General features: G+C 48.0%; 5 protein-coding genes across 30 annotated transcripts; 3 read left to right on the top strand and 2 right to left on the bottom strand.

Annotated features, from left to right (window-relative positions):
- Nucleotides 1–13,554: 13,554 nt before the first annotated feature.
- Nucleotides 13,555–22,290, bottom strand: ING1 (inhibitor of growth family member 1). Of its 5 annotated transcripts, none has more exons than XM_033177277.1 (2): nt 21,926–22,290; nt 13,555–15,397 (listed from the first exon to the last, which is right to left on the bottom strand). In XM_033177277.1, exon 2 carries the CDS (start codon nt 15,324–15,326, stop codon nt 14,694–14,696), a length of 633 nt encoding a protein of 210 aa, XP_033033168.1. In that variant the 5' UTR covers nt 15,327–15,397; nt 21,926–22,290; the 3' UTR covers nt 13,555–14,693. The 5 variants fall into 5 exon arrangements, with proteins under 5 accessions (XP_033033168.1, XP_033033164.1, XP_033033169.1 ...); XM_033177273.1 differs by lacking the exon at nt 21,926–22,290 and adding an exon at nt 20,617–21,622; XM_033177278.1 differs by lacking the exon at nt 21,926–22,290 and adding an exon at nt 19,714–19,852.
- On the top strand, nt 20,837–23,688 carry LOC117063649 (translation initiation factor IF-2-like). The gene is made up of 2 exons (XM_033177447.1): nt 20,837–20,932; nt 20,973–23,688. The coding sequence occupies exons 1-2, from the start codon at nt 20,837–20,839 to the stop codon at nt 21,702–21,704; spliced, it is 828 nt and encodes a 275-aa protein (XP_033033338.1). The 3' UTR covers nt 21,705–23,688.
- On the top strand, nt 21,378–24,286 carry LOC117063508. The gene has a single exon (XM_033177279.1). The coding sequence runs from the start codon at nt 21,863–21,865 to the stop codon at nt 22,457–22,459; it is 597 nt and encodes a 198-aa protein (XP_033033170.1). The 5' UTR covers nt 21,378–21,862; the 3' UTR covers nt 22,460–24,286.
- On the top strand, nt 22,715–89,231 carry CARS2 (cysteinyl-tRNA synthetase 2, mitochondrial). Of its 10 annotated transcripts, XM_033177254.1 has the most exons (16): nt 28,628–29,107; nt 29,407–29,457; nt 33,492–33,609; nt 44,408–44,479; nt 44,601–44,706; nt 49,574–49,657; nt 56,886–57,015; nt 65,356–65,431; nt 66,389–66,522; nt 69,549–69,616; nt 79,383–79,449; nt 83,180–83,318; nt 84,241–84,364; nt 85,827–85,925; nt 88,110–88,316; nt 89,038–89,231. In XM_033177254.1, the coding sequence occupies exons 6-16, from the start codon at nt 49,613–49,615 to the stop codon at nt 89,107–89,109; spliced, it is 1,161 nt and encodes a 386-aa protein (XP_033033145.1). In that variant the 5' UTR covers nt 28,628–29,107; nt 29,407–29,457; nt 33,492–33,609; nt 44,408–44,479; nt 44,601–44,706; nt 49,574–49,612; the 3' UTR covers nt 89,110–89,231. The 10 variants fall into 10 exon arrangements, 9 of the variants coding, with proteins under 9 accessions (XP_033033144.1, XP_033033143.1, XP_033033142.1 ...); XM_033177253.1 differs by lacking the exons at nt 28,628–29,107; nt 65,356–65,431 and adding an exon at nt 22,715–22,914; XM_033177250.1 differs by lacking the exon at nt 65,356–65,431 and having other exon boundaries at nt 28,089–29,107.
- Nucleotides 89,232–90,692: 1,461 nt separating this feature from the next.
- Nucleotides 90,693–115,964, bottom strand: NAXD (NAD(P)HX dehydratase). Of its 13 annotated transcripts, none has more exons than XM_033177267.1 (13): nt 115,038–115,877; nt 114,658–114,731; nt 113,464–113,554; nt 113,055–113,184; nt 109,061–109,211; nt 107,148–107,193; nt 105,830–105,918; nt 103,604–103,712; nt 96,336–96,386; nt 96,155–96,259; nt 95,321–95,441; nt 93,687–93,807; nt 90,693–92,296 (listed from the first exon to the last, which is right to left on the bottom strand). In XM_033177267.1, exons 4-13 carry the CDS (start codon nt 113,077–113,079, stop codon nt 92,146–92,148), a joined length of 969 nt encoding a protein of 322 aa, XP_033033158.1. In that variant the 5' UTR covers nt 113,080–113,184; nt 113,464–113,554; nt 114,658–114,731; nt 115,038–115,877; the 3' UTR covers nt 90,693–92,145. The 13 variants fall into 13 exon arrangements, with proteins under 13 accessions (XP_033033158.1, XP_033033159.1, XP_033033160.1 ...); XM_033177268.1 differs by having other exon boundaries at nt 114,658–114,736; XM_033177269.1 differs by lacking the exon at nt 114,658–114,731.
- Nucleotides 115,965–132,491: the final 16,527 nt, after the last annotated feature.

Consider the following 132,491-nt stretch of genomic DNA (forward strand, 5'->3'; position numbering starts at 1 on the left):
GCCTTATTAAATATTAAAAAATACTATAAAGCTAGTAAAATGAAAACAGCGAAGATTTTTCACTGGAATAAATAAATCCGTGGAAACTAATTGAGACGCCCATGTGTCTATGAAAATTTAATATATCATAGAGTTGACATTTCATGAGTGAGAAGGTAATGGAGTATTCAGTATTGGGCTGAGACAATGACCATCTATTTGAGGAAATACTTAGAGGGGTTAATATACATCATTAAGTTACGGCCATTTTTACATATATTACCTGATATGGTTTGGCTCTGTGTCCCCACCCAAATCTCATCTCTAATTGTAATCCCCACATGTCAAGGGAGGGACCTGGGTGAGTCATGGGGGTGGATTTTCCCCATGCTGTTCTTGTTACAGTGAGTGAGTTCTGATGAGCTCTGATGGTTTAAAAGTGTGGCACTTGGCCGGGCGCGGTGGCTCAAGCCTGTAATCCCAGCACTTTGGGAGGCCGAGGCGGGTGGATCACAAGGTCAGGAGATCGAGACCATCCTGGCTAACACAGTGAAACCCCGTCTCTACTAAAAAGTACAAAAAACTAGCCGGGCGAGGTGGCGGGCGCCTGTAGTCCCAGCTACTCCGGAGGCTGAGGCAGGAGAATGGCGTGAACCCGGGAGGCGGAGCTTGCAGTGAGCTGAGATCCGGCCACTGCACTCCAGCTGGGCGACAGAGCGAGACTCCGTCTCAAAAAAAAAAAAAAAATAAAAAAAAAAAAAATAAAAGTGTGGCACTTACCCTTTGCTCTCTCTCTCTCTCTCTCCTGCCACCAAATAAGATGTGCCTTGCTTCCCCTTCATCTTCTGCCATGACGCCATGATTATAAGTTTCCTGAGGCCTCCCCAGCCATGCAGAAGTGTGAGTCAACTGACTCTCTTTTCTTCATGAATTACCCAGTCTCAGGCAGTTCTTTCTAGCAATGTGAAAATGGACTAATACATTATCTCATTTGAACTTAATATGAATTAACACTCTGAGGGGTAGGCATCATTACTCATTTTATAAATGAGGAACTGAGGGTCAAAGAAATGAAGAAATTCCACCCAGATCACACAGCTGGTACATGCCAGAGACTGAAACCAGGTCCTCTGGCTTCAGGGCCAGCACTCTTTCCTTACACCACACGGCATCCCTCACATTCTCCCATTTTGTCAAAGAATTTCAGTGACTCCCCACCCTAAAAACCAAAATAAATTCCAGATAGATAAAAGAGATATTTGAAAAACTGTAAAGACTGTAAGAGAATATTTTATAATTTTGGGGGTGGGGACAACTTTCTTAAGCAAAATATAAATTCTATAAAGGAGACAGCTCACAGATGATGATCCCAAAATTTAAAGCTTTGTTATGACAAAGATGCCATAAACAAATATAAAATAACAATAACAGACTTGGAGAAAATATCTGTCTGTAATAAATAGAAAAATGAATCATTTTAGAATAAATACAAATGGCCAATACACATCTGAAAAGTTGTACAAAGGCAACAGAAACAAGAGAAGTGCAAATTATATATTCTTAATACATATGTTTATATACCTAAAATATACAATATGAGCCGGCTGTGGTGGCTCACACCTGTAATCCAGCACTTTGGGTGGCTGAGGCAGGTGGATCACCTGAAGTCAGGAGTTCGAGACCAGCCTGGCCAAAATGGCGAAACCCTGTCTCTACTAAATATATATATATATATATACTCACAAAATTTAGCCGGGCATGGTGGTGGGCATCCATAGTCCCAGCTCCTCAGGAGGCTGAGGCAAGGGAATTGCTTGAACCTGGGAGGCAGAGATTGCAATGAGCCAAAGTTGTGCCACTGCACTCCAGCCTGGGCAACAGAGGGAGACTCTGTCTCAAAAAATGATTAAAAAAAAAAAATACAACATGGATATATATGTATGTACTATATATGTAATATTTTGATTGTAAATATAATGTGTTATATAACTGTGTATAAATGTTTTTTTCTCAAGACAGGAAAAATTCTATTTGGCTAATATCCAATGACAGCAAAGGTAAGGAGAAGTAAGTACTTACAGATGCTGGTGGGATGTATCTTAAAGTAGATAACATAGAAATCTTAGAACTGGGCTTAATCAGATGTCAACATGGTGGATTAGCATCTAAGAATAGAGTTGCCTTAGCCTCTACAGATGGTGTGAAAACCTTTTTTGCTAAAATTTTATTTCTGTGTATCAATCTTTTTTTTTTTTTTTTGAGATGGAGTCTTGCTCTGTCATCCAGGCTGGAGTGCAGTGGCGCGATCTCGGCTCACTGCAAGCTCCGCCTCCTGAGTTCACGCCATTCTCCTGTCTCAGCCTCCCGAGTAGCTGGGACTACAGGCGCCCGCCACCTCGCCTGGCTAATTTTTCGTATTTTTAGTAGAGACGGGGTTTCACCGTGTTAGCCAGGAGGGTCTCGATCTCCTGACCTCGTGATCCGCCAGCCTCGGCCTCCCAAAGTGCTGGGATTACAGGCTTGAGCCACTGCACCCGGCCTCTGTGTATCAATCATAGAGAAATATTCTTGTGCAGGATGAAACCAATACACAGATATTTATCTCAGAATGGTTTGCCATAAAGAAAAATTTGAAACACTCTAATCATTAATCAATAAAGGAATGTTTCAATTACAGCATATCCATAGAACATAATTGTTTGTAACAGTTAATAACATGTCAATTAATTTTTATGTATTGATATCGAATGACCAACAGGGCAAAGTGTTACACAGGAAAAAAAAATTGCTTATTGCAAATCAATACATAGAGTATGATCTCATTTCTGTAAAACAAAAAGTAAAGCAAAACTGTATCTTTACGTAGGTATTGTTCTGGTTATCTACTGCAACATAACAATTCACCCCACAATGTAATGGCTTAACACAATGACATTTAATTTGCTCATGAATCTGCCATTTGGGCGTGGCTGGGAAGGGACAGCTTGTTTCTGCTCCACTGGGTGTCAGCTGGGAGCTGGGGCTGGCAGCGCCTTCAAGCTGGCGTGCCCATGTATCTGATGGTTGGCACTAGCTACCACTTGGGACCTCAGCTGAAGAAGTGGCTGGAACACCTGTGTGCAGCCCTTCCAGAAGGCAGAGTCCCAAGTGTGAGCATCCACAAGAGGAAGGGATCAGTGAGAAACTGTGTCTGATTGTTGCCCTGCCTTAGAAGTCTCATGGTGGCATGTCCCATGCATTCTCCAGGTGAAAGCAGGCATACAGGCTCATCTGCAGTTAAGGGCGGGCAACCAGGCTCTACTCTTTCATGGGAGGAGTATGAGGTTTGTGCACATTTCAAAACCACCCTAAAAGTGTGTGTATCATTTTGTAGAAAAAGAGCTATAGGTGTGGTGGCTCAAGCCTGTAATCCCAGCATTTTGGGAGGCCAAGGTGGGCTGATCACCTGAGGTCAGGAGTTCGAGACCAGCCTGACCAATATGGTGAAATTCCATTTCTACTAAAAATACAAAAATTAGCTGGGCATGGTGGTGCACGCCCATAATCCCAGCTACTAAGGAGGCTGAGGCAGTAGAAGTGCTTGAACCCGGGAGGCAGAGCTTGTAGCGAGCTGAGATCCAGCCTGGGCAACAGAGTGAGACGCTGCATCAAAAAAAAAAAAAAAGAAAAAGAAAAAAAAGAAGAAAAAAAAAGAAAAGAAAAGAAAAAGAAAAAGAGCTCTAGAGAGAGATGCCCACCAACCGCTGATGATTGTTGACTTGGTGAAGTTGGGAGGATTGGGAAGTAGAGGTGGTGGGTGAATTGGTTAGTATGCAAACCCAGCTTGAACTAGCTTAAGAACAAAAGGATTTATTGACCTCCATAACTGGAAGTTCCAGGGTTCAAGTGACTTCAGGGGTTTCAACAATGCCATCAGGACACTGTATTTCTTTCCATTTTCCAGACTGACTCTCTGTGTGCTGGGTAAGATACCACCGGAAGTCCAGGCGTACATCCTCACGGTTTAGCAGCAACAGCGAAAAGACAAAAGGTATTTTTGCTGGTGGCTCCAGAAGAAAAGTCCCAGGAAAGACAGGTAGTGATGGATGTGGGCTAACTGCCCATTCATACCCTGGTCACTGTGGTCAGCAGGGCGGGGCACCTTGATGGACACACCTTGGTCACGTGCCCACCTCTTCAGCAACTGCTTGCCATTTCTGCTCTGATTTCTTTTGTTTTGACACACGGAGAATTGTCTTGTGTCTCCTCTTGGGTATGTATTTAAAACCTTTCCCTTCCCGCATATTTCATACAGAATTGGTATGTGTCTGGGGACTAGTGCAGTCCACCATATTGAAAAGACGCCCTTCATGGCTTCTACAAAATTGAGCAGACCAGCCTGGGTAACATGGTAAAACCCTGTCTCTACAAAAAATGCAAAAAGATTAATTAGCTTGGCAGGATGGTGCATGCCTGTGGTCCCAGCTACCAGGGAAGCTGAGGTGAGAGGATCGCCTGAGCCTGGGAAGTGGAAGCTGCAGTGAGCCGAGATCTTTTCACTGTTCTGCAGCTTGGGCGACAGAGTGAGACCCTGTCTCCAAAAAATAAAAAAAAAAGATTGATCATCCCAACTGACTTCCTGCTGTCTGTCTCACAGCCATTGCTCTCCAGATCTTCGTTTCTAGGGTTGACGCTCTGCTTTCTCTGCACTAGAGGAAATGTTGGTCTGGCACCCTAAAAAAGATTTCAAGTCGCCCCATCACTGAAGAGAGGAACACAATGCCTTTGGTAATGGAACAATATTTTATCCCATGAACACATTCCAGTGACATAATTTCACAGTAAAGCCAGAAATGTCATTCATTAACTTCTTCCCTATGCTGGATATTAAGAATACAAATAAAACTGTCATAAGAGTCATTCTACAAAACAACATTATAGAAATGTAAGAGGAAACAAAATTAGTAAATCTGTCCATGTATCTTGGTTCCTCAAGAAACAGTAATCCTGGTATTATTAAATTTGTTCTTCTATGGTCTGGTCTTATATTTTTCAAAAATTAGGTCATACTGCAACCTCAGTGGCAGGAGTCGTAACCTCATGTAAGATCTGCCTCACACCAGTGTCCTTTGAGAACTTGTTACAGTCCTCCTGTGCTGCTTTCCTTCGACCTTTCTAGATCATTCCTGAAATGTGGAGCCACATGCAGTAAGCCTCACAAGCTGTTTCCTAATTATCTTTACATATTCTATTCCCATTCCTCCCCCTGCAGTGCAATCTAGTTTTCGCTTCTGTAGACTGGGTTCTCAGCTGCTCATCTTTTTATTCTCCACATCCAGCCTGGCACTTTCTAAAGAATTAAACATCTTGGCCAGGCGCAGTGGCTCACGCCTGTAATCCCAGCACTCTGGGAGGCTGAAGTGGGTGGATTACCTGAGGTCAGGAGTTCGAGGCCAACCTGATCAACATGGCGAAACCCCGTCTCTACTAAAAATACAAAAATTAGCTGGGCGGGGTGGCAGGCACTTGTAATCCCAGCTACTTGGGAGGCTGAGACATGAGAATAGCTTGAACCCAGGAGGTGGAGGTTGCAGCGAGCCGAGATCATGCCATTGCACTCCAGCCTGGGTGACAGAGCAAGACTCCATCTCAAAAAAAAAAAAAAAAAGAATTAAACTTTTTGGTCAAGTGTAGAAGGTTTCAAAATTTGCAAAGTGAAATGGTACTTACCAGCCTTCCAAGATGCCAAGGAAGGTCATCCTTATATATCTTGACTTTCAACTACCTCATATTATTGAAGATCTTTGTGCCATAAAAGTATTTCATTGTTAGTTGACTTCTAATTTCTCATGTTTATGGAACAGATTGATGGTGCAAAGAGTCATAAATACTTTGAAAATTGTGTATATTGGCCATGGATAACTATAATTTCCCCTCTTCCATCTAACTTTTACTTACCTTAAAATACAAAAATTAGGCCGGGCGCGGTGGCTCACGCCTGTAATCCCAGCACTTTGGGAGGCCAAGGTGGGCGGATCACAAGGTCAGGAGATCTAGACCATCCTGGCTAACATGGTGAAACCCTGTGTCTACTAAAAATACACAAATTAGCCGGGCGTGGCGGCATGCACCTGTAGTCCCAGCTGCTGGGGAGGCTGATGCAGGAGAATGGCGTGAACCCGGGAGGCAGAGCTTGCAGTGAGCCAAGATCGCGCCACTGTACTCCAGCCTGGGTGACAGAGAGAGACTCCATCTCAAAAAAAAAAAAAAAAATTAATTTCCATTCCCTAAGCACATCCCAATTAAAGGGAAAAGAATGAAGCAGAGCCAGTATTAGTCATGGTGGCATAACTGTCCATTCAAACACAGCATCTATCGGGGAAGTGTTTGTTTTTGTTTTTGTTTTTGAGATAGAGACTGTCGCCCAGGTTGGAGTGCGGTGGTGCGATCCTGGCTCACTGCAACCTCCGCCTCCTGGGTTCAAGTGATTCTCCTGCCTCAGCCTCCCGAGTAGCTGGGATTACAGGTGTGTGCCACCACGCCCGGCTAATTTTTTGTATTTTTAGTAGAGACAGGGTTTCACCATGTTGGCCAGGATGGTCTCGATCTCCTGACCTCGTGATACGCCGCGCCTGGCCGGGCAAGTGTTTTTAAAATGGAAACATTCGCCCTAACATAGCACCTGACTGTCCACGACAGGCTCCCGCAACTCAGTGTCCACCACACCATCTACCCCTTGGCCACTGCGTGCCTCATGGATCGATCTCCACCTGGTCCACGCTGTTTCTGAACACATCTGTGCTTCAGAGAAAAACCCTTGCTGCGGTGTCCTCACTGCTCTTCTGATTCCTGAATTTTCTTTTTTTTTTTTTTTTTTTTTTTTTGAGACGGAGTCTTGCTCTGCCACCCAGGCTGGAGTGCAGTGGCCGGATCTCAGCTCACTGCAAGCTCCGCCTCCCGGGTTTACGCCATTCTCCTGCCTCAGCCTCCCAAGTAGCTGGGACTACAGGCGCCCGCCTCGTCGCCCGGCTAGTTTTTTTTTGTATTTTTAAGTAGAGACAGGGTTTCACCGTATTAGCCAGGATGGTCTCGATCTCCTGACCTCGTGATCCGCCCGTCTCGGCCTCCCAAAGTGCTGGGATTACAGGCTTGAGCCACCGCGCCCGGCCTGATTCCTGAATTTTCTGACACTTCCGTTATCTTTCTTGTCTTTGCTTGAGACATAGTCAATTATTGTTACTTGTAACCAAAAGATGCTCAAATAATATAGAAAATATGTATTTATCAAACAATTTCTTATGTTAAATAAACACTTTGGGAGACAGCAAACTGTTCCTAGGCATCTTTGTAAATGGATACATTGTTAAACTCTGTGAATGATTATTTACATTTGTTTGTATAAAATTTTATAATAAAAATAGTACATTGGGCAATTAAAATCTAACCACATTAACGTCTTAAATATTAATCATTTAGAAATACTGCATTTCCAATGGCATACACATTTATCCAAAAATGTTCCCTTCACACAAATCAAACTGAAATTCCCTTTTAGGTGTGTTTTTAGAACTGGGTTCCAAGTTAGAAAAGAAAATGTTTCATGTTTAAATGTCAATTCTTGGATTCAGTCTTTACTCTACACATCTTTATTAAAGGCCTATGGCTTAACACGAGAGACCCACAGTTCCTAACGTCTGCCTAAGTGAGAACAGGTGCACCCATGAAACGGCATGGCTGATGGAGCGGGGGAGCGGCGCTGGTCTGAGGTAACAGCGCTTCATCCTGCTGGCGGCCCCGCCACCAACTCATGGAGCGCCTTTGAGGAAGTGGCTTCATCACCCGTGAGCCTCAGTTTCCTCACCCACACAGTGAAGAGATTGAATGAGATTTTCTGCCTACTCTGAATTCAATCAAGAGGTGAGTCAAAATGAAGTTTAATAGGCTCTGATTGCTGCCAAAAAATAAAAATTTGATGTATTTACTTCTGTGTTCTATAAAGAGAAATTGTTTATAGAAAAGCAGCCATGGAGAACTTCCTCCTCGTGTAGCAGGAACCTGGCAGTGACCACTAGAAGCTAAGGGTGGACTTGATTCTCTTCAGCTGTAAGGAATCGCAAGTCCATTTTTTAATAATACATGTGGTAAAATAGAATAATTTGACCAACAATATTACTCAAATTATTATCTGTATGGTGCTCTAGCATTTCCAAAGTATTTTCAGACATTAACAAGTCTGGGCCTCCACTCATGGGATGGGCCTTATCACTGTCCTTATTTTGCGTCTGAGGACACTGGGCTGAGAAGAGTGACTTCCTTGAGGTCAGCCTATGATAAACTAGTCCTGATTCAAATCTGACTTTGACTCTCATGCTGATTCTAGCACCATGCATGGCTCCTGGTGAATTGCTTAAAACCTTGCAGGTAGGCTGGGCACGGTGGCTCACACCTGTAATCCCAGCACTTTGGGAGGCCAAGGCAGGCGGATCACCTGAGGTCAGGAGTTCGAGACCAGCCTCGCCAACATGGAGAAATCCTGTCTCTACTAAAAATACAAAATTAGCCAGGTGTGGCGGCACGTGCCTGTAATCCCAGCTACTCGGGTGGCTAAGGTAGGAGAATTGCTTGAACCTGGGAGGCGGAGGTTGCGGTGAGCAGAGATCATGCCATTGCACTCCAGCCTGGGCGAAACTCAATCTCAAAAAAACAAAACAAAACAAACAAACAAATAAAACCTTGCAGGTAAATTACAATCCTAAAATTCACTGTAAAGCAAAACAAGAAACTTGAAGTTAGCATCCTGGTTTACCTGGAGGAAAATCAGAAGCATGAGAACTTGGTAGTGAAAACATCCGTGGCTCCTGCAGACCCCTTCATTCAGGAAAAGAAGCCCAGCAAGTACGACTTTTTCGCTGTCTCCTCCCGTGAGACCATGAGCGTTTCTTTCACCATCTACACCTTTCTCAGTCGTAAGACCCCCGCAGAGCTGGGAGGACAGCACGCTCCTGGCAAGTTAGGCGTTCAGGAAACACCAGCGGCCCACCAGGTGCTGACCATGAGGAGGCCTCCGGGTGCCGAGTGGTGGTCGAGGATGCCGGTTTTGGAGCCAAAAGGGCGTTGGCCTTGTGCAAGTCAGGTCCCTGACCTGAGTCTTGGCCCCTTCATCAGGAAAAGCGTCCATTTTTTGGCAGGGTTGTCATAAAATACAAAGTATACAGTGCTAGCAGTGTCTAGCATATAGAAGGCAATAAATGGTGGCTATATTGATATACGTACACCGTGACACTGAGTACTTTAAAGTTGCTTGCTGAAACAAGCATTTTCTTGTTTCGTAGTAAATTCTACTTTAATATAAAATATTATAACATTGAAGAGTTTGGATGTGTAACTTGTGATGCCTTAGAAAAATATCCTAAGGGGCTAGGTGCTCATGCCTGTAATCTCAGCACTTTGGGAGACTGAGGCGGGTGGATCACCTGAGGTCGGGAGTTCGAGACCAGCCTGATCAACATGGAGAAATCCCGTCTCTTCTAAAAATACAAAATTAGTTGGCCGTGGCGTGGTGGCGCATGCCTGTAATCCCAGCTACTCGGGAGGCTGAGGCAGGAAAATCTCTTGAACCCAGGAGGCAGAGGCTGCAGTGAGCCGAGATTGCACCATTACATTCCAGCCTGGGCAACAAGAGCAAAACTCCATCTCAAAAAAAAAAAAGAAAGAAAAGAAAAAAAAAATCCTAAGCACAACATAAACTTTTCTAACCACTTCAAAAAAAAAAAGAAATTTTCTACCTTAGCCAGGCACCGTGGCTCACTCACGCCTATAGTCCCAGCACTTTGGGAGGCTGAGGCAGGTGGATCACCAGAGGTCAGGAGTTTGAGACCAGCCTGGCCAACATGGTAAAACCCTGTCTCTACTAAAAATACAAAAATTAGCCGGGCATGGTGGCGCACGCCTGTAATCCCAGCTACTCGGGAGGCTGCGGCAGGAGAATAGCTTCAACCCAGGAGGCGAAGGTTGCAGTGAGCCGAGATCGTGCCATTGCACTCCAGCCTGAGCAACAAGAGCAAGATTCCGTCTTAAAAAAAAAAAAAAAAAAGAAAGAAAAACAAACAGAAAAAATTTACTTTAATGGAGCATTGACTGGCTGCAGTCAAGATTTAACCTAGGCTGGGCATGGCGGCTCACACCTGTAATCCCAGCACTTTAGGAGGCCAAGGCAGGCAAATCACGAGGTCAGGAGTTTGTGACCGCCTGGCCAACATGGTGCAACCCTATCTCTACCAAAAATACAAAAAAAATTAGCTGGGCATAGTGGTGCGTGCCTGTAATCCCAGCAACTCGGGAGGCTGAGGCAAGAGAATCGCTGAACCTGGGAGGCAGAGGTTGCCGTGAGTCGAGATCAGGCTACTGCCCTCCAGCCTGGGTGACAGAGCAAGACACCGTCTCAGGGAAAAAAAAAAAAAAAGATTTAACCTGTTATTCAGTTTGTAGTGACTTCTTTTCAGATTGGGGTTTTTAATTGGAAAAATACCAACCCCATCTTTATGAAAAAAATCAGGTAATACATAGTATTGAGGTAAGGAAAGAGAACTGACTTAATGATTTTCTTCATTCCAGTTATAGAATTCCTGTCATTCTTTTAGTGGCACAGGGGGCACAGCTCACTAATGTTTGGTTTGTGAGGAAAAAAAAATGTAATAGTTGGATTCTCATTGATGAGCTGCTTAAAAAGCAAAGACAAAATAGTTAAAATAAATACTCTGAAACAAAGCCCCTCATAAAAAACCTCCGGAGGCAATTTTGACTTAGCAACATAACACACATTTGCTCTCCCACCTCCTTCCCATTAGCTGTGTCTTCCTAAGCCCTCCACATAAATTCAGAATGAGAGCCCATGCAGAGAACACGAGTGCCTCAAGAAATGCAGTCACGGACTAGCAATTTTTCCAGATTAAAAAAAAAAAAAACAGAAATCTAGCCCCCAAAGTGCTGAGAACTGCCTGGACTCTGCGATGAAAGAGGCACATTCTACATGCTAAAACAGAGAAGGAGGCAGACAGTATCAATAAAACCTTGCTCCATATATGCCAAGGATTCCAGAGCCATAAATTACTTTAGATGGAAGGAAAAAAGCTAGATGTCCTCGAGAACACATCATGCCTTTAGAAGTGCACAGATGAAGCTCTTAATCATTTTGCCTAATAAAAAGATTTAATACTTTAATGAAATATTAAAATGTTAAGGTAAGTTCCAGGTAACTTATTTTACCTGGGACACTACATGAATGTGAACTACAAAAGGATATCACAACTAAATGTGTACTCATTCCAAAATAATATATAACAACAGGAAATGGCTTTTACTTTGATAAATGCTTTATTCAGCATTGGCAACCACCAATAGTCTCAAATATTGAGACAACTCGTATAGCTCTAACCACACCAAAAGAAAACTACCAGCCAACATCCCAGTCACCAGCAAGTAAGTGCCTGTAGGTCTGTGACTCCTGAAGCATCTCTCTCAGCACGTGGGGAGCCTGTCCCAGGAACAGTACGGCTGCTCAACACTTCCTTGAACATACAACGTTTCCTTAGTCCAGTTTACAATACTAAGTATTATATCATAATGAAAACACTTTTTGGACCCTTTATCCGAACTGTAAATAACCTGGTTATTATACGACAAATATGCATTGAACGTCTAAGTAAAAGCAACTGTTCTACATTAGATTGCTTTTCACTAATCTGTTTTTCAAAAAGAATTCAGTACCATTTTTGGTCCTCATGTCGGAATTCCAGGATCTTTCTACTGTATCTAATCATGATCTAAATCCCAAATCTTGAGTGTTTTAAGTACTTATCTGTGATTTTTTTTATGTCCACTGGAAATAACAAGAGTGATTTAAGACTGCCAATCCAACAAAACATGACTCTGTATTGTATCGGATTTTTAAAAAGAGTAAGTGGCTACCACCTATCCTTATGAGAAACTTGAAGAAAGCTACAGAAAAAATATCCAACATTTGAATATGCCAGTGCCTTACTCACTTAACCTCATGTATTTCTCAGAACCACCCTCTGTGAAACATAGTTTAAAAGTGTAGAACTATAGACCAACTGTTAAGCAATTTATTTAAGATCAAGCCCTTAAGGACAGGGCTGGGTTCCTAGATTGCAAGGCTTGGCCTCTGAGCCGTCTCTGTTCACCAGTTGCCCACACCAAAACTGAATATGAAGAAATCCAGTATTAGCAACTGCATTTCATTGAATCTCCATTTCTATAATTTAATTTCCATTATTACCTCCAATTAATATAGAAGTGAAAAATTAGCATAAAATTTTATATAAGCAAAGACTCCAGCTATTTTTATTGTCATTGGATTTTTATTATTTTAATTCTATAACTTATTTTCATAAACTCTTTTTGTTCACTATTTGGGTAAATCTCATCAAATTTAAACACCCAAGACTCTTAAATGTTCTGGAGTTTTGCAGGAAAGTAAACACCTATTTGTAGGTATTGATGTGTAAAAAGTTCAAATTTCAGTGTATGACCAACTACAGTTTGCATTTCTCCACCGAGTACCCCTCTGTGATGGAATTTCACTGGAAAACAGTCAGCCACTTATGTCCAGCACAAATAAAGTTCACAATAATTGTTTATCCCAAGTAAACAATCAGCAAACTTAATGTTTTACTTACAATAAATATATGCCATATACTTGGCTTCTATAATGTCATACTCACTGCTTCTTCATGGCAGCTTCACAGAGACTGTGAAACAGATCATGGAAAGAAACTGATTTTACCACGTACGAAGTTAAAGTGAACCATGTATCACTTAGGGCGTGGTGGCTCATGCCTGTCATCCCAGCACTTTGGGAGGCCGAGGCGTGTGGATCACGGTCAAGAGATCGAGACCATACTCGCCAACATGGTGAAACCCCATCTCTACTAAAAATACAAAAACTAGCTGGGCATGGTGGCACGCACCTGTAGTCCCAGCTACTCAGGAGACTGGGGCAGGAGAATCGCTTGAGCCCGAGAGGCGGAGGTTGCAGAGAGCCAAGATGGCGCCACTGCACTCCAGGCTGGAGATGGGGTGAGACTCCATCTCAAAAAAAAAAAAGAAAGAAATTAAAACTCTGGCCAGGCGTGGTGGCTCACCTGAGGTCGGGAGTTCAAGACCAGCCATGACCACCATGGAGAACCCCTGTCTCTACTAAAAATACAAAATTAGCCAGGCGTGGTGGCAGGTGCCTGTAGTCCCAGCTACTCAGGAGGCTGAGGCAGGAGAATCGCTTGAACCTGGGAGGCGGAGGTTGCGGTGAGCCAAGATCATGCTATTGCACTCCAGCCTGGAACAAGAGCGAAACTCCGTCTCAAAAAAATAAAAAATAAATGAAAACTCCACTGACCCTTTCCATATGTGGGCAGATCAATGTTAGATGCCAGTTTAAATCAGAGGTCAGCAAACTCTTTCTGCAGAGGGCCACAAAATAGTTTTGGCTTGTCAACTCAAAAGGTCTCAGTTGCAACTAATGAACTCTGCCATTTTGCAAAAGTATCCACAGACAATACATAGGCACGTAAGCACGGCTCTGCTCCACTGAAACTTTATTTATGGACACTAGAATTTAAACTCCACATAGTGTTCAAACAGGCGGTGGACTGGACTTGACAAGTGGGCAGTAATTTCCTGACCAGGGTCTGAATACAGATTCTGTTTTGACACGTATTCATTTGCTGGCAATTAGGCAACTTCATTATTATTAATAAGTGAGAACAATAATACAAAATTTGCTTAAGGCTTCGTCTAAACTGCTGGTGTATAAATTTTTAAGACAAATTTTAAAAGTTACTTATGTCAAAATTAAATATACTACTAGAGGAACAAACTGGCCAGGTTTCATTTATTTCTTCACGTAACATTTTTACAGCTCACATACAGCAGGAAGCACACCTTTGCACATAATTGTGACATTAGCTTCACAACAGCATCTGCTGACTGCACTTCCAATCATAATATAGCAAGTGCAAGTTCACTTGGAAATGTACATTTATACACCTGATATAAATTAAAAATGGCTACACTATGATTCGTGATAGCAAAAGCATGACTTGAGGTTCCTTGACTAGACCGCTTGTTTAAGAGAAGTGTACCCAAGCATTTTAAAATGGCCATTTGGGGAACAGGCCAAAATATAAAATATCTATCATGTAAAATTTAACCATTTGCCTTTTTAAAAAATAATCTTCAAACTTTAAACCTTTGTTACTGAATTGTTATATGGATATACATCATGGTGCAAGAAACACATTTACTATAGGCTGTATTTTTGGCGACCGGCCAATTAAAAAAATTTGTTCATAAAGTAATATTACTTTTATTAAAATAAAAAAGCTAAATGAAGTATTTTCCTTCCACATTTAATGTGTTAGGTTGAGTTTAGTCCCCCTCCTCCCACAAGAAATCAGTCTGAGACTTAAGTGTTTAATCAAACCTGTATTTGTATACAGTTTCTAAAATGCTGATCCACAGACCACTTTCTTGCTACACGTGTACCAATGAAAACAAAAGGCAAACAGAATCACTGCCATCCCTATGAAAGGAACGGTTCCTTTTCTAACATTCTTTAAAAATATACATTTTACACTCCCTGCACCTCAACAAAGGCGGCAATGTAATAAATACACGGTTTATTTTGTCCTCCTCACTACCAGGCGCCTGTCCACAAACTACCTGTTGTAAGCCCTCTCTTTTTTGGATTTCTCCAGGGCTTTGTCCATGGTCTTCTCGTTCTCCCCCCGGCACTTGGGACAGTACCACTTGCCCTTGGGTTTATGATTGAGCCCCACGCACGAGAAGTGGAACCACTCGATGGGACACTCGTCGTTGTCACAGCCGATCATCTCCCCGTAGGAGACCTGGTTGCACAGACAGTACGTGGGTTCGTTGGGGTCGATGGGGAGGTCGGCAGGGGACGCCTCCCGCTCCGCCTTGGCCTTGGAGCGCTTCTTCTTCTTGGAGGTCTTGGCCTTCTTCTCCTTGGGTGTGCCCGAGGCGCCGTCCTCGTGGTCGTGGTTGCTGGACGCATTCTCCCGGTTCTCGTTGTTGCGCTGCCGCCGCGAGCGCTTACTGTTGGGCTTTTCAGCCTGCGCTGCCCCCTCGCCTTTGGGCCTGTCCGCACCAGCCTTGCCGCTGTTGCCCGCTGTGTCGCCCAGCTCCTGCTGCGCCTCGAACAGCTCCACGTGGCTGTCCACCTGCCGCGTGCGGTTCTCTACCAGCTCCACCATCTGGCTCACGATCTGGATCTTCTCATCGCCCAGCTCCTGGCTGCGGATCAGCGCGCGCTGCACACAGTGCAGCATCCGCCGCTTCTGCGCCCCGTCCGTCTCGCGGCTAAAGCGCTCGTAGCACTCGTCCAGCTCCTTCAAGATCTCTGGGGGCAAGAAGGACAGGCATCACTCGCGAGCAGGACACCGGGACAACCCACACGGCCCCGGACCCGGGTCTACGGAGAGGGCTGGGAGGGAGCCCAGGGGCCAGCGCATGGCTTGCCCAGCCCACCAGCCACAGGCCCTCCAGGGCCTCTCTGTTCCTGGGCCCTGGAACTAAATGCAAATGCCAGAACAGCTCCCACAGGAAGAGGAGCCGCTCCAGCCATCCCAGAGAACCCCAGAACAGTTCCCACGCACGGGTGACAATGCCCGAAGCCATTAAGAGGAAACATTTAAATGAGGTGCAGTGCTCGGGACCCAACCTGTATTAATACTTTCTATTAATGATTATGTTCTATACTGCCATCATTTTTACACAAATGTTTCTATTTGAATACAATTATTAATATACATATAACATTATATATAAACATGGTATTTATTACATTATACACAATATACAAACGATAAAATATAAATTATTTGAATATTTCAAATAAAAAAGGTCTTTATTTTAACATACCAACATCTAGAATATCCTATTAAATTAGAGAATGTGTATAAATTTATATAATAGCTCTCTATGATTTAAAGAACCGGGTTAACAGCAAAGGTCCAGGCTACTTTGTGACCTTAGGTCCTCAGTTTCAGTTCTCACATTTATTCTAGCATGTTATTCTTCTGTATTAGTGAAAGCAAGAACAGTTCTGCCACAATAATCCAGAAAAACCTAGCTTTGCTTTATTATTATTATAACTGTTATTATTATTTTAGAGACAAGGTCTGTCTCTGTCGCCCAGGTTGGAGTGCAGTAGTGCAATCTCAGCTCACTGCAGCCTCGACCTCCCAGGCTCAAGTGACCCTCCCACCTCAGCCTCCTGAGTAGCTGGGACTACAGGAACACAACTGTGATGGGCCATTATTATTATTTTTTAACTTCAGTGAATGTACTAGCCTTGCTTTAAAACGAAGCTGGTAGATTTTACTTTTGCATCTACTGCTTAAACAAAAACATCTTCACATCTATTAAAGTCAATGGACTTTAAAATGCCATCAAAAAGAAAAGAAAACTTCTTCAGTATTTAAATATAAACCTTCTTGGGCATGTTAGAGGACAGTGCATATGATTTTAAAGTGTAATTAGGCAATTTCTCAAGAAACAGCTGTTAAAAAAATCTAGTTGAAATAAGGGAAGTAAACCGTCTTGCCAAAAGGCTACTCAAACACACAGAAATTCCAGAGTTCTTTTTCCTCAAACAATAACCATTAAATTAAACAGTACCAGATTATTCTCCTAAAACCTTTTTGCAGTCTCTTTAAACAAGGCAACAACTTTTTTGTTGAGACGCAGTTTTGCTCTTGTTCCCCAGGCTGGAGTGCAATGGCGTGATCTCGGCTCACTGCAGCCTTGGCCTCCCAGGTTCAAGCGATTCTCCTGCCTCAGCCTCCCGAGTAGCTGGGATTACAGGCATGCAACACCATGCCCAGCTAATTTTGTATTTTCAGTAGAGACAGGGTTTCTCCATGTTGGTCAGGCTGGTCTCCCAACTCTCGACCTCGTGATCTGCCCACCTCAGCCTCGGAAAGTGCTGGGATTACAGGAGTGAGCCACCGTGCCAGGCCAACACTACTACTTGTAAACTAGGAAGTGTATGGGGGGGGCTGGGAATGGGAGGGATTGTCTAAAATGTTACCCCCTCCCTTTCCAGATCTTATCTCCAAATAGTTATAAGATACATACCTAACACTAGAGTAAACATAAGAAGTTAGGCCAACGCTGAAGCTTCTCTAAATCGTATTATTTTCCAGAGTATATTCTCAAACCAGACAGCTCTGAAGACATTTCCTAGAGGAACAATGCAGGCTGCCTGCCACCAGGAGGAATGCCCTAGTCTCATATAGTCACTAATTATAAAAATAAATAGCTGTGTTCAACGTATCCCAGTAATACCAATTTATCCAACTTATTTATCATAGATGTTAAAATACGAATTCATACCATTTATCTTTATATGGATTTAGGGTTACAAAATGGTATCACTTCTTTTCATCAGTAATCAAAGTTCTAAAGACAATATTGGCCGGGCGCGGTGGCTCAAGCCTGTAATCCCAGCACTTTGGGAGGCCGAGACGGGCGGATCACGAGGTCAGGAGATCGAGACCATCCCGGCTAACACGGTGAAACCCCGTCTCTACTAAAAATACAAAAACTAGCCGGGCGAGGTGGCCGGCGCCTGTAGTCCCAGCTACTCGGGAGGCTGAGGCAGGAGAATGGCGTAAACCCGGGAGGCGGAGCTTGCAGTGAGCTGAGATCTGGCCACTGCACTCCAGTCCGGGCGACAGAGCGAGACTCTGCCTCAAAAAAAAAAAAAAAAAAAAAAAAAAAAAAAAAAAGACAATATTGTCATTTCATGGAAAAGAAAACTATCATATAAATTTAAAATTTAATAACATAGAGGTTATTTTACATCACAAGCAAGCTTCCATCCAGGTGAAACCTAATTTGTGGGGAAGAGAAACAGATATCCCATTGAAAAATTACCAAGAAGTATTTCTGTTACCTAATATTTCTTTGATACCCCAAACAAAGTATTTTATCAACAAAACCACTAAGTACAAATATTTATAGACAGGAACACCACCACTACGAAATAGGAAGCCATCCTTCCAGACACTCTGCTCCTTGAATGCCAGCAACTCAGCTTCAGACACATTGCTACCTTTCTTCCAAACATACTCCACACCAACATTACCATGGAAAGTAGCAACACATGGAATTTACAGATTAAATGAGATTGTAGCAACATTTAAATTGGTTTGTCCAATTATTTTAAATGTATTTTAATTTTACGTAAGGGTTGCACTGAAGTTCTTTATGAAGCGGACTTCCCAGGGGGTGGGTAGGTGTTTTTATAATAATGTTTGAAAAATAATTCAAGCAATCTCAAACACCATTTTAAATCGATAAACTAATTATAATCCATGTTTACGAATTAACATACAACCGATGCCTACTAAGCAAAAGACGTCTGACTTCCTGCAGAGTAGGTCTGTGAAAACAAGCTTTGTCTTTCAGAACTACGCGGCAGAGCTCGGCATTTACAGCGAAGTCCAAGGAGCTGTGACCCTCGCGACAGATTCTCGCGCTTCTCAGCGCTCCCAGTTGCACGGCTCCAGTACTCCCGCAGGCGCGGGACTGTGATCTTTCCTGAAGCCAAAAAGTTCATCATCCTAGGTGAACCTGAAGCGAGCAGCAAGCCAGGCTCTCCCCAGCAACGACAGGAGAACAAAGTGGCTCCGTGAACTTTGCTGTCTTGACAGCTGGGACCCTGCACCCCGCCCCGCGCTTTTTTCTATCGTCGAACGATCAGTGGTCTCAGACCCTGCCTCCCTTCCGTCCGGAGCCCCAGAGTCACTCCACGGAGCCTGCCCGTCCCGAGGACAGCACCTTCCAGGAAAGTTCCCGCGCCGAGGGTCCCGCTCGTGGACGCAGCCCCAGTCACTCACGTTTCCCGGGCCACGCGCGGCCCCTCCCTCTGGTCAGCAGAGATGCGGCCTGGGACTGTCTGCGAGCCGGTCTCGCGGGTCGCGGCCCGAACTGCAGCCCCGGCCCCGAGCCCCCAGCCCCAGGGTCCCCGCTACTGCCATAGCTCCGCGCCCAAAAGTGGCCGTGCTGAGTGGGGAGAGGAGCCGGGACGACACCAGCCGGCCCTCCAGCCAATGGGGAGGAAGCCAGCGGGCGACTCGCCGCGCCCCCCGAGAGCCGCCGCATATGGGAATCGCCGATTTGGAGGGCGGAGGCCAGGAGGAGAACCAACCACACCGCAAGGCGGAAAGAGCACAGCCCGCCCCAGCAGCGACAAGGACCAATCCGAGGCTGGAGGCCGAGCGACCCGAAGATGTTCAAATCAACCACCCTCCACCCCGCTCCTCCCCGAAAAAGAAAAAAGAAGACAGCGGAAACACAGACCCATGCCAGTTATTGCGCTACACCCGCCTTCATCCGCCTCAGCGACCAATCGTTCCGCAGGGGAATGATAAGGACATTCCACGAAGGACATCACAGCCAACCACTGGTAGGCTGAGGCGGGACGTTCCACAATATGCTCATTAGCATTCCTATAAAAGAAGCTGCGAAGCTACGTCTTGGATAGAGCGCGCAAGGGCGCCTTCCCGGTAGGGGAATCTGGTACTTTCGGGGATTTTTTTTTTTTTGCCCCCCGCCCCTTCCGTTTCCCTACTGCGTAGCCTTGTAAACATTAGTAAACTCCGAGTGGTGATCCACATTCAAAACAAAGCCCCCAAAGCCTTGACTGACCTCGCAGGAAACTTTCCCCAACAGCCAACAATTCCCGGCGGACACGAACTCGCCACCTCTCTCTGACACCCTGGGCGACCAGGTCTGCAGAGAACGACCCACAGGTCCTCTCATCTGCCACAATCCTCTCCAAGCCAGCGATCTGCCCGCGTCCCCCCCCCCCCCCCCCCCCGAGCGCAGCGCAGCGCAGATGGGCGCCTTCCCCGCCTCCGCTCCTCCCCTTCCCTTCCCCACGGCACACAAGAGAAAAACCCTCGTCCTCCGCAAACTACAACCGGCGGCGTCGACCCTCGCAGTCGGCCCCTACTCGGTGTCCAGTGCCAAGTGAGGGCCGGAGGGGACTGGGCGGGGGCGGCCGAGCTACCCCGAGCGGAGTACTACCCGGTACTTTATGTAACACCCGGATTGGGGACTGGGTGGGGGGCGGCGAAGGGCCGGGGGAGCGGCGTTGCTCCGGACCGAGGCACCGGGTCCGCAGGAACCCCGGCCCACAGCTGCCCTCCTCATGCAGCCACATCTCGGCGTCCTACAGCCCCAGGCGCCGGCACATCCCTCCATCTCGCGCCGTAATCTGCACCCCCTCCTAGAGGACGCGGCTTGAACCCGCCGCCCCCTCCCCCGCAGCACCCGCCTCATCACTTCACTACAAAGAGCGCTTTGGTCGCGCAGCCTTGCAGCGAGACCTCTCGCGCCTCCTTCCTCCTCCGTGTCCCGGGCTTTGCACACAAGGACCTTGGCGAATCAAAGGCGCTCCAGACCTTTTGTTCCTGCCCCTGCCGAGGGCCGCCGCTGCGGAGCCGGCCGCTTCCTCCGCTCCACGGCAGGACCGGGCCGGCTCCGCCGCGCGCCCGGACCCGCCGGGATGGAGGCGGCCGCCCCCGCCCATCCATCACCCGGCCGTACCTTGGTATTTCGCGTCGATCTCCCGCATCAGCGAAACATTTCTCTGCAAGTCGAAAGGCAGGGACTCGATGGAGTCCAGGTAGTCCTCCACATAGTTCACCAGGTGGAGCTGCTCCCCGTTGGCAGGACTCAACATGGTTCACCCCGGAGGTCCCCGGCGACTCGGCGCGGCTTTCCGCTTCCTCCACCCCCCGCCCCCCTGAAAAAATAGCACTGCAAAATGCAAAGCCCTCGCTCTCCCGGCGCCCCCCGCCGGCTCCTGCTTCGGACCGGCGGCTACATCTGCCGAGCCCGTCCGCCGCCTCCGGGTCCGCGGGTACCCCAGCGCCTGGGGGCGCGGGCCGCGGTGGCGGTAGCTCCCGGGCGCACGCCCCGGCCGGCGGCGCAGGCCCCCTCTCAGGCAGCGGGGCTGGCGCTGGGGGCCGCGCGTACGAGCGCGCACACACCGGCGGGAGAGGGCCCAGCGCCGCTGCCGCCGCCGCCCACCCGCCCACTGGGCTGGGGAGAAGAGAGGAGCGGAGCGGGTAGCGGGAAGGGGCGCGCTCCGCCGGCCGCCGAGCCGCACTTGTCCAACGTGGAAAACCCAAATACCAGTTTCAAACACTTGGGAAACATTCAGCCCCGCTGCGCAGCGCGCATGCGCCTCGGCCCCCTCCCCCGGCGACGGCCCCGCCCCCCGCCGCATTCACGCCCCTCACAGTCCCGGGCCCGGGGGCTGCGGGCCCGAGGCCGGCCCGCCCGGGGGCGTGGCCTTGCCTGTCACTTTTGCCAGGGGCGAGGGTCGCGGAAGGGACAGCGTCAGGGCTGCTGGGGCGGGGACAGCGGGCGAGGCGCAAACTTTACTAGGAGTTTTTGGCACTTGGAGGCAGAGCCCCTTGGGCGGCGCAGCACGCCCGCCGGGAAACGCAGGGGAGCGACCTGCTTCGCTGAAAACCCGACCAGGACCCAACGGGCCGCGGGACAGCAGCCTCCGAGACCATGGCACGCAACGACTACCAGAACCCGCTCCTCAGCCCCTGACTGTCTTCGTCCCCGCCCCCACAGCGCGGTATAAGTACGGCCCGAAACAAAACTGGCAACCACAGTAGCCAATCCACTTGCCAATCTCACTTTGACAGCCCAATCACGATGAAGAGGAGGCGGGGAGACCGTGAGTAATGCCCCCCGGACTCTTACTACTAGAAACCCAAGTCCTCCGGGAGGCAGAAGGAAGAGGAGGGCCGGGCACGGGCGGAAGTGGCGGCGCATGCGCACTGGCACGCTCTCGGTGTCCTCCGAGCTGAGGCCGCGGAGTGCGCGGGAGACCTACCAATTCCGCGGCGGGACCACCACTCCCAGCAGCCTAGGCGGCTCCCGCGCCTGCGCCATTCGTCACCGCCCTCCCTTTGTGTCGCCTCCCGGTACTCAGTTTGGAACGGCTTGGAGACAAAGGGGCACAAGAGGGAAGATGCTTCCTAGTGCCGGGCCCCATAAGAGGTGGATAGGCCCGAGGGGCGCCTTCCCTAGCCCTTATCTCTTCCTGCCCTGTGCCACGAACACCGCTCTCGGAGGCTGCTCCCCACATTTGGAAAGGCCGCCAACAGAATGCAGACATCCGGTCGGCCGGCGTCCTGAGGCCATTCGGCTCCCCAAGCGCCCTCCCCCGCACCCCGTCCCCATCGCCTCTCTGCCCTCCCGAAGCTCCCGGATTTTGGGCTTTCTGAGAAGCCCGGACGCCACGCGAGCCCGTTGCCTAGGCGACCGGCCCAGCGCGCCGCCTCGCCCCCTTCCGGCCAAAGGGCCGGCCCCTCCTGGGCGTGGCCTCGCGTCTTTGTGCACTGCCCGCCAGCGCTGCGGTTCTTAAGCTGCGTCGGCCTGGGCTTCGGCCTCCGGACGTTTGCGGTCGCCGCGGGTCCACTCCTGGGTGGACCCGAGAGCTGTGCTCGCCACGCTTGGCTGCCTGCTTTTCGCTAGTTTTCTTCCGCTTTGAACCCTGGTCTGTTTGCGTTGGGTTTTTTTCACCAAGTCGGAGAACGGTGCCTTGGCAGTTTTCACCTTTCTCACCGGACTTTCTCTTTTCCGGAGAGCCGGGTTGGTGGTGCTGCCTGTGTATTCCACGAACCTAAGTAAGCCCTTTCCCCAGCCCTTGCAGTGTTTGTGTCAACTCCACGCCAGCGCGCTTCTCCACTTTTTCTTAGCCTCTTAATTTGGACAGGGTCGGATTTCAGCTTTTATCCACGGGGTTTATCCTGTTGCAAAGCAGAGTGCACAGCTTTAGACACAAAATAACTGCAGTTGAAATGGATACACATTCTCGTGGTAAGATTTGGAAACGTGGTATTTGATGGAACCCTGTTGTGACATCTAAAACTATTTGCATTTTTTTTAAAAAAAAGTATTCTGTGTAATCCAGTAAAAATTTGGATTCGTCCAGTATTTATAGAGTAGATTATTAACTGCAGTGGTGCTCATTCCAGCGCCCTGCAGGGTATTTTGTGCTATGGATGTGAGTACGGCAAAGAGACTGAATTGAGCTGTTTTGTACTTGGAATCGGATTGTTCACGTTGGAACGTTGCTGCAGTGATAAATGGATGGATACTCTTTACACTGAAGTGGGTTTAATCTTCACTTTTAAGCCCCTTCATCTCACCTTACACATCAGGAGAGCTTTTGCTTTGATATTTGGGGAAATGGCTGTTATTTTACTTACAGATCACGCTATTCTAGTCTTGGCCAAGTTAAAAGCAAATGAGTACTTTCGTTTCTACAAGATTTATTGGCCACTACTTGTTCTGCACTAAAGGCTGTAACACTTGGCCGGACGCGGTGGCTCACGCCTGTAATCCTACCAGTTTGGGAGGCCGGGGTGCGGATTGCCTGAGCTCAGGAGTTCGGGACCAGCTTGGGCAACATGGTGAAACCCTGTCTCTACTAAAAATAGAAAAAAATTAGCAGGGCATGGTGGCGTGTGCCTGTAGTCCCAGCTATTCTGGAGGCTGAGACAGGACAATCACTTGAACCCAGGAGGTGGAGGTGGCAGTGAGCCGAGATTGCGCCACTGCACTTCAGCCTGAGCGACAGACCAAGATTCTATCTCCAGAAAAAAAGAAAAAAAAGACTATGACAAGATAACATTATGTGGAAACAAACATTATGTCGAATAGAGAGTATAGAGGGAGTACAAAGTTGAATAAGGAAAATTACGCCTTTCCCTCTAAAAGCATATAAGTAATTTAAAAGTACAATAGTAAGAAATAGACCGGTTCTTCTATTCCTAGCAATCATTGGCTCTAGAATGAATAGTGTTTATCTGAACTCAAGAATAAAGTTGGAAGTAATTTACCCCTTACAAAGATAAGATGGAGTTTAACCTAGGTTATCTTTAAAAAAAAAAAATCACAATACAGTACAATCTGAATAATGAATTTGTTCCTCTCTTGTTATGTATTCTCTTCACATACATATAAACCAAAAAGGCATCTTGTGCATTCAACAAGCAATATTGACAAGTGTCTACCATGTGCCAACTACTGGTCTGTGTGCTGGGGATACAGTAGTAAAAAGTTTTTTGGAGCTTTACATTCCATAAAACTTTTAGCCCACCCCTTGGGATAAAAAGTCAAAAAATATTTTATCTTCTTTGGAACAAACTTAGAAGACCAAGCAATAAAACATAATTGACTGTGATAACGAATTTTAAATGTCATTGAAGAAAGGTGCTTAATTTTGAAGATACGTTGTAGAATCTTGTCTGTTTCAGTTTTGTTTCCTGTGGAGTATTGCAAAAATGGATGCTAAAACTTTTCTGTAGAACAGAAATTTCAAATGGATTTAAAAAATAAACATTTAAAAATTAATTTTTTTTCTAAAATTATATTTCCAGACTAATTGAAAATGCTCAAACCTCTGAGAGTCAGATATAAGAGATGAACATACAATTCTTTTTCTTTTTTTGAGACGGAGTCTTGCTCTTGTCACCCAGGCTGGAGTGCAGTGGCGTGATCTTGGCTCACTGCAACTTCCGCCTCCCGGGTTCAAGCGATTCTCCTGCCTCAGCCTCCTGAGTAGCTGGGATTACAGGTGCCCGACACCATGCCCAGCTAATTTTTGTATTTTTAGTAGAGATGCAGTTTCGTCATGTTGGCCAGGCTGGTCTCGAACTCCTGACCTCAGGTGATCCACCCACCTTGGCCTCCCAAAGTGCTGGGATTAACAGGCGTGAGCCCCCATGCCTGGCCAAGCATAGAATTCTTTAAGTTTCAAAGTGCTTAAAAAATAAATGCAAACTCATTCATCTTAAACTTGAAAACCCCTAAACCATATGCTACCATAATCAACTCTACTTCAGATTTACAAGATTTTGCCTTGAAAGAAAATGTAATACCGAGAACTGGATTTTGGTATTGTTGTCGTTAAGGACTAAGAAATGACATTAATGATATTTTGGAATCATTAACACACTTCCTTGTTGTAAGCTAGATTGGAGAGGGAGGTGACTTCAATTAAGTGGATCCTCTTTTTAGGTATACATGGTGTATTAGTCAGGGTTCTCTAGAGGGACAGAAATAATAGGATGGAGATATTTACATATATATAAGTTTATTAAGTAATAACTTACATGATCACAATGTCCCGCAATAGACTGTCCGCAAGCTGAGGAGCAAGGAGAGCCAATCTGAGTCCCAAAACTGAAGAACTTGGAGTCCGATGTTCAAAGGCAGGAAGCACGCAGCACGGGAGAAAGATGTAGGCTGGGAGGTATGGTAATGAAGACCATTAGCAATCTATTTTACTTTACCTTAATATTCAACTTGGAAATATTCAATATGCAAAAAGATCACATTTCTAGCCATCATTAGGTATTGAGTTATGTTTATCCTTGTTTTGATGATCCCCCAAAGCCTTTAGAAAACAGAATTGGCTGCTGGGCACGGTGGCTCATGCCTATAATCCCAGCACTTTGGGAGGGCGAGGTGGGTGGATCACCTGGGGTCGGGAGTTCGAGACCAGCCTGACCAACATGGAGAAACCCCATCTGTACTAAAAATACAAAATTAGCTGGGGGTGGTGGCACATGCCTGTAATCCCAGCTACTTGGGAGACTGAGACAGGAGAATTGCTTGAACCCAGGAGGTGTAAGACAGAGGCAGGAGAATCGCTTGAACCAAGGAGATCATGCCATTGCACTCCAAGAAAAAAAAAAAAAAACAATTGGCCAGGTGTGGTGGCTTAGGCCGCTAATCCCACCACTTTGAGAGGCTGAGGTGGGTGGATCACTTGAGGTAAGGAGTTCCAGAGTCCCAGACCAGCCTGGCCAACATGGTGAAACCCCGTCTCTACTAAAAATACAAAAATTAGCCGAGTGTGGTGGCACGCCGCTGTAATCTCAGCCACTCGGGAGTCTGAGACGGGAGAATTGTTTGAACCTGGGAGGTGGAGGTTGCAGTGAGCCAAGATCGCGCCACTGCACTCCAGCCCGGGTGACAGAGCGAGACTCCGTCTCAAAAATAAATAGATAAATACATAAAAATAAAAATGCAAAAATTAGCTGGGCAGGGTGGCGCACAGTTGTAATCTCAGCTACTGTGGAGGCTGAAGCAGGAGGACTGCTTGAACCAGGAGGCAGACGTTGCAGTGAACCCAGATCAGGCCACTGCACTCCAGCCTTGGTGACAGAGCAAGACTCTCTCAAAAAACAAAAAAAACAGAAAAAAAAAAAAAAAGGAGAAAAAACAATAGAATCACTGCCAGTGAGGGGCTAAAAACATTACATGAATTTTATGAAGACAGAAGATACTATTGTTCATTTAAAAATTATGTTGTTCTATGAACAATTCAAATATGCCAGATGTCCAGATTCATGTGCAGATTTGATCTTCAGTGTTACTAAGCTGCTTTCAGAATCTGTGCTCCAGTTATTTCCTTGAATCCATGTGTTCTCACAGATTGCAGCTGAGCTTTTTGTTAATTTGCTTTATTTACTGGCACATCTAATGTCTGAATCAGCTTTATCAGGTATTTTACTATTCACATTTCTTCCCACCTGCTCAAGTAATCCCTTGTGTAAGGGATTAATTCATCAACATTCAACAAGCCCTTTTCTTTCTTTTTAAATTTTTTTTTCCAGCCACAGCAAAACAAAACAACAACAACAAAAACATAAAACCCAAGTCCTTTTCTGAACTTAGTGCAGGGCACAGTGAGAAGTTCAAAATAATGTACAATTTAAGATACTCAGGGAGATAAATATACACACAGCACTAGAAAGTTACAAAATAACATAAGGCAGTAAAGAAGTGATAATATTCATGAGAATTTAGAGTAGTTAGGTAAGATGAGTGGTTAGCATTGATGTAGACAATATGGTCTCCTAATTCTAACATTTTAACCTTATTAAATTAGACCATAGATTACATTAGACTACAGTTAGCTTGAAACAGAATTGCAGAGTTGGACTCCAGGATATTGAGAAACTACTCTAGGTACACATTTGTTTGTCTCTACTTAAACCTTTGCTTTTTAATAAAACACCAAAGCAAACTAAAAAAAAAAAACAAACAAATAACAACAACAATAAAAAGCAGGAACCTCTCCTGTTTTAAGAACTGGAAAAGCGAAGGGACTTTTTCTTTTTTTGAGACATTGTATTGCAAGACACCAATAGAGGCACTTTTTTTTTTTTTTTTTGGTATATTTTAGTAGAGACGGGTTTCACCGTGTTCGCCAGGATGGTCTCGATCTCCTGACCTCGTGATCCACCCGTCTGGGCCTCCCAAAGTGCTGGGATTACAGGCTTGAGCCACCGTGCCCGGGCTTTTTTTTTTTTTTTTTTTTTTCAGATGGAGTCTCCCTCTGTTTCCCAGGTTGGAGTGCAGTGGCATGATCTCAGCTCACTGCAACCTCCACCTCCTGGCTTCAAGTGATTTTCCTGTCTCAGCTTCCCCAGTAGCTGGGACTACAGGTGCACGCCACCATGCCCGGCTAATTTGTGTATTTTTAGTAGAGACAGGGCTTTCACCGTATTGGTCAGGCTGGTCTCGAACTCCTGACCTCAGGTGATCCGCCCAGCTCAGCCTCCCAAAGTGCTGGGATTACAGGCGTGAGCCACTGCGCCTGGCCCAATAGAGGCACATTTGTCAAGATAATGTGAGTAACTTTCAGAATGGTTTTGTTCTCAAGATACCTGATCATGGAACTTTTAACCTTAAGATGAATCACAAGCAGACATTTCTGCTACACATACCTGATGGATGTAGTTTCCTAGCTTTGGTCATTTCATCCAGAGACCCCGGGAGAGTGTTGAAGTGCAGACATGCTATGTGTGGTGGGGGGGATACACGCTGTGTATTGGAGTGCAGATGTAGTGTGTGTTGGAGTACACACTGTGTATTGGGGTGCACACTGTATTGGGGTGTAGGTGTGTGGGGGCCCACACTATATTGAGGTGCACATTGCATTGGGATGCAGATGTGTTTGCTGGGATGCACACGTGCTGTGTTGGGGTGCACACTGTACTGGGGTGCAGACATGGTGTTAGAGTGCACAGTTTATTGGGGTACACACTGTGTATTGGTGTGTATACTGTACTGGGGTGCAGACATAGTGTGCTGGGGTGCACACTGTATTGGAATGTTGACGTGGTGTGTGCTGGGGTGCATCCTGTGTATTGGGGTGCACACTTATTGGGATGCAGACTGTGCTGGGTTGCACACTGTATCGGGGTGCACTGTGTTGGGATGCTGACGGTGTGCTGCAGTGCACACTGTATTGGGGTGCAGATGTGTGTGCTGGGGTGCACACTGTATTGGGGTGCTCACGTGTGTTATGGGGTGGACACTGTGTATTAGCGTGTTGACCTGCGGTGTGCTGGGATGCACACGTGCTTCGCTAACAGGCCAGGGCCCGGCAGCAGAAGCTTGCACTGTAAACGCTCCCCCGGCGCCGCGCCCACAGGTCCAGGCTTGTACGGGGCGCACACGGACGCCTCGCAGGACCTGGGCTAATGAGAGGAGATCGGCACGGTCCCGCCTCTTCCTACGGCCTACCGGCGCGGCACCGCCCTCCTCCCGCCACCCCTGGCCTTCCCCGCCCCCACCCCTTCGGGCCCTGGTTCTCCACCCTGGCGGCGGGCGACTAGAGCCAGGCCAGATGCAGGCTACCTGAGGACCGCTTCCGGGAGTGGGCGTGGCCCCAAGGCGTAGGCGGGGCGGGGCCGTGCTGCTTTTGTGCGCCGGGCCGCGTCCCTGGTGTGGCTCCTGTCTCCGCCCAGTCGTAGGCTCTAGCCGCTGACATGCTGAGGACGCGCGGCCGAGGCCTGGGCGCCCCGCTGCTCCAGGCCGCGCTGGGCCTCGGGCCGGCTGGGTGGCACTGGCCTGCGGGCCGGGCGGCGAGCGGGGGACGCGGGCGGGCCTGGCTGCAGCCCACGGGCCGGGAGACGGGCGTGCAGGTGTACAACAGCCTCACTGGAAGGAAGGAACCCCTAATCGTGGCGCACGCCGAAGCCGCCTCCTGGTGGGCCGCGCGGGACTAGGGCACGGGCGGGGGCCGAGCGTGGCGGAGACTTCCCACGGCTGAACGGGATCTGGGCTCCGGGAGGGCGTTTAGGAAGCTGCATGGAGGGCGTCGTTCTAGAAGCTGGGAAGGCGCAGTGCATTTGCAGGTTTGGGTATGAATTGAGCAAGTATGATAAACGCCGGCTATTCATCCCCCAGAAGTAGTTACTTTAAAAATGATCTGATAATTATAACTGAGAATCCAAAGTCCTTTCTTGCAAGTATGTTCCACACGATAGATTTTAACTTTTTTTTCAGGTATAGCTGCGGACCAACTGTATATGATCATGCGCACCTTGGCCATGCTTGGTGAGTTTCCTCGATTTGAATTTTCAAAGGACCATTTATTTTTGAAAGCCTTTTACTGATTTCTTTTATCTCTTAAGTGGCAACTTAGGGATGTAGAATAATTCCTACATTCTGGGCATTGTGGGAGATGTTACAACCTCGTTTGGTTCTTACAGTGATTCTGAGCACTCATTTTACAGGTGAGGAAACTCAGGGAGGCAATGTGGAGCCCTGTAAAATGACCCGTTTTGGAACTAGATGTTTTTTGCTGGGTTTGGTGACATCAAGAGGCCTTTGCGGGGTCCCAGGGTCCTGCTGGTCAGTCATTCCTGGGCCCCACTTCTTAGCTTTTCAGCACTGGGCAAGTCACTTTATTGCTTTGAGTCCTGGTTTCTTCATCTTTGTGATGGCAATGATAATTTGGATCTTATAACAGTTTTAGTAAATAATGCCCATAAAATGCTGCTTAACACAGTAGCTCACATGTGAGATGTCACAGGGCTCAAGAGTGATTAACTTTCCTAAGATTACACGTTGAGGAGGTATTGGAATGGGGGTGAGGCTTGGTTTACCTGACTGCGAAGTAGTTGCTCTCTTGACCTCTTAACCATAAGATGTACTGCTTCCTAAATTTGCCAAAATTACCACTTTTCCTAATATTTTGTATATTTACAAAATATAGTGTACAAAAATTACATATTGTAGATTTTTTAAAACTTAGTATTGTTCAGTCCTAGACTAAAAGTAAAAAGTTACATTTACTCTGTATACTTTTTTTTTTCTTTTTTTGAGACGGAGTCTCTCTCTGTTGCCCAGGCTGGAGTGCAGTGGTGCAATCTCGGCTCACTGCAGCCTCCACCTCCCAGGTCCAGTTGCCGCCTCCTGGCAGCAATTCTCTTGCCTCAGCCTCTGGAGTAGCTGGGATTACAGGCATGTACCACTATGCCCAGCTAATTTTTGTATTTTTAGTAGAGGCGGGATTTCAACATGTCAGCCAGGCTGGTCTTGAACTCCCGACCTCAAATGATTCACCTGCCTTGGCCTCCCAAAGTGTTGGGATTACAGGCATGAACCACCGTGCCCAGCTTACTCTGTATACTTTAAATATATATATGTCATGGAGCAAGATCGGAGCCTTTTTTTGTGTTTTCTTATAACAAAAAATCATCTAGGAGTCATTTTTCCCCTTTACTTTGGGCTAACATACTGTTAATTATCAAAAGCATATTTTGACATCTTTCTTGAATTATAAAATATGTTGGGGAAATGTTAAAAACAAAACCCCCAACCTGGAAAACCTTTCCACAAAGGTAGAAGAGAAAGAAAAGAGAAAGAAAACAGTTCTGTTACTTGAATAAGCCTTAAACCAGAAGGGGATGAGCTAAAATAACTGCAGAGACAGAAAGAAATCTCATCCTTCTATAGAGCTTTGTGGACACAACCTGTCTCAGTCTATGAGTCTGCTATAACCAAATATCCTAAAATCCAAAATATCCTATATTATAAATAATATAAATTTCTTTCTTTCTGGGGCTGGGAAGTCCAAGATGAAGGCACCAGCAAATTTGGTGTCTGGTGAGGGTCTGCCTGCTGTGTCCTTACATGGTAGAAGGTAGAGGGAATTCTCTGAGGTCTCTTCTGTAAGGGAATTAACCCATGTCATGAGCTCTCTGCTGCTATGACTTCATCACTCCCAGAAGCTCCACCTCCTAAAACCATCACCTTGGGGGTTAGAGTTTCAGCCATGAATTTGGAGTGAAGACAAACGTTCAGACCATAGCATAACCCATTGCTTCAGGTGAGTTACAGTGTGGAGTCAGATGACAAGGTAGGCCCATCTCCTCCCAGGACACTGGGAAATGGGGCATTATTTTCCTTGATTACATTTCAGAGGTGGGTCCCAGGTTTTGAAATTTTCTGGAGTTGTAAAACTGCCAAGAGGTTTATTTAGCCATTTAAAAGATTGACATGCATTTGAAGAGGACTGAGGAAGAAATCCTAAGAGTTGTTGGGGAGAGAATCTCTTCTCATTTCCAGCTAGAATAATCAAGTCTTGCAGTTTTAATTTGTATAATATTTACCTTGATGAATACAGAAATGAATACACGTCTTAAGTGCACAGCTGAATATATGTTATAAGCTGTGTCCACACGGGGCCTTCCCAGGGGCTGGTGGGAGCTTGGACTCTCCCCTTGACCACCTTCCTGTCAGCCTGGCCAACCCCTCCAGGCCTTCGCTGGGCTGGCCTGCCCCACCTCCCTCTCCCCGTCTCAGCTCTCCTAGCATTGTACTCCTCCAGTGGTTATTTATGCAACCATCTGACGTCGCTAGCATGATCTAATTATTTCAGCCCCAGCAGGGCAGGAATCCACACGGTGCCTGCGGCAGAAAGGTAATATTTGAGCAACGGTAGGACTCAGTTCACTGGAAAGAGACACCCTGAAAAATAGCCTCCACCATTTCTAGAAGAGGTCAGAGGGATGGAAATCCTGTTTGGGGAAAACAGATAGACCAGTTTGGTGCTAGTGGGGAGGAGCAGGGGAAGGGATAGGGCGTCAGTTGCAGCCAGACTGGGGAGGGTGCTGCGTGGTCTGGCCCAGAGGGTTTGGATTTCATGCCATGGTAGATGGAGTCACACTGGAGCGTTCTGAGGGAAGACTCTGAGCAAATGAATCATTTCAGCAGTCACCCAGGTGAGCACACTCACCCAGTGGATGGAAAAAACGGGGCAGAAAGAGTCGGGCTGATGGTCTCGTGGTTCATGGTGGAGTCACAGAAGCAAGCAGAGGTCCCCTGATGCCATGTTCTTCTGACTCGGCTGCCTGGCACTTGCAAGGGGTGTGTGTGCGTGTTTGTGTATAGAGTGGCCCCTGTGGTCACAGCCTGCCTGCAGGGTCTCAGGGTCTCCAGTTGCTCATGGCCCTGCATTCTGCCAGCTCTGCCCAACTGTGGAGCCTCTAATGTCTCCAAGGGCAGCTCCGGGACTCAGCCTGGGCTCCTCTGGGCCAAGCCAGAGATTGGAGTCTTGTTTTCATTTGCTTTCGGTTCCTGTAATTTTTTTCTTGTAAATCTCACATCTTTAAGAGTCTTTCCCCACTTGAGGTGAATGAAGAGCATGGTGATGAGAATGGTAATAATAGCTTGTGCTTTTAGGATTCATACTGCACAGGCAGTAAGACTGGACAGCAGCCCTGTGGGGTGGTGGGATTTTGCCCAATTTTTAAGCAAGCAGACTGAGCTGTAAGAGGTTAATTATCTTGTTGAGGAGTTTTGAAGATAGTTTTGTCCCTGGAATCAAGATTTGGTCTCAGCCGTGTTTGGGGAGGGGGCGTGTGGGAGGTGAAAGTGATACAATAACATGGCTAGGATTCCCCCACACTACCCTAAGAGAAAACAATTCTATGAACTAAAATTTAGAGGGGCCACATGGATAGCAGAGGTGAGGGTGACATTAGATCACCTTGAGTTTTAAGGTTACTTTTATGGGAAAACAGATTCTTGAGATGCTAAGTAGATTTTAAACCCCTTTAGTTTTACAAGTCTGAATTACCCCAGTGTAGTATATAAATAAGCTGGCATTTTAAAATACCCTATACTAGTGTATGCATTCTTAGGAGTAATCTTATATGGTTTCAGTGGAATTGTACTTGTTTTGATTTGGTATTTGCTTCTGTCTGTTTTGTCATAGTGAAAAATTAGAATTACTCTAGAACATGAACAAGAATGGTGAAAACACTATCTTAACTGGGAGATTATGAGTGAATTTTTATACAGTTAAATAGACTTAAACTCACTTAACAACTCCAAAATTAAAAATGCTAATATTGTGTCCTGAAATTGATGCAATACCTTTGTCAGTTTCTCCTGAGAACTCTTGTGGCCCAGGCCCTGGTGTCATCAGTGAGAGAGAGTTTCCTTGTACCTGCTCCGCGGAGCTGTCCATTGTGTTACACAGTGGAAGTTATGAAGCAGCATGTTAAAATGTAGTGGATTTTTTACAAAGATAACTGATGACTTTGTGTATGAAAGACATCCTGACACTTTTTTTCTTTCAGCTCGTATGTTAGATTTGATATCATTCGAAGGATCCTAACCAAGGTTTTTGGATGCAACATAGTCATGGTGATGGGTATTACAGATGTAGATGACAAAATCATCAAAAGAGCCAATGAGGTAAGTGGAGAAGAGCTACATTTATTGATAATGCCATTGGTTAGTGTTCTGAGCCCTTCCTGAAAGTGGTTCTTGGCCGGGCATGGTGGCTTACGCCTGTAATCCCAGCACTTTGGGAGGCCAAGACAGGTGGATCACTTGAGGTCAGGAGTTTGAGACCAGCCTGACCAACGTGGTGAAACCCTGTCTCTGCTAAAAATAGAAAAGTTAGCCAGGTGTGGTGGCGGGCTTCTGTAATCCCAGCTCCTCAGGAGGCTGAGGCAGGAGAATCACTTGACCCTGGGAGGCGAAGGTTGCAGTGAGCTGAGATTATGGTGACAGAGACTCTGTCTCAAAAAAAAAAAAAAAAAAAGGAAGGTGATTCTTGCTTGCATTTTACAAGTAGTTCTCACATCTTACTGTCCATGTGTGGCCAGTGGGTGTAATCTGAGACATGAAAGAGTGGTGGGTCAGCACGGCATCTTTGGTATCCTAGTAAAGGAAGTTAGCGTCTATCGTATTGTGTATTGTGACCGCTGAAGCCTTTTCTGTGGTCTTGTGTCATTGCCTCCTTCTGTGGTCATCTGGCTCAAATCTTACTCCCCCCCGGCCCCTCAGCCTCCAAGGGAAATGACTTGACTTTCTCTTTACTGAGGGAACCAGGACCACTGTTTGGACATATTCATATTTGTGCTAATAATGCCTTTCATGTCTGTGTCTTTATAGTTTAAAAAGTACTTTTTGTATCTATTACTATTTCAGTCTCAAAACAACCCTATGTGCTGCGCAGGGCAGACCTTATTGTGCTTTTTAAAACACATTTTATTCCATATTAAAAAAATATTTGAAGTGATTTGAGATCTACAGAAAAATGACAAAAATAGTACAGAGATCTCCTGCAGCCACCCTGGGTTTCCTCGTGGCCACTGTTGCGCTGCATTGGGCCATCACCTCTCTGTTCTAGACTTTTCCCACCAGGCCACCCTGCCTCTCTGCACACGCCGCACTGGCTCTCGAGGCCCTCCCAGCCCTCCCAGTCAGGAACCGGACATTGATGCAGTGTGCTGGTGTGGGTAACGTGGACATCAACCCACGGGTGTTGTCCCTGTCCCCCAGCGCCTCTTTTCTGTCCCAGAACCCGTTCCAGAGTCCTGTTGTCTCCTCGGTCTCCTTCATCTTCAGTGGTTCCCTGTCTCATGTCCTTGGCAGTGTCAAGGATTATAGGACTTTGATTTTGTAGGTGGCCCTCCACTCAGGTTCATTGGATGTGTCCCCATCTTGCAGAAGAGTCAAGAGGTTAAGGTGATCGCATCTTGAGGTTGCACAGACCTTCAGGGGCAGGACTGCTCCCAGGGCTCTGACTTCAGCTATCTCCGAGTAAGTCCCCCTGCCAGGTGGGAATGGCCTGCACACTTGTGGCGGGTAGCAGAAGTCTCTTTCCCGTGCAGGCTGAGGGCCCCACTAGAGTCTGGCCCACACCTGGAGTGTGGCACCTGGCAGGCTTTGGGAAGACACAGTGGATGAAGTTGTACAGGTAGGTGGGACATTGGAGGCACCTCCTCAGGCTCTCCCTGATGGCCGGGGGCCAGTGCCCCGCACGTCACTTCTACCAGAAGAGCTGTCGCTGTTTGCCCCACATGCTGTCTTGTGTCGACTGTCTCCATTGTGGGTTGCTTCTTCTAATCACCATTTTCTCTGGACATTTTTGCCCATTTTCACAACTCACTGTGGTTTAGCATACAAGACAGTCTATTCATTTGTGTGTTAGTTAGGATGACTGGCTGTTTCCTTTTCCTGAATCTGATGAAGGAATTTAAGTAAAGCTGACCTAATTTTGATGTGAACAGTTATCCTAGACGAATTGTAGTCTTGTGATACCTTTGCCAGTTAGCACTGCTTTTACCAGCATTTGTTACAGTGGAAATGTTCTAACATACATGAAGTAGAGAGAAGAGCATATGAACCATGCACCTGTCACCGGCGTCCATGGTCAGCACCTGTTCCACCCGTTCTCTCTTTTTTTTTGTGGAGATCACCTGTGGAATGTCCAGTGGTGGGCTGCTGTTTGGCAGTTTAACACTCCAAGAGCATATTTTTCCATTTCGTTTTCCAATGTGGTGCTTTTCTGAAGTCTGGCTAATTAGACGGTGTTTGTCTTAGTCTGTTTTGTGCTGCTGTAACAGAACACCACAGACTGGGTAATTTATAATGAACAGAAATATATTTGCTCACTATGCTGGAGGCTGGAACACTAAGATCAAGGTGCCAGCATCTGGCAAGGGCCCTCTTACTGCATCTTCCCATGGTGGAGGGCAGGAGGTCAAGGGGAGAGAAAGAACTCCTGCCAAAAGCCCCCTGCCCCCACCTCTCCTTTGTTTTTTTGTTTTTTCTTTGGAGATACCGTCACACTGTCGCCTAGGCTGAAGTGTAGTGGTGTGGTCATAGCACAGTGCAGCCTTGATCTCCTGGGCTCAAGCAGTTCTCCCATCTCAGCCCTCCTAGTAGCTGGGACTCAGCTGCACACCACCACACCTGACTAGTTTTTTTTTTTTTTTTCTATTTTTAGTAGAGATGAGGTTTCACTGTGTTGCCCAGGCTGGTCTCAAACTCCTGAGCTCAAGCAATCCTCCTGCCTCGGCCTCCCACAGTGCTAGAATTACAGATGTGAGCCACTGCACCTGGCCGGAAAGCCCTTTTAGGGAGGCATTCTCAAAAAAAAAAAAAAATAAAAATACAAAAAACTAGCCGGGTGAGGTGGTGGGCGCCTGTAGTCCCAGCTACTCGGGAGGCTGAGGCAGGAGAATGGCGTAGACCCGGGAGGCGGAGCTTGCAGTGAGCTGAGATCCGGCCACTGCACTCCAGCCTGGGCGACAAAAAAAAAAAAAAAAAAAAAAAAAAGAAGGCATTAAGCCCATCCAAGAGGGTGGGGGCCTCAAGTTCTCGCCTCTTAATACTGTTACAAGGGCAAATAAATCTCAACATGAATGTTTGACAAACATTCAAACCATAGCAGTGTTTCTGGTGCTTTTTAAAAATAACTTGCTGGATTTTTTTTTGAGACAGAATTTTACTCTTGTCGCACAAGCTGGAGTGCAGTGGTGTGATCTCGTCTCACTGCAACCTCCACCTCCCGGGGTCAAGCGACTTTCCTGCCTCAGCCTCCTGAGTAGCTGGGATTACAAACACCCACCACCGTGCCTGGCTAATTTTTATATTTTTAGTAGAATGGGGTTTCGTTGGCCAAGCTGGTCTCGAATTCCTGACCTCAGGTGATCCGCCCTCCTTGGCCTCCCAAAGTACTGGAATTACAGGTGTGAGCCACCACACCTGGCCTGGATTTCTTTTTTTGAAAAAAAATTTACATATACATACTTTTTAAGTCAGTGAGATATGAATTAGCATTTGTCTGTCATTGTGGCTTCCCTTCCTCTTTAACCTCCGTCACACCCACGCGTCTTCCTTTTGTGAAATGGGATGGAACTAGTGACTAAAGATTTGGATTGGAAGTCAGAAGCCACCTTTGGGTGGGGCGTTTATCTGAAAAGAGTCTGAACTTTGTCATTTGTTGAGTGAACAGAGCCTTCTCTTGTCTCTTAGGCATGAGTCAGAGGAATGGTGTGAGGTCCTTGGGGAACGTTTTCACTGAAGTCTCTGTCTTCCTATTTTCTACTGATGTGTCTTTCTCATCACTGGGTAGTCTCCCACCGTGTGGGACTGTTGAGCAGTTCCAGCCTTTTCCCAGTTGCTATTTGTATTGCTTCTGGCTGTTAAAAAGAGTGCTGCTATGAACATACATGCTTTTGTTTCGTTTTCTTATATTTCCTGTGACTGGGCGCAGTGGCTCATGCCTGTAATATATATACTTTGGGAGGCTGGATCACTTAAGCCCAGGAGTTTGAGACCAGTCTGGCCAACACGGCAAAACCCTGTCTCTACTAAAATACAAAAAATTAGTTGGGTGTGGAGGTGTGCACCTGTAATCTCAGCTACTCGAGAGGCTGAGACACGAGAATCGCTTGAACCCGGGAGGTGGAGGTTGCAGTGAGCTGAGATCATGCCACTGCACTCCAGCCTGGGCCACAGGGTGAGACTGTCTCTAAATAAAAAGTTAATTTTCCAAAGCGGAATTGCTAGGTCAAAGGGGAAACAGTTTATTTGATATCTTGCAACTGAGAGTCAGATCATTTGAGAGACTGGCAGTGCTGGAAATCGGCTCCCACTTTAAACATATTTCTTCACATCCTTACCCCCAGCCTGTAAGAGTCTGGTAGGCTGGATTTAGAAGGCAAGTGCGTGATGTCTAAGGCTGTGCGTGAATGCATAGTCACCAGGTAACCCTCAGCAGAGGTGGTGTTTGGAAATGCCCCACTGGTAAAGAAGGAAGGTCAGCGGTTCAGGGCTTTCACCTGCCGTCGGGGCAGCCAGAGCCTGAAACAAAGGCACTTGGTAGCTTTGTGCCTCTCATGAATCTTCAAGATCAGAAAGAATTGTGTCAGTCCCCATGTCCTGGTGGCAGGGAGCTGGTAGGGGCTGAGACACTGGCTGAGTTCTGGAGGGAGCCCCGTGGGACAGAGAGGGGGCCCTGCAGGTGATGGGAGGAGAGGTGAGGACTCAATGTACTCGAAGGGTGTCATGGGGGCGATGGGGAAGGTGGGGCAGGAACATTACCATCAGAGAAGTGGGACAAGAGCCCTGAATCCAGGGAGGAAAGAACTGCAGGAAGGAGGAGGTGGCCAGCATGGTAAAGGGAGGAAGAAGCAAGAGTTAATTTTACAGATGCCATGAAGAGGGATTGGTTGTTAACTTTTTAAAAAATCTTATGATTAGAATATGAAAAACTTGGTAGAATTGGTGTAAACATTCTGACTGTAGAGAGTATTTAATTTTTGAACCAGAGAATTTCCATACTTGGTACCCAGCAAGATCCTAAGATGGTATTGAATAGTTTCTTTCCTTAAAATAATATCTGACTTCAATGTAATAAAACATGTATCTGAAACCCATAGTTATGAAAACATCTGTTTTTTAGTATTTAGTGAAAAGGTAATTATTTAAGAAATGCAAATCAAAACCACAATGAGATAACACCTCATGCCAGTTAGAATGGCAATCATTAAAAAGTCAGGAAACAACAGATGCTGACAAGGATGTGGAGAAATAGGAACGCTTTTACACTATTGGTGGGAATGTAAATTAGTTCAACCACTGTGGAAGACAGTGTGGCGATTCCTCAGGGATCTAGAACCAGAAATACCATTTAACCCAACAATCCCGTTCCTGGGTATACCCAAAGGATTATGAATCATTCTACTATAAGGACACATACACATGTATGTTTATTGCAGCACTGTCCACAATAGCAAAGACTTGGAACCAACCCAGATGCCCATCAATGATAGACTGGATGAAGAAAATGTGACACATGGAACACTATGCAGCCATAAAAAAGGATGGGTTCATGTCCTTTGCAAATAAATAAATAAAGCAAGAATAGGAAAAGTCTGTAAAAGAAGAATATTGAGAGGTACTAGCCCTATCAAATATGAAAACTGTTATTTCATTTTATTTATTTATTTTTTTTGAGACGGGGTTTTGCTCTTGTTGCCCAGGCTGGAGTGCAGTGTCACAATCTCAGCTCACCACAACCTCCGCCTCCTGGGTTCAAGCGATTCTCTGCCTCAGCCTCCCAAGTAGCTGGGATTACAGGCATGTGCCACTACACCCGGCTAATTTTTTGTATTTTTAGTAGAGATGGGGTTTCTGCATGTTGGTCAGGCTGGTCTCAAACTCCCAACCTCAGGTGATCCACCCATCTCGGCCTCCCAAAGTGCTGGGATTAGAGGCGTGAGCCACTGCACCCAGCCACCAAATATGAAAACATTTTAAAAGCTATAGAAGGTTTTTGTTTTCATATATAGGTATATACACATATATGTATATTATATATGATATATTAGGATATATCATATATAACATAATATGTATCATGTATCATAATATACATCATATATATTATATATTGTATTATACATTATAATATATTACATATATTGCATATATTATATATAATATATATTTTCTGCACAGCTATATGTGGTAGAATATATATAATATATAAGGCATATTATATATTTCATTTTTTTTTTTTTTTTTTTTTTTTTTGAGACAGAGTCTCGCTCTGTCGCCCAGGCTGGAGTGCAGTGGCCGGATCTCAGCTCACTGCAAGCTCTGCCTCCCAGATTTAAGCCATTCTCCTGCCTCAGCCTCCCGAGTAGCTGGGACTACAGGCGCCCGCCACCTCGCCCGGCTAGTTTTTTGTATTTTTTAGTAGAGACGGGGTTTCACCGGGTTAGCCAGGATGATCTCGATCTCCTGACCTCGTGATCCGCCCGTCTCGGCCTCCCAAAGTGCTGGGATTACAGGCTTGAGCCACCGCGCCCAGCCTATTTTATATTATTATATATTATATACTATATATTATATATTATGCCTATTATATAATTATCATATAATTTATATTATACTATGTAACATATATTATGTACTATATATTACACACTATATAAGGTATAATATATTGTTATGTATTATATATCATATGTTATACATTATACATTATAATATATTGTACATACAATATATATTTTATATGTTATATAGTATGTTGTTATATAGTATATGTTATATATGTAACATATATTATATATATATATTTTCTGCACAGCTTTATGTGGTAGGATTGACCTACAATAGATTGCATGTATTATTCAGAAAAGTGCAGTTTGCCAAATGTTGACCTAGGGGTGCCCCTGTGGACACATCCATCATCCCTGTGTCTGTGCCCCTCATGATTCCTCCCTGCACCCTGTAACCCCTGGTGCCCAGGCATCCACTGATCTGTTCTCTGTGGCTTTAAAGCCTGCAGAAATTAAACTCCTGTACAGAGCATGCATAAACAGGCGATGGAAAACACCAAGAAGTCCAGAACCAGCCTCGATGATTAATGGGAGTTTGTTTTATGATAAAAGATGGCGTTTCAAATCAGTGGGGGCGGGAGGTGGATTATTCCATAGAGTGTTGGCAACTAGGGGTCATCTGGAGAAAAACATAAGCCAGAGGTGGATAGAGGCCTCACAGCCACATTCATGGCAGGTCGGAGATTTAAATATAAAAGAGACCCCAAGGCAAATTTGATAGCCTTATATTGGGGAAGGCTTTGTAAATTTGTTTCCAGATCCAGAAGCCATTTATGAGAAAAGATTCAGAAATATGAAAGATTCCTAAGTATAAGAATGACAGTTTCTACATTTCATGAAATAACCATAAAGTTGAAAAAAACTGTGGAAAAATGGAAATTATATCAGCGATAAAAAGTTAATTTATTTAATATAAAAATGCTTCTGGCCTGGCATGGTGGCTCATACCTGTAATTCCAGCACTTTGGGAGCCTGAGGCAGGTGGATCACCTGAGGTCAGGAGTTTGAGACCAGCCTGGCCAACATGGTGAAACCCCGTCTCTAGTAAAAATACATAAATTAGTCAGGCATGGTGGTGTGTACCTGTAGTCCCAGCTACTTGGGAGGCTGAGACAGGAGAATCGCTTGAGCCTGGGATGCAGAGGTTGCAGGGAGCTGAGATCATGCCATTGCACTCCAGCATGGACAACAAGAACAAAACTCTGTCTCAAAAAAAAAAGAATTCCTAGCATCCAATAAGAAAAAGACCTATACCACTCAATAGAAACACAGGCATGGATAAGAAACACAGGTCATTTAATGCAGACGGTTCCTAAACATGTGAGATGTTCAGATTTACTCAAAATAAAAGAGGTAAAAGCTTAAAGAGCGAAGCACTTCTCAGCTGTCACACTGACACCATCTGAAAGTTGGCTGACCCTGCGGGTAAGGGCAGAGGAAGACAGACACCTCCAGGTGTTGCTGGTCGGGTGTAGCTGGCACAGCTCGGAAGGCAGCTTGCATGAGTGACCTGGTCCATGAGCCCATGCCCTCTGTCTCCCACCTAGGAGTGTAGCTCAGAAGTGCACTTGGGCTGCTGCGAAGTGACCTGTACACGCTCGTGTTTGTCATGGTGAGGATGGGATGTGCATTGGGTCAGGACTGGGTAAGCACGTAGCGACACATCTGGAAGGGGGAGTAGAGGCCATCTTGGAAGGAGCAAGACAGCTCAGTGTGTCCAGCACAATGGACCTCCTGGGCTTCTGTGTGCTGCGAGGGAGAGAAGCCAGCAGTGCAGAGCACAGTGTGGAATGGGCTGCCTTTGGGGATTCCAAGAAAAAGACGCAAATGTATATATTACCACGTTCATGCTTGTGAGAAAACTGGTCACAGTATTTTCCTTCTGGGAGGAAAGCCAAGTCTGGGCACCCCTGTATGCCATTTGACTTCTCCTGGCAATAAATTACCTCTGCAGAAAAATACAGATGAAGCAACCCGCTGATTTTTATTATTTTATTTTTTATTTTTTTGAGACAGTCTCGCTCTGTCGCCTAGGGTAGAGAGCAGTGGGGCAGTCTTGGCTCACTGCAACCTCTACCTCCTGGGTTCAAGCGATTCTCCTGCCTCAGCCTCCCAATTAGCTGGGATTACAGGCGCCCGCCACCACGCCCAGCTGATTGCATTTGCAGTAGAGATGGGGTTTCACCATGTTGGCCAGGATGGTCTTGACCTCCTGACCTCGTGATCCGCCCACCTCAGCCTCCCACAATGTGGGGATTACAGGCGTGAGCCACCGCGCCCAGCTGATTGCATTTGCAGTAGAGACGGGGTTTCACCATGTTTCCCAGGATGGTCTTGATCTCCTGACCTCGTGATCCGCCCACCTCGGCCTCCCACAGTGCGGGGATTACAGGTGTGAGCCACCGCGCCCGGCCAGTCCACTGAACTTTAGGCCCAAAATTGCATGGAATTTGAGACTTCTGAAGTGGCAAGAAGACACAGGATTTTGGGGCCTTTTCCTTGGATCTTTTGTCGCCTGGATAGACGTATATTAACTGATTTATTGTTGTAAAAGTCTGCTTTGCCACAAAGCTGTACCGCAGGACGGGCTGAAGTGTTTCGGAGTACCCGCTATGGGCTGGGTGCTGTGTCTGTTTTCTCTCTTTAATGCGGTGTTTATGTAGTGTTTTCTTTTACAAAGCTGTCCCGTCCATATATACACACGGTGGTTCTTCTAGCAGTCTAAGGGGGTTATTAGGTAGAATATCTCCATGCTGGAAAGAAATTGAAGGCTAAGAGATTTGATTACTGATTTGCCCAAGACCCCAAAGCTTAACACCTGGGTAGCAATGCAGAGTTTACCAGCTTGCTTTCTTCAGTGAGTATTCATTGGCAGGGGTTTCTGGGTTGACTGTGCCATTCAGAGCCCTGGGCCTCAGGGTGACATGGTTGGGACCTGGCCCCACGTGTGGCTTTGTGCTTGAGAAAGTTTCTCAGTATTCTGGAGTGGTAATTCCTTCACCTGTGAAATGGGGAGACTTGGTTTCCTGAGGCTGCATGGAGCAGCTCAGGGAGACTAGCAGGTGGCAGGTGCTGGGCTTGGGAGGCCCAAGGGCCACTTGAGCAGGACCAGCAGTTACGATGCCCAGTTCCATTCCAGAGCTTCACAGCGTCTTGTGCATCAGTTCATGTAGAGTTTTTCATTGAAATTATGAAATAACATGAGCACACCTAGTCTTGTGTCCCAGCTTCCTTGGATAATGTGGCAGGGGCTGCAGATGCGTGCCCCCAAGGCACCCACATTCAGAGTTGATTGTACTGATTTGGTGGTCTATCTCCAGAAACCCAGCCATGGGACCCAAGGAATGAATACTCCATTAAATCCCAGTTGTAGTGTGTTAAATTACTTTCAAAATATTTCTGTAGAGGTTCCTTTTTAATCTTTCTCTTTTTTTTTGGAACAGAGTCTTGCTCTGTCACCCAGGCTGGAGTGTCATCTTGGCTGACTGCAACCTCTGCCTCCCAGGTTCAAGCGATTCTCCTGCCTCAGCCACCTGAGTAGCTGGGATTACAGGCGTGCACCACCACGCCTGGCTAATTTTCGTATTTTAAGTAGAGACGGGGTTTCACCATGTTGGCCAGGCTGGTCTCGAACTCCTGGCCTCATGTCATCCACCTGCCTTAGTCTCCCAAAGTTCTGGGATTGCAGGCGTGACCCACGGCGCCCAGCCGCCTCTTTAGTATATTTTTGACTATTTCTTTTTCTCCTGAGGATTAAGGGATAAAATAGGAACCCAGTTTCTTATCATACAGACTAGACTAAGATGATTTTGCCCTTGTCTTAGAAAAGTGGAGGATCCTTGGTATGTTTTGTTTTCTGTTTTACTGTATTTTTATTTTTGTTTCGGAGATGGGGTCTTGCTCTGTCGCCAAGGGTGGGATTGCAGTGGCGCGATCATGGCTGTTTGCAGCTTCCACCTCATGGGCCCAAACAATCCTCCTGTCTTGGCCTCCCAAAGTGTTGGGATTACAGGCGTGAGCCACTGCACCCAGCTGGTTTGTTTTTTACTATGTAATGGAAATTGTGACATCATTTCTTCTTTAACCAGAAGACAAGGTCACTAAGCCTTTTTCTCTAGCTAAGCTACTAGTATAAGTTCAGTACCTAAAATGCATGCCCTTGCTTTGGTGAGTGGGCAGGGGCAAACTGAGGCCGAGGCACAGTGGGGCCATGGCCACCCCATTCACCGGAGGTGGCCGAGGTACGTTTGCTGTCGTGTTGTGCAGGTGGGCATTCTTGTGTCTGGGTGGTTCTGTTGCGAATGCCCCAGCCTCATTAACGTGCACATCTAATCCTTCTGCAGATGAATATTTCCCCCGCTTCCCTCGCCAGTCTTTATGAGGAAGACTTCAAGCAGGACATGGCAGCCCTGAAGGTAAAGTGTGGGGCTGATTGTTCCTGCCATGAGGGTGACAGGTGTGAGCAGTGACAGCTGGTGCTGGCTGACTTGTGCTTCTACACAACGGAAACACGGTCATGTCTCCACTTTCTTGCAGGTTCTCCCACCCACGGTGTACTTGAGGGTAACCGAAAATATTCCTCAGATAATTTCTTTCATTGAAGGAATCATTGCTCGTGGGCACGCTTATTCAACGGCAAAAGGTAGAGTTTATGTTCTTTTTTTTTTTTTTCTGAGACAGTCTCACTCTGTCACCCGGGCTGGAGTACAGTGGTGCGATCTCAGCTCACTGCAGCCTCTGCCTCCCTGGTTCAAGCGATTCTCCTGTCTCAACCTCCTGAGTAGCTGGACTACAGGTGTGCGCCACCGTGCTTGGCTACATTTTTTTTTTTTTTTTTTTGTATTTTTAGTAGCGATGAGGTTTCACCATGTTGGCCAAGCTGGTCTTGAACTCCTGACCTTGTGATCCGCCTACTTTGGCCTCCCAAAGTGTTGGGATTACAGGCGTAAGCCACTGTGCCCGACCAGTTTATGTTCTTAAAACTAAAACATTACTAGGATTTGGAGAAACTGGACATATTTATGAGTTGCAGGAACATACTGAAATTTACTGTCTGTCTTGATAGGATTCCAACAGCAGAGCTGTTGTGGGGTTTTCTACGATATTGTGTCTCTTTGCAAAGTGGTTGAATTAATTCTTTCTAAAACTCTTTTCCAGTCACAGGGAGAGGCGAACATCTGGACAGCCAGTCTTGGTAAGAGTCGTGGAATCTAGGTGGTAGGTGTACAGGTGTTCAGTGTGGTGTCATTTCATCTCTGTTTAGATATTTTCCTAACAAAAAGCTGGGGACAAACACAGTACCTCCAGAGACCTGCTCCCTTCTTGTGAAAAGTCAGCCCAGGCCATCCCCCTCTGTTTGGCTATCATTTTTTTCACAGGCCATTAAGAGTGAGTTGCGGGAGGCGGAGGTTGCAGTGAGCCGAGATCACGCCACTGTACTCCAGCCTGGCGACAGAGCAAGACTCCGTCCCCTCTCCCCCTGCAAAAAAAAGGAAAAAAGAGTGAGTTGCAGGGTCAGGCATGGTGGCTGACGCCTGTAATCCCAATACTTTAGGAGATGGAGGCGGGTGGATCACTTGAGGCCAAGAATTTGAGACCAGCCTGGGCAACATGTTAAAACCTTGTTTCTACTAAGAAGACAAAAAATCAGCCGGGCCTGGTATCGCCTGCCTGTGGTCCCAGCTACTCCGGAGGCTGAGGCATGAGAATTGCTTGAACCCAGGAGGCATTGTTTGCAGTGAGCTGAGATCACATCACTGTACTCCCACCTGGGTGACACTGTGACACTCTGTCTCAAAAAATAAAAATAAAACAGTGAGTTGCGGGGCTGGGCATGGTGGCTGATACCTGTAATCCCAGCACTCTGGGAGGCTCAGGCAGGTGGATCACTTGAGTCCAGGAGTTCAGGACCAGCCTGGGCAACATGGAGAGATCGCTTCTCTACAGAAATAAAATATAAAACTTAGCTAAGCATGGTGGCTTGCTTCTGTCGTCTCAGCTACGCAGTGGTGAGAGGATCGATTGAGCCGATGAAGTTCGAGGCTGTAGTGAACCGTGATTGTCCCACTACACACCAGCCTGGTAGACAGAGCGAGACCTTATCTGAAAAAAAAAAAAAAAAGCCTGAGTTGCAGATGTTCTGACACGTCAGTCTTGACACTTCAACATGCATCTCTGCATAAAAGGAGTTCAAATGTCATGGTCAGACCTGAGACAGAGAAGAATTTGTGGCTAGCTTCGCGTGTCCTCTCCATATTAAATGTCCTCACTTGTCCCCAGGTTTCTTTGATGCTTGACACCCGCCTCCCCACACCGTCATCTAATGAAGGGCACGTGCTGCGTGTGCATTTGTTGGTTTAGTCTCCTCACTTTTAACGTTCCTCATAGACTCTTTCTTTTTTCTATTTTTTTCCTTTTCATTTTTTCTGGGTAAGCACATGTAGACTCTTTTCGAGACTCCAACAGGTCAGTTTTCCTGCGCAGCGGTCTGTGTGTAGATTGGCATGTTGCTCACTGCCGGTGCTTTCCTCAGATGGTGGATGCTAATCTGTCTGGTAGCCCCCAGGCAAGGCTAGCGTCCTGCTGTTTTGCTGCTTCCATGATGAAGCATCTCCATAAATCTGAACTAAATCCCACCCATCCTGGCCGTAAACCCTGACCACGGTCTCATCTCTCCATGAAGTTCTCCTTCCCGCAGCACAGCTGAAAGTGAACTGTCTTTCTCAGCCTTGATATCTCTGCTGTACCATTTGGCAACCAGTTCTGCGCTGCCATAGTTTGCTGTTTAATGTATTCATATTTTGTCCCCGTCTAGATCATAAATTCTCAGACCATAAAAACCTTTTGCTTTATTGAATGACGCCTTAGAATATCCAGCCCATGGCTGAAGATAGGCGAGTATTGAATGTTTGTTGCAGTGAGTCAGAAAACATGAAGTACTGCCCTGGGCGTTCGCATCCTTCCTGGGTCCTGCCTGGGAGCAGAAGATGAGCACCTGAGGCCCCAGGACCCGTTCGGTATGCTCTGCATGTGGAAGTAGCTTTTTACTTGTTCTAATGTGGTATATTTAGAGTTTGTTTCCAAGAAAACCTTTTTTTTTTTTTTTTTTTTTTTTGAGATGGAGTCTTACTCTGTCACCTAGGCTGCGGTGCAGTGGCACAATCTTGGCTCACTGCAACCTCCGCCTCCCGGGTTCAAGCAATTCTGCTGCCTCAGCCTCCCAAGAAAACCTTTTTTAAGGACTTAGGTGGTTGAATTAGATTTTGCATCAGAAAACACAGGAATTAGTTTTTTGCTTTCGTGTAACTTGAAATAAGATATGTGGGCCTGTGCTTCCATTTTAGGAATAAACTGATAAATGTTCATGAGTCTTTAGGGATTCTCGTCTTCACAGGCTTGAGGAATGAATGCTATTTGTTGTTTTATTATTGTGTTTTATTATAAACATTTAATAATAGTATAAATATAATTAATTCAGAATACACTTACATTCACTCAAACCCCAGTAATTTGGACTTTGTGACAATTCCACAAGGGCTTGGTTGTAGTTTGATCTTTGAACTCTTGCTGAAAAACAATTTGTTTAGCAAATTGATACCATGAACCAAAGTTAAGGGGGAATGTTTCCCCTGTTGAAGGGAGTGGATTCTTTCCAGTGAAGGACTCTGAAAGCACTGTTTGTATTCTGACTTTATAGAAAGCAGCTCCCAGGGCCTGGATGTCTCCCTGCTGTCCTCTGGTTCATCCCCAGCACTGAGTGCCAGCTTAGTGGTCAACCCTGAATGACCAGGGAGGACGCTGCAGAGACAGGGCAGTGTTTTCTGTTGAAACGTCTCCTGGCTTTGTTTGCCCAAGCCACCCTGCCCTTTCCTCCCACCAGTGACCACTGTGCCCAGGGGGGCCTGTCTTGTTCCTGTGCGCCGAGGACATGAGGCAGATCCTGGGTGCAGCTTGTGTTTGCCAGTTGCAAAGTTTCCTTGATCTTACCAAGACCAGTGTCTGCAGTAAGAAGGACAGTACTGATGCAAATTAGTAACTGCATCAGTAAAGAAGAATGTGAAGGCTCAGACTGTATAAAGGCTAAAAGTTGCACCCACACCTGGGCCCTGAGGACAGCTACATGCTGCTGTGTGGTTCGAGGGTGCTGGGTGGTGACTGCAGATCTGTGGTACTGAGAGTGGCCGTAGTCGCAGCCCAGGTGAGCACTGCCTCCTTCCTAGGGAGACACATGGCCTGGAACACACAGCGGCTGCAGCCTGGCAGCCTTGGAGCATGGGCTGGCGGCGCTTGCTTCTTGACACAGCTCCCACTCTGAGCGCCTCCTCCCCGGCTCTGCTTTCTAAGGCTTTGTGGTGGAAGTGGCAAGGGCAGCCCAGGCTTGCAGGAGGTTTCTGACCTCAGTCTGCAAAATGGACCTTGGCGTTCAGCCTCACAGATGCTTCAGTATGCAGATGATTTCGGTTTGTTTTGTTTTGTTTTGTTTTTTGGTAGAGATGGGGTCTCATTATGTTGCCCAGGTTGGTCTCGAACTCGTCCGCTCAAACAATCCTCCTGCCTCGGACTCCCAAAGTTTTGGGATTAGAGGTGTGAGCCACCGCGCCCAGCCAGGTGATGTTTTCAATCTGAGTAAAAAGGTAGTTTTAGAAGATGACTGGGTAAAGAAGGAGTGTCTTTGCCAGCTGGTGTGTAACATAAAGAAAGAGTGTCTTTGTTAACTGGCATGGAACACAAAGCCCAAGATCTAAATGAAGGTCAGTGATAACACTTTTCTTTTTTCTAATTAAATAATTGTCCTAGCAGTTTACAGAGAACTTACATTTGTGTTTTCACTTTCATATCTGTGTACTCATGATGTGTCGAAATCACGCATTTATCATATAGTATTGTTGTTAATTCTGGTTAAAAAAGATATTAAGCCGGGCATGGTGTCCTGCCTGTAGTTCTACCTACTGGGAAGGTTGAGGTGGGAAGACTGCCTGAGCCCAGGAGTTCAAGGCTATAGTGAGCTATGATTGTACCACTGCACTCCAGGCTGAGCAACATAGCAAGACCCTGTCTATAAAAATATAAATACTGGCCGGGCGCGGTGGCTCAAGCCTGTAATCCCAGCACTTTGGGAGGCCGAGACGGGCGGATCACGAGATCAGGAGATCGAGGCCATCCTGGCTAACATGGTGAAACCCTGTCTCTACTAAAAATACAAAAAACTAGCCGGGCGAGGTGGCGGCGCCTGTAGTCCCAGCTCCTCGGGAGGCTGAGGCAGGAGAATGGCGGGAACCCGGGGGCAGAGCTTGCAGTGAGCTGAGATCCGGCCACTGCACTCCAGCCCGGGGGACAGAGCGAGACTCCGTCTCAAAAAAAAAAAAAAAAATATAAATACTATATATGTACATTGGGGCCAAATGCTATGTTCTGTATTTAAATTCTAATTACTTGTTAGAAGTTAAGCTTGTCTATATGCTGATATTTAGACTGAGAAGTGATGGATTCATACTTGCCTTTATAAACAGGCAATGTCTACTTCGATCTGAAGTCTAGAGGAGAGAAGTATGGCAAACTGGTCGGCGTGGTCCCTGGTCCAGTCGGAGAGCCAGGTGGGTTGGCCGGTCTCAGCCCTGTGGGTCCCTGACCTCTGCCTCGGGTCCCAGTTCTGGGGAGATGAGATCTGGAGCGCAGATCCCTCCATTTGCTCAGACACTGGCGGTACCCAGGTGCCACCTGTGTTTTAAATTTAATTCGGTTTCTCTGGATGGCTCCAGCTTGTGAGGCATCAAGTTCAAGTGGCAAGTAGGGCATCGTCCACCCCCGCACCAGTGCGCCTGGCTCCACTCCCTGCAGACAGTGCTGGTCTCCTGTTTCCTTCCCAGGATTTTCAGTGCACATGAAAACCTCATACACGTACGTCATATTTTCGCATTCTTCTGTGCTTTGCTGTTACCGTACATTTAATTCCCATATGTGTGTTAACCATGTGTTAAACTTCCAATCTATTTGAATCTCTTCCTTGCTCTATTCTATTCCAGGGAGTTATTAGGTCAAAATCATTTTTATGGAGAAGAAATAGTAAGTGCAGTATATGGAACTAAATTTAAAATAATTTGAAAAATGTAGTGTTTAAGGGAACCAAACAAGAATAACAGGAACAAACCCCAAAGATTGTTCAATGTGTTTCTGGTTTTAGGCACTGTCTTTCTGCCCCATAAACTGTGCTGATGAATCCTAATCGTCCACAGCACTGACCCCTCAGGTTCGTTCCTTCACCCTCTGTGCTGTCCTGTCCCACTCCCTGCACGGGCTGGAACACAGAAGCCCATGTCTTCCACGTGTGCGGCGTGGCTACCAGCAGGCCATGTGGGCTGTGCTTAACACATGGAGAAGTTTCTGAGAGTTGTACATTCTGGCATCAGGAAGGTTTTTAAAAATTATTTATTTAATAGATTTGTTTTTTAGAGCCATTTTAGCTTCACAGCAAATTTGAGAGTCAGGTATGGAGAATTCCTCTCTACCTGCTACCCTCCACGTCGTCCCCCACACTGTCAGCATCCCTCACCATTGACACATCAGGTTCGCCCAGAGACCGGAGTTGGCGTCAGGGTTCACTCTCGGCGCTGTGTGCTCTGGGTTTGGGTGAATGTATAGTGACATGTTTCCACTGTTACAGCATCACACAGGATACTTGCACTGCCCTGAAAAATCCTCTGCGGTCTGTCTGCTCATCCCTCCCTCTTTCCCATCCGTGGAAATCCCTGGTCTTTCCACAGTCTCTAGTTTTGCCTTTTCTAGATTGTCGTATAGTTGGAGTCATACACTGTGCACCCTTCTCACAATGGCTTCTCTCACTTAGGAATACACAGTAATTTTCCTCCATGTCTTTTCATGGCTGAGAGCTCATTTTTCTTTAACTCTGAGTCACATCCCAGTGTCTGAATTTACAGCAGCTTACTCACTCACCTACTGAAGGGCGTCTTCACTGCTTCTGAGTTTTGGCAATTATGAATAAAGCTGCTGTAAACATCCATGTGCAGGTTTTCAGCTCATTTGGGCAAATACCAAGGAGCACGATTGCTGGGTCCTCTGGGAAGAGCCTTATTTGTGTAAGAAACTGCCCAGCTTCTTCCAGAGTGGGTGTACCATTTTGCATCCCCACCAGTGAGGAATGATTCCATTATTCCACATCTTCACAGCCGTGCTTTTTAAAATAAAAAATATTTTTTTATACAAAAGCAACATATTTATATAATTTATAATGGTACAAAATTAGGAAATAGAGTTATACAAAACAAAGATAATAAAACCACCATTTTTACATATGGTGAAAAAAGATTTTTTTTTTTTTTTTGAGATGGAGTCTGGCTCTGTTGCCCAGGCTGGAGTGCAGTGGCCGGATCTCAGCTCACTGCAAGCTCCGCCTCCCAGGTTTACGCCATTCTCCTGCCTCAGCCTCCCGAGTAGCTGGGACTACAGGCGCCCGCCACCTCGCCCGGCTAGTTTTTTGTATTTTTTAGTAGAGACGGGGTTTCACCGTGTTAGCCAGGATGGTCTCCATCTCCTGACCTCGTGATCCGCCCGTCTCGGCCTCCCAAAGTGCTGGGATTACAGGCTTGAGCCACCGTGCCCGGCCGAAAAAAGATTTTAATGTGTTAGTGTATGTTATTTCCAAAGCAATGGTGTTTTCTTTTTAATTTTAAATTTAAATTGTTATAATAACACAATAGAAAACACTATTAAAAAATGTCCAACTTGGTTGAGCATGGTGGCTCACACCTGTAATCCCAGCACTTTAGGAGGCCAAGGTGGGAGGATCACTTGAGGCCGGGAGTTCAAGACCAGCCTGGGCAATGTAGTGAGACCCCTTGCTGTCTCTACCAAACAAACAAATGACCCTGGGGTCATCCCCTAGTGGAAGGAGACAACAATGGCAAGGGAGTGAAGGCACCTGGGTCCTCCGGATCCCACGCCCTGGCCACCAGCCTCTCTGCCCTGCTTTGGGGGCAACTACTGCCATAACTATGACAGCGGCCACCTCCTCATCTTTCTGAGTGGGTTTAATTGCTCAAACACGTGTCCCTAAACATGACACTTAACCTTAGCTGTTTCTTATTTGTGTCTTCTTGTTTTTAGTCATTATGTCCCTCCCCTGGCTTTTCTTCCTTGCTGTTCGTTTGAGGGAGAAACATCATGTGTCTCATGGTTCCCGCAGTGGGATTTCGCCTGCTCTGAGTTTTGGAGTGTCTGTAACATTTCCCTCTGTCCTGTGTGTTTTGCAAATTGGTGGTTGAATCTAGAGGCTTAATCCAGTTCTAAATTTCTGGAGAAGGCTACTTTGTAGATGGTGTATTCCTCACTGGGAGACACATAAGGGCTGTACCTCTCTGTGTGTGAGCAGCCCTGGCCGCTCTAGGCTTAGATCCTTCACTGCAAAAGGAGGTTGCACAGGGGCGCGACTCCCATTCTATCATTTCTGCTTTATTTGCTGGAATACCTTGTTTGTTTGTTTGTTTGTTTGTTTGTTTGTTTTTTGAGACGGAATCTCGCTCTGTTGCCCAGGCTGGAGTGCAGTGGCATGATCTCGGTTCACTGCAACCTCCACCTCCCAGGTTCAAGCAATTCTCCCTGCCTCAGCGAAAGTAGCTGGGATTATAGGGGCATGCCATCACACCCGGGTAATGTTTGTATTTTTAGTAGAGATGGGGTTTCCCATGTTGGCCAGGGTGGTCTTGAACTCCTGACCTCAGGTGATCCACTCCCCTCGGCCTTTCAAAGTACTGGGGTTATAGGTGTGAGCCGCTGCGCCTGGCCCATTTGCTGGAATACTTTTATACAGGCCAACTGTCATCTGGTTACTCAGTGGTACAGTTTGTATAAGAAAGGTAGGACCTTTTCCTTAATTGACCAGTTTTCAAAATAAGGAGTTGGCTTCCATATCTTCCTCTGGCGGTGACCAGTTCCTGTTCTTTCATTGTTGAGAGCTCGGGGGCTTCACTGCACGTGCTGTTTTAATCCATTGCTGCCGTCACCTTATTAAGCCTCAGCTTGCCCCCTCTTTCGCTGATGGGAGCAACTCCCAAGTCCCTTGCACTCAGCCCTGTTGTAGTTGATAGTTTTGTGGCTGTCCAATATGGTAAGATATTCCTGGCTCATCTTGAAATAAGCTGTTTTTCCTGGGAGCCCCATTTTTCTCTTTCCTTTCTTTCCTTTTCTTCCTTTCCCTTCTTTTCCTTTTCCCTTTCCCTTTCCCTTTTTCCTTTCCTTTCCTTTTCTTTCCTTTCCTTTTTTTTTTTGAGACAGAGTGTCACTGTTGTTCAGGCTGGAGTGCAATGGCGTGATCTCGGCTCACTGTAACCCTTGCCTCCCGGGCTCAAGCGATTCTCCTGCCTCAGCCTCCAGAGTAGCTGGGATTACAGGCACCCGCCACCATGCCCGGCTAATTTCTGTATTTTTAGTAGAGACGCGGTTTCGTCATATTGGTCAGGCTGGTCTCGAACTCCTGACCTCAGGTGATCCACCCACCTCGGCCTCCCAAAGTCCTGAGTTTCTAGGCGTGAGCCACCGCACCCGGCTCCCATTTTTCTTTTAATGGGAAACAGTGTTTTTAGAACATAGCGTGGGCACCACGGACACTCATGGCTGCCATCTGTCATTGTTTCCTGTGGGCCCCACGGACACTCATGGCTGCCGTCTGTCGTTTCCTGTGGGCCCCACGGACACTCATGGCTGCCGTCTGTCATTGTTTCCTGTGGGCCCCACGGACACTCATGGCTGCCGTCTGTCATTGTTTCCTGTGGGCCCCACGGACACTCATGGCTGCCATCTGTCATTGTTTCCCGGCCCTTCCCATAGACTGAGGTAATAAACACATCTGCTCCGTAGGTCACACTCATACTCAAATTCCGGGCCGCGGGGTTTCATTAACCCCTCTGTTCACATGCGTGGTTCCCTTTTCCCCTATGGCAAATCCTGGCCTTTAAGGACACCAGGCGTGACAGGATACCCAGTGGGCATCCACCTGCTTTAGTGCATCATGGACCAGCCCTGCCCAAGGCTTGACCACGATTATAAGGTTCCCATGCACGTGCCTCCTCCCCGCCCCCACGTGTCTATGTCGGAGTGCCCAGCCTCTGCCTGCGCTGCCTTCTGCAGCCCGGTCCACTCTTCCCAGTTCCTACTGTCTCCAGGTCCGCTTTCTCCCTGTTTTTGAAACTCATTCCCCAGCACTTTCTGAAGGAAGAGCCCTTTCTCAGGAACAGTATTCCCTGCATTTGTGCCTGTGGATGACAGTGTGCTGCCTTCCACCTCAAAGTCAGTTTGGCTGGAAATACAATCCTTGGCCACATTTTCTGTCCTTAAGTATTTTCCCTCAGCATAGGGTGTTATTGATGCTCTCATTTTCCATGCACTGTGTAGGAATTGTTCTGTTTGCTCGGGTGCCCACAGGATGTTATCCTTACTGAAATGACTAGCAATGAAAACATAGCCTGTCCAGTTCGGCCCCGAAAAAGTATCCGTGTCTGCACCAAAACGGTTCAACGCCTTTAAATTCATCAAAGGTGGTGGACGCCTGTGTCAGTGCTCCCGGGTGGAAAGGGTGATACCAGGACGTTGTACACATGGGGCATGCCTGTCCTGGGCAGATGGGACAGTGGGTTTTGGTGAGCACGCACCACTGGCAGCCTCGCCACATGGTGACGGGCACGTCGCTCAGAGTCTCGGGTCCACCAGCCGCGTTACCTGACATCGTCACACACCGTTCACTCTGTGTGATTAGTATCTTTTTGGAAAAAAACAACCCTGAAACTCAGTTACTGATAAACAGAGCATTTCTTGTAAGACAGAATAAGGAAAAATGGGAAAACCCCACCCAGTCCACAGTACATTCCTGAGAAATGAGCCTCTGTGGGTTCCCGGCCGCCCACCTCTCCCTGTGCGCTGGGGCGTCTGAGATGAAAGCGTTGCGGGTGCTCCTGTTCCTCACGTGGGTGAAACAGGAGTGAGCAAGAAGTGCAGGGCTCCTTCAAAGAGAAACAGCCCGGGACCCGCTGCCCACCGGCAGCTGGAGGGGCTTCCGCCGGGGTGGCTGGCTGCATTTCCCTGGTGAGGGTGACTGGCTGAGTCTCTGTGGTGGGGGGTGACTATCTGGGCTTCTGTGGTGGGGGTGAGGTGGTGGTGACACCCTCGGCTTCCCTGGTGGGGTGACAGTGTGGGCGTCTGTGGTGGGGTGACAGTCCGGGCTTCCATGGTAGGGGTGACTGGGTTTCCCTAGTGGGGTGACTGTTGGGCTTCCGTGGTAGGGGTGACAGTCTGGGCGTCTGTGGTGGGGTGACTGGGTTTCTGTGGCGGGGTGCCCATCTGGGTTTCTGTGGTGGGGTGACTGGGTGACTGAGTTCCCGTGGTGGGGTGACTATCTGGGTTTCCATGGTGGGGTGATTGAGTTTCCATGGTAGGGTAACTGGGTTTCCGTGATGGGGGTGACTATCTGGGTTTCTGTGGTGGGGGTGACTGTGGGTTTCCGTGGTGGGGTGACTGTCTGAGTTTCCATGGTGGGGGTGACTGTCTGAGTTTCCGTGGTGGGGGTGACTGTCTGAGTTTCCGTGGTGGGGGTGACTGGGTTCCCGTGGTGGGGTGACTGTCTGGGTTCCTGTGGTGGGGGTGACTGTCTGGTTTCCGTGGTGGGGTGACTGTCTGGGTTTCCGTGGTGGGGTGACTGTCTGGTTTCCGTGGTGGGGGTGACTGGGTTTCCGTGGTGGGGTGACTGTCTGGGTTCCGTGGTGGGGGTGACTGTCTGGGTTTCCATGGTGGGGGTGACTATCTGGGTTTCCGTGGTGGGGGTGACTGTCTGGGTTTCCGTGGTGGGGGTGACTGGGTTTCCATGGTGGGGGTGACTATCTGGGTTTCCGTGGTGGGGGTGACTGTCTGGGTTTCCGTGGGGGGTGACTATCTGGGTTCCCGTGGTGGGGGTGACTGTCTGGTTTCCGTGGTGGGGGTGACTGGGTTCCATGGTGGGGGTGACTATCTGGGTTTCCGTGGTGGGGGTGACTGTCTGGGTTTCCATGGTGGGGGTGACTGGGTTTCCGTGGTGGGGGTGACTATCTGGTTTCCGTGGTGGGGGTGACTGTCTGGATTTCCATGGCGGGGGTGACTGGGTTTCCGTGGTGGGGTGAATGTAGGTTTCCGTGGTGGGGTGACTGTCTGGGTTTCCATGGTGCGGTGACTGGGTTTCCGTGGTGGGGTGACTGGGTTTCTGTGGTGGGACTGACTGTCTGGGTTTCCGTGGTGGGGTCACTGGGTTTCCATGGTGGGATGACTGTCTGTTCGGTGGTGGGGTGACTGGGTTTCCGTGGTGGGGTGACTGGGTTTCTGTGGTGGGGGTGACTGTGGGTTTCCGTGATGGGGTGACTGACTGGGTTTCCGTGGTGGGGTGACTGTGGGTTTCCGTGGTGGGGTGACTGACTGGGTTTCCGTGGTGGGGTGACTGACTGGGTTTCTGTGGTGGGGGTGACTGTGGGTTTCCGTGGTGGGGTGACTGTCTGGGTTTCAGTAGTGGGATGATTGAGTTTCCGTGGTGGGGTGATTGGGTTTCTGTGCTGGGGGTGACTGTAGGTTTCCGTAGTGGGGGTGACTGTCTGGGTTTCTGTGCTGGAGGTGACTGGGCTCCTGTGGTGGGGTGACTGGGTTTCTGTGGTGGTGTAACTGAACTCCCATGGTAGGGTGACTAGGTTTCTGTGGTGGGGTAACTGTCTGGGGGTGTGGTGGGGGTGAATGTCTGAGCATCCGTGGTGGGGTGACTGAGCTTCCTCCCGCTGATGCACTGTTTGTCATCTGCAGCGGACTCTGACAAGCGTCATGCCAGTGACTTTGCCCTGTGGAAGGCGGCCAAACCCCAGGAGGTGTTCTGGGCCTCTCCCTGGGGACCCGGGAGGCCGGGCTGGCACATCGAGTGCTCTGCCATCGCTAGGTAAGGTGCCTGCCGCTTTGTGGGGGTTGGGGCTCACGTTTCCCTGGTGCCTGCTCAGGGCAGCAGAGGATGTGCATGGGAACAGGTGCAGCCTGGCATGTGTGCCCACAGGTGGTTTTTTGGGAAGAGATTTTCCTGGAGTGTGACAGGCCATGGAAGGCGGTGAACCAAACCCATGACACATCAGGCTTTCCGGACCTCAGCACCGCCTCCATTTAGTGGAGGGGCTGCTTTTTGGTTCACACTTGCAGCTGCCCTGTTCCCTTACCCTTCTTTGCAGTTGCTGGTCCTCGGGGCCCTGGACGAGAGTTCTCGCACCTACATCTCCCCTCGCTTCGCACTTCTCTAGCCCCCAAATCCCTCTCCGCCTTCCCGCCAGCTCTTCTAGCTCAAGCACCCCACACGCCAGGGTGCTCTCCTTCGACACTGCTCTCCTGACCCACTGTGGCATCCCCTGCTCTGGGAACACCCTCTCTGTCCCTATGTCTGCCTCACTAGAGCCTTCTCCACCTTCTCTGTGGTCGCCTTTGGACACGCCTCAGGTGTCCACACCGTATGGCTCTGCCCGCAGCCGGGCGCCCTTTGGGTGGGGCCTGTGAAAGGCAGCATACCACCTGTGCCCTGTGTCACGCAGCTGCCCGTGGGGCTTGCCACGGTTAGTGTTCTTTCTTTTGTTTTTTTTTTTTTTGAGATGGAGTTTCACTCTTTTTGCCCAGGCTGGAGTGCAATGGCGCAGTCTCAGCTCATCACAACCTCCACCTCCTGGGTTCAAGCGATTCTCCTACCTCAGCCTCCTGAGTAGCTGGGATTACAGGCATGCACCACCACCCCGGCTAATTTTGTATTTTTAGTAGAGACGAGGTTTCTCCATGTTGGTCAGGCTGGTCTTGAACTTCCGACCTCAGGTGATCCACCCGCCTCGGCCTCCCAAAGTGCTGGAATTACAGGCGTGAGCCACCGCACCCGGCCCACGATTAGTTTGTTACCGTGGTGCTGGTTTGTGTGGCCTGACCCTCTGCAGGCAGCAGGGTACCCGGCCGCGCATTTAGACTGTTCCCAGTGTTTCACTATTACAGATCTCCCTAGTGAATAACTGCGCGTATGTTTCCTATTTGTAGAAATGGGGTTTGTTTGTTTTGTTTTTCCATTATACTTTAACTTATAGGGTACAGGTGCACAATGTGCAGGTTTGTTACATTTGTATACATGTGCCATGTTGGTGTGCTGCACCCATTAACTCGTCATTTATGTTAGGTGTATCTCCTAATGCTATCTCTCCTTGCTCCCCCCACCCCATGACAGGCCCTGGTGTGTGATGTTCCCCACCCTGCATCCAAGTGTTCTCATTGTTCAATTCCCACCTATGAGTGAGAACATGCGATGTTTGGGTTTTTGTCCTTGTGATAGTTTGCTGAGAATGATGGCTTCCAGCTTCATTCATGTCCCTACAAAGGACATGAACTCATCCTTTTCTTATGGCTGCATAGTATTCCATGGTGTGTATGTGCCACATTTTCTTAATCCAGTCTATCATTGATGGACATTTGTGTTGGTTCCAAGTCTTTGCTATTGTGAATAGTGCTGCAGTAAACATACGTGTGCATGTGTCTTTATAGCAGCATGATTTATAATCCTCTGGGTATATATCCAGTCATGGGATGGCTGGGTCAAATGGTATTTCTAGTTCTGGATCCTGGAGGAATCGCCACACTGTCTTCCACAATGGTTGAACTACTTTACAGTCCCACTGACAGTGTAAAAGCGTTCCTATTTCTCCACATCCTCTCCAGCACCTGTTGTTTCCTGACTTTTTAATGATCGCCATTCTAACTGGTGTGTGATGGTATATCGTTGTGGTTTTGATTTGCATTTCTCTGATGGCCAGTGATGATGAGCATTTTTTCATGTGTCTGTTGGCTTCATGAATGTCTTCTTTTGAGAAGTGTTCTCTTCATATGCTTCACCCACTTTTTGATAGGGTTGTTTGATTTTTTCTTGTAAATTTGTTTAAGTTCTTTGTAGATTCTGGATATTAGCCCTTTGTCAGTTGGGTAGATTGTAAAAATTTTCTCCTGTTCTGTAGGTTGCCTGTTCACTCTGATGGTTGTTTCTTTTGCTATGCAGAAGCTCTTTAGTTTAATTAGATCACATATGTCAATTTTGGCTTTTGTTGCCATTGCTTTTGGTGTTTTAGTCATGAAGTCCTTGCCCATGCCTATGTCCTGAATGGATTCCCTAGGTTTTCTTCTAGGGTTTTTATGGTTTTAGGTCTAACATTTAAGTCTTTAATCCATCTTGAATTAATTTTTGTGTAAGGTGTAAGGATGGGATCCAATTTCAGCTTTCCACAAATGGCTAGCCAGTTTTCCCAGCACCATTTATTAAAGGATTATTATTAATCCTTTCCCCATTTTTTTGTCAGGTTTGTCAAAGTTCAGATGGTTGTAGATGTGTGGTATTATTTCTGAGGGCTCTGTTCTGTTCCATTGGTCTATATCTCTATTTTGGTACCAGTACCATGCTGTTTTGGTTACTGTAGCCTTATAGTATAGTTTGAAGTCAGGTAGCGTGATGCCTCCAGCTTTTTTCTTTTGGCTTAGGATTGTCTTGGCAATAAGGCTCTTTTTTGAACTTTAAACCATATGAACTTTAAAGTAGTTTTTTCCAATTCTGTGAAAAAAGTCATTGGTAGCTTAATGGGTATGGCATTGAATCTATAAATTACCTTGGGCAGTATGGCCATTTTCATGATACTGATTCTTCCTATCCATGAGCATGGAATGTTCTTCCATTTGTTTGTGTCCTCTTTTATTTCATTGAGCAGTGGTTTGTAGTTCTACTTGAAGAGGTCCTTCACATCCCTTGTAAGTTGGATTCCAAGGTATTTTATTCTCTTTGAAGCAATTGTGAATGGGAGTTCACTTATGAGTTGACTCTCTGATTGTCTATTATTGGTGTATAGGAACGCTTGTGATTTTTGCACATTGATTTTGTATCCTGAGACTTTGCTGAAGTTGCTTATCAGCTTAAGAGATTTTGAGCTGAGGCGATGGGGTTTTCTAAATATACAATCATGTCATCTGCAAACAGGGACAATTTGACTTCCTCTTTTCCTAATTGAATACCGTTTATTTCTTTCTCCTGCCTGATTGCCCTGGCCAGAATTTCCAACACTATGTTGAATAGGAGTGGTGAGAAAGGGCATCCCTGTCTTGTGCCAGTTTTCAAATGGAATGCTTCTAGTTTTTGCCCATTCAGTATGATTTTGGCTGTGGGTTTGTCATAAATAGCTCTTACTATTTTGAGATACGTTCTGTCAATACCTAGTTTATTGAGAGTTTTTAGCATGAAGGGCTGCTGAATTTTGTCAAAGGCCTTTTCTGCATCTATTGAGATAATCATGTGGTTTTTGTCTTTGGTTCTGTTTATGTGATGGATTACGTTTATTGATTTGCATGAGTTGAACCAGCCTTGCATTCCAGGGATGAAGCCCACTTGATCATGGTGGATAAGCTTTTTGATGTGCTGCTGGATCCGGTTTGCCAGTATTTTATTGATTTTTGCATTGATGTTCATCAGGAATATTGGTCTAAAATTCTCCTTTTTAATTGTGTCTCTGCCAGGTTTGAGATCAGGATGATGCTGGCCTCATAAAATATGTTAGCGAGGATTCCCTCGTTTTCTGTTGATTGGAATAGTTTCAGAAGGAATGGTACCCAGCTCCTCTCTGTACGTCTGGTAGAATTTGGCTGTGAATCCGTCTGGTCCTGGTGTTTTTTTGGTTGGTTGGCTATTATTGCCTCAACTTCAGAGCCTGTTATTGGTCTATTCAGGGATTCAGCTTCTTCCTGGTTTAGTCTTGGAAGGGTGTATGTGCCCAGGAATTTATCCATTTCTTCTAGGTTTTCTAGTTTATTTGCGTAGAGCTGTTTATAGTATTCTTTGATGGTAGTTTGTATTTCTGTGGGGTTGGTGGTGACATCCGCTTTATCATTTTTTATTGCGTCTATTTGATTCTTCTCTTGTCTTCTTTATTAGTCTTGCTAGCAGTCTATCAATTTTGTTGAGCTTTTCAAAAAACCAGCTCCTGGATTCATTGATTTTTTTGGAGGGTTTTTTGTGTCTCTATCTCCTTCAGTTCTGCTCTGATCTTAGTTATTTCTTGCCTTCTGCTAGCTTTTGAATGTGTTTGCTCTTGCTTCTCTAGTTCTTTTAATTGTGATGTTAGGGTGTCAATTTTAGATCTTTCCTGCTTTCTCTTGTGGGCATTTAGTGCTATAAATTTCCCTCTACACACTGCTTTAAATGTGTCCCAGAGATTCTGGTATGTTGTGCCTTTGTTCTCATTGGTTTCAAAGAACATCTTTATTTCTGTCTTCATTTCGTTATGTACCCAGTAGTGATGTTGTTAAGTTTCCAAGTAGTTGAATGATTTTGAGTGAGTTTCTTAATCCTGAGTTCTAGTTTGATTGCACTGTCGTCTAAGAGACAGCTTGTTGTAATTTCTGTTCTTTTACATTTGCTGAGGAGTGCTTTACTTCCAACTATGTGGCCAATTTTGGAATAAGTGCGATGTGGTGATGAAAAGAATGTATATTCTGTTGATTTAGGGTGGAGATTTCTGTAGATGTCTATTAGGTCTGCTTGCTGCAGAGCTGAGTTCAATTCCTGGATATCCTTGTTAACTTTCTGTCTTGTTGATCTGTCTAATGTTGACAGTGGGGTGTTAAAGTCTCCCATTATTATTGTGTGGAAGTCTAAGTCTCTTTGTAGGTCTCTAAGGACTTGCTTTATGAATCTGGGTGCTCCTGTATTGGGTGCATATATATTTAGGATAGTTAGCTCTTCTTGTTGAATTGATCCCTTTACCATTATGTAATGGCTTTCTTTGTCTCTTTTGATCTTTGTTGGTTTAAAGTCTGTTTTATCAGAGACTAGGTTTGCAACCCCTGCTTTTTTTTTGTTTTCCATTTGCTTGGTAGATCTTCCTCCATCCCTTTATTTTGAGCCTATGTGTGTCTCTGCACGTGAGATGGGTCTCCTGAATACAGCACACTGATGGGTCTTGACTCTTTATCCAATTGGCCAGTCTGTGTCTTTTAATTGAAGCATTTAGCTCATTTACATTTAAGGTTAATATTGTTATGTGTGAATTTGATCCTGTCATTATGATGTTAGCTGGTTATTTTGCTCATTAGTTGATACAGTTTCTTCCTAGTAACGATGGTCTTTACAATTTGGCATATTTTTGCAGTGGCTGGTACTGGTTTTTCCTTTCCATGTTCAGTGCTTCCTTCAGGAGCTCTTGTAAGGCAGGCCTGGTGGTGACAAAATCTCTCAGCATTTGCTTGTCTGTAAAGGATTTTATTTTTCCTTCACTTATGAAGCTTAGTTTGGCGGGATATGAAATTCTGGGTTGAAAATTCTTTTCTTTAAGAATGTTGAATATTGGCCCCCACCCTCTTCTGGCTTGTAGAATTTCTGCCGAGAGCTCTGCTGTTAGTCTGATGGGCTTCCCTTTGTGTGTAACCCGACCTTTCTCTCTGGCTGCCCTTAACATTTTTTCCTTAATTTCAACTTTGGTGAATCTGACAGTTATGTGTCTTGGAGTTGCTCTTCTCGAGGAGTATCTCTGTGGCGTTCTCTGTATTTCCTGATTGTGAATGTTGGCCTGCCTTGCTAGATTGGGGAAGGTCTCCTGGGTAATATCCTGAAGAGTGTTTTCCAGCTTAGTTCCATTCTCCCCGTCACTTTCAGGTACACCAATCAGATGTAGATTAGGTCTTTTCACATAGTCCCATATTTCTTGGAGGCTTTGTTCATTTCTTTTTACTCTTTCCTGTCAACTTCTCTTCTTGCTTCATTTCATTCATTTGATCTTCAATCACTGATACCCTTTCTTCCACTTGATCAAATTGGCTACTGAAGCTTGTGCATGCATCATGTAGGTCTCATGCCATGGTTTTCAGCTCCATCAGGAGCTGAAATTTAAGGTCTTCTCTATGCTGTTTATTCTAGTTAGCCGTTCATCTGATCTTTTTTCAAGGTTTTTATCTTCTTTGCAATAGGTTCAAACATCGTCCTTTTGCTCGGAGAAGTTTGTTAATTACCAATCATCTGAACACTTCTTCTCTCAACTCGTCAAAGTCATTCTCCATCTAGCTTTGTTCCATTGCTGGCGAGAAGCTGCATTCCTTTTGAGGAGAAGAGGTGCTCTGATTTTTAAAATTTTCAGCTTTTCTGCTCTGTTTTCTCCCCATGTTTGTGGTTTTATCTGTCTTTGGTCTTTGATGATGATGTACAGATGGGATTTTGGTATGGATGTCCTTTGTGTTTGTTAGTTTTACCTAACAGTCAGGACCCTCAACTGCAGGTCTGTTGGAGTTTTCTGGAGGTCCACTCCAGACCCTGTTTGCCTGGGTATCACCAGCAGGGGCTGCAGAGCAGCAAATATTGCAGAACAGCAGATGTTGCTGCCTGATCATTCCACTGGAAGCTTTGTCTCAGAGGGGCACCTGGCTATATGAGGTGTCAGTTGGTCTGTAATGGGAGGTGTCTCCCAGTTAGGCTACTCGGGGGTCAGGGACCCACTTGAGGGGGCAGTCTGTCCATTCTCAGATCTCAAACTCCATGCTGGGAGAACCACTGCTCTCTTCAAAGCTGTCAGGCAGGAACGTTTAAGTCTGCAGAAGTTTCTGTTGCCTTTTGTTGAGCTATGCCCTGCCTCCAGAGGTGGAGTCTACAGAGGCATGCAGGCCTCCTTGAGCTGCTGTGGGTTCCACCCAGTTTGAGCTTCCTGGCTGCTTTGTTTACCTACTCAAGCCTCAGCAATGGCAGACGCTGAGCCTCCCCCAGCCTCACTGCTGCCTTGCAGTCAGACTGCTGTGCTAGCAGTGAGCGAGGCTCCATGTTCATGGGACCCTCCAAGCTAGGCGTGGGATATAATTTCCTGGTGTGCCGTTTGCTAAGACCATTAGAAAAGCGCAGTATTAGGGTGGGAGTATCCCGATTTTCCAAGTACCATCTGTCATGGCTTCCCTTGGGTAGGAAAGGGAATTCCCTGACCCCCTGTGCTTCCTAGGTGAAGCAATGCCCCACCCTGCTTCAGCTCACACTCCGTGGACTGCACCCACTGTCCAGCAAGCCCCAGTGAGATGAACCTGGTACCTCAGTTGGAAATGCAGAAATCACCCTTTTTCTGCATTGCTCACGCTGGGAGCTGTAGACTGGAGCTGTTCCTATTTGGCCATCTTGGAAACAACACTAGAAACGGGGTTTAAAAAAAAATCACTGTTAACTCATGGATTTTAGTATACTTGATAGCAAATATTTATTTTAATGAACAGTTTTTAAAAAACTTACAAATACAGGAAAGGATGATTAAGGTAAACATTTTAAGCTATATCAAAGATTTTCAGATGGACAAATCCAGTCACCCCGAAACCTGTGGGCATCCTATCGGGGATGTCTTTCCTGGCTGAGTGTAGAGGGGGTTGGGTGGGGATAATTATCTCCCATGAGAGTACTTTGCTCCATTCATGGACTCCCAGCCTACTTGAGTGAGTATTCAGCCCTGAGTAGGGTCACCCCATTCCACCAGGAGGGAAGCCTTGTCCCCCACGACCTGCCTGTCTAGATTTTGGCGGGTCTTCTTCAAGACCCAGAAAGAGATTCCCTTTGCTGCTAAGCCCCACCACTTGCACTGTGGTTATGCGGCTCATCTGGAAATGCTTCCGTCATTCCTCAGACCTCAAGCTCTGTTGTTAGTAGGAAGCATGGGCCTGACTTTTGATTAAAAAAAATTAAAAATGTCCAGTCACCAGTCACACCTTAACTACTTCTGTGTGTTTATGAATACTTAATAGCAGACCATGGCATATAAACTGGGTTGTAGATTCATTTTTTAGATTCAAATAATTTCTCTAAAGCAGGTAGAAAACATTTAGTGAGTTTGACATGTAATGTTACTGTGAAATACCTTATTTTTGTAGAAAGATTAAATAATGAAGAGACCATTGTTGTTCCTTCTGAGCCTTCTCTGATTTTAAAATAGGTGTTAATGTAGATATCAGGAGCGAGACTAACATCGTGGCCCCATCGTTCAGCTTGTGAAACATTCACGTCGTCGTGTTGGCTTCAGATCTTCGTGAGGGAGAATTGCCCATGCAGATACAAATGAGGCCCCTCCCATCTCCTCCCCAGTCCTGGTCCCACGGTCTCCTTCCCAGCATTTGAACTGCAGGGAATGTTAGAGTTACCCTGAGATGACCCATTGCTAAGATGTAAAACTCTTAGAACGTCTCGCTACGATGTGTGTTTCTGTGATGCCCGTTTCCTCAGGCTTGAGACCTGCGTGTGCAGTCCTTCCCCGAGCACAGGGAGCCAGACCAGTGGGAGCAGGAAGGACCTCCACGAGGTGCTGGCACCTTAGAAACTTCTATATCTGTCATTTTAAGAAACTCCACCGGCCTGCTGCATCGCCATGCTTCTGCAGCTGGTCCAGGGACAGAGCTTCGACTGGGCTGGCCCAGCCTCGTTTCCCCCATCAACCCCATTAATTTTAGTGTGTGGGTTTGCAAAAATGCGGATTTTGTGGATGCCTAGCACAGTGCTGTAGGAGAAATGGCAACATGTTTTGCTTTGAACTCTCTTACCTTGTTATTCCTGTGACTGTTAGTTACATGTGCAAAAGCCAGATGAAACATTGTCATGATTTTATAGTTCCATCTCTTATTAAAGTTGGAAAATCACTAAACTCTACCTGTTGAAAGTAAGTAAAGGTAGGCCAGGTGCCGTGGCTCACGCCTCTAATCCCAACACTTTGGGAGGCCGAGGTGGGCAGGTCATGAGGTCAGGAGATCGAGACCACAGTGAAAACCCATCTCTACTAAAAATACAAAAAATTAGCCGGGCACAGTGGCGGGCTCCTGTAGTCCCAGCTACTAGGGAGGCTGAGGCAAGAGAATGGCATGAACCCGGGAGGCGGAGCTTGCAGTGAGCCAAGATCACACCACTGCACTCCAGCCTGGGCAACAGAGCGAGACTCCGTCTCAAAAATAAATAAATAAAGTAAGTAAAGGTAATTTTTGGAGTTAAAAAAAATAGATAAAGAAAGCAAAGAAAGAAAAGAAAAGAACGAACCTGGAGCCAAAAGAATGTCCCTTTACTAGGATGAAAAGTCATGAATTATGGGTTTGTGATGACAGGATTTCAGTTTTCATTTGAATCAGTTAAATTATCATGCAAATTGATTTTAAAATTGAGATTCATTTATTCATTGAATTAAAAAGGCTGGAAGGAGTGAATAGTTGAGGTTAGAAGAAAATATGAGGCTTGATTGAATGAATTCACTACTTTGTACTGTTTCTTGCAGTATGGTATTTGGAAGTCAACTGGATATCCATTCAGGTGGGATAGATTTAGCTTTTCCACATCATGAAAACGAAATTGCACAGTGTGAAGTCTTTCATCAGTGCGAGCAGTGGGGAAATTATTTTCTGCATTCTGGTAAGTACTAACTTCAGATTTAATTTGTTCTGTTTCAATTCTGGCAGTTCTGTCTTTGTCGGCGGAACAGCTACATTTGGAAATACATAATGGATCAGCTAATAGGTCAAGAAATGGATTTGCCTCTTAAATTATTTTTGAGTTTCAATCATTTGGACATGAAATTCCTTGGATTGCAGCAATGATTATACCGTTTTGGAACTGACTAGAATATGGAAAATGTTTGGCCATGCTGTTCTATGTATGTTTCTTTCAAGTAAAACTATTAGGAAGGAACTTCAAGTAGTACAATGTAATGATAATTATGAACACTCCTTTCTGAAGCTGTAATATTCTCACTAGACATCCCTGCCATCTTCTAAAAACACTGCCCTTTCTTCCACTGTTCAAACCCCTCATTGATGAACCCCAGCTGTTTGCTCTCAGAAGTGGATGCTACACCGTGAGTTAAGCAACACCTCGAACCCAGCAGTTTTGGAATTCACCTGGATGCACTGGAAGAGTCATATTTCCAAGTTTACAGGGCCAGAATTAGCTAGTCTTACTACCTTTTGGGAATGGCCAGCTAAGGTATTTGAGACGAAGAAATATAAAGAGTGTTTGGTAGTGATAGGATTTGGAGACGCAAACTTCGACATCTAAAATACAGAAAATTAACAAATACTAGTTTTTGAGATCCTTGAAGGGAAATTAGGATGTCACAGTAAGGTGACATTAAATGCAGAAGTGCTCCGGTTTTCTGGTCCGCAGCAGGGTTCACTTGGGTTTCTTCATGAAAGTAAATAGATGAGGCTGATTGCCCCAAAGTCACTTCCTCAGTGACTTCGTTCAGGGCTCAGTTCAGCACCCCCTGAACTGTCTGAGGAGCTGGCGTTGCTCCCTCCACAGGCGCGTTTCTGTCTGCAGATTTATCCTCTTCAGTAGGTCGGGGTTTGTTATTGACACCACGACCTGTCATGAGTCCTTCCGCGAGCGTGGAGCTGGGGGCAGAAAGGGCAGCCTTAGCTGTGTGACGCTTGGCTCTGTCAGGTAATGAGGAGGGTCGGGGGTCTAGAAACGGAGGTCGTGTTCACCTTCTGATGTGGGAATGGGAAAGCATTTGTTGTTGTTGTTGTTGTTGTTGTTGTTGAGACAGTCTCGCTCCATCCCCCAGGCTGGGAGTGCAGTGGCACTATCTGAGCTCACCGCAACCTCTGCCTCCCGGGTTCAAGCAATTCTTCTGCCTCCGCTATCCTAGTAGCTGGGACTACAGGTGCATACCACCACACCCGGCTAATTTTTGTATTTTTAGTAGAAGCGGGGTTTCACCATGTTGGCCAGGCTGGTCTCAAACCCCTGACCTCAAGTGATCCACCACCTCTGCCTCCCAAAGTGCTGGGATTATAGGCGTGAGCCACTGCACCCCATGGGAAAGTTTTGTTGCTATTTTTCCAGTGATTTTTTTTTTTTTTACCACCTGTTAAGATACCAGGAATCTTTTTCATACTAGTTTGGCCCCAAACAAAACATCAGTGTCTCCTGACACAGGAGAAGTTACCCCTGTTCTCCTGTACCTAGTGGATGGAAGAGCTACGTGAGCAGACACTATCCCAGCCTGTTAGGGCTGCTATAGCCAAATACTAAAAGCGGGCATCTTATGAACAACAGCAATGAATTCCTCCCAGTTCTGCTGGCTGGAAGTCCTGCGTCAGCGCACGGGCAGATTCGGTGTCCCGGAAGGGCCTGCTTCCCTTCCATAGATGGCCGTCAGCTCTCCAGGGGCCTCTGTTGTAAGAGCACTGATTCCATTCACACTGGCTCTGCCCCCTGTGACCATATCGCCTCCCACAGGCCCTGCCTTCAGTTACCATCACCTGAGGGCTGAGGATTTAGACAGGAATTTGGGAGGACATAAACATTCAGGCCTTAGCAAATGTGTTTCATTTTCCAAATATCATCAGTTTTAGTGTAATCACGTTATATAGAATTACATATTCAAAGTTATATATGTTTTTTGGAAATCACAATCTAATCAGTTTGTTTGTTTGTTTGTTTGTTTTTGAGGCAGAGTGTTGCTCTGTGGCCCAGGCTGGAGTGCAGTGGCATGAACTTAGCTCACTGTAGGCCCAACCTCCTGGGCTTAAGCAATCGTCCCACCTCAGCCTCCTGAGTTGCTGGGATGTTGGGACTGCAGGTGTGTCCCATCACGCCCAGCTAATTTTTAATTTTTTGTAGAGTCCCGGTGTTGCTGTGTTGCCCAGACTGGTCTCCAAACTCCTGGGCTCAAGCGGTCCTTCTGCCTTAGGCTCCCAAAGGGCTGGGATTACGGGTGTGAGCCACCATGTCCGGCCTGGAGCACTGCTATTTGAAGTTGTGTCAGAAAAAGAGGAACAGTCTTTTGTTAGAAACAGAAAGCACTTCTCTTGGAGATAAGCCTTGTAAAGCTACAGGCCAGGGAGAATTTCAGGGTCAGATTTAGGAGTTCCTTAAATGGGTTTGGTTTTCCTCCTGTCTTTCACACATGGGGGATGAAATAGTACCCGTGTCATCAAAGTCTGTGAAAACAACTGCACAGAACCTCTGATTCCTCCCACTCAGAGACCCACAAGCACCACTCTGGTTTTGGACAACGGTCAACAAGCTTCACCGCCAAGTGCTTGATTTGCCAAATGAGACCTTTGTCTTTTCTTCGGATGCTGTCTGTTAAATCAGTATCTCTGAATTACAGGAAAGGGGAAAATAGATGAAATACTGCTGTCGGCACCACGGTTGCTGGTTCTTGTTTAGCTTCTGCGTCAGCTGGGACACCCCTGCGATCCGCCCTTGGTGTGGGGCTGAGTGTCCCTGAACCATGGAACAAGGGCAGGTCGTGTCTTCCCAGAAGGCCCAGCACCGCTGAAGATTTGGGGGCAGGTTTATACCAACATACACCGGTCTGCACATTGGATACGTGCAGGTTCCCCTTCGTTTCCCGGGAAGCCATGTGTCCCTGAGGCCAGAGAGTCTCCTCACCCAGCTCAGACTGAATGCTTTTGTTTTTGTTTCAGGGCATTTGCACGTGAAAGGCAAAGAAGAAAAAATGTCCAAATCATTAAAAAACTACATTACTATTAAGGTAATGTGCTTTTTGTACAGTATCTCTGAGGTGCTGATAGCTTGTGGAACCCATCTCAGAGGCTTCTGTGTCATGTGAGAACCACAGAAACCCATTCCCAGTGCCCTCTGGCCCCTTTCCTAGGACGAGACCTGCCTCACCTCCCTCCCACGCTAAGTGGCTCTCTGCCTAATCGCTCTCAACTGTGCGCCTCCTGCAGGTTTCCGCAGTCTCTTGGTGGAGCTTACCTTTCTCTTTCCGGGTTTCAAGGCCGGCACCTTCTTCCTTGTCTTTTCCTTTTATAATGGTTGTCTCTCCCTTGGTGCATCTGCTAACTTCTTCTCTCCCTCATCCACTGCCTCCTCTTAGTGTGGCTTTGGGATTTGTTTGGGTTTTGCTGTTTGCCTTTAATAGTCTCAGAGCTGGCTGGATCCTTAACCAACCTGAAAAATGTCATCGTGCTGTGGTGCTGACACATGCAATGGGAATTTCCGTGTGAATGGAAAACAGGCGCATGCTCGGAGGGCTCTGGCTGACATAGTTTGAGCTCCTCCTTTGTCTTCTGGCCTGTCTTTAAAGCCAGATTTAATTTAATTGCAAAATAAATGGAGAAGAATAGTATCCAGATCTCACCACCTAAATAGCAAACCAGTGAAAGCTGTACCCGTCAGATTTAGGATAAACCAACAGGGACTGCTCCTCACAAAATAATTTGTATATAGTTTCCTTAAGTAGACTTTTTCCATTTTATCCTGGGCAAAATTTCAAACCTATAGAAAAGTTGAAAGAGGCCGGGTGCGGTGGCTCAAGCCTGTAATCCCAGCACTTTGGGAGGCTGAGACGGGCGGATCACGAGGTCAGGAGATCGAGACCATCCTGGCTAACACGGTGAAACCCCGTCTCTACTAAAAATATAAAAACTAGGCGGGCGAGGTGGCGGGCGCCTATAGTCCCAGCTACTGGGGAGGCTGAGGCAGGAGAATGGCGTAAACCCGGGAGGCGGAGCTTGCAGTGAGCTGAGATCCGGCCACTGCACTCCAGCCTGGGCGACAGAGCGAGACTCCGTCTCAAAAAAAAAAAAGAAAAAGAAAAGTTGAAAGAAACGTCACTATGGCTCCACCCAGATTCAGTAGTTGTGATTATTTTGCTGTATTTGCTGTGTAGGATCTTTTTCCCCTACCCAGCTTAGATTCTCTCACCAGGGCGCCTAAATTAATTAGTAAATTAGACTGGCCAAATACAGATCATCAAGAGAAGAGAAATGTATTAGCGCGTATATGGCACACGTAGAGGTGGAGCATGGCAGTTGCATGACGCAGAGAGGGGTCGGAGCCCAGCCACAGAGTTGCATGACGCAAAGGGGGTCCCAACCCGGCCACGGGGTTACATGACGCAGAGTGGGGTCTGAGCCTGGCCACGGGGTTGCATGACTCAGAGTGGGGTCGGAGCCCGGCCACGGGGTTGCATGTCGCAAAGGGGGTCCCAACCCGGCCACGGGGTTACATGACACAGAGTGGAGTCGGAGCCAGGCCATGGGGTTGCATGACGCAGAGTGGGGTCGGAGCCGGGCCACGCCACGGGGTTGCATGACACAAAGAGGAGTTGGAGCCCGGCCACGGGGTTGCATGATGCAGAGGGGGTCCCAACCCGGCCACCGGGTTACATGACATAGAGTGGGGTCGGAGCCCGGCCACGGGGTTGCATGATGCAGGGAGGTGGGAGCACGGCCATGGGTTTGCATGACGCAGACGGGGTCCCAACCCAGCCACAGGGTTACATTACGCAGAGTGGGGTCGGAGCCCGGCCACAGGGCTGCATAATGCAGAGGGGGTGGGAGCCTGGCCATGGGGATGCATGGTGCAGAGGGAGTCAGAGCCCAGCCACTGCAGGGACCTTGCTTTATTGAGCTTCACTTTACCACACTTCGCAGATGCCATGTCTTTACAGATTGAAGGTTTGTGGCAGCCCTGCACCAAGCAAGTCTGTTGGCAAGATTTTGCCAACAGCATGTTCTCACTTCGTTTCTGTGTGTCATATTTGGGTAATTCTTGTAGTGTTTCAAAGTTTCTCATTATTAAATCTGTTATGGTGATCTGTGATCAGTGATCTCTGATGTTAATGTTGTAATTGTTTTAGGGCTCCATGAACCACACCCATGGAACTTAGTATGTGTTGTGCGTGTTCTGACTGCTCCACCAACTGTCCGTTTCCTTAAATCTGCCCCTCCTTGAGCTCCCCTGAGACACAAGGTTCATGTGTTGCATTTGTATGTTGTGTCTTTTTAGTTTTTTTTTTTTAATGTGGTTAAAGAAACCATGTAGCATAAAAGTTACTGTCTTAACCATTGAGTTCAGTAGTGTTCATATATTCACATTGTTATGCAACAGATCTCTAGAATTTTTTCATCTTGTAAAACTAAAACTGTGGACTCATTGAACAACTTCCCATTTCCCCTTTCCCCAGGCCTTGGCAACAACCCTTCTACTTTCTGTCTCCATGATTTTGGCTGCTCTAGATCTCATGTAAGTGGAATCATATAGTAATTGTCCTTTTGTGACTGGCTTATTTCACTTAGCATGGTGTTCTCAAGATTTACCTATGTTTATATTCCATGTCAAAATTTCCTTCCTTTAGGCTGAATTATATTTCATTGTTCTTTCTAGGTTTCTAATCTAATCTACAGCAGTATCTACTTTTGTTTTCCCTGTGGTGTTGACTTTTTGAAGAGATTGGGCCACTTATCTTGTTGAACATCCCACATTTTGGATTTGTCTGTTTCGTTGTGGTGTCATTTAGCTTGTTCTTCTATCTCCTGTAGTTCCTTTCACTGGAAGTGAGGGTTAAAGGGTCAGTTTGACCCAGGTAGAAGCTTTTTGGCAGGAATACCTTGTAGTTGATGCTGTGAACTCATAGTGCGTTGCCTGGGGGCTGCAAGGTCAGGTTGTCCTATGATTCATGATGGTGAGTTTTACCATTTGTTAAGGAATGACTACCAGATCCCTCTACTGCAGAGTTTATTTTCTTCTTATGAATATTAAGCATCTGAGCAGTGGCATGCTGTGTGGTATTTTGTACCCTAATAAGCTTTCACCGTATGGTTTTAGAGGCTTCACTTTGATCATGTATTTCATTGGTTATTGCAAAGTCATGGCTGTCCAATTGTTCCCTCTTTTACATTTATTGGTTGGCATTCCTCTTAAAGAAAAGGGTTTTGTCTTTCTTTTTGTAGTAGACAGAGTCAATGATTTATATTTATTTAGTGTATTGTCAATTCAGTCGTTATCTTTTTGGTGTTGAAATCATCCTGGATTTAGCCAGGCAGGGTTCTTCTGATTGGCTCTGGCCCCCCAGGGACAGGCCCCTTGGCCTCTCCTGTGCCCTCCTGCACCTGCCTGCCTTTTGCTTTCCTACCCAGACCTGCTGTTTCTCCAAGCAGCCTCCTTGCCTTTGAGGGGAAATGGGATTTTGAAGGCAAGATTTGGGCACTGTGATGTTGATCGCTACCGGAGTGACACAGCATCTAGGCTTTGTCAGGGGTCAGAGCTAGGGGAGAGGAAGATAAACCTGTACATACAAACTAGATTCATTATTTGGGTTACTTTTGATATATCCAAATAAAATTTAATATCACAGGGCTTTTTAGTTTTAGCTCTTTATTTTTCTCTCTTACAGTAAACATCTAAGAGCATATCAACTTTTTGTTTTATCTTAAAATACACACAAAATAAATTTTAAAACTTAATACCAATATTACTGTTAAAAGTAAAACTATTGAGTAAAACTTAAGGCTTCTTTTTATTTCTTTTTAAACTAATAGCTTTATTGAAACACAACACACATACTATATAAGTCACCCTTTTAAATTGTGCTGCTTAGTGGTTTGTAGGATATTCACAGCTGTGAAACCATCACCACTAAGAACGTTTTTATCACCTCAAAAGAAATGCCACAGCCGTGGGCTGTCACTTTTCACTCCCACCTCCTCCCAGCCCCTGACAACTTTCTGTTTCTGTGATTTGCCTATTCTGGACTTAAATTTCTTTTTCTTGTAGACTGCATCCCACTAAAGCTCTGTGGTCTGAACATGTACTCACAGCGTGTAATGATCTCCTTTCATTAACACAAGAGGTTCACTTGTTCTGTTTGTTTCTGGTGTGATGGTCTCTCTCTTCCCCTTTCCAATTTACTTTTTGCTTTGTTTTGTATTTTTTTGAGAGAGAGTGTTGCTCTGTCACCCAGGCTATAGTGCATTAGCGTGATCTCAACTCACTGCAACCTCCGCCTCCCAGGTTCAAGCGATTCTCGTGCCTCAGCCTCCCAAGTAGCTGGGATTACAGGCCCACACCACCACACCCAGCTAATTTTTGTATTTTTAGTAGAGATGGGGTTTCACTATGTTGGCCAGGCTGGTCTTGAACTCCTGACCTCAGGTCCACCTGCCTCGGCCTCCCAAAGTGCCGGGATTACAGGTGTGAGTCACTGCATCCGGCCCCAATTTACTTTTCTTTGTCATATCTGTGAAGCATTTGCAGGGTTCAGCATTAACACTAAAGAGAGCATGGAGAAGGCCGGCCTGGAGCCTGCCTGCACCCATTCCCTCCCCAGCAGCCACAGTTGTGTTCTCTGTTTTGGATTCACCTTCCTGTGTTCCATTATACGTGATAGGCCAATACGCATAAACCTTTCTCCTCTCATTCATGAGGCAGTGTCGTATGCGTGCTGCCTTTTCCCTAACAATTTGAGATTTTAATTTGATTATAGACGTGATGGGTTTACTTGCAGAAAGTTTGGAAACTGCAGACAAGACAGAGAAGCAAACAGTAGAAAAATTCAAAGGTACTAAGTAAGGAAAGCGGGCCTCCTGCCCGACCACGTTCACTGTTGCCCGGCTTCTCTCCTGAAGCAGCGGTTGGTTTTTGCGGAGCAGGTGTGTGTTCACACATCTCCCTATAGCTGTGCTGCTCATTTTCTCTTCACACACAGCGGTGTAGTTTTGCGCTTGCTTGATTAATCTCTTGACCTCAGTCGGTTTTCTACCATGTGGAGTTGGTTCATTCTTTTGAATGGCTGAGTAGTCCAGTGTGTGGGTGCAGCTTAATTTAAAGAATCCCCTACTAATGGTCATTTAAATCCCACTGCATTTTCCACTAGGGTATGTGCATTTTAAGTTTTCTTTTTTTTTTTTTTTTTTTTTTTTGAGACGGAGTCTCGCAGTCGCCCAGGCTGGAGTGCAGTGGCCGGATCTCAGCTCACTGCAAGCTCCGCCTCCCGGGTTTACGCCATTCTCCTGCCTCAGCCTCCCGAGTAGCTGGGATTACAGGCGCCTGCCAACTCGCCTGGCTAGTTTTTTCTATTTTTTAGTAGAGACGGGGTTTCGCCGTGTTAGCCAGGATGGTCTCGATCTCCTGACCTCGCGATCCACCTGTCTCGGCCTCCCAAAGTGCTGGGATTACAGGCTTGAGCCACCGCGCCCGGCCAACATTTTAAGTTTTCACAGACATTGCCATGCCTCCATTATTTTTAATATAGCAGCCACTTAGTGGCTCGTGGCAGTGAGGCACCATGATTGTATTTCCCTGTTGTTGGACTTGTTTGTGAGACCTGTACTCTGCAGGCTGCAGTGCTGCGGTGAATATCCTTTAGCTAAATATCTATGCACATCTAATGATTAGTGACTTGAGAAAAGTGCCTTGAGGTAGAAATCACACATCAGAAGATACAGGCACATTCAGAATGTTTGGACACAGCCCCTGGTGATTTTATCGAGTGTCATTTACATTCCCACTGGCAGTAGATGAAAATACCTGTTTCCCAGGTCTCTCCAGCATCAAATTAGAATTGTAATCAGATTACCTTTTTTCTTTTTCTTTTTCTTTTTCTTTTTTTTTGAGAGAGGGTTTCACTGTCACCCAGGCACCTGGTGCAGTCCCAGCTCACTGCAACCTGAAACTTGTGGCCTCCAGCAAACCTCTCACTTCAGCCTCCCGAGGAGCTGGGACCACAAGCGTGCACTACCGCACCTGCTAATTTTGTATTTTTTGTAGAGACAAAGTCTCACTGTGTTGCCCAGACTGGTCTCAAACTCCTGGGTTCAGGCAATCCTCCTGCCTTAGCTTCACAAAGTACTGGGATTACAGGGGTGACCCACGGCACCTGGCCCATTTTTCTTGTTAATTTGTGAAGAACGACAACTGGATTTTATATTTCCATGCCTTTGTCTATTTGCTGTGTTGATTTGTCTATGTGTATTTACTGATGATTTTTCTTTTATCTTTTTGGTAGCTCGCACCTACCCTCAACCCATAATTCCTTGGGGATGTTAAGTTATTGCCCTATATCTGAAAAATACATGCCACATTCCTGGTTTCTAGCGTAAGACCCTTTTCCTGCCGGGCCTCTTTGTCTTGGAGATAGACCGTTAGAGTAGCCTGCATGGAAACCCAGTGCTTTCTGCGTAATCGAGGCCACGGTCCACATAGAAGGAGCTCAACCCTGGAGCTCAGATGATGGTTTAAAACCTGCTTTCTAGTTACTGTACCTCTCAAAGCAAGCTAGGGCCTAGCCCAGTAGAGAGGCTCTGGCGCCCACTTCTGCCCAGGGGCTCCAGGGGTGTGTGCAGCGCTGGCATCATACAGAGTCCCTCGGCAGCTGGCAGCTGGCATGTGCACCCAGTGGGCTCCCTGTGAGTGTGCATCCTGTTACCTCGTGAGCTCACTGGGGCTCACATGGCTTGTTATCATCCCCATCTAAAGGCCGATCCGGTCCTCTGGCCTGGGCTCTGGGAGTTTGCTTACCTCCTGGAGAGTTCCAGCACGAGCTTACACTGCCGTAGCCACATTTTGCCTCTCAGGTAGCCGTGGCAGGTTGCACGGTGGAACCAGAGTAGTGCAGAAACTTGCTGATGTCAGCCGGCACAGAGCAGGAACATGCTAAAAAATTAATGTCCATGAGCACCCACAGTATTCAAGAGTTTTCACATCATTGGCAGAATACTGTGTAATGAAGAAGTTATAATATGTTTCCCCTTTCTGTATTGTTAGGAAACAGTCCATAGAAACTCAATGCTCTAGAAAGATTAGATTCCAGATTTCTATTAGAACTACTATAGCTCGCTGCAGTAGCTCCCGCCCCGCCAAGAGCGGGGAAGATAAGCCTTTAATGTTACATAGCTCGTTACAGTAGCACCTGTCTCCCAAGAGCGGGAAGATAAGCCTTTAATGTTGTTGGGGTTTCAAAGAACTATTAGATTTGTGAAAGCACACTGAGGCTAATGCTGCATGTGTTTCCATTCTGAATGAGAGGACAACCCCTTTGAAAGAAAGCCAGGTGAAATCCTCTTTGGAATGATGTAGAGAGCACGGAGCCTGCATGTGGCGTGGTGTTCCCACACCGAAGCGCGGAGACCTAAACAGGGCGCAGCCTGAACTGAAACCAGCAGGACGCGGCTGTGGGTGTTAACTGAAACCACCACATCTTGGGTTAGGGAGGGTCTCAAGTGAGCCTGCGAGTTGCCAATTACAGGACCCAGGAATAATACTGCTTTTTTCACAGGTTGGGAAGAAGCACCCAGGAGATGGACAGACAGAAATTGAATTCCAGTGTGATTACTGATGAATTACTGTTGGGTTGGACAGGGGCTCTTCATACACACACGCGTGTGCGTGCACAAACACACGCACACACACACACCCCTGCCCCCTCCCCACCCCGGGCCCCTGTGGCTGCCTGGTGAAGTCTGTGGACCCAGCCTTACAATTTGCTTTAAATACATGAAATAAAATACATAGGATCCCAAAGGCTGTCGGTGATACTGAAGTAGAGGAGCACGTGCTCTGCTTGACTCAGTGGTTAGCTCAGCGTGGGTGGGGTCTGATTGCTGCCGTCCTCTCGTGATTTGTGGTGTGTGATGTCATCCCTGAGGGGTCACCTTGATGGCTGTGGTCGCCGCGCCAGGCTTTGTGCTTCCCGATGTTTGCTGCCTGCACTGACCATCGAAAGAAATGCCCATTTTAGTGCAAAGCCGGCAGAAATAAACACATAACTGTTTAACCATCCCAATTCACAAATCTCCCCGTCCTCCCACCTTCTCTCTGTGGGCCCCTAGGAGGTCTGTGGACCCAGGTTGAGCACCCCTGTGTTAGGGGCTTGGCCCAGCAGCTTTCTCAGGATGCCACCCCTCATGAGAATGCCTCTCACTGCCTCAGGCACAGGCAGACTGGGGTTGGGCTGTGAGGTGGGGACTGACCTCCTTCCTGGTGGAAAGCCGACCAGATCCGCTCAGTCCTCTGAAGGGAATGAGGCCCGGAGGCAGGTGGAGCAGTGTCCTCCTTCCAGCTCAGCAGCCCAGGGAGTCCCCTCCTTCCTACCGGGTGGGCGAGGCCGCGGCAGCCTGCCACAGGGACAGCCCCTTCTACCCCAAGATGCTCTTCAGTTGCATTTGTTTTGCTATCAGTAGGGTTGTTGAGCAGCATGGCCTTAGGCCAGTCTTTTATGCCTTATGAAATACCATGTGTTGAGATACAGTATTTTGAGCTGGACTCTGCCGTCTCCAGCTCACTCTCCCCGGCAGCTCTGTGCTCCCGCGACACCCTGCGGATGAAGTGGGTATCCGAGCTCTGGTGAGCGGGTGCAGACTGCAGGCTGGTGTCAGCCCCTGTGCTGTGGACTTGTGTTGCTGCCCATCAGCCTAGAGATGAGGGGATCAGGTTTACCTGAGGGAGACGGAAACGCAGTCCTCACTCCAGCAAGGCCAGGGACAGCTTCCTGCACAGAGGACAGGCATGGGGTGAGCCAGTTCTGTCTTCTGAGGTGGTGGCAGGAAAGGGGGCTTTGGTCAGAGCTGGCAGCATGTGCTGCTGATCCAGGCAGGGAGCCACTCGGGCTCCCGTTGGAGCGTGTCCCTCGCCAGGGGTGCAGCCAGAGCTCAGCTTGCTTTCTTGGGGCCACACTGGAAGCCCAAGCTGGGCAGAGTCCTCTTCCTTCTCTCCCCCACCCTGAGTCTCGTCTCATCTCATCTTTTGAAAGTAGCTGCCAGAGCTGAGCCCTGAGCACCCCACAGGAGGCTTTGCTGAGTGCTGTGCTACTTTTGCAGAGCCGCTAATGACCTCTCCTAAGCTTCCTCATGCAGAAAGCTCCACTTCTTTCTGAACAGACGTTTTCTAAATGATCTATAGGACAATCCTGGTTGGGTTCTCAGTTTTACTTACATTTAATCAGAGGCAGGGCGGTTTAGTCTTCAAGAGACAGACTTAGCACATGCTTTAAACTCAGTGTTTACGAGAACTGTGCCACCAAAGAGGATGAGTGACGCTGTCGCCCCTTGGCTGGACTGAGCCGGAGGTCAGCTGGGTCTGACGTTAACCGCAAGCTTCTGGGGGCCTGCAGGCAGCCAGAGCTGGTGTGCCTCCCACCGCCTACCTGGTCTCTTCCTGAGCACAGCATCCCTCCATGCTGTCTGTCCCATGTCCCTGCCGTGTAGAAAGAGAGCCCAGGCTGAGCACAGGACACGCTCCTCCCGGAGCCTGCGCAGGTGGGGAATTTCAGGCAAACCGGCTTTCTTCTCTTGCTCTTTCCACAAATACTGAGATCGAACATGGAAAGTTCAGTGAGGAAGGAAATCACCAGGAAACAGGTGGTAATTGTGAGTCTGGAGGGCTCATTTTCATCAAGATTCCTGATTTCTTGATACGTAGAGATAACTCACGTAATTGTAGTAAATAACATATTCTCTGAACAGTGCAAAGCATAAAAGCAAAGCCTCGTGACTGCCTGTCTCTTGCTTTACCAGGACTTTCTGAAGACCTTTTCCCCTGACGTCTTCCGGTTCTTCTGCCTGCGGAGCAGCTACCGCTCAGGTGAGCCGGGCGCACGTGGGGTAGACTCCTCCCCAGCTCGGAGACAGTCATTGCGACAGGACTGAGAACAGCCAAATGCAGGCCAGAGAATAAGCAGAACCTTGTGAGTGCAGCTGCTGGGGCCTTAAGGTTCAGGCTGAGGGTGAACCCAGAGGACGAGGGATCCCAGCGCTGGTCCAGGCTCGGCCCGCAGTGGATATGGGCTTCCTCGTTAAGCTCGAGTCCTCTCCACTCCTTCTCCGTGGTCTGGACAAGTCGTGAAGCCACAGCACCTCGGCTTCCTGCTCTGTGAACTGGGAGATTGGAAGGGGCCAGCCTGGCACGGCCCCTGAACACGGGAGCCCTCCAACGTGCCCCTGCCTGTCCCGCCCAGGACAGCGCTTCCCCGAACAGTGTGGAGCAGAGCCAGGTCTCCTGGATGGCGATGACAGTTCCTCCCATGCTGCACGATTTTCTTGCTGCCCCAGGCGAGGCTTTTGGCCAGGAGTTGTCTAGCACTGGCCTGGCATGGTGGCTCATGTGGCATGGTGGCTCCCAGGACTTTGGGAAGCCAAGGCTGGCAGAGGTTTTGAGTTCAGGAGTTTGAGACCCGCCTGGGCAACATAGTGAGATCTCGTCTCTACAAAAAATACAAAAGGCCTGGCGCGATGGCTCATGCCTCTAATCTCAACACTTTGGGAGGCTGAGGCAGGTGGATCACTTGAGGTCAGGAGTTCAAGACCAGTTTGGCCAACATGGTAAAACCCTATTTCTACTAAAAATACAAAAATTAGCCAGGCATGGCGATGTGTGCCTATAATTCCAGCTACTCAGGAGGATGAGGCAAGAGAATTGCTTGAACCTGGGAGGCAGAGCTGCAGTGAGCCATGATCATGCCACTGCACTCTAGTCTGGGCGGCTGAGCAAGACTCCATCTGAAAAAAATACAAAAAATTGGCTTGGTGGCAGGCATCTGTAATCTCAGCTATTTGGGAGGCTGAGGCAGGAGAATCACTTGAACCCAGGAGGTGGAGGTTACAGTGAGCCGAGAAAGCACCACTGCACTCCAGCCTGGGTGACAGAGCAAGACCCTGTCTCAAAAAAAAAAAAAGTTGTTATCCAGAGCTGCATCCCTGGTGGCAGGTGAGGGCTGGGGACAGTGGCACTACCTGCCTGGCTTGACCACCTAACTGGCAGTAAGGTCCCAGTGTATGGCTAGTGCTGCAGGAGCAGGGCCGGTGTCCTCTGGAGATGGTGACAGTTCCTTGCTGATGAGCGAGGGTTGCTGCCCTTCTGGCCTCTGGTGTCCCCTCTGCTCCGTTGACACTGGCGTGTCCCTGGGCCGCTGCTGTTGCCACGCCACCTCGCTCTCCCGCTTCTTGTCCCTCCTACATAGCACTCTTGCTCCCAATTGATGATTTCACCTTTTTAATGAAGACGATGGGAGTGGGGACATGCAGCCGAAACATAGTGGATTCTCATTCCCCCATGGGGTGAGTCTATCTGGCCAGATAGATTTTATCTTCATGTCACACACAAAGCTTTGGTAGGTTTTGGTGATCCCCTGGGCTGGTCCCATCCATCTCCCTCCCCTGTGCTGTGCCTGCAGTATCTCACCTGGGCCACGGCCTGGCACAGGCTCCACCTGGCCTGCGGCTCTGTCACCTTGAGTGGGGCACACAGACACCTGCACCTTTGATCACCGAAAGGCTACCTTGGGCCATGTCTTTATCCTGGCTTTGACACCATGTTGGCTTTCTACTGCAAGTTCAGGTTTTCTGAGATGTGATCTGAACCTGTCCCCTGGGTGGAACTGCAGTGCATCAGCCTAGGGGACCTGCACTCACAGGCACGCGGGCCTGAGACAGAAGTGTCACCAGCCTCGTGCTCACCTGGCCTTGTGCAGCATCTATGTGTGGTGTGCGCTTACATACAATGAACACAGCCCAACCATACCGTGCGAGGAAGAGTCGGGAGGTGAATGGGCTGGAGAAACTCTTTCTGCCTGGCTCCGTGTTGCTGGAAACAGGCAGAGGCGGTGGGGATGAATCCCGTGTGCAAGTGCAGAGCTCTCTCCCCGGCTCGTGCTTGTTCCCTTGTGGCTGGGGGCTGTGGTCCTTTCAAAGCTGTTCCCCGTGGATCCCTTCCCAGGGGCTCTTTGCCCTCGGAGGCCCCTGCCCCCTTCTTCTTACAGATTGTGGCAGGATTGGGGCAGCGCCTTGCAGGACTGTCCTAATCGTGTATAGTTCTATTTGAGCCTTGAATATGAAGTTTGGTCTGAAAAGAAGCTTTCTCAAGCCTGGGCAGCTCTTTCAGGAACACATTCCCAGTGGGAATTTCGGGTGGGATTCAGGAGGCACTGATCTGCTGGTGAGGGATTTCTAGAAACACAAGGTTAGCAGGACGTGGATCCCCACGGTGGACACGACGCCCCCTCGAGGTCAGAGGTGGCCATGAGGAGCTGGGCCGTCACTTGCTGTCTGAGCTTCCCCCCACCAGTGGTGTGGGAGTTCAGGATCTTCCCAGACATGCTTTCTTCACCTTTGGGAAGATGGAGGGTGACAGTGGCGGCATTCCCGTGCCGTCTGTGCTGTGCTGACACTTTGGAGAAGCGTCTCCCATCTGTAGAGCAGAATCCATGTTGGAGGAGTGCAGCTGTCCTTGACTTTGAGGCAGAGGGCGTCTCCATGCTGGACATCTGTCTGCCCCTCCCCATCTGGATGCCTCATCTTGCTGTGTCATTAATGGTAATCTTATTCTAACAGCCTCCCATGCATTTTAAATTTTGTCAGATCGCTTTGTGGGTTTCTGGCTTTTTCTCTTCTGTCAAGCTATTCAAAGCAAAAACTGAAAGTGAATTTGGAAAAAAAGGAAAAATGTTAAGTGAGATCTTAGCCCTGGGGGAGATTTTCACGGTGTTGCTTCCAGCTTGAAGCCGTGTCTGACTTTGGAATTCTCGTTTTGAAATCGGGACTTGTAGACATGTTGGGATGTAATTTTCGGCATATGTGTCCAGATAGGCTCTTTTTACTCCTGTGGTTTTCAAAGAGCTTTTTGAAGCAGCGCTCCTCAAAAGCATGGACTGTGGCCTCAGACAGTCTGGGAAGCAGAGTAGGCACAGAAACGAGAAGAAGGTTTTAGAAATGTGGCTGGTTCTGCTGATACCCAAGGATGTGTGATCACTGTGAAGCGATTCATTCCTGTTGTGTCTTACCCATCAGAATGCAGTAGACGAGAAACCACCAGAAGTGAACAGATGTAAACAGAAACACTGGCCCCGCATCCAGGTGGCCTAAGCAACACCCACAGACTCGAAAGCTGGGTCTGGGGACTGCTCCTCCCTCCCACTTTGGGCGGTCCCATCACACACGGGCACTTTCCCTGGGGGCGCCTTCCCTCGAGGTGCCTCTGACCCCAGGGTGGGGCTCCCTCTTTCCAGAGCCAGCTGTTGATCCGCACCTCCATCCATCCGTCAGTGGAAATGCGCCTCTCAGCTGGAAGCACTGGGAGCGTTTCTCCACTGCCACCTTGTTCTCCTAGGGCGGGTGACACTGAGCTGGGACAGACCCTGTGGTCTGTGTCCAGTGGGCCTAGGGACTCGCGGTCACTGGAGGGCAGTGAGGGCCGCATGTCCCGCTCTCCGTGTGGTCCCCGGGTGGCAGTGCCCTCAGAGAACACTGTGATTCTGCTGGACGAGGGCAGGGGCACAGCATGGTGGGCACCGCCTCAGGGACCATCTCATCCTCCTCAGCCATCGACTACAGCGACAGCGCCATGCTCCAAGCCCAGCAGCTGCTCCTGGGGCTGGGCTCTTTCCTGGAGGACGCACGTGCCTACATGAAGGGGCAGCTGGCCTGCGGCTCTGTCAGAGAAGTGATGCTGTGGGAGAGGTAAGAAAGAGACCCGCCCAGCACCCGGTGTGGTGCCCTCCTGCGGCCTGCTAGGCGCTGCTGGTGGGCTCCTGAAGGGGAAGAGCGGCCCCCAGGAGACAGGGCGCCGGACAGGAGGTTTATGGTCAGGGACTTTGCAGAGAGGCCCCAGGAGACTGGTTGCTGGGCAGGAGGTACAGGGTCAGGGGCTCCTGAGACAGGAGAGGCCCCAGGGAGACGGGGTACTAGGCAGGAAGTGTGCCTGGGGCCCTTGGGCTCTGAGCCTCCTGCTGAGTGGCTTTGGGCTTGGATTCCCTGTGCGAGGAGCAGAGCTGCTCATCCCTCCCGGTCCTGACCGTGAGGAGCCAAAAGCTGTAAAACACACAGGCCTGGGCCCACAGCATCGCCTCCACTCCCCACCCATGGGTGTCCTGGGCAGTGCTGCACATTCATCCCGGTGTGCAGAGTCTTCCAGATGGTCTTGGTGACAACCCACCCCTGCTGCTTCAGCAGGGCAGGCTGCCAGTGGCCACGGGAGGCTAAGATCCAGGAGCCCTGGGCCGGGTCTCCCCAGCCTGTCTTTGTGAGTGGTCGGCCGTGCCGTCTATCCCCCACCGAGTCTTCCCTGCCACTCCCCGCAATGTCTATTGATTTTTAAAACCATCATGAAAATGCCCACGTGTATCTTGTGTGTTAAAATACAAGTGTCACAGGTGACCTCTGCTCTGGGACTTTTTCTTGGGGTAGGTAACATGACACTTTGCAGTTGATGTTACGTAATTAAGTTTCTGCTACTCAGGAACTCCCAAGTCTGGGAATATGTCCTAGAGAGAGTCCCCAAATTAGAGCCCCCAGCGTCCCTCCCTGGGGAAGGACTGGCATGGGGCCTCCTGGGGAGCGTGGAGCTCCCTCTGCCGCGACTGTTTCTCTCCTCTTCCCTCAGGCTTGCCAGCACCAAGAGGGCCGTGAAGGAGGCCTTGGCAGATGACTTTGACACACCCAGGGTAGTTGATGCCATCCTGGGCCTTGCGCACCACGGGAACAGACAGCTCAGGGCGGCCTCAAAGGTAGCTCAACGAGCAGGTGACCTTGTGGTCGCGCTGCCAGGGGCATGGGTCGGGTCCTCTGGTGGGTTTTTGTCATGTTGGCTGGGTGGGCTCTCTGCTGATTTCGCCTCCCGCAGCTTCTGTGGAGGAACTCGTGGAACCTGAGTCTGCCGCTGACACACAGGATGGCACCCAGCTTGGAGCTTGACCCTCCCAGGCCTCAGGGCCACCTGGAGAACAAGCTCTCGGGAGCCCCTGAAGCTAAGAAATTATGTGTGCGTGATCCTCAGGGGACACATTTCATGTCCCCACTGCATCCACGGCACTTTCCCAGAGAGCTTTTGTGGGGAACTTGTAAAGGAAAGACCCATTTACCCCAATGCACTGTTACGCAGTCTGCACCCTAGTGTGACGACCACACCAAGCACCCAGGGGTCTGAGCCTGGACCTGTGAGTCACTGAAAGAATTTGGGGGGGGTGGGACAAAGACCGTGGAGGCGGCGGCAGGCTTCGGTTCCTGCACTTCTGAGGGTTTCCCCTGCCAGGCTCTGGGAGGCGCACGTCAGGAGCCCTGTGACCTTTCATGACCTGGGAAGCCAGGCCATTCGTGCCTCTCCTATCTCTGGAAACACCTGAGAGTTCTGGCCATGTCCTCTGTGAGCTGAGCATCTCTGTGGAGGTCTCCATCCCTGGCTGCGTGCAGTGTTGGGTTTCAGAGCATCAGCAGGTGGGGCAGGGTGCCATGTGCCTGTACCAGGTGCCTTTGGTCCAAATACTGCAGACGTGTAGGGCTCACCTCTGAGGGGAGCGGGCATTTGAGTCACAGCTGGGTGCAGGAACCGGCTGCCCCACACTGAAGGCAGCCAGGCCAGGCTGGGGCAGGTCCAGCAGCCAGGCTGCTCCTGCACGGGAGCTCCTCCCCCTCAGCCCGTCCGCCCGCACACTGCCGGCACTGCCAGGCTGGCCCAGGGCTGGGGGAACAGGGGCCTCTTGTGGCAAGGGGTGGGGACAAGTAAAGAGGTTGGTGCCTGCGCTTTTCCTTCCCAACCCTTGCAATTTTGGGGCACCTGCGAACCAAAGCTAGTGTCACACAGGAGTCTCCGTGCTTGGTGACTGACGTGAGCCACGTGCCATGATTTCCTTGTTTTCTGAGAAACCCAGCCCAGTGCCCACTCAGCCTCCACCTACCATGCGCCACCTGCCGTACTCCACGGTCATGCTTTACCTGCAAAGCCTGATGGGCTAGTCACCACCCATATGACTGGTGGGTAGACTGAGGCACAAGAGATTCCTCATGCACCTATAGTTGTATGGTCTGCAGTGAGGTAGCCGATGCCAGAGCTGTGTCCTCCCTCCATAGAAGCCAGGAGAAAGGCCAGACTGAAGTGACCTGCTGAGGCCTTTGTCTTTTGATATTGAACTCCATTTGCCCACTGCCATCAAGACTGCTTTTAAGGGGCTCCCGCGGCATGGTCTCTTACAGGAACCTGCAGTGCCGAGAAGTCCTGCGGTGTTTGGTGCCATCATCTCTTACTTTGAACAGTTTTTTGAAACCGTTGGAATTTCTCTGGCCAATCAACAGGTAGGTCGTATTATTTTAAATGCTTAATTCTGGAATTTTCTCCATTTTTGTCCTAAAAGGGTAAAGGGACAATAACCTTTACCCTTTTAACTTGGAATAGATCATGATGATGCCGCACTAATTTATTTACCTGTTTAAAAACATGTTGGCCGGGCGCGGTGGCTCAAGCCTGTAATCCCAGCACTTTGGGAGGCCGAGACGGGCGGATCACGAGGTCAGGAGATCGAGACCATCCTGGCTAATACGGTGAAACCCCGTCTCTACTAAAAAAAAAAATACAAAAAACTAGCCGGGCGAGGTGGCGGGCGCCTGTAGTCCCAGCTACTCGGGAGGCTGAGGCAGGAGAATGGCGGGAACTCGGGAGGCGGAGCTTGCAGTGAGCTGAGATCCGGCCACTGCACTCCAGCCCGGGCGACAGAGCGAGACTCCGTCTCAAAAAATAAAAATAAAAATAAAAAAAAAATAAAAACATGTTATTTTCCTGGAAAAATAAACACACTCGGAGCCAATACTTATTCATTGGAGTTGCACAGTTCTACTTCTGCAGTCGGCAAACTCTCATGTGCAGAACCAGAGATGAGTCCATCTCAGCGACAGTGTCGCCAGCTCTGCACACACGTTTATGTGGAAAGACTCTCAGAATGTGCGGAAGTCACAGGCACACCGCAGTCACATTTTTTCCTGACCCATTGGAGGGCAAGTTGGCGGCCTGAGCCCCCTTGCCTGGCGCATGCTTTCTATGGACAGGACAAGCCCCCCAACAGGTACGAGTTGCACCTGCACCTTCCCGGCGAGGCTCACCCTGGCTGCGCAGTGAAGATGGGCATTGCCAGGCTTCCCCACGTTCCTCCTCTTCCCTTGTAACTCAAGCATTTTTGCAGAGACTTGGATCCTATGAAAATACCCCTTCCTTACCAGGCTCACCTGGAACTCGTTTATTGCGTCAGTACGGATTTGAGGTTTCCTGCCTTATTCTTAAAGTACCCCTCCCATTGCTTTTTATGAGTATATGGCTGATGAGGGCCCCTTGGAACTGGTGCTGTATCCCTGAACGTCCCTGTCATTCTCTGGACGCCCTGGGAGAATTCTCAGCACAAGGCACTCTGGCTCTGTTGGGGTGTGGCTCGGCTGCTGCTGCCTGGACGGAGGCTGCCACTCTAGACCAGCTGCCCAGCACCCCGAGGGTTCCGCTGCTTGGGACTGGGGCCCGAGCAGGTGTGCTGAAGGCCTGGCTCCGGGCTGGACACGTCTCGCTGGCTCTCAACAGAGAACTATAGTGTCTTTTCCAAGTTTGGCTCATTTATATACCTGTTGATCACCTGGTAGACCTAGTTTCCCTTTCTGGCAGTCCAGCGTCTGCTGCCAATCACGTAAAAGTCTACTGGTGTGAGATGACCACGTCTTTGCAATGTACATGTTCATTTTTAGGGTGGCTTTCCAGAGTCTGTATTGAGTAAGAAAAGTGGGATCTGGCCAAGCTCTGCTTAGCCCTTGTCAAAGATACTTCATTCACCTTCCTCCAGCCACAAGGGCTAACGTCTGGGCCCACTCTGGGCTCATATTTTTGTAACAACAAAAATTGTCTTTTATCATGGAAGCACTGAGGGGTGTATGCACTTAAGTAGTTTGACACGAAGGTATAAGGTGGTCTGTTTCTTATTTTACACACATGAATTTAACAAACAGGTACAGCTGCCCCTTCCACACTGCCCCAGGATCCCTTTCAGTGGGAGGACAGCACACAGGCCTTCCGCCCCAATCCGGTCCTCAGCACCCGAGGCCGACTCTCACACCATTTGCCGAAACACGTCTGCAAGCGCTCAGCCGCTGCCTCCCAGCCTCATCCTCAGGTTGCTCCTGATACCTCAGCCACACTGGTGTGGGGTCTGGAACCCCGGGAGCGCTTGTGTTCAGGGCAGGGTGGTGTGCAGCCCCCAGCCCATCCTTCTAACTCCGAAGTGAGCATCAGTCGGCCTTGCTTGGATGACAGATGCTCAGAGTTGAGAGTGGAGACTTGCCCAGAGCCCAGCGCTTGCGGGCTGTACCCAGCCCTGCCAGGCCCAGAAAGAGGCCCAGCTGTAGGCAATCGGGGAAGCCCAGGGCTGGGTGGGTCTCAGCCCAGAGCCCAGCCACCCGGGGTGTCCACAGTCTCCAGGGGATGTAGCCGTGCCCTGCCGGTTTCAGTGTGCTTCAGGAGACGGCAGCGAGGCCACCTTGCGCGGTGTGGTGGACGAGCTGGTGCGGTTCCGGCAGAAGGTTCGGCAGTTTGCGCTGGCCATGCCCGAGGCCACGGGGGAGGCCCGACGGCAGCAGCTCCTAGAGAGGCAGCCCCTGCTGGAGGCATGCGACACCCTGCGCCGGGGCCTGACTGCCCATGGCATCATCATCAAGGTGAGTGCCGCACCCAGGTCAGGGACATCACCCCAGGAGCTAGGTAGGTCAACAGGTGTCACACGTGGAGCCATCAGAGGCCCAGACATCCCCTGTGACCATGCTTTTTTTTACTTTTTTTCTTTTTTTTTTTTTGAGACAGAGTTTTACTCTTGTCACCCAGGCTGGAGAGCAATGGCACGAACTCGGCTCACTGCAACCTCTGCCTCCCAGGTTCAAGCGATTCTCCTGCCTCAGCCTCCCGAGTAGCTGGGATTACAGGCATGCGTTACCATGCCTGGCTAATTTTTTTTAGTAGAGATGGGTTTTCTCCATGTTGGTCAGGCTGTTCTCAAACTCCCGACCTCAGGTGATCCTCCTGCCTTGGCCTCCCAAAGTGCTGGGATGACAGGCGTGAGCCACCGTGCCTGGCCATGCTTCTTTCTGAGAAACCCATTCCTGTGATAAATGAGGTGGGAGGGCCGTGAGGGAGGGGCCAAGTTGGCTGGAGGGGATGCTGAGCACGGGCACGTGGGTCCTGCTCAGCCCCCGCCACCTCCTACAGGTGCTGCACGGCTCCTGGCCTTCTGCTGGAGGCAGTGGGGCCCTTTCTAAGCACCCGGCCAGCTTTTTAGGACAGGCCGGTGAGGGAACAGACACCCTGAACCTGGTCACGCCTGTCAGCCCCTGTGCCACGTGGTGTGGTGTCTGCTCCGAGTTGGACTTCACTTTTCTTCTGCAGGACAGAAACAGTACAGCATCCACGTGGGAACTGCTGGAGCAAAGGACAAAAGACCGAAAACCAGCGGGCTGAGGATGGAGCGCAGCCATGAACCTTCTCACGACAAGATGCACCTGTGCTTATGTGAAAGGCTTTATGTTAAAGCTTCCTGTCGGGGCTGCTAGGTCAGCATTAAAGTAAGGCAACCAACAGTGTCCCATGGCGTCTGTTAGTAACTAAGCCTAAACATTCACTGCGTTCTGTGGCTACAGACTGTCGACTGAGTGCAGTGGTGTCAAACATTCAGTAGCATCCAGCAGCACATGTGCCTGCGCGTGAGACCCACTGGCCCTGTGCCCAGGGGACAGACAACACAGGAACAGAAGAGCAGGGACCCAGGGAGGCAGTAGGACGCAGCCTGTTTCCTCCTGAGGGAGGGGCTGGGGATGGGTGAGGTGGGTGGGCCACGCAGCAGCACAGTCAGGCAGAGCAGGGACGCCAGGCCATGCTAACTCTGGGACACCCCTCCCCCAGCAAAAACACAATCTTAGTTGATTTCTGTGGTTACAAAAGTAACATATTCACCATAGAAAAAGTGCAGCTGAGAACCTGTCTGCAGTCCCGCTGCAGTTAACATCCTGACAGCCGCAGGCCATCTTGGTGGTCATGGTCTGAGCACAGCAGTGACACGGTCGAGCTGGGCCTGGGAAAGGTTGGTTCCGGAGGAGTCAGGGCAGCCAGGCTGAAAGCCAGCTGGCAAAGTGTGGCAGACAGGATTCCTGAGCAGGAGGTGGCGGCCAGTGCACAGCAGGCGGCCTGGGCTGCAGGAGCAGTGGCCTCCTGAAGCACCTGCCTTGCTCCTGATCTTGCCTTTCTGTAGGAAGCCCAGCACCACAGTTGTCAGTGACTCAGCAGGGTGACCCTCTCCACTCTTCCCTCCGCAGAGCCTGGGCCAGGCCTCTCCCTGTCGCACTGGCATCTCAATCCCACAGGCACAGGCAGCAGCAGGACCTGTGACTGGGGGTACAGCCTTGCTCATCGTTTAACCTGAGGCACAGGTCTCCTGTCTAGAGAAGAATGCAGGTTCAGAAGTCACTCACCTAGAAAATCACGCTAGTAAAGCTACCCACATAGAAAACGTCCCCAGGCGGCTCCTTACAATGAGGCATCTCCATAGAGCTGCTCAGTGCTGGGTGCTGGGGCACTCTGTCCCCCCAGCCAGGCCACTGCCTCACAGGCCACCCACCCACCCGCACCCACTTCCCCGTTGGCTTTTCTGGTCCAGGGAAGCCCCTGGGAGCCTGTCTGGCTGGAGCGAGTGCATGAAATACATGCGTTTGAGAAAGAACAGGGAAGCAATGAGCTCATCGTAAAAAAACCCATTCTCTCCTTTAAGTAAAGGGATGTTTTACTTAGAACAAAAATTTAGTCATAAAAACCATACAGATAGTTCCTGTGACTGCTGAATCGTATTTCCTAAGGAAAGAAGGGGCTGCCTTGGGCTTATCCTTCAAGGCGCTTTATCACAGCCATCATGGGAGAGGCGCTGGCAGTGAGGGCAGTCTCACACAGACAGGCTTTGTATACTTTTATCTCCCCGGTAGCTCACAATATCCTCACCTAAGAAAGTTGAAAGGTGAGCTTTAGCTGTTTAAGGAAAAAACTACAACGCTCAATTTAAATTAACCAGATCTGTCTTTTAATAGTTACCAGAATCTGGATGTTAATTCCCCAAAGAAAAAATGTCCATGGCACAGTTTTTCTGGAAAAGTTCACATTAGACAGTGAAGCTTCTGAAGTTAGGTGTCAAATTAGTAGTGACAATCTATTGTTTAATCTTCAAAGTTCCTAGTTTTAAAGACAGTAGAATCCATTTGGGGCGTGTCTACATCACAGGGTATCACTCAAGAGTCATCATCAGGCCAAAAAGACTCTGAAGGGAACCAGGAGGGTTTGGCCCTTGCAGTGGAAAGGCGTTACAGGAAGTATAAGAGAACGCCCTAATGCACGCGTCAGGCACAAAACCGTACCAAGCCCCACTAAGCCATGGCACCGGAGAACATGTCAGGGTCAGGCCGCTCCAGGAAAACCACCCCATACAAACAAGCTAACCCGAGGTCGACACCGCCATGAAGCATGTTTGCTGAAGTTGCAGTTACTACTGTCTTTACTGGACACGAACATCCCTGAGAACACGGCCATGCTGCTTCCTAAGCATACATGACCACGACACTGTCTTTCCCCGGGTCTCCTTAGTGCCCCAAGTCCCCCAGAGCCTTCTCCTGAGACAGCACTAGGGGCCACGTCAGATTCCCGGCTGTAGCCCTCCACGGCGCCCGTCCCCAGTCAGGTCTGCCCTGCTGGGGCTGCTGGGTGTCATGGGGACCTCTGTGCAGACAAGGACACTGGAGAGCGTGGGAGAGGAGGCGTCTGAGCTCCCCGCCCACCCACTCAGGGGTCGGCGTCACTCATGTTTCCTTCTGTTCCCATGGTGCCTCCAAAACGGTTTCCAAACAAAGTGATCACTGATGACCCTGGAGTATGTCAATAAAGCCAACCAAATGCCAGCAGCCAGACACCACCAAGCTGATCACCACTTGAAAAGATGACGAGCTGGAGAAGGAAGAGCCCTGATGGACCCAGTCAGAGGAAACGCAGTCAGTGCAGTCAGGACACAGGGAGACACCCGGGGACCCGTGCCCGGCTCCCTGCCGGGGGAAAGACTAGGGAAGGGAAGCAGGAGAGAAATGAAGGGCGTTGGCAGAAAGAGAAACAAGTAGAAACCTCGCTGATGTGGGAGCAGGTCGAGAAATTCCGTTGAGCTGCTAAAGAATTCTTCATTCTCACGTGATTTTCTTCATTTCTGTCTTCTCAGTTACTACCAAGGAGCTAAGGAGAGTTCAGGAATACTTTGTTTAGTGTCACCATAACATCTCCAACCACGCATTAAGTTTAGCCAAAAACTGCAATATTCCAAATTCTTAAATTCTCAACAGCAACCAATTTATGCTCGAGTTAAAAATCTGGCAAGCACTGTGCGCCTTCAGCACACACGTCGGTCCGGATTTTCCCATCACACACACGCTCTCCCCCGTCCGAGGTGCCTACTTCCTTCTGGTCTGCGTGGGCTCAGGTTTCGAAGAGCTTGCTGAAGGCGGCCCCCACCTCGGCGATCATGTCGGAGGTGGTGGTGGAGCGACCGTGCTTCTGGAAGGCTTGGTGGTTGCACTGCCTGGTGAGAGAGCAGGCGCCGAATGCAGCCACCAGGAGAGGGCTGGACCTGCGGAGAGGACGACAGCAGGAGGTGTGGGGAAGTGGGCGTTGTGGTCCGGGGGCCACAGCCACCCTGGGCTCTGGTTTTGACTCCTGTTTCCATCTTGGGACCCCAAATTGTCAATTGCAAGTCTGACATGCCTCTGAGGAGAAAGCAGCTTTATCACAGCAAAAATCACCACTAACCCTCCACTACTCCCTGGCAGGAGGCACACAGGAAATGTCTATGTACTCGGAGACAGGGCCAGGTGTTCTGGGGAGAGCCAGGCGGCACGTGCTGCCTAGCCCTGTTGACTGCGCTCTCAGTGCCTGGGTGTGGAGGGCATCTGAGGTCTGAGGAGGTGGATTCCTGCTACTAGGGCTCCATCTCCTGGGAGAGGGGCGGAGGGAACGAGAGTGAACCCAGCAGAACGAACGGTAAGACTCCTGCCCTGCCCACACCCCTACCTCTTCAGCTCTCAAGTTCATGTGGACACACTTAGTTTGGGGGATGGTCCCAGACTTTGCCATCCCGGCAATAAGGACAGATGAGGCCACTGGATGACAGGCCTGCCCACCCTCCAGAAGCCCAGGTCTGCCACACTTAGCACCTGCAGCCACCACCCTGATGGGCTCACAAAAGAGAAACAGAGGTGCTCAGAGGTATGGGAACTGCTTGCATTCATAACGTTCTCTGACTGCAGAACTGGGCCAAGGGCCCTGGTCCTAGAATTCTGCTGTCTCTTAAAGAAAATTCACATTTTTTTTTTTTGAGACGGAGTCTCGCTCTGTCGCCCAGGCTGGAGTGCAGTGGCCGGATCTCAGCTCACTACAAGCTTCGCCTCCCGGGTTCACGCCATTCTCCCACCTCAGCCTCCCGAGTAGCTGGGACCACAGGCGCCCGCCACCTTGCCCGGCTAATTTTTTTTTGTATTTTTAGTAGAGACGGGGTTTCACCGTATTAGCCAGGACGGTCTCGATCTCCTGACCTCGTGATTCGCCCATCTCGGCCTCCCAAAGTGCTGGGATTACAGGCTTGAGCCACCGCGCCTGGCCCGAAAATTCACATCTTTAAGAACAAGTGTCTAAGTAAGCCTTGACCCTGTTTTCTATGTAAACCACTCAACTTCCTAGAACAGCGTGCTGCTGGGCCTTGGTTGCACCTCGGAACTCTCTGGAGAGCTCTGAAGACCACCTCTGCCCCGGGCCCCATCCACCGTGAATGACGGACAGGCCCAGGCCAAGTGTGGGGTGGAAGCTTCTGCCAAGAGGGTTCGCCTGTGCCCTGAGATCTCTCCAGTGAAGCCTAGAGTTCACTCTCAGTGTCTCCAGGGCTACTTATTCAACGCGTGAGCTACTGAAATAGCTTAGGAAAATCAGACGGTTTCAGAGTAGAATAAATGAAGACGTGGCCTTACCCATTTGTTTTCTCCGGTCCAGCAAGGAGCGCCCAGTGTACCAGGACACCCAGGGAGCCCGACAGGAGGTCTCCTTGCCCTCCACACCTGCGGCTGCTGCCTTCCTGGCTGCACACAAGCACTGCACAGGGCAGAAGTAAGAGCAGGTGTCAGCATGGCCATGCGGATGAATGTGACAGTAGCCATGCGTGTGGAAGGCTGCACAGCAGGCAGAGCCACACCCTCCAGGAGCAGCGCGAGGCTCCACTCACATCCTGCCCGCTACAGCTTTTCCCTGTTTGTTCCAAGGGACGCCTGGAGGCAGCCTCTGTTTTACAAAAGAGGAAATCAAGGCACACAGTGGTGAGGCTGCCCCAGACCCCGCTGTGTAGCACAGCAGGTTGGTGGCGACACCTGCCGCTCAGAACCGCCTCAGACAAGCCCAAGCAGGCAGCTCTGGCAGGGCGGCACCAGCCTCCAGCTCCTCCTACCAGCTCCTGGAGGACGAGCCCTTGCCTGCAGCCCACACTCCAGAGTTCACCTTAAACCACAGCTCAATCATAAAGGGCAACACCGAGCAAGGCCCCCACCGGCCTCATAACGCCACCCGTGCCTGCGTATGTGGGAACTCTCTGTTTCTTTGGAAAATGTTTTGAAAACCAGGTGTCACACTGTCTGAACCTGTTAGACCCGAGAGAGCCTTCCAGTGATTAAAAAACCCTCATCTCAAAGGTGTCAGAGTCCCTCTGAGAACATCTGCCGTGCTCCTTGTGCACAGCTGTGTGTGGATGAGTGTGTAAGGATGTGTGCGAGGCTGTGAGCACGACCGTGCATGTGTGTGAGTGCATGAGTGTGCGAGGGCGTGTGAGGCTGTGTGAGCATGACTGCATGTGTATGAATAAGTGCATGAGTGTGCAAATGTGTGCGTGTGAACATGAATGTACAAGTGTGGATGGGCACACACCCGCCCACAGATGCCTCAGTGTTCTACCCTGATTTTGGTACCTACTCAGCAGCCTCACAGCTCAACAGGTGAGTACATTCGCTATTCATCTGTTCAGGCCTGAATGGAGGGGGCTTCCATTTTCAGAGCTAACAAGGACATGGCTCCCCAGATGCCTCGCTGACGCTGGGCCCGGCCTCCACCCTACTCTCACTTGGCTCTTGCTGAAGCCTCCAGGCTCCATGGGAGAGTGGCTGGCTGAGACTCGCCACACTCAGCGCCTGAGATTCCACTACCAGCAGCTCCAGGGCTCTCTGCACTTTCCAGTCATTTTGATAAAAGAATGAAATGCAATACAATACAGAATAACTGCAGGGATCATGGATGCCACAGGTGAGACGAAGGTGGCAGCTGGGGAATGCCCTGCTGTTGCAGGCACCCTCCCGCCACACTGCCTCTCATAACTGAGGCATGGGAATTCAGCCGATGGGTAAGGCCCACGGCTCGGAAGCCTGCTCTGTCACCTCCCCTGGCAAAACAGTGAGAAGTCAAAACATGGACTCCGGAGAAGGTGTGGTTGACAGCAGGAATCCCTCTGTGCGAATGCGTGTGAACACGTGTGCACGGGAGAGGTCTTCCAGGGCTCGCGCTCAGCATGGCCACGCTGACTGATCTGGCACCAGCCCACGCACAGAGGGCAGCCGCCACTCACCCTGCTGGCCATTGGAAAGGATGTCGCGCTCTCCTTTCTGGACCACCGTCACATTGCCCAGGGCCCGGCTGAGTCTCAGCACAGATCCATGGCGGTCATCGCTGTCCACAGGGCCTCTGAGCTATGACAACACAGGAAGACATAGAAAAAGCAAAGTTTTCCTCAGACACATGACACATGACATGATGGATAGCCCTGTCCCATCCGCCATGAGACTCATGCTCTCGTGCCTAAAGGGATCACCCAGGCACCTGCTAAAGGCCACGTAGGTGGAAGGAAGCCCAGGATATCGCCTGCAGCGAGTCCTCTGGGCAGATGCTGACGCGGTGCCTGCTGCAGGGCCCGTCCTCTACCTGGTCAGAGCAGGCTGAAGGAGGACCACCCAAGGCTAGGTTCTGAGAGCTTTGTAGGAGTAATACAAATTCCAGTTGTACTGGGCGCTAACACTGACGGGACACTTACCGTGTGGGGACTCACGGCTTTACCAGGTTTCCTCATCTCATCCTCACAACACCGTGAAGTACATGCCATCATCACGTTACAGATGAGGCACTCAAGACACAGAAAGTGATCTGTCCACAGTGTGCTGCAGGAGGGGCTGGCTGACCCGAGGCCCTGCCTGTCCCAAGCCCACTATACCATCATTCAATCAATCCAAGATTGATTGTGAAGACGGGCCATCCACCGGGAGAGGCACAGCGATTACTTGCAGGTCTGCATCCCTGCAGAGATGTGCCCACAGGGACAGGCTGGGCAGAAGCATGGAGCTCGTCCTTCACCCTCTTCAGGACGAATGGGGCTTGCATCCACCCTCCAGGGAGTCCACTGACTCACCACAGCATCATACAGTCTGCTGAACTCCATGTGGTTGGGAGTGAGGACCGCCTTCTGGTAGCCTTGGATGAGGGCTGGCTGCTGAGCGACCAGCCACAGGCCGTCCTGCACAGAACAAGGAGGCGTGCTCACTGCACAGGCCTTCCGGGAGCCCGAGCCAGGAGGAGAGAGGTCAACTCACCGCGTCGATGACAACAGGGATGTCCCTGGCCTTTGATGCTTCCAAAATGCCCTGCCAGAAGAGAAAACCAGGCTGAGCGCCACGCCTGCTGCCTCTGCTATGGTGTGGACGTGTGTCTCCTGAAAACTCACAGTGAAACTTCATTGCCAATGGAAGGGTCCTGGGAGGTGGAGCCTTTAAAAGGTGATGTGGCAGTGCCCTCATGGGTGGGTTTAAGGACCTTTAAAAGGGGCATAAAGGGTCTCTCTCCTGCCCTTCTGCCCTCGCCAGATGGATATCCACCTCCAGAACTAGGAGCCAGTAAGCGCCTGTTCATTATCAGTTACCCAGTCTGTGGTACTGCTATAGCAGCACAAAACAAACTAAGACACTTTTCCCAACAGCAGTGAAAGAAAATTGAGCAGACTCTTAATAAAATGCAACATCAGGTCATCAAACAATAAATGGGAAATAATCAAGTAAATGAATAAAATAGAGAAGCAGAAAGACCCAATGAACTAGCAGAGCCTCTAAAAAAGGCAGGACACTGGGAACTCTGAAAGGCGAAGCCCAGTGGAAATGCTAGAAACAACAGCTGGCTCGTAGGCTAACTCATGAAGACACCCCCGCCCCAGCGAGGGCTTCCGGTTCTCCAACAGATACTAATCTGCAGCATTCGGAGGCAAGAAATCTGAATTCCTGAGAATTCCCCAAATCATTAGTCATTATGTATTTTTCATATCACTTACTTATTTTAAAATAACAAGTGACAATAAACAGAATCATTTTTCCCTGATAGGATTACAGTGAAGGTGTCAAAGGTTTTCTATGTAAAAAAACAAACTAGATGTGTAGATACATACACATATATGTAATCAATATTTGGTGGCTTTTATTATTATGAACCAATATATTGTGATAAGATTATATGCCGCAGTAGCATGTAAAGTGATCTTGACTTGACAGACAACTGCTAGTAGAAAACATTAAAATAGAGAACATTAAATAAAATACATGCCAAGTCAGAATAATTTAAGGTATTGAAAACTAACGCCAGGTATGTTAAATGAAATTTGAAAGCTGACAAAGCATTAGCTGCTTGCCTAACGAAGTGCTCACTTCAGCTTGTTTGTGACGCCCGTTCCAGCTGTGGGGAAGTGTATACTTGGCTCTGACACTGGTCGGAGCATTAGCAGTGTGTCCTGAAGCCCCTTCCAGGGAGGCAGGTACCTAAGGCGTCATGAAGCTTATTTCCTTTATTAACAATAAAAATTCTTTGCTTGCCCTGAGTTTGGCTTTACTGGTAAAACTGGCAGGCTTTTGCTAATTCAGATTTTAGATCAGTTTCTGATTTCATGTTGCAGCATTTGGCAACAAGCTGACATTTTCATCTGTTTCTGTGTTTTCTTTTAATGTATTGGCAAAGAGTAGTCAAAAGTGAATATTCAAACCCTGGACAATGCAATGTTACATGGGTCTCCTAGAAAGACGCGCAGCATCAGAGCACCCAGCGCAGCAGGGTGTCCCCACCCATCGGAAAGCAAACCCTGGTACACTAGGGGGGAATCTGGAGGCACCTCTCAAAACCGAAACGTCTTACTCTTTGATTCAGCAACGAACTTCTAAAAATTTATCTTAGAAAACACCCAAAAAGGCCGGGCGCGGTGGCTCACGCCTGTAATCCCAGCACTTTGGGAGGCTGAGGTGGGCGGATCACGAGGTCAGGAGATCGAGACCATCCTGGCTAACACGGTGAAACCCCGTCTCTACTAAAAAAAATACAAAAAACTAGCCGGGCGAGGTGGCGGGCGCCTGTAGTCCCAGCTACTCGGGAGGCTGAGGCGGGAGAATGGCGTGAACCCAGGAGGCGGAGCTTCCAGTGAGCTGAGATCCGGCCACTGCACTCCAGCATGGGCAGCAGAGTGAGACTCCGTCTCAAAAAAAAAAAAAAAAAAGAGCCTGCGCTCTAGATTCAGACAACGTGGGTTCAAAGTCAGCCCAGGAGCCAGAAGACTTAATGTTGTTAGACATTCCCCAGCTGATCTTCCATTTCAACATCATCCCTACCAAAATCCCAGCTGCCTGCTCCACAAATCAGCAAGCTGCTCCAAAACTGGAACACATGGGAGAGCCAAAACAACCTTGAAAAGAACGAATTTGGAGGACTCGGGCTTTCCGACGTCCAGGCTTCCTACGCAGCCACAGCAGTCAAGACTGGGCAGTTGCAGGACAGCTGTACAGACCAACAGAACAGAAACAAGAGTCCAGAAATAAGCCCTCACATTTAGGCTCAACGGATTCTCAGGTAGGATGACAAGACAAGTCGGGAGGAAAGAAGAGTCTCTCCAACACAGGATGCTGCAACAATGGGACACCCACCAGCAAAAGCCTGACGCTGCAGCCTTCCTTCTACCACACCAACATCAGCTCAACATGCACCACAGAGCTAAATGTAACAGCCAAAACAATAAGGCTCTTAAAATGTAGGAGTAAACCTTGGGTTAGGCATATGCTTCTTAGGTAAGACACCAACAGCACAAGGGACAAAAGAAAAAACAGCTAAATTGGACTTCAAAAGTAACAATCTGTGCTGTACACAAAACCATCAAGGAAGTGAAGAGACAACCTACAGAATGAGAGGATATCAGCAAATAGTCTGATAAGGAACCTGTGTCTAGAATGTACATGAAGAACTCCTAAAAGTCAATAATAAAAAGGCAAACAGTTTTCAAAATGGGGAAAGGGTATGAGAATAGACACTTCTCCAAAGAAGACACCCAAACAGGCCGCGCATGGTGGCTCACGCCTGTAATCCCAGCACTTTGGGAGGTTGAGGCGGGCAGACACCTGAGGTCAGGAGTTCGAGACCAGCCTGGCTAACATGGTGAAACCCCATCTCTACTAAAAATACAAAAGTTAGCTGGGCGTGATGGTGGGTGCCCATAGTCCAAGCTACTTGGGAGGCCGAGGCAAAGGAATCACTTGAACCCAGGAGGCAGAGATTGCAGTGAGCCGAGATCGCGCCATTGTATTCCAGCCTGGGTGACAGAGTGAGAATCTGTCTCAAAAAAAAAAAACAAAAAAAGACACCCAAACAGCCAGTGAGCCCATGCGAAGATGCTCAACAGGATCAGCGGCCAGGAAAATGCAAACCAAACCACAGTGAGGTCACTCCACGCCCACTAGAGTGGCTGCTAATAGACGACAACAGTAACAAGTGCTGGGGCGATGTGGCGAATCAGAGCCCTTGCACACTGCTGGAGGGAACGGAAACAGCACAGCCGCTATGGGAGACACTGGCAGGGCCTCAAATTGTGAAACACTGACACCCAGGAGAGTGAAAACACATCTACACAAAAAGTGGAAACCAACTTTCCATCAATTAGTGAACAGACAAAGCAAAGGCGGTGTCTCCATGCAATGAAATATTAGAGGCAGAAAAAGGAATGCGGTACTGATACATGCTACTACACAGGTCACTCTAAATATAAAATTATGCAGAGTGACATAACTAGTCGCTAAATAGCACACGTTGCGTCATTCCATTCCTAGGAAATGTCCTGAACAGGCGAAGCCAGAGAGACAGAAAGCATACTAGCTGAGTGGCTGCCAGGAACGGGGGAGCCTGGGGAACAGGGAACAGATGCTAACGGGGGTGGGCTGCTTCTGAAGGCAGTAAACAGATTCTAAGGTTGATCATGGTGATGGTTGCACAACTGTGAATATACTTGAAGCTACCGAATAGTTCACTTTAAATGGGTGAAGAGTATGGTAGGTAAATCATCTAAACAAAGTCGCTTTTAAAAAACCACCTCTGGGCCGGGCGCGGTGGCTCAAGCCTGTAATCCCAGCACTTTGGGAGGCCGAGACGGGCGGATCACGAGGTCAGGAGATCGAGACCATCCTGGCTAACACAGTGAAACCCCGTCTCTACTAAAAAAAAAAATACAAAAAAATTAGCCGGGCGAGGTGGCGGGCACGTGTAGTCCCAGCTACTCGGGGGGCTGAGGCAGGAGAATGGCGTGAACCCGGGAGGCGGAGCTTGCAGTGAGCTGAGATCCGGCCACTGTACTCCAGCCCAGGCGACAGAGCGAGACTCCGTCTCAAAAAAAAAACAAAAAAAAACAAAAAAAAAAAACCTATGCAATTTCCTTGCTACAAGACCCCGCGGGCGTCTTGAACCCTTGCCAGGGCTCAATTTGTCATCAGAAGAATGGGGATATGAATAGAAATCGACCTAATTGGGTTGTTTTCAGGCCTACACCAGAGGATGAGCTCGTTCAGGAATGGCGACGCGGCAGGAAGCCTGTGCTCCGCACCGCGCACGAGCTGGAAGCCGGGGAGGCGGCGGCAGCCCGCACTAGCTGACCTGAGGTCTCAAGACCACGGTGAGAGTGTACGGGAACCAGAATGCAAGGTCCGGAGTCTGGGCTGCAGGGGCAGCGACGGACACCCTCACTTCCCACCTTTCACACTTCCACGCTGCCGAGTGGTTTCTTAAGATACCAGTTTTTAAATTATGAACTTAAATTCACAAAGAAAAGAACCTGAAGCAGAGAACTCTGGCTTGTTCACCTTTAATTCATCCGCATCCGCAGGATGCAGAGCTGGACAGGGAGCAGCAGCCGTGCACCGCAGACCCGCAGCTTGCAGAGGGGACTCCCCACTGACAGCCTCTCCCCAGGGATGACAGAGGGTTCTCCTGCTCCTAAACATGGCCACCTCCTACTGCTTGGTGAGCGGGTGAGACCTTAAAGCTCAAAGTCGGGCTCCGGTGCTAACTCCATGTCGCCTTCCCTGGTCTGTGCAGTGCCAACCTGCATCTGCCTGCCCCTCAGATGACTCATCTTGCACTGCTTGGCTCCATCACTCGCGGCCTTCAAGCCCCGCGGCCTCAGAGACCCCTCCATTAACTAAGCACTCAACAGAGTGCCATGCAGATGGTTGGCATTTTCAGGGTGACTGCTGATCTGGGGAACACAGAATGGTCAGGCACTTTCTAAGGGCTTTAAGCATAGTCCCTCACAATGCCAGGCCTCTGATCCCCATGCAGTCACCACGCCTTGCACATGTGAGCGCCCTGCGGCACCAGGCTGTCTGGCACACTGTGTCTTCCCCCAGGAGCTCTAACAGGGGTCCCCCGAACTCGAGAAAGGGCCTCAGAGGGCAGTCCGAGATGCATCCCCACAGGAGCACAGCCCCTAGCAGAGACACACACCAGCCCAGGGAGCATCAGAGGATGCAGGGAACACAGAGCTGGCAGCCATCCCATCTTTTTATTGCCCCTGATCCCAGGTGGTATTTATTTACAGCAGACACAAAGTGATCAGAATAATTTTCATCTTTTTGGATTCAGGTGGGCATAAGATGAACTTCAAGAAATAAATAGCAGCATCAATGAGAGTACATGTGCATGCATGTGGGCATGGACAAGCAGGCCCGTGTCACCTCACAGCCTGATGTCAGCAGACCATGGCGCCAGGGCTGTGCGGCAACAACAGCCCAGGAGGCTAAGGGAACCCCAGGGTCCCCAGCGAGAAGGGGGTGGCCTGGGAGGTACACTCAGGCCTGACCCCAAACCTCTGTCAGCTCCTCAATCCTGCTCACCCTCTCCTCACATCAGGTATAAAACATCAGAGCAACTGCATACACATTCCGGCAGCTGCTCCGTGAGAAAGCAGTTGGGCCCGGAGGGAAGCAGATCTCAGCACAGCTCCTCACCACCTCTGCACTGTTTCTCCTCCATCCCTCAAATCTTATCTCAATCACGCCATGAAGAGGCGCACAGAACACTGTTGCAGGAAGTCAGGGACCCCGAACGGAGGGACCGGCTGAAGCCGCAGCAGAACATAAATTGTGAAGATTTCATGGACATTTATTAGTTCCCCAAATGAATACTTTTGTAGTTTCTTACACCTGTCTTTACTGTAATCTCTGAACATAAATTGTGAAGATTTCATGAACATGTGTCACTTCCCCAGTCAATGCCCCTGGGATTTCCTGTGCCTGTCTTGACTTCAGTCTCTTTTTTTTTTTTTTGAGACGGAGTCTCGCTCTGTCGCCCAGGCTGGAGTGCAGTGGCCGGATCTCAGCTCACTGCAAGCTCCGCCTCCCGGGTTCACGCCATTCTCCTGCCTCAGCCTCCCGGGTAGCTGGGACTACAGGCGCCCGCCACCTCGCCCGGCTAGTTTTTTGTAGTTTTTAGTAGAGACGGGGTTTCACCGTGTTAGCCAGGATGGTCTCGATCTCCTGACCTCGTGATCCGCCCGTCTCGGCCTCCCAAAGTGCTGGGATTACAGGCTTGAGCCACCGCGCCCGGCCTTGACTTCAGTCTCTTAATCCCATCATCTTCTTCGTAAGCTGAGGAGGATGAATGTCGCCTCAGGGCCCTGTGACTGTGTCAACTGCACACACTGTTTGTAGAGCGTGTGTGTGTGAATATGAAATCTGGGCATCTTAAAAAAAGAACAGGCTAACAGCGATGTTCAGGGAACAAGAGAGGTTACTTTGAACTGGCCGCCGGTGAGCCGGACTGAAACAGAGCTATATTCCTTCTCTTTCATAAGCAAATAAGAGAAATATCGCTGAATTCTTTTTCTCAGCAAGGAACATCCCTGAGAAAGAGACTGCGCCCTGAAGGTGGGCCTACAGACGGCCCCTTTTAAGGGGTCCCTTCGAAGCCGATGGGATGAAATAAGCCGATGGGATGAAATAAGCCCCGTCTCCTATAGTGCTCCCAGGCTTACTAGGACGGGAAAATTCCCACCTAATAAATTGCGGTCAGATAGGTTACCTGTTCTCAAACACTATTTCCTGATAAGATGTTATCAAATGACAATGCGTGCCGGAAACTTCATTAGCAATTTTAATTTCTCCTCATCCGGTGGTCCTGTGATCTCACCCTGCCTCCATTTGCTTTGTGATATTTTATTACCTTGTGAAGTATGTGATCTCTGTGACCCACACCCTATTCGTGCACTCCCTCCCCTTTTTGAAAATCGCTAATAAAGACTTGCTGGTTTTACGGCTCAGGGGAACATCACGGATCCTGCCGACATGTGATGTCTCCCCCGGACACCCAGCTTTAAATTTCTCTCTCTTGTGCTCTTTCCCTTTATTTCTCAACCCAGCCGAGACACTTAGGAAATAGAAAAGAACCCATGTTAAACTTCGGGAACGGGTTTCTCCCAATAGAACACTACACAAAAAGGAAGAGAAATGCCTCTGTTCCAACTTCATGCCTAAGGGCTAAGCCTGTCATGAGGAAAGTGAGTGAGTATACACATTACCTGGACATTTCTGAGAAGTGCATCATCTCTACCCAAGCCAGGTCCTACAACAAGAGCGTGCAGCCGGGGGAGCCACTTCTCCACCTCATGAACAGCATTGGGGCTGTCGCTAAAGAAGGAAAGGAAGGCCAGGATGGTTACTCACAATTCCTCATTTATTTACTGTCATGTATTTGTTTACATTTTATTTTGAAAAAATAATTTACAAATAGTAATGACTTTTAAATAATTTCTGTAATTTAGCTTTATTATTTAATCAGCACAGAAGGCTCCCAGGTACCCTTTGCCCAGCCTCCCCCGAGGTTAACGCCTCACACACCCACATTCCGGATCAGCATAACTAACTTCACATTGGTTCAATACCATTCATTAAACCACAGCATTTTCCAAATGTCCTGTTTCCTCTTGATGTCCTCTTCCCGTTTCAGGACCCAAACCAGGCCCACACTGCATGTGGCCACTGCCTCTGCCTCATCTATCTTTTCATGCCCGGATTTAGATGCCTAGCTTTCAACAGTTAAGTTAGAACAAGAGTGATGGCTATTTTCAAAATGGCCAGTTTGTTTCCATCACATACACACTGTGGCTGTAATGCCTCCATCGTGTGCTTACACACCAGGCCCCACACAATGCACTGATCCTGCCGCAGTTTCTCATTCAGAACAAGGCAGGGTTTTGCTTTTTCAGAACTCCTTCCTGCGCAGTGTATCCTCTCCTTGAGCCCACTGTTAAGGCTTCTGTCTTCTTTCCTCCCTGACAAGCTCCCTTCTCAGGGTCACCAAGAACCCCACACTGTGAGATGCACCATCTGTTCTTAGGCCGCATCTCGAACTGACCCAGAGTGGCACACACAGGCCCTTCTAGTACTGTCTGGAAACAGCGGCTTCACCGACTCCTGAAGCCCCTGCTGCCTCCTCCCCAGCCCATGCTCCCAGCATCTGAGTGCCAAGCCCCTACCCAGCCCCTCTCTGCCTCTTACTCCCTCGTCTTCCAGTTTTAAGCACCGTCCACATGTGCATGTGTCCCCGCTGTCCAATGCCCACTAGCCACATCCCTTGGATGTCTAACTGGCAGCCAAACTGCACCCCACACCCAATGCCTCATCTTCATCCCACCCAAGCCCGTTTTTCCACCACGTGGAGTGACAACTCGCTCAGACCAAAACCCTTGGTGGAGTCTGTGCCACTTGCCTTTTCCAATCCAATCTGTCAGCAAATTCTGCCCCCAAACTTTCCAAACATACCCAGAATCTGACCCCTCTCACCATCTAACTGCACCCTTCCCTCCCACAGGCCCTTAACACAGCCTCCACCCCGGCCCCAGGGGCCCAGCCCAACAGCCGCCAAGGAGCCTTTATGACCCACACTGGCCCTGCCCTGCCCACTCAGTGCCACAGCCACAGCCCTAACAGCAGCCCCACACCCTGTAGGGCCCAGCCCTGCACCTCTTGGTCACCCGACACCTCACGGCGCCCCACCTGGAGCTCTGCGCCGGCTCCTCCCTGGTGTGGAGAGGCTGGGCCCTACCCAGGCATCATCACACCGTGCTGCCGCCCTGACCACCCCTCTGCCCACTCTCACAACCCCTCCCTGCTGCCGCTCTCTGCAGTTCCTTCCCCACCTGACATCCTGCTCTCCCTTGTCTGTCTCCAGAGCAGCACAGCCCAATCCAGTCTATGTGAACACACACATTAAAAGTAAACAAGAGCACCTCCCAGCTACATTTCAAGCACTCAGTGGCCACAATCCTGGACGGCAGAGAGAACACCTCCACGCAGCAAGCTCTACAGCAGAGGCTGTCTGGGGGAGCCTCACGGGGGCAGGTGTTTGCCTGCCCAGTTTGACGCTGACCCATGGAACGCAGGCTAGGGCCTGGCACCAGACATACCTGCTGAGTGCAGGACGGGTCTTGTTACTGTTCAGAGGCCCTTCGTTTCCACCTTCTGCAAACCTGTCAGACACAGCCCACAGGGCCTCGCTGCCTCTGGAGCTGGGCCCCGGCCATTTCCAACAGGCCCAAGTGCCCCCAACCCACCTCTCACCCCTCCATATTTGTCTTATTCTGACCACAGAAGAAGGGCTCTTTCGTTCCCTACTTCCTTTACAGCACCTGCTGACAAACTCAGAGGACGGAAAATCCATCAGACGCTTTCGGTGTCAGTGCAAAAACCCCAAATGATGCAGGAGGGAAAGAGAGCCCACGAGAACCTGGCGCAGAGCGACTCACAGAACTGGGTGGACGATCAGCTCCGGGCTGTAGGCCTTAATCACAGGCGCGGCCGCACTGGTGCAGAACACGTGGGACAAATCTGCGCCCTGAACAAGGAGCACAAGAGGCCGACTCAGGGACCTGGTCCACAGGCCCCAGGAGGCTCCGGCATCACTGCCCACCCACCAGACACAGGCGTCCAGTGCCCTGGTGACATGTGCGAGAAACGTACTAGTTCCGGTTACACCCAGCCAGGTGGCTTAGCAAAGGGCCAGGGCACGTAGCACAATACCTAAAAAGACAGACTTTTGCCGCCACTACAGAGGCAGGGTCAGAGCCACACACACCAGCACAGCCCAGCTCAGCCTGGTCACCCTCCAGGAGGAAGGGTCACAGAAAGAGGCCGGTCATTAGCACTTGCTCCGTGCATGGGAAACTGCAGGATCAACTGCTTCAGCTGGGACCTACAAAGGTATCCCAGGTTCACTTTGGTGGAGTACAATACAAATCACACTTTACGTTTTAAAAATGGGCTTCAGGCCGGGCGCGGTGGCTCAAGCCCGTAATCCCAGCACTTTGGGAGGCCGAGGCGGGCGGATCACGAGGTCAGGAGATGGAGACCCTCCTGGCTAACACGGTGAAACCCGTCTCTACTAAAAATACAAAAAACTAGCCGGGCGCAGTGGCGGGCGCCTGTAGTCCAGCTACTCGGAGGCTGAGGCGGGAGAATGGCGGGAACCCGGAGGCGGAGCTTGCAGTGAGCCCAGATCGCGCCACTGCACTCCAGCCTGGGCGACACAGCGAGACTCCGTCTCAAAAAAAAAAAAAAATGGGCTTCAATTGAGGCCAGGTGCAGTGGATCATGCCTGTAATCCCAGCATTTTGGGAGGCCAAGGCAGGCAGATCACGTGAGGTCAGGAGTTTGAGACCAGCCTGACCAACATGGAGAAAACCTGTCTCTACTAAAAATACAAAAAAAATTAGCCGGGCGTAGTGGCAGGTGCCTGTAATCCCAGCTACTTGGGAGGCTGAGGCAGGAGAATAGCTTGAACCCAGGAGGTGGAGGTTGCTGTGAGCTGAGATCATGCCACTGCACTCCAGGCTGGGCGACAAGAGCGAAACTCCGTCTCAGAAAAAAGAAAAAAACAAAAATGGGCTTCAATTGAAGTGATCTTGTTCATGCACAGGGTGTCAGGATAGACTGAAGGGTGTTTCTATTACCTATGATTACCTTAAGAAGTTATTTAGATTTCTATCAGAAAACATTTGCTTTAATCATATTTAATCAAACTCTCCACCAGAAAAATCCCAATGAAGAACTTTTAAGTAAACATACCACTTTGAGAGCTGAGATTGCTGCAAAATATGGGGCTCCAGTGTACCTAAAAAGAAGGTATTTAGAGTCAAAAGCTTCTGAGAATAAGGTACGCATACCTTGATCAATAAATAGGTTATCAATAAAAAATAGGCATAAATAATATAGACATGGTTTATCAATAAATAACAGACATGAAGCACAGAGCACAAACCCAACACCTAGAAGATGCTCAGTAAATGTTCAACGAACATGAACCAGGTTAGACTAGAAATGTCTATCTTTTTTTTTTTTTTTTTTTGAGACGGAGTTTTACTCTTGTTGCCCAGACTGGAGTGCAATGGCTCAATCTCGGCTCACTGCAACCTCCGCCTCCTGGGTTCAAGCGATTCTCCTGCCTCAGCCTCCCAAGTAGCTGGGATTACAGGCATGTGCCACCACCCCCAGCTAATTTTGTATTTTTAGTAGAGACAGGGTTTCTCCATGTTGGTCAGGCTGGTCTCAAACTCCTGATCTCAGGTGATCTACCCGCCTCAGCCTCCCAAAGTGCTGGGATGACAGGCATGAGCCACAGCGCCCAGCCAGAAATGTCGATCTTTTACATAAAACCTTCATGCATTTCAGGAGAGTGAATCTCTGGCTTACGTAATGCCTGCAGTCTCTCTGCAATGTGAATGTTCAAGGTAAGGAGCTAACCGCAGGCTTCTGCCCAGAGAGAAGAAAGTGACAACCACATGTTCAGAGCAGTCGGGCATGCATAGGGTCCCAGACCGGGCAGACCCCGTCCTCCAAGAGTAACAGTCAGCAGAGGCCAGATGGGGGCCATTCAGGACAAACAAGAAACAGCACCCACCACCCAGCTGCTTCCACCTCACTGTTCTGGAATTGCTGGCACTCCAGGTCTAAGGGCACCTCAGGCACAGAAAGGAAGAGCCTTGTCCTGGCATCAGATGGGCAAATGCAACCTTTATGCCCATTCTGAGCAGTGAAATGTTTTGCTAACCCAAGAAAAACAGACCTGGGCAAACGCTGACACATGTCACCTTACATGGCCTTCTCCTGCAAAGCGGTGTCAACAGAAAGTGTTGTAAATGCAAAAGAAAGGCCAGAACAGGCAACATACATGCACACCCTCTTACATCATGTGAAAACGAGCCTCACTAATAAGAGAAATGCATTAACACAAGAAAGACTAGCAACGGTTGTCCTCCAAGGGCTGCGGGGAACAGGTGCTCTTGGGAAGCAGCACACAGTAACACAATGGCGGTCCAATTCAGCAGCGGCACCAGCATGGAAATGCACACATACCTGATCCAGTAACAACTCTCAACACACCCGAAGGCACGATCGATAGCTGCACATGGAGGGATGGGCAAAGAGAGACACCGCATACATGCAAGCAGAAAGCAAGCAGAAACAGAAAGAGCCACGCCAGGCTTTCCGCCAGAGGCAGAAGGTGTCCTTCACACCCAAGGACAACTTACAAACAGCTACGTACCAAACACAGCAGCGAAACAGAACAGAAGCAAGTTAGGGATTTGTCAAATTTCGTAAATGACTTTCAGTAACATCTTTAAATTGACAAAGTAAACCACCAGGTTGCTGAGCGTTTCCATCCAAAACACAAAAAACATGCTTGTGGTATGAAGTTCGGTTAAATACGGAAGAGCAAAAAGTGGAAAAAACAGGCCCATTTCCCCACTACAAGCAAAACCTAACACTGACACACACGAGGGAACAATGAATAGTCAGAGCTCCTCAGAGTTGTTTCCTAGTTAATCAAAAAGTGGATCACTGAAGAATACTGAGTGTCCTATCAGGCTGCACTTGGAAATGATGACTGAGGTCAAACTAGACAGCGTGAATGACAGGCAGGTAAGCAGCCAGCCAGCAACGGACTTTTTAAACACCAACGTTGCACATCAGTTACTTACTCCTGACAGCCTCCAACTACGCCTATTCTTCCATCTTGTCCTTTGTGCTTTGTGGAAGACAGAGGAGGTATAATATTTCTCACCAGCTGCAAAGTATTTTCCATATCCTTTACTGAATGTACTTTACGTAGTGAAAATGCTCTTTCTAAAACTGAAAGACAAGAAAAATGAATAATTCAGAAAGGTAAACAGATATTGTTAGTACATATCATAGCCCATTAGCCAAAACTCTCTCCAAAGTTAATATGAATGCTATGGATTTTACCCAGTGGTTTTCTTTCTGTAAGCAAATATGATGTTCAAAATTACATTAACATGTCATTTTTTTTTTTTTTCTTTTTTGAGATGAACTCTTGACTCCGTCACCCGGGCTGGAGTGCAGTGGCGTGATCTCAACTCACTGCAACCTCTGCCTCCCAGGTTCAAGCAATTCTCCTGCCTCAGCCTCCTGAGTAGCTGGGACTATAGGCGTCCGCTACCACACCTGGCTAATTTCTGTATTTTCAGTAGAGATAGGGTTTCACCATGTTGGCCATACTGGTCTAGAACTCCTGACCTCAAGTGATCTGCCAGCTGCAGCCTCTCAAAGTACTGGGATTACAGGCGTGAACCACTGTGCCCAGCCTGAACACATGTAATTAACACAGATAGTAACACATGCTATTTATTTATTTATTTGAGACAGAGTCTAGCTCTGTCACCTAAGCTGGAGTGCAGTAGCACGATCCTGCTCACTGCAACCTCCGCCTCCTAGGTTCAAGCGATTCTCCTGCCTCAGCCTCCCGAGTAGCTGGGATTACAGGTGCCCACCACTACGCTCAATTAATTGTTTGTATTTTTAGTAGGGACGGGGTTTCACTATGTTGGCTAGGCTGGTCTCGAACTCTTGACCTCATGATTCATCTAACTCAGCCGCCCAAAGTGCTGGGATTACAGGCATGAGCCACCATGCCAGGACAACATATGCTGTTTCGATCAGGTTTATTTTTCAAATGTATGAGAAATTTTGGAAGACCATTTAATTTTCCAGAAAGTTTTACCATTTTATCAAGTCAAAAATGCATTATTACTTAATAAACTATCTTACTTCATTTCAATTTCCCTTTAGGATTATTAGGTCTTTTCTCTCCTCACAAACTGGAAAGCAAACTCCCACCTGTAATCCACTGGGATGCTCAGAAGCCTGCCAGATTCCTCATATTACTCCCAACTGTATTCCAATACTCCACTGGATATTAATTAAATAACCTAAAAATGGCATTCTAAATATGGCACACTTCTTAAATTGGGTTCACAGTGGCGCTTAAAGTAATTTCATCATCTTGAGTTGTCTCTAAACGGCTACACTTTAATTGGCCTTTCTTGAAGAACTTCCTGTGTTGTATATTTTACCTTAATATTTAAAACAGCTCAGCTATGAGAGAAATGCTGGTATGTTCTATACAGCTCAATGAATAGATAATAAAGCATACATTTCTCCCTAGAATGAAAGGATCTTTGCAAATATAAACAGTATTTTTTCAAACAAGGCACTCAATATTTTTATCCTTCCAATGATCTCAGCAGCAGAGAAAAACCAGATGTGTCCCAAGTTCCACTGACTGCAGCCCAAAGCTGACTGAGCGCTTCATGGCAAAAGAGCTTTGTTTTTTAACTCTTACAGTTTTACTTCTTACTCAACACAATTTTTGAAGGAATTTTCTTTCTGAGTAGATGTAACTGCCTTAGCTGACAGAGCAGATGCGGAGATCCCCCAAGGTAAAAAGATCCTATGAATCCCCATCAACCCAAAACCCTTTTTTTAAATTTTTTATTTTTTGAGACAGAGTCTCACTCTGTCACCAGGCTGGAGTGCAGTGGCACGATCTCGGCTCACTGCAACCTGCGACTCCCTGGTCTAAGCAATTCTGTTGTCTCAGCCCCCTGAGTAGCTGGGACTACAGACGCACGCCACCACGCCCAGCTAATTTTTGTATTTTTAGTAGAGACGGGGTTTCACCACGTTGGCCAGGGTGGTCTCAATCTCCTGACCTTGTGATCTGCCCATCTCGGCCTCCCAAAGTGCTGGGATTACAGGTGTGAGTCACCGCACCCAGCCCAACCCCAAACCTTTTCACCTTCTTCCAGACCAACACACGCTAAGACCCGGCACAGAATCACTGTAATCTGTGGACCAAGAAGAGACACAATGAGGCTTTCTGCGCTACCTGCAGGGGACCGATGCGCCCATCCTTGAAATTCCTCCAGGCAGGCTAAATTATGGTTTTAAAATAATACACTGGTCTAGAAGAAACATTTATGGGGTCGGGCACAGTGGCTCACAGCTATAATCTCAGCACTTTGGGAGGCGGAGGAGGGTGGATTACCTGAGGTCAGGAGTTCAAGACCAGCCTGGCCAACATGGTGAAACCCCATCTCTACTAAAAATACAAAAATTAGCTGGGCGTGGTGGTGCACGCCTGTAATTCCAGCTACTCAGGAGGCTGAGGCAGGAGAACTGTTTGAACCTGGAAGGTGGAGGTTGCAGTGAGCCAAGATTATGCCACTGTGCTCCAGTCTGGGTGACACAGCGAGACATTGTCTCAAAAAAAAAAAAAAAAAAAAAGACATTCATGGATATCGATCAGCACCCGGTCTCTGTCATGGGGAGCTGTCCTATGCACTGAAGGATGCTAAGCAGCATCCTTGGCCTCTACCCAGTCAGCAGTGCATGCACACACACCCAGTGGTGACAACCAAAAATATCTCAACACTCCCAAACGTCTTCTGCGGGGGTCAAAATGAGCCTGAGTTAAGAACGACTAGTAGAGATACACGCATGTAGTTTTAGCACCTTTAAATATACCAGTACTTCAAATTGAATCATATTTAAGCTCATATAAAATATAAACTGTGACTTATCCCAGAGCAAAACAATTTAGTCAGACTTCCACTTACAGATATTAAAAAGTAACATCTATGTCAATGTACCCTGTCTGATGAAAACAACTCCGAAATGGTAATACTTAATAAATGTGTATTTCTCACAATAAGAAAAGGAATAAAATGGTTACACCAGATAATACTGTACATTTTCCAGGAAGCTTCTTTCTTCCAATATCCAAGATTCATATCTTATGAACATCTGTATCTTAAATTTCAGATTTAAGTCTTAAAAAAAGTACTACAGGTGAGGTATGAAATATTTAATATCAAAAAGGGCAAATATCATAAACCAACATTTAACTACCCATTTGCACTTTGCCTCATAGTTGACATAACCCACACATTACCAAAAAGGATTTGACACAAAATTAGGCTGCATCCACCAGTCGAGGTGGCGCGCCTGTCGGGTGGAGGGGAGCACTGCTGCCCCATGCAACCAGTGTCGCCCAACAACCCCCCAGGAGGGCAGGGCAGGGCCACCTCAGGGCCACAGCTGCAGCGCCAGAGCTCCCAGGTGTGCTGTGTTCCAAGTGCTTGTCCTCTCCGCATCTGCTCCTCAGGCGGAAAAGCTTCCCTTCTACATCACACTTTGCTGAAAGTCCTCCCAGGGCTTTGGCACAGGAGTACTGGGATAGTACCTTCTTGATCTTTTTGGTTGTGAAAGAGGAGATGTGCTAGTCCAGGCATGGATACGCTTAAAGCCTACAGGTTTTTAAACAAATAATGATTTTTATGATTTTTATTGCTATTCAAACAATGACAACACATGCCATTTTTCCTCCACTTCAAGGTAAGCTTTATTAAAATGGCAAGACATCAGGGGACCTAAACATCAAATACAACATACAAATATGGGCCACTTTCTAAGGCCGATTTACAGTAGGTTAAGCATTAAAGTCCCATTTAACACAAGCCAAAAATGTCAATTCTGATTTTGTGAAGACACACTACATCCACATAGCAATCTTTATAATACCTAGAAAGAAAACATGGGGGTAAATTCTGTTTTGAGCTATTCTTTCATCTTATATAGAAGGTAGTGTTTTGGAGCCCAAAATGTGCAAATCACCTTCACAGCAACTTGATGAAGCCATCAGCGGAGTCGCCTCCTCCTCCTGTTCTGTTGTGAAATCTGAAGACTTTGTCAGATTTCCAGTTCCCTGGCCATGATGCTCCTGTAAGGGCTGGGTCTAAGAACCCTGGAGAACAAGAAGCATCATCCAAAAACTGAATATTTAAAGATTTACACATGAGAAAAATGGTTCTCAAATGTAAGCTAGCTTAAAATTATTTTAAAATCATAACATAATTGATAGTAACTTTTTTGCTATATAATTTTAAAAACTCAAAGTGATACCAAAAGTAACTATTATTACATGTGGAGTTCTGAAACCTTTCAAGCACACAGACAACCCACATGGTAGGGGTTGACCTGGACAGAAGAAGGAAGTTCTTATGTCTGGACTGGTGGAGATCACCACCCTACTGTCTGCCCGCAGGAAATGCGGCACCTTCCCACACTGCAACACTGACTGCTTCCATGTGGGACTCCATCACCTCGAACACAGCCTGGCACAGAACAAGACACCGGATAACTATTCGATGAAGTAAAGACATCGCGATTCACTCTCCTCACTAACAGCCAGTTTATCTTTCTTTTACAGATAAGGAAACTGGGGCCCAGAGAGAAACCTGTGCAGATGCTGTGGGTAGTAACAAGCCAGGCCACGAGACACTATTTTATCAAAGTGCTGCTATGTTTTTGTTTTTTGTGGGCACATAGTAGGTGTAAAATGCCATTTTAAGGCAAAATAAGAAGTACAGCATTTTCACTTAACTAGAATTGTATTAACGCCAAGTAAAATCCAGGCTGCTCACCAGCATTCACCTAAGATAAACAGCTTCTGTTAGCAAAAGGGCAAAGCAGGTCAACTACACTTCCCAGCATTTGGCAGTGAAGGAAGTTCCAGATGACTTACTGACGCCACCGTTTGAACTTAGCCACAGAAACATTTACATATAAACATCAAAGTTCTGAGGGACCAAAGGGCCTTGACAATAGGTGGCTTAAGATTTATCCCATTCAGTAACTCTTCAGCACAATTCTGAGTCTGGAAGAACAGGTCATATCTGTTTGGCTTTTGTTTTAAGAAAGCATGTCTGGGGAAGACTATCACTGCTGCTTTGTGCTAAAAGTGCTTTTAGTACTGGAAAATTCTACCTAAAAAAAAAAGTACTTTAAATTAATGTGAATTATAACTAATTCAGAGCATCTACCAACAATCCCTAAGTTAACTGAAATATTCCCAAAGCCTGGATGGGAAGTCAGTAATATACAACTCTACCTGGTTTTTCGTAAATGTTTAGCAAGTAAGTCTGATAATAAATCCTCAACCAAGTGCAATGAAAAATCTTGCTAACTAATCATGGTGTATGAATTTAAGGTAAAGAACTACAAATAAATCTCTAATTAAAGTGGTGTTAAGAAGCCTCCCTGCTGGTGTGACTGATGTACAGTGTTGAGTACCCTCTCAGCGCCACTCAATGCATTCAGAGTGTGTGATGAAAACAAAAAGCCAAAATTCTCTGACGATGCCCAACATATACACAAGGTAAAATCTGTCTAATGACTACAGTAACAAACGTTGCATTTAACCATTTCAGCCACTTACTGGCTGGAGAATCCTGGCTAAGTCACTGTCTCTGAGCTTCTGTTTATCTTCTATGCAAGATGGGTAACACCAATCTGTCCTTATGAGAAATGAGATATACACGAGCTACTTCCTGTATAAAATACGTTAGATACACCAATACCCACAAGGCAAACAGAAAGAGAAAAAACCCTATGAAGAGATGGGGCTCCAAGCACTTGCTCAGCTACTGCTTACATTCTTTCTACATAATCCGTTCTATTTGAAAAGGCATCTCAGCGTGCAAGGACCAGCCAACGCCAGGGCTGGGCCCTCGGGGGCATCTGGCCAGCGCTCCAGGTTCTGGGGATGACTCAGGTGAGCCTCCCTCCCCAAGGGACCTCCTGCACGCACATATACACCCTGGCACGGGGCGGGCGAAGGAGGCCTGGCTGGTCGAGTCCTTTTCTGCGGTCCTGGCGTCGCAGTATCCAGTAACTCTCGTCCAAGGACGTGGAGGGTCTGTACTTGCACAGTGGCACTGGGGCTTCAAGCTGGGGATGTAGACGCAGCCCTGCTCCTGGTGTGCGCGAAGCCCGCTCAGCCGGCCAGCTCGTCCGCACGCCCGCCGCGTCCCTGGACCCCAGGAGGGCCCCCGTCTCCATCTCGGACCAAACAGCAAGTCCGGAGTTGGCGGGCATCTTTCCCAGACCGGGAGCGGGGACAGAGCAGAGCAGACGGATCCGACCAGCGCCCCACGGCGCCCCAGGGTCCTCCTACCGGCCCTCGCCCCCCCGTTCCCTGGCCGCCGCTCACGCCCGCTCCCGGGACGGGCACGGGCTCCAGCCCCGGTGCCACCCCGCGCAGAGGCTCCCGTCACCCCGAACCGCGCCCAGCCGTCGCAGCGCCGTTCCAGGAGGCCTCCTGCCTTTCCCTACTCCGCCTTGCAGGCCACACGGCGCCCTGGCCCCGCGCGCGGGCTGCCCCTCGGCGGCGCCTCCCCATCGCGAGCCAGCAGAGGCGGTCTGCGGTCGGGTACCTGCGTCCAGTGGTGGCCCGTACAGCGCGAGTGCGGCCGAGAGCAACGCGACAACAGCCGTGGCGGCGACTGCAGCCCCGGCCCCGGCCCGTGTGACCATCCCCGGGCCAAATGGAGTCGACCTTACCTCGCCTGCAAGCCCGGATTGCCCCACAGCGAGGACTCAGGGCCATCGGGCAGCATTCCGGATCCCCAGCTGCCCCCGCGCCGCCGCCGGAAACACAGTCCTCGCAAGCTTTTTCCGGTTTCCCGACCGCCCCCGCGCCGCTGTCGGAAGTGGGATCCCAACTCGCTCAATCACACCCGATTCTAGATGATTGACAAGCGCGACGCCCAACCCGGCCTGGCCCCAGCTCTGGCCTAGGAGAGTTCGGCTGGAAGGCAGGTTGAAGAGTTAACAAGGTCTGGTTTAGGGTCTGGTTTGTGTTTATTGGCCCATATTTAGGCATGCGGCGTTATAGAAAATGATTTTGCCGGCAGGTGGAGTGCCGAGGCCCACTATTTGCCCCCAGCGTGGCAGTCAGGTGCCTTTCTGCTCCAGGCGCAGCCTCTGCCTTGAACCTCAAACCAGCTCACGGTGAGGCCCCCTCGCTTTCCACCGTCTCAGGTCATGGCAGCTCCATCACTTCGGCGCTGAGGCCCAAACCCCTGGAAGGCATCCTGACCTCTCCTGTTCTCCCACCCACGCTCCTCCTGTGGCTGATGGCCTCTCACCTCCACTGCCACCCTATTTGAAGCCACCCTCATGGTGCTAAAGGAAACTTGTGGGGCCAGGCGCGGTGGCTTGTGCGTGTAATCCCAACGCTTTGGGAGGCCAAGATCAAAGGATCATTTGAGCCCAGGAGTTCAAGACCAGCTTGGGCAACATAACCTAAGGAGCCCCCCTTCTCTACCAAAAATTTTTTGAAAAATTAGCAGGAGATGGTGATATGCACCTGTAGTCCCAGCTACTTGGGAGGCTGAGGTGGGAGGATGGCTTAACATGTCAGAGGCCTTTGAACCAGAGTGATTCCATCTTGAATAGGGACTGGGTAAAATGAGGGTGAGACCTACTGGGCTGCATTCCCAGGAGGTTAGACATTCTTAGCCACAGGATGAGATAGGTGGTGGGCACAAGATACAGGTCACAAAGACCCCACTGATAAGATGACACAGTAAAGAAACTGGCCCAAAGCCCACCAAAACCACGATGGCCACAAAAGTGACCTCTTGGTGTCCTCACTGCTCATTATTTGCTGATTATAATGCATTAGCATATGCTAAAAGACACTCCCACCAGCACCCTGACAGTTTACAAATGCTATGACAACATCAGGAAATTACTCTATATGGTCTGGAAAAGGGAGGAACCCTCAGTTCCAGGAATTGCCAACCCCTTTCCCAGAAAACTCATGAATAATCCTCTCATTATTCAGCCTATAATCAAAAGATAACTGTGTGTCTGGAGTTGGTTCCTGCCGTGGGGTTCATGGTCTTGCTGACTTCAAGAATGAAGCCACATACCTTCACAGTGAGTGTTACAGCTCTTAAAGATGGCACGGACCCAAAGAGTGAGCAGCAGCAAGATTAATTATGAAGAGGCTGGGCGTGGTGACTCAGGCCTGTAATCCCAGCACTTTGGGAGGCCAAGGCGGGCAGATCACAAATTCAGGAGATCAAGACCATCCTGGCTAACATGGTGAAACCATGTCTCTACTAAAAATACAAAAAACTAGCCGGGCGACGTGGCGGGCACCTGTAGTCCCAGCTACTCGGGAGGCTGAGGCAGGAGAATGGTGTGAACCCAGGAGGTGGAGCTTGCAGTGAGCTGAGATCACACCACTGCACGTCAGCTTGGGGGCAAAGCAAGACTTCGTCTCAAAAAAAAAAAAAAAAAAAGATTTATTATGAAGAGCAAAAAAACAAAGCTTCCACAGCATGGAAGGGGACCCAAGCAGATTGCTGCTGCTGGTTGGTGGTGGGGGGGTGGGGGGAAGGGGAGGGTGGGCGACAGCTTTTATTCCCTTATTTGTCTCCTCCCATGTTCCGTTTCTGCCCTATGAGAATGTCCTTTTTTCTTTTTTTTTTGAGACGGAGTCTTGCTCTGCTGCCCAGGCTGGAGTGCAGTGGCCGGCTCTCAGCTCACTGCAAGCTCCGCCTCCCGGGTTCACGCCATTCTCCTGTCTCAGCCTCCCGAGTAGCTGGGACTACAGGCACCCGCCTCGTCGCCTGGCTAGTTTTTTGTATTTTTTAGTAGAGATGGGGTTTCACTGTATTAGCCGGGATGGTCTCGATCTCCTGACCTCGTGATCCACCCGTCTCGGCCTCCCAAAGTGCTGGGATTACAGGCTTGAGCCACTGCGCCCGGCCAGAATGCCCTTTTTTCAATCCTTCCTGCAATTGGCTACTTTTAGGATCCTGCTGATTGTGCGTTTTACAAAGTGCTGATTGGTGCATTTTACAATCCTCTTGCTAGCTACAGAGCACTGATTGGTGCATTTTACAATCCTCTTGTAAGACAGAAAAGTTCTCCAAGTCCCCACTCGACCCAGGAAGTCCACCTGGCTTCACCTCTCGTAAGTCTACTGAGTCAAGCAGCCAGCGCCACTGCTCTGCCTACGGAGTAGCCATTCTTTTATTTCCCTTTCTTAATAAGTGTGTTTTCAATTTACAGACTCACCCAGAATTCTTTCTTGCACAAGGTCCAAGAACACTCTTGAGGTCTGAATTGGAACCCGTTTCTGATAATAGAGTGAAACCTTGAACTACACCTACCAGACCAAACCAATAAGGAGTTTAACTACAGTAACTGAGCTTTAGTTAATGGCTGGGGACTCTGTGACCAGTTAAGCAATGAAGCTATAATCAAATTAGCTGTCTCTGTCACACACTTCTGTTTCCTATAGGTGCTGTCAGATCATGTTCCTGGTTGGAGTTCTCTCACGTGCTCTGGTTTGGAGGGCTGCCCCATTCGGGAATCTGCTTTGTTTTGCTCAAATATACTCATTTAATATATAAACGTGTCTAAGGTTTTCCGTTTAACAGTGTGTAGCCTGGATGATGGCAATAGTCTGCTGCATGAGTGTCAATGAAAAGAGTCAAACTCTAAAATATTTGAGATTTATTCTGATCCAAAGATGAGTGACCATGGCCTGTAACATAGCCCCAGCGGATCCTGAGAACATGTGCTCAAGGTAGTTGGGCTACAGCTTGGTTTTATACATGGTAGGGATACAGAAAACATCAATCAGTACACGTAAGAAGTACATTGGTTCAGCCCAGAAAGGTGGGACAACTCAAAGAGAGGGGCTTCCAGTCATAGGTGGATTCAAAGATTTTCTGATTGGCAATTGGTTGAAAGTTTACTTAATGACATGGAATCAATAGAAGGAGGTGTCTGGGTTAAGATAAGGGGTTGTGCAGATGAAGCCCCCAGGTAGCAGTCTTCAAAGTGAATGGATTGTAAATGTTTCTTCTTGTTGTTGTTGTTGTTTGAGACGAAATCTCACTTTGTTTCCCAGGCTGGAGTCCAATGGCACAATTTTGGCTCACTGCAACCTCCGCCTCCCAGGTTCAAGCGATCCTCCCCGCTCAGCCTCCCAAGTAGTTGGAACTACAGGCATGCACCACCACTCCCAGCTAATTTTTGTATTTTCAGTAGAGACAGGGTTTCACTGTGTTGGCCAGGCTGATCTCGAACTCCTGACCTCAAGTGATCTGCTGCCTTGGACTCCCAAAGTGCTGGCATTACAGCTGTGTCCCACCACACCCGGCCTTTGTAAATGTTTCTTATCAAAATTAAGGTGCCAGACTCTTAGTAAATTATCTCCTGGATCAAGAAAAAGACCTGGAAAGGGAAGGGGACTCTCTACAGAATGTAGATGTTTTTTTCCCACAAGAGACCGTTTTGCAAGGCTATTTCAAAATATGCCAAATAAATATATTTGGGGTAAAATACTCCAATTTCTTTCAGGGCCTTCAATCTGTCATGTTGGTATCTTGTTGCTCCAAAAAGTCTGTTTTGCCAGTCTTAAGTTAATACTGGTTTAGCTTAAGTCTTAAGTTAATACTGGTTTAACTTAAGTCTTAAGTTAATACTTAACGTTAATACTGGTCAACTGTGCCTGAATTCCAAAGGGAGCAGGGTAAAATGAGGCACATCCAACCCCCCTTTCCATCTCGGCCTGAACTAGCGTTTCAGGTCTACTGTAGAATGCCCTTGGCATCCTCCCCAGTCTCTGCCTCTGTCATCACATGATGGTCCCCTTGTCCTCACATGGGGTTTTCCTCTCCTTTAAGGACACCAGTCATGTTGGAGTAGGGCCCACCCTAATGATCTCATCTTAATTCAGTAATCTATGAAGACCTCGCTTCCAGCTACGGTTATAGTCACAGGTACTAGGGGTTAGGGTTTAACATATTTTGAGGAGACACAACTCAACCCTTAACACCTTCTGTTAATAAATTCACCCCTCCCTGCTTCCCTGCAGCAATAGAATGATCTTTCTTAGAAGTCAGATCATGTCACTCCTTTGCATAGAACCATCCAACTGTTTTCCATGACACTCAGATTAAAATTAAAGTGCATTCCATCACCCTCGGACCCCTGTGATTGGCGCCTTCAATCACCTACAGCTGTCGGAGGTTGCAGGAGGGTCTCCGGATGCCAGTGAGACCCCAGCCCAAGCCAGTTTCCAGGTTCCTGACACCAGCTTGAGAAAGAATTCAGGGACACGTCAGAATGAAACGAAAGACAAGAAGCTTTTATCGCAAAGCGAAAGCACACACGTAAGAGAGAATTGCGGACGTGCTCAGCAGAGTGAGTCACATCAGTTTGAGTTTCTAATTTTATGGGTGTTTTTAAATTTGGGGGCGGAATTATCGTAAGGTATTCTGGAAAAGGAGTGATTTCAGGGACTCCCTCCCCTGCTACCACAGACTTTTCCCCTTATTCGAGTTTTCCCAGGATCACGGACATATCACCCTGACCAGGATTGGACCATTTCCTCTCCCTTATTTTGGGTTTTCTGTTAACCTGTGGTTTCTTTGCCTCGTTCTTATTCTAGCTGTTGTTTGGGTTTTTTCCCTCCTCCTTTGACCACCCAGTGCTATTCCTATCTCATCTCCCCCCTCAGAGATTTCCATCCCTTCTTCTTTTATTTATTTTCTCTCTTTATTTTTTTGAGACAGGGTCTCACTCTGTCACCCAAGCTGGGATGCAGTGGCATAATCATGGCTCACTGCAGCCTCCCCTTTCCAGGCTCTAGCGATCCTCCCACTTCAGCTTCCTGAGTATCTGGGACCACAGGTGTGTGCTACCACACCCAGCTAATTTTTGTATTTTTGGTAGAGATGGGGTTCTGCCATGTTGTGCAGGCTGGTCTCAAACTCTTGAGCTCAGGCGATCTGCCCACCTTGGCCTCCCCAGAGTGCTGTGATTACAGACGTGAGTCACCGTGCTCAGCCATTCCATCCCTTATTCTTGCGGGAGATGAGGGAGGAGGTCAGTCTTCTGTGTCATCTTCCTGCTGATTTAAGAGCGCTGGCCCTGCCCACCCAGGGCATGGGAATCTCTGGCTGCCTGATCTAAGGGTCCCCAGGGGACAGCAGGAGAGTCTGATTCCAAGACAGGAAGCGGATGGAACCCTAGCTTAAAGATCACCTTTACCGGGATCTACTGTAACCAGAGACAGGCACTTTACAAGCAAGTTGAATATGCATGGGCCAAATATTAACAATGATGAGCTCACCCTTAATGGGCCCAAAAGTGCCAAAAACAAACAAACAAACAAACAAACAAAAAACAGGTACTAGAAGGTACAGCAGCCTTAACAGCATTCCACATAAAATCAGCAGGAGGGTTTTTCTTTTCAAGGGTGCAAAGGCATTTTGCCTGGTCAGTTGTGCCTGAATTCCAAGGCATGGGGGAAGGTCGAGTGAGGCGTGTCTGATGCCCGGCTTCCCATCATGGCCTGAACTCGTTTTTCAGGTTTTTTTTTTTTTTTTTTTTTTTTTTTCTGGATCTCCTTTGGGCAAGAGGGGTGTCCATTCTACTGGGGAGGCTGAGGATGTTTTTTAGTTTATAGTCCGCCTTTTTTGTCAAGGTATGCCAGAGGCAGTGTCAATGGCCAAGCTTTTATTTTGTCCCATATTGATGCCAGGGTGGTGTGCTACCTGCGCCAGGTCTATCAATTCCTTTAGTGGGACTCCTATGGCTAAGGGACTTAGAGTCAAAAGACTTACAGCCAATTAAATAGTCTAAGCCAATGGAATGGAAGTGAGCAGGCACTCATTAGCCTTCAAATCTCTTTTAAGCAACATAAGAGCCAAAAACCAAAAGTCAAAAGACAAGGTAACAAAATTGACTTATTTATAAATTATGTGCTTTGAGCCACCATGATCTGTTCTTAGCAATTAGCTATACAAAACACAAGCATTTTGTTAAGCTGCTGAGGCATCTCTGTGCCCATCCTTGCTTTGGAGAATCTGAATTAATTTTATTCCTCAGAATTGGCCCTTAAAATCTCATGCTGGGCTTGGAGGGATTGTATAGTTCAAATTCTGGAAGTACAACAAACACAAGGAACTAACAATATTTTAAACAAAAAGGTCGCAAGTCCTGCCTAGGTTTGCAAATGATAGAAAAAAATTAAACCTTTAAATTATTTAGTATCTAGGCATAGAATAAATTACATTATTTCAAATAAAGGCAAAATTATTAAATGAACCTTAATGATTTTGAATACAGGCCTGTCCCTGTGTTTTATGAAAGCGGTTTACTTTGAGCGTCACCTTTGCCTGGGTCTAAAGGTGAGGCTTTGGTCAACTTCAGTTTGGTGTCAGTTTCTGGTAGGAGTCAGTGCCTTCTTTAGATGTGATATGTGTACCCAGGAGTCAAGGCCCTGCAACTTAACAGCACGAAAATTAGTTAATAGACCCTAATAAGTACTCTCTCAAGGGGCTAAGGGAGTTCTTCGGCTGATTTGCTTCCAGTAAATGTAATTATCAGGCCAGAAGTCATGATATTGGAGTTCATGGTCTGACTGGAAGCTGTAAAAAGGTTCTACAGCCGGGCGCCACGGCTCGTGCCTGTAATCCCAGCACTTTGGAGGCTGAGGTGGGCGGATCATAGGTCAGGAGTTCAAGACCAGCCTGGCCAATATGGTGAAACCCTGTCTCTACTTAAGATACAAAAAATTAGCCGGAACATGGTGGCACGTGCCTGTAATCCCAGCTACTCGGGAGGCTGAGGCAGGAGAATCACTTGAACCTGGGAGCCAGAGGTTGCAATGAGCCGGGATCTCACCATTGCACTCCAGGCTGAGCGACAGGGCAAGACTCCATCTCAAAAAAAAAAAAAAAAAAAAAAAAAGGTTCTACAACCTTGCAGCAATTAATTTTTATAGTTTTAATAAGCCCAGCAATAAGACTACCTCAGAGACTTAATTTAGGATTTTGATTTTGAGGATGTTTATTAAAAATGTTAAAAGGCGCAAAACATCTGATCCAAACAGAAGCACAGGTTATTGTAAAATAACAGTTACTTACTTAACAAAATTAATAATCAAAAGACTTTAAAGACAATATAGAAGGTAATATGGATGTAAAAACCTTGACCCTTTTACATTTCAGTTTTTGCATTCAAAAACCTAATAAAGACAGCATCAGAATTATAAAATCTTGTCTCTTAAGCCAGTTACCAAAAAAGCAAAGAAAAATCTTCTGCAGTGACTGCTTCTCCTTATGAGAAGCCCACTTAGATACCCTGAAAGTCAAGTTTGATGAAAAAATACTGGAATTTAATCAGACACAGGAAGAGTGTGTTCAAGGTTATGAGTATACCAGGGGAGTACATGACTCTTCGGAACAGCATGAGAAGTTTCTTGATTACACTGAAAATGTAGACATATCCAAAAAAGCCTAGAGTACAGAATGGAGGAAAACAGTGTTTTCTGTTTTGACCTTCAAGATAAAACATTTCAGCCTTAGGCCCTAACAGTAAAATTGAAACCAGAGGGAAAAAGTTACAAGAGCTGACAAAAAAAGCTGAAGGAGAGAGTTATCATCTCAGGCCTTCTCAAGAGAGAAAAGTCAGAAACAGATGATAGAATTATTATAAAAAGCAAACATTCAATTAATTTTATTGAGAGCAAATCGATACTTCAAGGAAGCTTTGTTTTAACATATAGGACTACTATAAATGATTTCCTTGTTTAAAACTTCCATTAAAAAGTTTTTTTAACCTTTTTTTTCTAAGACAGGGCCTGACTCTGTCACCCAGGCTGGAATGCAGTGGCACAATCTTGGCTTACTGCAACCTTCGTCTCCCAGGTTGAAGCGATTTTCCTGCCTCACCCTCCCGAGTAGCTGGAATAAACAGGTGTGAGCCACCACGCCCGGCTAATTTTTGTATTTTTAGTAGAGACAGGGTTTCACCATGTTGGTCAGGCTGGACTCGAACTCCTGACCTCAGATGATCCGCCTGCCTCAGCCTCCCAAAGTGCTGGGATTATAGGCATGAGCCACCGCGCCTGGCCAATTTCCTTTTAATTATAACCGAGTTAATCACATACAAAATTTCTTTCCTAAATTCCTCTTTGCAAACCTTATGACAACTTACACAGACCATCTACAAAATGGCTCAAGCAATCCTCCTGCCTCAGCCTCCCAAAGTGCTGGTATTCCGGGTGGGAGGCACTGCATTCAGGCAATGCTTGGACTTTCTGACTTGTCCTCAAGTTCCCTCTTTTGTCAATATTAGGTTGGTGCAAAAGTAATTGTGGTTTTTGCATTGTTGAAATTTGCCGTTGGATATTGGAATATATTCTTAAATAAATGTGGTCATGTTACACATCAATTTAATGCACATTTCTCACTTTTTTTTTTTTTTTTGCTAATGACTTATTACTTGCTGATTTATTTTATATTTATTTAAGACTATGGAGGCCAGGCGTGGTGGCTCAAGCCTGTAATCCCAGCACTTTGGGAGGCCGAGACGGGCGGATCACGAGGTCAGGAGATCAAGACCATCCTGGCTAACACGGTGAAAGCCCATCTCTACTAGAAAATGCAGGAAACTAGCCGGGCGAGATGGCGGGCGCCTGTAGTCCCAGCTACTCGGGAGGCTGAGGCAGGAGAATGGCAGGAACCCGGGAGGCGGAGCTTGCAGTGAGCTGAGATCCGGCCACTGCACTCCAGCCCGGGCAACAGAGCGAGACTCCGTCTCAAAAAAAAAAAAAAAAAAGACTATGGAAATAATATTAGACAAAAAGGAAATTCGAGCAATTTTCTTTTCTTTTGTGTTCTTTTTTGAGATGGAGTTTCGCTCTTGTTGCCCAGGCTGGAGTGCAATGACACGATCTTGGCTCACCGCAACCTCCACCTCCTGGATTCAAGCAGTTCTCCTGCCTCAGCCTCCCAAGTAGCTGGGATTACAGGCATCCACCACCATGCCTGGCTGATTTTGTATTTTTTTTAGTAGAGATGGGGTTTCTCCATGTTGGTCAGGCTGGTCTCGAACTCCTGGCCTCAGGTAATCCACCCGCCTTGGCCTCCCAATGTGCTGGGATTATAGGCGTGAGCCACTGTGCCCGGCCAAATGGTTGCATTCTTTTTTTTTTTAATTTCTTTATCATTATTATTATTATACTTTAAGTTCTAGGGTACATGTGCACAACATGCAGGTTTGTTACATATGTATACATGTGCCATGTTGGTGTACTGCATCCATTAACTCCTCATTTACATTAGGTATATCTCCTAATGCTATCCCTCCCCACTCCCCCCACCCCACGACAGGCCCCAGTGTGTGATGTTCCCTACCCTGTGTCCAAGTGTTCTCATTGTTCAATTCCCACCTATGAGTGAGAAAATGCGGTGTTTGGTTTTCTGTTCTTGCAATAGTTTGCTGAGAATGATGGTTTCCAGCTTCATCCATGTCCCTACAAAGGACATGAACTCATCCTTTTTTATGGCTGCATAGTATTCCATGGTGTATATGTGCCACATTTCCTTAATCCAGTCTGTCATTGATGGACATTTGGGTTGGTTCCAAGTCTTTGCTATTGTGAATAGTGCCGCAATAAACATATGTGTGCATGTGTCTTTATAACACCATGATTTATAATCCTTTGGGTATATCCCCAGTAATGGGATGGCTGGGCCAAATGGTATTTCTAGTTCTAGATCCTTGAGGAATCGCCACACTGTCTTCCACAATGGTTGAACTAGTTTACAGTCCCGCCAACAGTGTAAAAGTGTTCCTATTTCTCCACATCCTCTCCAGCACCTGTTGTTTCCTGACTTTTTAATGATCAGCATTCTAACTGGTGTGAGATGGTATCTCATTGTGGTTTTGATTTACATTTCTCTGATGGCCAGTGACGATGAGCATTTTTTCATGTGTCTGTTGGCTGCATAGATGTCTTCTTTTGAGAAGTGTCTGTTTATATCCTTTGCCCGCTTTTTGATGGGGTTGTTTGAGTTTTTCTTGTAAATTTGTTTAAGTTCTTTGTAGATTCTGGATATTAGCCCTTTGTCAGATGAGTAGATTGCAAAAATGTTCTCCCATTCTGTAGGTTGCCTGTTTGCTCTGATGGTAGTTTCTTTTGCTGTGCAGAAGCTCTTTAGTTTAATTAGATCCCATTTGTCAATTTTGACTTTTCATTCTTTTTTGTTGCATTCTTTTGAGTTCCTGGTTAGCCTCTCCAAAGGAAGCAATCACATAAGCATTTATCTCAGTCAGCAGAGGAGTGACTTTGAAGTGAATGGGAGGCAGGTTTGTTCTAAGCAGTTCCCAGCTTGACTTTTCCCTTTAGCTTTAGTCATTTCGGGTCCCAAGATATTTTCCTTTCACAGTTTCAAGTGAGTTTCTAAGGTTCACATTTTAGCCAGAACAAATTCTACAAGTAACCTTGAGAAAGTAAGTTTTATCTCAACATGAGGAGCCTCACAATAGCAGATTCAAAGCAGGCAGAAAAGAAAAGAGGGAAATAGAGAGCTTCAGAATTTTCTATTTAATTTTATACTTGCAGGGCTAAAATAGCCACTGGAATCCAACAGTTGACACTTCAGACAAGGCAATGGGACTCTGGGTTTAACACATTTTTTGTTTTTCTTACCTCTTTTTTTTTCTTTTTTTTAATTTTTGAGACGGAGTCTTGCTCTGTGACCAGGCTGGAGTGCAGTGGCACGATCTTGGCTCATTGCAACCTCTGCCTCCCGGGTTCAAGCGATTTCCCTGCCTCAGCCTCCCGAGTAGCTGGGACTACAGGCGTGCACCACCACGCCCGGCTAATGTGTGTATTTCAGTAGAGACGGGGTTTCACCATGTTAGCCAGGACGGTCTCGAACTCCTGACCTCGTGAGCCGCCTGCCTTGGCCTCCCAAAGTGACGGGAGTACAGGCGTAAGCCATTGCGCCCAGCCATTTCTTACCATTTAAGAAACCAGAGCTGCAAAGAGAGGGCCATGGGTCTTTGAAAACATTTCTCTAAAACTGTGGAGTGGTTGTATCTCTAAAATGCTAACATCTGACAAACAGTTCAGGATTTCTTCCTTCTAGTGAGTCTGTCTAGTAAAGAGGCTGCATCCAGAGAGGTGAGTTGTCAAAGGTGCTGAGCCTTTGGTGAGGATGATTTGGAGAGGAGATGAAACGCCTCTCTGTGCCTGGTGACATGGAGATCCTCAGAATATCCTCATGATTGCATGAGCCAATTCCTTAAATCTTTCTCAACACATGCACATACACACGCACTTGCATGCACACACACCCTACTGGTTCTGTTTTTCTGGAGAAGCCTCTCCAATACAGCCACCAAGGGTGAAAAAGGGATAAAAAGGCAGAAGGCTGAGGACAGTGGCTCATGCCTGTAATCCCAGCACTTTGGGAGGTCGAGGCAGGGGGATCACCTGAGGTCAGGAGTTTTAAACCACCCTGGCCAACATGCTGAAACCCGTATCTACTAAAAATACAAAAATTAGCCAGGTATGGTGGCGGATGCCTGTAGTCCCAGCTACTCAGGAGGCTGAGGTGGGAGAATCGCTTAAACCTGGGAGGTGGAGGCTGCAGTGAGCTGAGATCATGCCACTGCACTCCAACCTGGTCGACTGAGTGAGACTCTGTCTCAAAAAAAAAAAAGAGGCCGGGCGCGGTGGTTCAAGCCTGTAATCCCAGCACTTTGGGAGGCCGAGACGAGCGGATCACGAGGTCAGGAGATCGAGACCATCCTGGCTAACATGGTGAAACCCCGTCTCTACTAAAAAATACAAAAAACTAGCCGGGCGAGGTGGCGGGCGCCTGTAGTCCCAGCTACTCGGGAGGCTGAGGCAGGAGAATGGCGTAAACCCGGGAGGCGGAGCTTGCAGTGAGCTGAGATCCGGCCACTGCGCTCCAGCCTGGGCGACAGAGCGAGACTCTGTCTCAAAAAAAAAAAAAAAAAAAAGAAAGAATAAAGAAAAAGTAGATAGGCAGCACCCCAAACAAAAATCCGACAGGTGAGGCCTGGGGTAGAGGAAAAGAAGGTTGAACTAGGAATTGGGGGCTGTGGGTTTTAGTTTACGTTCTGCTAACAAAAGGGATATGTGATTGCTTTTCTTATTTTTTCTTTCTTTTTTCTGTCACCCTGGCTGGAGTCCAGAGGGGGAATCAAAGCTCACTGTAGCCTCAAACTCCTGGGCTCAAGCGATCCTCCCCTCTCAGCCTCCCTCTGCTTTCTCGTGTGTAAAGTTAGGAGGCGGGGTTTGGTATCCGTGGCCTTTCTTGCTCTGAATGTTGTGACTCAAGGTCTCATTGTTCCTCCCATGGCCAGTCCTGTGTGTGGCTTTCTCCTGCTCCGGGCAGTGAGGTAAGTCTGGTGCTGGTTGGCCCCTCAGCTTCAGTCTCCGTGTGAAAGGCCTGGCACCTCATTCTTCAGGAACAATATTCAGAAACAGATGCTAGAACTTAAATTTTCTTTGAAAATTAATTGAAACTTGATCTTGCTATATCCAAGCGGAGGTCACATAGACTAAAGATTAGCCATTCGATCATAGATAAGAGAGGACATGTGTGACCAGGCATAACACAAAATTAAAAGCAAAAGTAGCATCTTCTCATCCCAGGGAGTGGGTAGCTGGTGGTGAGGTCTGTGGGTTCGTGATGGAAGTCCAGCTCTGTCTCCAGAACCGTCTCCTAATCCCAGCCCAGTCTCCCCCGAGCTGTGCTCTGTGTACCCGGCCTGAGGCCACATTCTCAAAGTTCCTGAGCACACTGGCCTAAAACCCTGGCCCCTCTGGGGACCCTGCTTACGTTTTCCGTGGTGCTCAGGAGTTCCTCTCAGTACTTTCCCATGGCCTGTGGGAAGATGCCCTCCACAGAAATGGTTCGGGCCAAGTTCCCAAAATTGATCTCTGGGGCCGAGTTGATGGCGAGACATGGCATGCCAGGAGCCTGCTCAGGAAGGGGGACCCTGAGCGACCTCTTTCTGGCCTTGCTCTGCTCCTTTTGTCTAAGCCAGGGATGTCTGATCTTTTGGCTCTGGGGGCCCATTGGAAGAATTGGGTTGGGCCACCCATAAAATGCACTAACACAAAAGACAGCTGATGAGCAAAGAACTCAGAAGGTTTTAAGAAAGTTTACGAATTTCTGTTGGGCCTCATTCAAAGCCTTCCTGGGCCACATGTGGCCCGTGGGCCTCGGGTTGGACAAGCTTGGTCTAAGCGTTTTGGTTCTCAACAGAATTTCTCTGCATTTTCCCTTGCCACATTTCTGCCAGGCCACCTCTCCTGTCACGTGGGACGCCTCTTACGTATTTATTTGCAGGCCCATGATCTCCAGGTTTCTCGTCGTTTTAGACAAGGACAAACCTGGAGAAATGCTTGGCTGCAGCTTGATTCAGCAGAACCGCAGAGCATGTGCCCTGGCAGGTGTCGGCTCTGCGGGTGGAGAGCTGCAAACCAGATCTGCCCCACCTGGTTCTCAGGGCCTGGCAGGGAAGGCACCCGGACCTGCTCAATTTCTTTTGAGCGCATTTTCTTGTACAAAATAGCCTTTCGGTCTATTTAGTGCAGTTTGATTTTTTTTTTTTTTTTAATTTAGAGACGGGGTCTTGCTATGTTGACTGGACCGGTCTTGAACTCTTGGCCTCAAGCAATCCTCTCACCTCGGCCTCCCAAAGTTCTAGGATTACAGGAATGAGCCACTGCACCCAGACAGATTTTTAAAAATTATTTTATTATTGTGGTAAAATATATATAAGATAAATGTTAGCATTTTAATCAGTTTTAAGTGTACAGTTCAGTGGCATGAACTGCATTCACACTGTTGTGCAACCATCACCACTGTCCACCTCTAGAACTTTTCATTATTTTAATTAGAAATCCTGTACCCATAAAACACCGACTCCCTGGTTCTTCCCTCCCCCAGTCCCTGGTCCCACCATTTCACTCTGTCTCTATGAGTGTGACTGTAATTTTTCAGAATTAAGGGGAATTACTGAAGAAAAGAAACCAAACATTGAGTAAGCACAAAGGGACTGGAATTAGCATAACACTGACAAATAACTGCATTCTTATTAATTTAATTACGTTGGTGGGAGGTGCGGCTTTTGCTGCCTAGTGAAAAGCAGGAGACACGGTCTTCGTTGTCACACCTTACCCATTATTTTCAGCTTTACAATGAACAGCAATATGGTTACCGGATACAGCCAGAGGAAAAAATAAAATTTATTTCCAGGGTCAGGCAAACTTTATCTTTCAGACTTAAGGAAAAACTGGTCTGGCTTGGGTAGACTTAGTTCCCCTGGGGGCTTTTTTGAACGGCAGAAGCACAAAGGTACATGTTGTTACCCATAAAAATTAAGTCGTCTATTTTCTGAGGGATTGCCATGATTCAGCATCTTTTTCAAAAGCACAAATGATCAAGGAAAATGTTGATGCAGTTATTGATCTGCTTGGCCGTGACTGGGATGCGTCTCTCCTCAGCCTTCTCTCTCAGCTGTCAGTTGCAGCAGAGGCAGCACCCTCAGGGGCGCTGGGGGAGACACAGGCAGGGCCCCTGGAGGAGCACAGAGCTGCCTCTGCAACTTCACTCCCCCTGCAGCTCCGCATATCAGCATGCTGGGGCTGGGGAGCAAGCTCATTATCAGCATCTCAGAAGACCACGGCCCTTCCTATGTTCCTCATACGTGCATGTGGTGCTGTCGGAGTATTCTTATTCATTTCTTCCTACATCAAACTCACATTCGGATGGACACACGTATTTCTCCATCTACTTTTACCCATCTATTCTCCCTGCATTTACCAAAACAAGCCACATTGGACCGGGGGATCTGAGAGCATGGAATTCACCTTTCTGATCCCTATGCAGTTCAGGAAGGCAGACTGACAGGGAGCGAAACACAGCTGTCTGTGTGTGCACTTCTGTATTATGTATCAACCACAATACATGAAGTGATAGGCTTTTCTTCGGAGCTCCAATCTCAGAGAATCTAGAAGGCCCACATTTTCAATAAAAACCTCTAATAGAATCATAACCTGAAGGAAAAAGCACCAGGTTGAGTTTGGATTTAAAGTTCCGATTCCTCAGCTTTAAGAATTTAAGAGAGTTACTTAAACCTTTTGGTTCACAGAGTTTTTTTTTTATCATCAAAAAATGAAATATTTGGATTAGATAAACTTTTAATGTTTCTCTCAGCTCTAGAGACATATGTTTGGTATAGTAATATATTTGCTTATATTTAACCTTTATTTAGTTTGTAGCTTGTTTGTTTGTTTGTTTGAGATTGGGTCTTGGTCTATCACCTGGGCTGGACTGCAGTGGTGTGAACATGGCTCACTGCAACTCCACCTCCCAGGCCCAAGTGATCCTCCCACCTCAGCCTCCTGAGTGGCTCATGCCTATAATCCTAGCACCACAGGCCTCAGCCACCATGCCTGGCTAATTTTTGTACTTTTTTAGTAGAGACTAAGTTTCACTATGTTGCTTGGGCTGGTCTCAAACTCCTGGACTGAAGCAATCCGTCCACCTTAGCCTCCCCAAGTGCTAGGATTATAGTCATGAGTCATTGTACCCAGCCAGTTTGTAGCTTTTAAAATATTATTTTAAAGCTTTCTAAGATAAGAGCCAGGGCCAGAACTTTGCAAGCCTGAGGCAGTAGGACTGTTTGAGGTCAGGAGTTCAAGACCAACCTGGACAACATAGTGAGACCCCATCTGTAAAAAAATTTTAAACATTAGCCTGGCATGGTGGCACATGCCTGTAGTCCTGGTCCCTCAGGAGGCTGAGATAACAGGATCAGTTGAATGCAGGAGTTCATGTTTACAATGAGCTAGGATTATGCCACTGCACGCCAGACTGGGCAACCTAGCAAAACCCTGTTCCTAAAAAATAAATAAACAATTAAAAAGCTCTCTAAGATGCATAGTAATGTTCTCGAGGACTCAATAGTCTGTATACAGCAAGTTGTAAATGATACAAAGACAAATATCTTCCCTGTATCTTTTTTCTAAGTTTTTTCTCCAAAGTGAAAATTAGAGAAGCGTGGCTAGGTGAGTTCACCTGATTAGAAGCCAGGTGACTTCATTTCCACAGATGTCATTGGTGTACATGACACTCATTCTCCATAATCTCAGGAGTGCAGCCTCCCTGCTAGAATAGTTCCTATTTCTCAATTACTCTTAGTGAATTGTGTAGTTCAGGGAAAAAAAAAATGGTTTCCTCTATCTTCTTAGGTACTGTAGCTGGGCCCTGTGAATCACACCGATAAAAGGCAGATTCTTATTTTCTCTTTTTTTGAGACAGAGTCTCACTCTATTGCCCAGGCTGGAGTGCAGTGGCGCAATCTCAGCTCACTGCAACCTCTGCCTCCCAGGTTCAAGTG

Source organism: Trachypithecus francoisi, unplaced genomic scaffold (assembly GCF_009764315.1).
Source record: "Trachypithecus francoisi isolate TF-2019V2 unplaced genomic scaffold, Tfra_2.0 Lachesis_group18, whole genome shotgun sequence".
Lineage (NCBI taxonomy): Eukaryota > Metazoa > Chordata > Mammalia > Primates > Cercopithecidae > Trachypithecus > Trachypithecus francoisi.

What these genes read in the sequence shown, in the direction of transcription:
- ING1 (XM_033177273.1), bottom strand. Translation starts at nt 20,752, where the DNA reads ATGTTGAGTCCTGCCAACGGGGAGCAGCTCCACCTGGTGAACTATGTG. An exon ending in GATCGACGCGAAATACCAAG is followed by an intron (nt 15,398 to 20,616) that starts GTACGGCCGGGT and finishes TCTTGCCCCCAG; the next exon opens with AGATCTTGAAGGAGCTGGAC.
- LOC117063649 (XM_033177447.1), top strand. Translation starts at nt 20,837, where the DNA reads ATGCAAAGCCCTCGCTCTCCCGGCGCCCCCCGCCGGCTCCTGCTTCGG. An exon ending in CGCCGCCTCCGGGTCCGCGG is followed by an intron (nt 20,933 to 20,972) that starts GTACCCCAGCGC and finishes CGGTGGCGGTAG; the next exon opens with CTCCCGGGCGCACGCCCCGG.
- LOC117063508 (XM_033177279.1), top strand. Translation starts at nt 21,863, where the DNA reads ATGCGCACTGGCACGCTCTCGGTGTCCTCCGAGCTGAGGCCGCGGAGT.
- CARS2 (XM_033177250.1), top strand. Translation starts at nt 28,887, where the DNA reads ATGCTGAGGACGCGCGGCCGAGGCCTGGGCGCCCCGCTGCTCCAGGCC. An exon ending in GCGCACCTTGGCCATGCTTG is followed by an intron (nt 29,458 to 33,491) that starts GTGAGTTTCCTC and finishes TTTTTCTTTCAG; the next exon opens with CTCGTATGTTAGATTTGATA. An exon ending in TTTCTCTGGCCAATCAACAG is followed by an intron (nt 85,926 to 88,109) that starts GTAGGTCGTATT and finishes TGCCGGTTTCAG; the next exon opens with TGTGCTTCAGGAGACGGCAG.
- NAXD (XM_033177259.1), bottom strand. Translation starts at nt 115,754, where the DNA reads ATGGTCACACGGGCCGGGGCCGGGGCTGCAGTCGCCGCCACGGCTGTT. An exon ending in GTAGTTGGAGGCTGTCAGGA is followed by an intron (nt 107,194 to 109,060) that starts GTAAGTAACTGA and finishes CCTTCTTTTTAG; the next exon opens with GTACACTGGAGCCCCATATT. An exon ending in GGACCGGAGAAAACAAATGG is followed by an intron (nt 92,297 to 93,686) that starts GTAAGGCCACGT and finishes TCCTCTCCGCAG; the next exon opens with GTCCAGCCCTCTCCTGGTGG.